The sequence below is a fragment of the Ailuropoda melanoleuca genome, chromosome 5, assembly GCF_002007445.2.
Source record: "Ailuropoda melanoleuca isolate Jingjing chromosome 5, ASM200744v2, whole genome shotgun sequence".
In the NCBI taxonomy this organism is placed as follows: Eukaryota; Metazoa; Chordata; class Mammalia; order Carnivora; family Ursidae; genus Ailuropoda; species Ailuropoda melanoleuca.
The window spans coordinates 28,426,201-28,563,774 of record NC_048222.1 but is presented as its reverse complement, the minus strand read 5'-3'; the positions used below and the strand labels follow the sequence as shown (position 1 = coordinate 28,563,774).

The following is a 137,574-nucleotide window of genomic DNA, read 5'->3' as shown; positions in this document are numbered from 1 at the left end:
GGTGGGACAGGGATTTTATTGATGAGACTGATAGGGGGACATCTGTTTTGGTGCATTTTTGGAGATTGACGGAACTGGAACTCAAGCCACTTGTTCTCTAATCCAGTGCTTTAACTTGAATTCAAATCTGCTTGTGGAGGGAGCAGACTGTGGGGAGACACAGTGTCTGGAAAACCGGGTGGTCATCCCCCAACCTTTGATAGCTTACAAAACCTACAAAAAGCAGGAGCTTGAAAAGAAGAGAGAGAGAAGAGGAGTGAGGGAGGAAACAAGAAGACCAACACTTAATGGACAGGTAAAGAGGGAGAACTGAGAAGAAACATTCAGCAAAAGACATTTCTCAAAGTTAAAACAAATGTTAGACTAGAGGAAATATGGACCCGTTAGTACATTAAAGGGGAAACAGTTTATTCATGTCAATTGATGCATAAAAACTACTCAAAATATTAAACATCTGTTGATATTAAAGACCACCCCATAACCTGATAAAGGACATTCTCAAAAATCCTTCAGCACACCTCACAATAATGGTGAAATGTTGAAAGTATTTCTCTTAAGATGAGAAACTAGCCAAGGCTGCTTGCTCTCAATAGCCCTAGTCAATGCAATAGTGGAAGTTTAGCCAGTCCAATAAACAACAGGAGCAAATATATAAGGATTGGAAAAAACCAAGAGTATCAGTATTTGTGGATGAAATTGTTTGTGTAGCAACTCCAAAAGAAAATGGAGATAGAATTGGTAAGTGAATTTAGCAAGGTTGCTGGGTATAAAATCAATATAGCAAAAATCAATACACAAAATTTATTGCATTGGGGCGCCTGGGTGGCTCAGTCAGTTAAGTATCCAACTTTTGATTTCAGCTCAGGTCATGATCTCAGGGTTGTGAGGTCGAGCCCCACATTGGTCCCGGCACTCAGTGGGGAGTCTACTTAAGATTTCCTCTCTCCCTCTGCCCCCCTCCCCGCGCGCATGCCTTCTCTCTCATAAATAAATAAATAAATAAATAAATAAATAAATAAATAAATAAATCTTTTAAAATATTTGCCATTTGGTTACATGAACATATACATATATAAAAGTCAAGGTGTACACTTGATTTGTGCACTTTATATTAGGTTGCGATAAATATTTTAATAGTATACCATCTGCAATAGCAACAGATAAATTTAACAATAGGTGTGCAGGCCTTTGTGGATAAAATGGTAAAGCTTTACTGGAAGATATTGAAGAAAATCTAAATTAATGGAAAGACATACTATGTGCTTACAGAGAAAGACTTGATATTGTAAAGATGCCAGTTCTCTCCACGACCTTGGTGTTGGGCCAAGGGGGACGATGAGAGTTCTCCGTGCCTAGTCCTGGTAGAGTCTCACCCATCTGCTCATCTCAGGAGCAGGCTGAGCGGGACCGCCCTTGGCAGTCCTTTACTCCTCCTCTTAGATTTCCTCCTGCAAGCTGGGGAGGACTTCTTACCTTGGAAATCACATTCCTAAAACCTTCATCCCTTCCTCCCCCTGCTTCTCTTTCTGGCTTGTCTGGCAGGTTCGTTTTTTCTTGCCCAGCCCTTTGCAAACCTCTCCACAGATGGCAAGGTATATAGTAAAGTTACCTGGATTGTCTGAAAGATGTCAACCCTTCATCCCCCCATCCTACCCCAGCAAATTCTTGTGTTCACTCTCCTGGAAAAGTGTATTACTTAGGCCCTGACCCTTGCAAGTATTCTGCCTCTGTTACCTTCGCCCACAAAATTGGTTGTCACTACCTTGATCCTCAGACCTTGGCCTCAGAGTAGAGTGATGATTGAACAATTCTGCGACTATGCTAAAACCCACTGATTTGTACACTTTAAAAGGTGAATTTCATTTCTTAAAACTATTATGAAAAGGTTTAATAGGTCCTTCAGTTTTCAATTACAATTCATTCAACATTGCTGAAGTGCCCACTCAGGTCATGCACTGCGCTGGGCTCTGATGAAGACACACATAATCTCTTTCCTCTCAGGGCTTCCAGTTTGGGAATGAAGGGGAGACAGACAATAAAATATTACCATATGGTAAAAGGAAGACAAGTGCTGTCAGATCACCTTTCTCAGAAGTGGGGAGTTGAAAGATTTCCAGAGGAAGGGCTCATCTCGTCTATGAGCAGCGAGATAAATAAGCGTGCTGAAAGAGCAGCTTCCATCTTGACAGGAGTAGAAATGTGGTTATAGGCCAGGAGCTGAGGTCCCGAAGGATGGGTCTAGTCTGTGGGTCTGAGAGGACCCAGCCAGAGGTGCTTGATTTCCCCGACATTGTTCTCCCTTTATCCCAGGGTGTTATTTGGTAACACAACCAAGGCATAGATAGTTACCAGTCCTGTGAGGGGGAGACCCACTCATTTCCACAGGAAGTCATGGGGAGGAGTCGGTTTTGTGGTTTATTCTGGAGAGGAAGGCCTCCAGTTTTTCCCAGAGCATTCCAGCACTACGGGGATCCTTGTCTACAGGCTCTAGGGGAAAGGGTACAGAAGAGCTCTCCAGGGGCCCTTACACACTCACCTCCTGAAAACACAGCAGAGGAGGAGCCCTATTCCAGGACACTTGCCCCAAATCCACAAGTGACAATTATGGGTGTTTTTTCAGGCACCAAGATTTGAGTAGCCCGTCGTAGAAGAACATGACTACAGTAGGTCTGAGGTGCACTATCAGCCTTTTGTCCTCCAGGGAAAGAAGTATTTGGAGTGGGAGAAAAACCCCCATATCGTCTGGGCTGAGCAGGAAGTGAAGACCAGGCAATTCAAAGTGTGACAGGGAAGGGGGGAGTACTTTTACATTTCGTACCATACGAATACCGTACACAATAAGATAAAAAGAATGAAAAGAAAATGAGAAAAATGAAATATGTGTTTTCCCATACATTATTGCTGGGAGTATAAATTGGTACTTCTTTCCTAGAAGTTTAGGAAACTCGAAAGTACTGACACCTCTTAAAGTAACACTCCAATTTAAGAATTTAGTTTAAGGAGATAACCAGAAATGTGCCCAGCAATTTACAAAAGTAAAGTGCTGCAAACAACCAAAATTTCCGCCAGTGGATGATTTTTTTTTAATTTTTAAAAATTTTTAAGTAGACTTTACATCCAATGTGAGGCTTGAACTCACATCCTTGAGATCAAGTCACATGCTCCACCAACTGAGCCAGCCAAGCGCCTCCCTGGTGGGGCCCCTGGCCCCTCCCAGCCAAGCCCCTCTGCCAGTTGATGATTACTGAGTAGAAGATGGCAAAATTATATTACATGATGTGAATTTAATTTGCATATATTTCTAATAACATATCTATATTACATATAGTATATATATGGGGGCAGTGCATCTTCTGTGTGTGCTGTTGCCAGTGATTCAACCCTGAGCCCAAACTGACCTAGCCCCGCCCTCTGGGAACTTAGAGCCAATTGAAGAGACGAATTTTAAAACACAAGGACCTATCATTTGAAGACTCTACAGTAACAGGTGTGGCATAAAAATAAATTATAAGTTTTAAAAGTAATTCAACCTTGGTTCAAATCAGTTACAAGTGACAGTGATGTCTAATGGGAAGTGTTGTAGGAAAAGAACTTCGTTGACATGAGGTCTTTCAGTGCAGCTTAGCTACAGGTAGAAGCACGATATAGGTACAGACAGTAGGTGTCAAGGTAGACGCCAGGTTGCAACAGACCAATATCTGGCCAAGGGGAAGAAGCTTTTTCAAAATTAGTTTTAGGCATGCTGTCTCTAGTCAAAGAATAACTATTATTCCATTTTTATTTGTTTTTTTTCCATTTCATTTTAAAAAGTGGGATAAATTCGGAATTTAAGAAAAAGAGGATCATAGGGGAGGGAAGCAGAAAATAAAATAAGATGAAGTCAGAGAGGGAGACAAACCATAAGAGACTCTTAACTATAGGAAACAAACTAAGGGTTGCTGGAGGGGAGGTGGGTGGGGGGATGGGGTAAGTGGGAGATGGGCATTAAGGAGGGCACTTGATGTGATGAGCACTGGGTGTTATAAGCAAATGATGAGTAACTCTGAAACTGATGATACACTGTATGTTAATTAATTGAATAAGTAAAATAAAATTAAAATAAATAAGTAAATAAATAAAAGAGTGATAAAATCAGGTAGCTTCTGTGATAGGCTACTTCTGACTCCAGAAATCATAACCTAAAATTTAAGGGTTTTTTTTATTCTAGGAAATTGCATTTGTCATACTATTTGTTATAGCAAATTGTGTTTGTTCAAATTAAAATTATATTTGTCATATGAAGTTACATTTGCACATCAACCTTATATTGATAGCCCCTGTTTGAGACCTTGCCGATTTTGGTATAGTTAATCATATCTGCATATTATCTTGCCAAGTTAGAGTCCAGATCTAGAGTTTCCCTCCTTGTGAGTTATTCGAGTAAAAAAAAAAAAAGGTACTATAGCACATTAGCTTTCAAAAACACATCACTGCTTCTGGATCCCCCCACAAAGGAAAGCATTTAGGATGTAAGGTTCATGAAGAAGTCCACCCCCTTGCATATACACTACGTCCAATATCGTGTTTGGGGGAAAAAGAGGATGCATAAGAAAAAGAATAGAGAAAAATAATAAAAATGCAAAACTTTTCACTATGTTTTCAAATGTCATGTAGCATGGTTATGACACCTAGGTATGAAAAAATTATTTTAAAAAGGTTTCCCTGAGATGGAGGATTAAATCTCCCCCCCCCGCCCCCCCACCCCCTGCCTCATGATATCTGTTGAGTTGTTTTTGAGGACACAAAGATTAGATGCGGAACATTGGAAAATTCCTGTTTGCATTTTTCTACCCGAAGAATAATAGAGATTTTTAGTCTATGTGGTAATTATTCCCCCGGTGACTTTCCAGTTCTCAGAGTGATAAGAGAGCTCCTTACATTAACTGCAAACAGATGGCTGGATTCTCATTTGCTATCTCGTTCTTCTCCCTGCTCTCCCAGACCATCCAAACACAGCTAACAGCACAGATTTGGAATAGCAGGGGAAGCACGATGGGGACTGAGGATGCTTATGTGACACTGGGCATGGGGCACTTTCAGAGGCCAGGCACCATCTAGGCTCCATCTCAAACTGCTATAGGAATGTTCTTTTTCACCATGTGCCCGGATCACAAAATTCCACTACTACAAACCATATTGAATGAACATCCTAGAGTTTCTCATAATGGTGAACTTTTCCTATCCAGACTGGGAAATAACTGGTCACATAAGTAGGGTAGAGATTGGGCTAGAACAAGGAAGTGTGACTTTCTATATTTAATGTCATTTCTTTGATGGGAAATGAAAGGTGTTAAATAAAAAGGGGGTAAATGCACATGATCCCTGCCCTGAGAGTGGAAGACCTCCCTCTCCAGTCTCCAGTCCCAGTTGCCAAGGAGGCATCACTCACCACCACCACACCCTCCATCTGCAGGGATAGGCCTCCTGGGAGACAGCCACTCCCCGACTAAGGTCCATTATGGCTCTGAAAAGCAATGTCAAAAATCCAGGGAAGATACACCCTTTAAAGTGGTCTAAGAAACCATCTTCCTTTCTTTGGTCAGTGCTCCTCAGAAGAATTAGTCATAAAAGAAAAAAAAATGTGTTACTACACTTAATGTCTTGCTTCATTTTTATGCAGGATGCAAATTCAGTGTAAGAGGCACTCTGATCAGTAACTGCTTCTTCAGAAAGGCAGCAGTTAGTGGTCTCCCTCCCCCTGGACTTTGAAATGCTTTACCAGGTCAACTTGGGCCTGGGTAATGCCAAGAACATCAACGTCCAAGGGTCCAGAAGTTGTAAGACCACAGGATCATAACCGGAGCTTAACTTGACAGAAGGGAAGAATAAAGTCCTGGAAGAGTTTAATGGAAGAAAATTGATTCTTGCTCATAGAGAAGAAGTGGCACAAGAAGTAGATAATATTTTGAAGGACGCTGATATCAATGATGTTGATGATCCCTTTGGCACGACAACATACAGTGCTCTTATTCTGAGAGCAACAAAACTGGGAATCTCTTATCAAGTTATTCAAAATGCTTCCATAATAAATGCTGTAGGCTGCTGTAGTTTACAGTTGTATAAATTTGGAGAGACAATTTCTATTGTTTTTTGGACAGACACTTGGAGACCAGAAAGCCTCTTCAACAAAGTGAAGAACAGACGGAACAGCACGCACACACTGTCCTTACTAGACATTGAAGTAAAGGAGCAGTCTCTGGAAAATCTCCTTAAAGGAAGGAAGATCTCCTTGGTATATGAATGACCAACCAAGCACTGTTGCAGCAACTTCTAGAGATTGTTCAGAAATCAAAGAATACGAGGAGAAGGATCAGTAGTCACCAGGGAGACACCGTGTTAGCTTAGCCAGGGTTGGAACTGAAGACCAGAAAACTGCAGCCGGCACTTGCAGCAAACATGTACTATGGACTTGGGAGGACCATCGCATTCCTTAATTATCACAGGAGACAGCATGCATCTGCTGGAGATGGAGATGCTAAGTCGGTTTTCCATTCTAGAAAATAGCTCAGAATCCCGAAGCGTTGATGGACTCTGAACATAGACATTTTATATTGTTAGATGGTTAATCTCAGTCATATATGCCTCTACACATGTTCATATAACAAACTGAACAGTTTTTTTGGTTTATCTAGTAAGTATAAACAAGAAGAAAGCTGCTGACTCAGCAATTAAAACCCCCAAAAAGAAGCCTTTATTGTGGGCCAGCTGTGGCATGGAGCCAGGGGCACAGCTGTGCACGTGCCACACTGCTGGCTACTGGACACACAGAAGAGACAGGACAGACACGGTGCCTGCTTTTTTGTTGTTTTTTAAAGATTTTATTTATTTGAGAGAGAGAGAGAGTGCGGGCGCGAGTATGAGCAGGGGGAAGGGCAGAGGGAGAGGAGAGCCCAACTCAGGGCTCGGTCCCAGGACCCCAGGATCATGACTAGAACTGAAGACAGTCACTTAACCGACTGAGCCACCTAGGCGCCCCTGTCCCTGCCTTTTTGGAAGTTCTCACCCAGGGAGGGATACAGATAGGTGAACAGATAGACAATGGGAAGAACTGAGAGATCGTGGGTGTGGCAGCCTTAGTACCGCGTGTGCAGTGGTATGCGTTCTCTTCCCTTTGGATGCCAGAATCTTGAGAGCAGTGAGTGCAATGTAAAAATGCATTCACTTTGAGATTTGTATTTAACTTTTTGAAGTTTTCCAAATCTAGTTAGTGAGCCCTTTGCTAAGTAAAAACAGGCTTCCATTCTTCAAAGAAAAATTCATATCTAACCTTATATTTTCTCTTCTTTTTTACAACTTTGTTTTTAAGTAATCTCTACACCCAACCTGGGGCTTGAACTCACAACCCCGACATCAAGTGCTGCTAGCTCTACAGACTGAGCCAGCCAGCTGCCTATTATACCCTCTTTATAAAGAAGGCCTTTAAAAAGGTGCCTGACTGGCTCAGTTTGTAGGGTAGGTGGCTCTTGATCTCAAGGTTGCAGAGATAACTTAAAAATAAAATCGAAGACGAAGAAGAAGAAGAAGGAGAAAGAAGGAGAAGGAGGAGAAGAAGAAAGAAGAAGGGGAAGACGGCCTTATGTATGTTTTTCTGTCATCATGGCTTAAATGGTCCAGTGTGCTGTTCACGTCCACATGGCCAGACTGCTCCAGGGCAAATCCAGCTACAAAGCTTTTTTACATTCCTCAAAACTGCGGGGCACCTGGGTGACTGAGTCCGTTAAGTTTCGGCCTTCGGCTCAGGTCATGATCCCAGAGTCCTGCGATGAGCCCCATGTCAGGCTCCCTGCTCAGCGGGGAGTCTGCTTCTCCCTTCCCCCCCTCCCCCGCACCCCGCTTGCGATCCCTCTCTCTCCTGCTCACTGTCTCTCTCAAATAAATAATAAAATCTTTTTTTTATTAAAGATTTTATGTATTTATTTGACAGAGAGAGAGAGACAGCCAGCGAGAGAGGGAGCACAGGCAGGGGGAGGGAGAGGAAGAAGCAGGCTTCCAGCAGAGGAGCCTGATGTGGGGCTCGATCCCAGAACTCCAGGATCATGCCCTGAGCCGAAGGCAGATGCTCAACGGCTGAGCCACCCAGGCGCCCCATCCCAGCGCCATTTCTAACAGCTCAAGGCCACATCCCTCGGATGACCCTTGCCCCACTTAGAGTACCTGCTTGAGAAAACTCAAGGCTGCCAAAAGAACTTACTGTTTGTTCTAGCCAATGCCTGAAGGTACGTTCCTGCCTCCCAACCACTGGGGGAGGGTAGGAGCCTAACTTGGACAAACCCCAGTTAATAAACCCAAATGAATGTCATGTGGACCAACCACCCCGCTTCCTGCTTTTTGTAATTATTCTCTTCCATTCGACAAAGTCCCCACTCGCCCCTACGCCCTGTTCCCTCATTCTCCCTTTTAAACGCCCAGTTACGTCTGTCCAAATCAGAGTTGAGTTTCACTCATGCTGGCCTCTTCCTTACTGCAACAGTATTCTACTGACTAGAATCTGTCCTTACCACTTTAAGTAGGGTCCAGTTTTGTGTATGAACCAGCAGTTTTACCTGAGAAATAAAAGCATGTGTCCATGCAGAAAATTGTACAATGTTTATAGCAGCACTGTTTATAATAGTCAAAAGGTAGAAACAGCCCAAATGTCCATCAACTGATGAACGGATAAACAAATTATGATATATAGGTAGAATGAAACAGTAAGTATTCAGCCATAAAAAGGAATGTAGTACTGATACATGCTACTTTGATGAACCCCGAAAACATTATGTTAAATATAAGAAGCCAGACACAAAGCATCGCATGTTGCGTGATTCCTTTTTTTTTTTTTTTTTTTTTTAAGATTTATCTATCTATCTTAGAAAGAGACTGAGAACATGAGCAGGGAGAGGAGCAGAGGGAGAGAGAGAAGGGAGGTAGACTCCCCAGTGAGCAGGGAGCCCAATGCTGGGCAATCTCAAGACCCTGAGATCATGACCTGAGCCAAAACCAAGAGTGGGAGGCTTAACCGACTGAGTCACCCAGGTGCTCCTGCGTGGTTCCTTTTTTCTTTTTTCTTTCTTTCTTTCTTTCTTTCTTTCTTTCTTTCTTTCTTTCTTTCTTTCTTTCTCTCTTTCTTTCTTTCAGATTTTATGTATTTATTTGGGGGCTAGAGAGAGAGTGCATGAGCAGGGGGAAAGGCAGAGGGAGAGGGACAAGCAGACACCCTGCTGAGATCATGACCCGAGCCAGAGTCAGAGGCTCAACCCATTGAGCCACCCAGGCGCCCACATGTGATTCCTTTTCATAAGATATATGCAGTCTATAGGCAAATAGGCAAGTCCAGAGATAGAAAGCAGATAAGAGGTTACCAGGGGATGAAGTTGGGGGAATATGGAGTGATTACTTAATGGATATGGAGTAGTTTTATGGGGTGATTAAAAAGCTTTGGAAACTAGAGAAAGGTAGTAGTCACATAACACTGTGAATGTGCTAAATACCTCAGAACTGTACACTTTAAACTGTACTGTACGCTATGTGAATTTTCCTTTTAAAAGAGGTAACCATGGGGCGCCTGGGTGGCTCAGTCACTTAAGTGTCTGCCTTCAGCTCAGGGCCCGATCCCAGGGTCCTGGGATCGAGCCCCTCGTAGGGCTCCCTGCTCAGCAGAGAGCCTGCTTCTCCCTCTCTCTGCCACTCCCCTGCTTGTGCTCTCTCGTGCTGTCAAAGAACTAAATAAAATCTTTTTAAATTTTTTTAAAAAATTTTAAAAAGGTAACCAATAAAAAGTCTCCCTCATAATCCTATTGTTTGGCTACTCTGTTATCCTTTCTCAGGGTAATAAATGCTTTGTTGTTAATTTATAACATATAATGACTTTTATTTATTTATTCCAAAAAAGATTTTATTTTCATTTTTTAAAAAGATTTTATTTATTTATTTGACAGAGAGAGGGAACACAAGCAGGGGGAGAGGGAGAGGGAGCAGCAGGCTTCCCACTGAGTAGGGAGCCCTAGGACCCTGGGATCATGGACCTGAGCTGAAGGCAGATGCTTAATGACTGAGCCACCCAGGTGCCCCTTAAATAATCTCTACACACAATGTGAATCTCAAACTCACGACCCCGAAATCAGGAGTCTCATATTCTTCCAACTGAGCCAGCCAGGTACCCCAGAAGTTTTCAATTTCAACAGAGACAAACATCAATCTTTTCCCTTTAGGCTTGTGCTTTTCAAGGATTTTATTTCAGAAATTCTATTTTATCCCAATAATTTACTGTCCTATATTTTCCTCTGAAAGTTTGAAAGTTTTGCTTTTCACATTTAGGACTTCAATCCAGTTGGGTCTCCTTTTTCTGTATGGAATGAGGTAGAAATCTATTTTTATTTTATTTTTCGTATGGATAACCAGTTGTTTCAGTGCAATTTGCTGAATGCTCAATCCTATCCACAGAACAAGGACAGCGAACCTATGTCAGTATCTATGCATGATTATTACCTTTTAGCTTGCTATTCTGCTCCACTGCTCTATGAGTTTATCCCTGTATCAATACCAGATTATCTTAATTCCTAAATAATTGCCATAATTCTGATATATGGTAAGGCAAATCTTCAAACTTGTTATCTTAGTTGTTCTTGGCCCTTTATTCATCCACATAAATTTTAGAATCAGCTCGTGAAATCCAGAAAAACTGTTACTAGGGATTTTTATTAGAATTGCGTTAGATTTATAGATTAATTCAGAGACAGTTGCCATCATTGTAATATTAAATCTTCTCATCCATAAACATAGTGTGTCTCTTTGTTTATTTAGGTCTTCTTTAGCACCTTTCAATAAAATGCTATACTTTACATCGGAAGCCGGGGATGTACTATATGGTGACTAACATAATATAATAAAAAATCATTAAAAAAATAAATAAATAAAATAAAATGCTATAATTTTTCCAGAAATTTCTTGAATATTTTTATTCAGTTTATTCCTAGTTATCTTAAAATCTTTATTGTAAATATAAAAGGGCTTTTATAAAACTATATTTTCTTACTATCAGCTTCTTGTTTAAAGAAAACCAATTGTTTTGCATATTAATCTCATATCCAGTACCATTTCTAAGCTTTCCTATCAATTCTAATAATGCGTTGGGTTTTCTATGTAGACAATAAAATCCCTATAAACAATACAATAATTATTTATGGGTTCCCCCCTTTTTTTTTTTAAAGATTTTTTATTTTTATTTATTCGACAGAGAGAGAGACAGCCAGCGAGAGAGGGAACACAGGCAGGGGGAGTGGGAGAGGAAGAAGCAGGCTCATAGCAGAAGAGCCCGATGTGGGGCTCGATCCCATAACGCCAGGATCACGCCCTGAGCTGAAGGCAGAGGCTCAACCGCTGTGCCACCCAGGCGCCCCTCCCCCGTTTTTATTGTCAGATTAGTAGTACACACACACACAGCTTGATTAGATTCATGAAAATATTTTCTTTTTTAAAAAGATTTTATTGGGGCGCCTGGGTAGCACAGCGGTTAAGCGTCTGCCTTTGGCTCAGGGTGTGATCCCGGCGTTATGGGATCGAGCCCCACATCAGGCTCCTCCGCTATGAGCCTGCTTCTTCCTCTCCCACTCCCCCTGCTTGTGTTCCCTCTCTCGCTGGCTGTCTCTATCTCTGTCAAATAAATAAATAAAATCTTTAAAAAAAAGAATATTAAAAAAAAAGATTTTATTTATTTGAGAGAGATAGCCAGAGAGAGCGAGCAAGGGGAAGGGCAGAAGGAGAGGGAGAAGGAGGCTCCCCGCTGAGCAAGGAGAGGGAGACGCATCAGGCTCAATCCCAGGACCCCAGGATCATGACCTGAGCCAAAGGCAGATGCTTAACTGATTGAGCCACCCAGGCGCCTCGATTTATGAAAATTTTGTTTAGGATTTTCCCAACTATGTATGTCACTGAGATTAGCCTATAGTTTTCCTGTCTTAGACTGTCTTTGTCTAACGTTGTTAACCTAGTTATATTAGTATAAAATAGTTTGAAAATATACTCTTATATACTCTTTCTCTTCTCTGGGAAAGTATATGTTGTTTTTGTTTTAATGTTGGTTATAACTCTGTATCCAAGTAACAGTTTCATGGAGCATTTTTTAAAAAGATTTTATTTATTTATTTGACAGAGAGATAGCATGAGCGGGGTGAGGGGCAGAGGGAGAGGGAGAAGCAGACTCCCCACTTAAGCAGGGAGCCCAAGGTGGGGCTCAATCCCAGGACCCTGGGATCATGACCTGAGCCAAAGGCAGACGCTTCACTGACTGAGCCACCCAGGCACCTCCGGAGCAGTTCTTCTACCATCAGAAACAACTTATACCAGTGAGCCCCTCAGCCGCCCACTCTTTATTTATTTATTTTTTTAGGTAAGCTCTACGCCCAAGGTGGGAATTATGCTCATGACCTGGAGATCAAGAGTCACATGCTCTACTGACTGAGCCAGCCAGGTGCCCCTAATTAAAAAAAAAATGTTTTTTAAGGCCCCCCCCCACTTTTTTACTAGGCTAATTTCTACTCATCCTTCAGTTCTCATCCTTAGAAAGCTCTTTACTGCATCGCCCTAGATTAGCTGTCCCTGTTCACACTTTTCATAGCACATTTTATTGCTTCTATCATAACTCACTTCATGTGTCATTGTAATATCTTACTAAATGTTAATATTTTCAGCTGGGCCACAAGTTGCATGAAGGCAGGGACCTAATCTTTTGTTAACCACTAGTTAGCGCACTGATGGCACAAGGTTGGCCATCAATATTTGTTGACTGGTTGTGTGACTGAATAAAGGAAATAGCCTCAAAATGGGGCATGAATCAAGTTATCCTTAGATATGGGCAAATTCGAGCTCCCTACAAAGACCTTCTGCTTCAGAGCAAGTAAAAGATAAGAACTAAGAAAGACCATACAGCCCCAGCTGTGGAAGCAGAGGCATGTGGATGGAGGCGGATGCCCCATCCTGGTCCCTCTGTGCAGAAGCCCAGTATAAAAAGATAGTGATGGCACAGATGTGTCAGCACCAGGGACCCCATCGTCACTGAGGGTCTGTTAAAACCCTGGGCATTCGGGGCACCTGGGTTGCTCAGTCGGTTAAGTGTCTGCCTTTGGCTTAGGCCATGATCTCGGGATCCCAGGATCGAGTCCCACATTGGCTCCTTGTTCAGCAGGGAGCCTGCTTCTCCTTCTCCTTCTGCCTGCTGCTCCCTCTACTTATGCACTCTCTCTCTCAGACAAATAAATAAAATTTAAAAAAACCAACAACAACCTTGGACTGTCATCATGCCACCTGAGAGCCAAGTGCTATATAGGGTCATGGGGAAGACCCTGAAGATACTCTCACAAATAAGAGATTGGGGCTTGGACAGGGGTAGATTTCTCTTAATAGGAGGAGGAGTCCTTCAAAACATCAGTTTAAGTTCATATAATTATTTTTATTTTATATAATATATATATATATATATATATATTGCACTGTGTGACAAAATTGCATCCAAACCTGAGAAATTAGATTACACTTTCAAATTTCCCACATCCTCTCAAGGCAGAGATGGCTCAATGTCTTCTGTGGGGAGCTAGGGAAACCTCACTCATCATGTCCCTCTGATCCATGCTCAGTGACTATGATATTTATTCTGCATCTTTATGTCAGTACTAGGAATTGCCTTGGACAGAGGTATGAGAAATCTACTCACTGGAAAGACATGATATCCTGGGTATCCAGGCTGATCTGTCTCACATAACTTTGACTCGCATCAGTTAGCCCTTTGAGCTTCAATTACTCTAAATATACTGGCCAACAGACCTCTAGAGTTGCAGTGAGGATTATTGGGACCTGATCCTAGATTGTAGTTTGTTCGTTCATTCAGTAAACCTGCTGAACACCTCCTGTGTGGGATATAATTGTTGGGTCATTCACTGGTATCTACCTAGACAGCTATTTCCATGTAATCCAGAAATCTGGATCTATAGAATAGATTCGAAGATTGATAAATTTGGCCTGCTAGTTGCCAAATTTCCTTTTCATCATTTCAAAGAAGAACAGGGGATGAAGGAAGCAGGCACTTGAGAGGGCTTGTTTTAAGTGTGTACGTTGATTCAATTGTTGAGTGGGGTCACCATCATATAACATCTCTCCCTGCATAAAACTCAGGCAAACCCCAGGACTAGCCCTCTATATGAGTAGAGCCCTATATCTGAGTAGCCCCTGATGCCTGGTCCTGACTCTTCTCTGAGCTGTGTGGCTACAGGGTCAGATAAAAGCCATGCTGAAATTTTTTACCATGCCCAGACTTTCTGCTTTGTCACCATGGAGGCATTTAACTGCATTATCCTTTGCATCAGCTGACATGCATGTTAGAGACTTCAGACTCACACAAGACTAGGAAGGCAAGGTATCATAGTAAAGTAAAAGCACGTGCTCTGTAGACAAAGCTTGGGTTCAAATCCAACCTCCAGTACTTACTTCTCTAGGCCTCATGGAAAAATAAGGCTAATAAGAGTCCAGTATCAGTTTGGATGCACTAGATACAATTGACAGAAATCTCAGCTAACAATATGGACATTAAATTGTTTCATATCACAAAAAGTTCTAGAGGTAGGTGTTTGCTAAAGACCTTCAACTATATCCTCCAAGACCTAGGCTTTCCTCATCTTGCTCCGTCATGCCTGGTATGCTGACTTTTGTGGGACCTTTGTGATGCTCCACTGATATTCTTTGCACGAGGGAAACTTTACTCCCATGCTTCCTAAATCAGTTTGGGAATATTGCTGTTTGGGCAGAGGGTGAGGAATGGGCAAGTGATGGTGGCTTTGTGGTGGTTTGGGTTGTTATTCCCCATTCTTTGTTTCCTCTTTATTTAAGTATACATTCATGCCCTTTGCTATGTGACTTTCTTGGGCCAATAGAATGTCATAAGACATGATACAAGCAGATACTTTAAATGTGCTTTTGTGTTGGGACACCTGGGTCGGTTAAGCATCTGCCTTTGGCCCACATCATGATCCCAGGGTCCTGGGATCAAGTCCCGCATTGGGCTACTTGCTCAGTGGGGCCCTGCTTCTCCCTCTGCCTGCCACTCCTGCTTGTGCTCTCTCTCTGACAAATAAATAAATAAAATCGTTTTAAAAAATGTGCTTTTGGGGTGCCTGTGTGGCTCAGTCATTACGCATCTGTCTTTGGCTCAGGTCATGATCCCGGGGTCATGGGATCGAGCCCCACATCAGGCTCCCTGCTCAGTGAGCCTGCTTCTTCCTCTTCTTCTGCCTGCTACCCCTGCTTGTGCTGTCAAATAAATTTTAAAAATTTAAAAAATCTTAAAAATGTGCTTTTGTGATTTGGCTCGGCCTCTTACACCCCTGTGATGTGTCAAGAGAAAAGCAAATTCCAGATATCCAGTGCCCCTTCAGCTTGGGCCTCAGATTAAATAACTGAACATAACCAGGAGACTGAAGTTCTACCACTCCCTGTTAAGCCCAACTTGGATAAGCGAAACCATAGCCAACTTCTACCACCAAAAGCCTAAAAATAGAAGGTTGTTGTTGTAAGCCATTGGGATCTTGGAGCTGTTTGTTACACACCAAAAACTGACTATTGCAGACCATTTTGAGGGCTCCACCAATGTCTAAGCTCTTTAATAGGATCAATTATCTTACACCACAACTTAGGGATATGGAGAAATAGTTTATCTCTAAGTAATGTGGTCTTTCTTACAACCTTCATCTACTGGGTAGCATTAAAAGCTGGAGTTCTTTCAGTGCAATACCATAGGATAAACAGGCTGTTCAGATACTTTTCAGTCTTTAAGTAAAAATGCTCAGAGTCTCCTATCTCTCAGAGGTCTTCCCTCCTCCCAGACTTCTTGCCAAGTAGCTGTTGGGGGTGCATGGAGAGAGAGATGAAGCTTAAGTGATCTCCTCAGGATGGGTATAAGGGGAGAACGGATCCTCATGCTCTCAGTGTGTCCTTTGGTTTCTCTGGTTTATGGGGCCAATATGCACTTGGTCATGTTTATCCTGCTGGCCTTTGGCTGAAGTCAGCACTTAGAGTATCTCACATGTCTCTTTTGGCTAGGTCTGATCTCACTGGTACTCTCTGGCTGACTCAACCTCCCATAGCTCTGCAAAGCCCAGTGGACCCCTTGAATGTCCAATATGTCTCCCATCCAGCCCCTGACCCAAGCTGTCCAAACTACATGCCTCCATTTCCCATTTGCCATCTTCCTGCCACACCATGGCCCCAAGGCAGGCCCATCGCTCTCAACTAAATACTCATCACTGGGGAAGGACTAGAATTACAAACTAGACCCAATCTCTCTGACAGTTCACCCTGCTTTGCCCACTTATCAAATTGGGCACCAGTTTGTGCCAACCTCAATGATTTCATCTATTTTCTGGATATTTCTGAAGCTATTTCCCCAATTCCAAATTAAACCTCTTTGATTCTTATCTCACTCTCACCTCCCAGCTATCTTTTTCTATGTCCAAGACAGGAAATGGCAGGCTTCTCTTTTTTCCTTTCATATCATATCCTTGGCTTCCTGACTCTAGTTGCCACTTCAGAAGACAGAGTTCCTTTTGGAAACAATCCTTTGATGTAGCTGTAGTCATCATCATCATGGGTAGATGAGGAAATCAAAGACAATAGACTAAATTAGCCCCTCCTTTGGTAGAAATTTGAAGCTAGGTTTGGATCTTGATCTTAAAGAGGAGCTAAGTGAATATAGAAAATTATTTCTCTCTCACAGAGTCTAGTTTTCAAGCCTATTGTCTTGCTGAAAAATCCTATTTTGAATTTCAATGCATATTGGCTCTTCTCTTTTCTTTCTTTCTTTCTTTCTTTCTTCCTTCCTTCCTTCCTTCCTTCCTTCCTTCCTTCCTTCTTTCTTTTCTTTCTTTCTTTCTTTCTTTCTTTCTTTCTTTCTTTCTTTCTTTCTTTCTTTCTTTCTTTCTTTCGAAGCAAGAAGGGGCAGGGTCGCCTGGGTGGCACAGCGGTTAAGCGTCTGCCTTCGGCTCAGGGCGTGATCCTGGCGTTATGGGATCAGGCCCCACATCAGGCTCCTCTGCTATGAGCCTGCTTCTTCCTCTCCCACTCCCCCTGCCTGTGTTCCCTCTCTCGCTGGCTGTCTCTATCTCTGTCAAATAAATAAATAAAATCTTAAAAAAAAAAAGAAGCAAGAAGGGGCAGAGGGTAAGAATCTGAAGCAGACTCCACACTGAGCACAGAGCCCAAGGCAGGGCTCTATCCCATGACCATGAGATCATGACCTGGGCAGAAACCAAGAGTCTGGACACTTAACCAACTGAGCCACCCAGGTGCTCCTCTTTTCTTTCTTTCTTTCTTTTTTTTTTAATATTTATTTATTTATCTTAGAGAGAGAGAGCAAGGGGAGAGGCAGAGTCCCTGATGAGCACAGAGCCCGAGATGCATGGGGCTCCATCCCAATCCCTGAGATCATGACCTGAGCTGAAATCAAGAGCGGGATACTCAACTGACTAAGCCACCCAGGTGCCCCTCCTTTCCTCTCTCAGTATTCCTTCTGAAACAGTCTGAACCTCCTCACAAGCATATTGATGCCATAATCAAATAAGGAGGAGTTCATTTCCTTGCTAAGGGCAAAGAGAAAAACACATTAATAGTTTCTAAGGATGTAAGCCAATGATGAAACTCATTCCAGCTCCCTGCTCTACTTGACTTCCCTACTCTGAAGTCCAGTGAAGTTTTGTCCAGCTCTTTGAGTGTGGACATGAACACATGTGTCAGTATGTGTGTATGCATGTGTGACAATGTTGAAAAAAATCAACTCTCCAATTATTCTTTCTTTTTTAAAAGATTTTATTTATTTGAGAGAGAGAGCGTGCTTGCGAGAGAGAGCACACAAGCAGGGAGGAGGGGCAGAAGAAGAGGGAGAAGCAGACTCCCTGCTGAGCAGAGAGTCCAAGGCAGGGCTTGATCCCAAGTCTCTGGGATCATTACCTGAGCCAAAGGCAGACGCTTAACAGAGTGAGCCACCCAGACGCCCCTCCAATTATTCTTTCAAAACTGTCTTCTGATGCCACAAATCTGGCTTTTAAAACCCCAAAGCAAAAAAAATTGACTCATGTATAATTGGTGTTAACTATTATTATTCCTGTCTTGAGATAAAACCAGAACCATTGTTTTCTGTGATGAGAATAGGGACGGGGGTTACAGGAAAGATAGGAAGATTGGTTACTATTTTGAAGATCTTTTATCTCTAAGATCTATGTCAATGGCAATAGAGAGAAGAGAAGGCAGTAATGGTGACCTAACCAAACTGCCACTAAGCTGTCTAACCCTCTGGCTCCTCTTTCAACTTCCTTGAGCCATAATCCTGGCTCCAATAACCTCTGAATGCAGCAAAATGAAGTCAAGATATTTTTGAGTCTTAACCATATGCCCAGCAATATGTTATGTACTTTCATACACATCACCTCATTTTATTCGCAAAGCAATCCTTCAAAGTAGGTATTAGCATTCTCACTTTTTAATGACGAGGGAACACAGACTGAAAGAGGTTGAATAACTTCTCCAAAGCCTCACAGCTAAAACATGAAAGAGGTGGGATTGAAATCCTATCCCCTGTGATTTCTAACCCCATCATCCTTTCCTTACATTAAGGTACCTCTTAAGAGAATGTGCCAGCACCACATGGGGAGGATTCTATAAAGATGAGCATTTTCTCTCTTACAGGAGTTTATTTTTAAAACAAGTATGAAAGGGGGTTTACTTAACCTGGTTTTAAACTAAAGCCATCAGATTTAAGCCACTGATAAAAAATATCACAAGTGGAGAGAAAGGCCCCAGCTCCTTTGCCATGTATTAGAGGGAGTTTGTCCTGGGATGGCTCAAAAGCCATCCAATCTGGCGGTAATGTTTGGGACATTTCCCATTAGAAAACAATGCCTAGATTCATATTTTTTTAGAGATTTAAAAAAATTCTAAAATGCATATTTTCTTCCAGACCAGTCCGTGCTTTTAGCTGTCCTGCATGTTTAACTCTTTTTGAACACAGTCTAAATGTCTTGGTGGGTAAGGGAAGTCCCTCAAACACCAAGAACTTCTGGCTCAGTTTGGTTATCTATTGATGCATAACAAACAGCACCAAAACTTGGTGTCTTAAAATAGTAACCATTTTATTGTTTTTCACAATGCAGTGGGTCAGGAATTCCTGCAGGTCGCAGCTTGCTTCTGATTCATGTGGTGTCTGCTGGGGCTGGAACGTCCACGATGGCTTCTTCATTCACATGTCTTGCATCTCAGTTTGGAGATCTCGAGTGGCCAGAGGATGACTGCAATTGTTCAACTGGGGTCATACATCTGAGGCCTCAATTCTCATTGTTGCTGGCTTCTTCAGTTCTTTATTGTGAAATCTCAGGGCCCCTCCCTCTCCATGTGGCCTTTCCACACAGTCACTCCAGCACAGTAGACAGACTTCTTACCTAGAGATTCAAAGTTCCCAAGAGAGGAAAAATGGAAACTACCAGGGTTTCTTTGGGCTTAGGCTCAGAATGGGGTCATAGTCACACCCACCGTACCCTATTGGTTATATCATGTGACAGGGCCAGCACAGATTCAAGAAGAGGGGACTACACAATGTTGTGAATTTTGGGAGGCATCCATTAGGGGTCACCAATGCAGCAGACCACCATAGGTCTCAACCTGCATCAGCCAGTCCGGCAGAAAATTCCCTCCCTTGGTGTTTTTAGATGAGACCACAAGAAGCCTTACGTGTGTTTGTAAACATCAGTTGTATCCACCATGAAGTGTCTGCCATATTCCTCCTCTCCTTCTGGTTCAATGCTCACAGTTTTTAAAGCTGCTAAGGAGGATTTGCTGTTACTACAACTGATATCCTACAGAAAATGCCATCAGCCAATCCTCAGAGCACCACATTAATGCTGCGGTTTGTGACAAACTGGGACAATAAGACCTACAGTAGTAGGATTTATGTCTAGAGTCCCTGATATCTCTCAGGAAACAGCTCCTTCCGCTGATGAGCTGGGGCCTATGAACCACTGGCACTCAAACTTGTCCTGAGGCTTGCGGTGATGGTGAGCAGACATCACATTATCTCTTTCTCTTTCTTGTAGATACAAGGCAAAAGGTCAATTAGTGCTCTCAAGCTTCTAAAGCAACAAAGTCAGAAAGCAGAAGGGGAACACATCTTCACCAGCCAGAGAAGATGCCCTGTTACTCACACAACTTTGTCATGACCATCTCTTCCTTAGAAGTTACTGGAGTAGAGTTCTCCCAGGCAATTGGAGGTAAAATCTCACAAATGTCTGTAATAAATTAGTAGGTTATAAAAGGACACAGAAGGAATTCTGCTAAGGAATTCTTTTTAATGATCAAAATCACACAGCAAAGAATAGAAAAGGAGACAATAGCAACAAAATGTTGGAAACTGGAAAGCTGAAAAGCAAGTAGTAATTAATTTAGTAGACTAGAAAGAGCTGTGGAAAGCAGAGCAGCAACTAAATTTACATCACAGAAGCTGCAAAAGGAATCAGTGACACAGTCACCTATGGAGGTGAGTATGGGGCGAAAAGCAGAATGTTTAGCTGGAAGTCCACTTAAGCAGCTGAACCCCAAATACCTCTCCTCTGAGACCAGGTGTGTGACTACTCCTCCCAAACTAATAGAAGTCTGAGAATTGATATCCTGGAAGTTACCAAGTAGAGAGTCTTTGGGCTGGAGGACACCAGAGAGCAAGGGTATCATCCTAAAATAGGAGGGTGTGAAAGTTTAGAGTTTCCCATTGAAAGTTGACATTCACAGCCTTTCCCCCCACTTAGCTCACAGAACTCTGGCAGCTATACTGGAACCCTCCAGACAAGAGGTTGTCTAAAAAATATGACAAGGACAAAAGAAAAGGCCTAAAAATGCAGCTGGGTGTATCCAAGTAATAGCCCAGCTAGGTCACTACCCCCACCCATATCCCCTGAGCAGTTCCACTTCAGTGTACTCTTGCTGACTTCCAAGTGCCAGCATCTGAGTCTCTTGGCCTGTGGTCTCTGTCCAAAGCCAGGGAAAGCTACTCTGCTTAGGCATATGGCAGGCTGGAAGTGCTAGGGATTTAATAACCTTCCACCGGGAATGACTCTCAACCAATGACTGTCAGGATTTGTTGCATAAATACCCCCATTTCCCTTATCCTTGGTTGCAATAATTCTGAGGTATGTGTTTTACACCATTTTTTCAGAATTTCTCCATAGGATTAAGCCTTTGTCATTCTCAGTTATAGCTAGCATTATGGCTGCCTTCTCTTTCCTGTCTTACTTCCTTGCTCCCCTACCTGTGCTTCCACTGAGTACTTCCCTTAGAATACATGTCCAGGGTCTCTTTTGAGGGAACCCAAACTAAGACAATCACATCAAAATTGAAAACACCCATGCAAATTGAATAGAACTTCTAATCGGCTTTGTAGTGTTCCCTTCTAAATATAAACAGTCAAGGATGGCCAGAAATTTAAGAAAAAATTCTCTCTTGAAATATGGAAATGAAACAAAACAAAAATAAAATAACTTGGAGGAAACAGAGACTAAAAAGGGGGAAGAAAACTTACCCAAAAATCTATTATTAATATCTTCAAGAGAATTAAGAAATTAGATTCATGAAATAAGAACAGAAGACTATAAAAAATAATATTCAGAAAACAGAAAATCTCTTGAAAATAAAAAAATGTGATAGCAGAAATGAAAAACATAATATAGAAGATAGACAAAAAAAGATAAAAAGAGAAAAAGAAGATATGAAAGATAAAGTCAGTGACATCCCCCAGAAAGTAGAATAAAAAGAAAACAATATGAAAAATTAGACAAAAAAAATAAAAAATTCAGGCAGTCCAAGAGGTCCAGTATATGATCTGGGGAATTGTATAAAGACAGTCTAGAGAGAACACTTGGAAGGATATCATCAAAGAAATAATTTAAGAAAATCTCCCAGAACTGATGGACATGAGTTTCTAGAGTGAAGGTGCCCAACATATTGAAGGAAAATATGCCAGTTACAGAACTATATCATTTTAAAATTTCACTAGTGAGGACAAAGGGGAGATCCTAAAAACTTCTACAGAAGATAAAACAGGTTTTATACAAAGGATCAAGTGCCAGAATGTTGCCCACTGGAAGCAAAAACACAGTGAAGCAATGCCTTCAAATTTCTTTTTTTTTTTTTTAAGATTCTATTTATTTATTTGAAAGAGAGAGCAAGAGAGAGAACACAAGCAGGGTGAGGGGCAGAGGGAGAAGGAGACTCCCTGCTGAGCAGGGAGCCCCATGTGGGGCTCCATCCCAGGACTCTGGGATCGTGACCTGAGCCAAAGGCAAACACTTAACCAACGGAGCCACCCAGGCACCCCAATGCTTTCAAATTGCTGAGGGAATTTTTTTTTCCAGTCTAGTGTTCTAAATGCATTTTTCAGACATGCAAGATCTCAAAGCATTTACTTCCCATGCACCTTTTTTTCAGGAAAATTTTAGAGGATATGCTCTACTACAACAAAGAGATAAAAAAAAAAAAGAAGAAGACCTGATATGTATGAAACAGGAGATCCACCACAAAAGAGGAGAGAAAGAATTCCTAGGAAGACAGTTTAGGGAAACCCCAAGGACTGGAGGGCAGCCAGTACCCATTGGAGGTGTCAGACATTTCAAGAGGGAGTTTCATTCAAAAGAGTGACAGACTACTTAATGTGTTTGAAGAAATTGAGAAGAAATATGCACTGGGGGATATTTGGGCATTGAATTCATGGTAAGAACATAGAAATAAATACACAAAAAGGCAATTATTAGGTCAAGGGAAAATGAGAGTTTACACAGTAACACTAGCACAGTCATAATAGATAAATAGTGACTATCCATCTAACCAAAATGAACAATGTTGGACTGATGGTGGGAATGAGAAGTGGGCAGATAAAAGCCAGGGATGGGGTGGGTATTGTTTTCCATAACAAGCCCTGTAAAAGTATTTAAGCTGTATGCATGAATAACTTTGATAAAAAAACAATAAAATTATGAAATTAATGCCCAAATAAACAGATAAATAAAATAAAGACTAGGAATCTAAACAGGAAGGGAGGTGAAAGTAAGGGTCAGTGGTCCGTTGTTTTTTGTTGAAAGGCTCGTAAAATTTATTTGGCTTTTTGTTTTTCAGTTTCTTCACTGAAAATTTTTTATTGAAGTATAACATGCATACCCAAAGTGTATATATCGTAAATGTACAACTTGATATTTTTCACGAAGTGAACACAGCCTTGCAACTACCCTCAAGAGAAACAGAATATTTCAGAATATTACCTGTGGGATGGACTCGTATACCCCTTTCAATCACTACCCAGAAGGGTAATCCTTTCCTGATTCTAACATATAGATTAATGTTGACCATTTTGTATTTTATATAAATGGAGTCACGCAGTACATCATCTTTTGTGTCTGACTTGTCTCGTTCAACATTATGTCCATGAGATTCATCCATGTTGTTTTGTCCCATTGTAGTTCATTCTCATTCCTATAATGTCCCATTGTGAGAATATACTATAATTTATCCATTCTACTATAAATGGCATCTGTATAGTTTCCAATATGGAGCTACCATGAGTGGTGATACTATGAACATTTTAGTAAATGTTTTTGGTAGACATTATATACATGTTTTTGTTGGCCATTTGTATCTAAGAGTGGAATTGTTTAGCCATAGGAGTTATATATATATATATATATATATATATATATAATATATATATATTCAATTTGGATGCTGCCAGATTATTTTCCAAAGTAGTTGTACAAATTTTACACTTACACCAGTAGTATATGAGAGCTCCAGTTGTTCCACATCCTTGTCAACTCTTGCTATTTAATCTTTTCCATTTTAGCCCTTTTGGGGATATGTAGTGGTATTGCACTTTATTTAATTAGAATTTCTCTGATGACTAATGAAGTTAAGTTCTTTTTTCTAAGTTTATTTGCCATCAAATATCAGTTTCATGAAATGTCCCTCCAAGTTTTTCGCTCACTTTTCTATTGTGTTTTCTATCTTTTTCCTATTGATTTGTAGAAATTCATCATCTTTTTTTCTTATTGGCCTTTTGTTGTCTATATGTATTGTGAATATTTTCTTTCACTCTAACGGCTACCTATTTTACTTTGGAACTATGTTGCACAAATGAAAGCAAGACCCAAATTATATGCTCTCTACTAGAAACACATAAAATATAAAGCCATATTTAAGCTAAAAATAAAAGGATACAAAAACGTATACTATGCAAGCACTAATCAAAAGAAAGTAGAAGGGCTATATTAATACCAGACAAATTAGACTTCACAATAAGGAATATTATCAAGGATGAAGAGGGGACCTAAAAATAAAGGAATCAATTCATGAAGACATAACATTCCTAAATGTTCATGCATTGAACACAACTTCAAAATATATTATAGACTTCTAGAAGTGATAGGCAAAATAGATAAATTCATAGCTATAGCTGGAGACTTCAATTCCTGTCTCAGTAATTGATAAGACAACTAGACAGAAAATCAGCAAAGATATAAAGGCCTGAACACACCATCAATAAATTTGATCTGATTGACATTTAGGGAACATTCCACTCAACAACAGAAAAACAACATTCTTTTCAAGAATACATAGAACATTTATCAAGATAGATCTCATTCTGGGCCATAAAATAAGCTCACCAAATTTAAATTAATTGAAATCATAAAAAGTATGTTCTCTCATCACAACCGAATTAAATTAGAAATTAATAACAGAATGGTATTTGGAAAATCTCCCAAATATTTGCAAATTAAACAGCACACTTTTTTAAAAAAGATTTTATTTATTTATTTGACAGAGAGAGAGGCAGCCAGCGAGAGAAGGAACACAAGCAGGGGGAGTGGGAGAGGAAGAAGCAGGCTCCCAGTGGAGGAGCCTGATGTGGGACTCGATCCCAGGACTCTGGGATCATGCCAGGACTCTGGGGTCATGCCCTGGGCAGAAGGCAGATGCTTAACGACTGAGCCACCCAGGCGCCCCTAAACAGCACACTTCTTTTTTTTTTTAAAGATTTTATTTTTATTTATTTGAAGAGATAGAGACAGCCAGCGAGAGAGGGAACACAAGCAGGGGGAGTGGGAGAGGAAGAAGCAGGCTCATAGCGGAAGAGCCTGATGTGGGGCTCGATCCCACAACGCCGGGATCACGCCCTGATCAAAGGCAGACGCTTAACGACTGTGCTACCCAGGCGCCCCTAACAGCACACTTCTAAATAACCCATGGGTCAAAGAGGAAATCACAAGGAAAATTAGAGAATAATTTGAATTGAATAAAAATGAAAAGCAACATTATCAAAATTCGTGGATACTGCCAAGGCAGTGCTTAAATGAAAATTTAAACAAACTAGAAAACAAGAAAATTTTCAAATCAGTAATCTAAACTTCCACTTTAAGAAACCAGAAATTTGAAAAAAAGAGCAAATTAAATCCAAAGCGAAGGAGGAAGGACATAAGAAAGAGCAGAAATCAATAAAATTGAGAACAGAAGAACTGTAGAGAAAAAACAATGAAACCTGAAGCAGGACTTTCAAAAAGATCATTAACATCAATAAATCCCTAGACAGATGCATCGAGAAAGACTATTTTAAAAAATCTGTAGTGGCAGAAATCAGATCAGAGCAATTAGTTAACTGATAAAGTCTGTTAAGAAGTTATCTGGGGGGCGCCTGGGTGGCACAGTGGTTAAGCGTCTGCCTTCGGCTCAGGGCGTGANGGCGTTGTGGGATCGAGCCCCACATCAGGCTCCTCTGTTATGAGCCTGCTTCTTCCTCTCCCACTCCCCCTGCTTGTGTTCCCTCTCTCACTGGCTGTCTCTATCTCTGTCAAATAAATAAATAAATAAAATCTTAAAAAAAAAAAAAAGACGTTATCTAGGCTGGGTTGGGAGACAACCAGCAAGAGTAGCAGCATAAGGCAGTGGTTCCAGTTTAAGGGGATTGGCTCAGCCCCTTACTTGCTTCTCCCCTCCTATCTTGTGGTGCATGGTGCACTTCTGTTCCTACCCTCCACCCCCTACCTTCTGTTTTCCCTACTACTGCGGCCCCCTCCAGGCCTGTTGCTATAGAACCTACCTGTGTGTCAATAAACAACAGCTGAAGAAAAAAAAAAAGTTATCTGTGCCTGTTGGATTCTAGTTCATAATTTGCGTGACAGTTCTTTCTTTATTTTTTTATAATAATANATTAATTTTATTTTATTATATTATGTTAATCACCATACAGTACATCCCCAGATTCCGATGTAAAGTTTGATGCTTCATTAGTTGCGTATAACACCCAGTGCACCATGCAATACGTGCCCTCCTTACTACCCATCACCAGTCTATCCCATTCCCCCACCGCCTTCCCCCCTGAAGCCCTCAGTTTGTTTCTCAGAGTCCATAGTTTCTCATGCTTCATTCCCTCTTCTGATTACCCCCCTTTCTTTATCCCTTTCTTCTCCTACCGATCTTCCTAGTTGTTATGTTCCATAGATGAGAGAAACCATATGGTAATTGTCTTTCTCTGCTTGACTTATTTCACTTAGCATTATCTCCTCTAGTGCCGTCCATGTGGCAGCAAATGTTGAGAAATCGTTCTTTTTGATAGCTAAGTAATATTCCACTGTATATATGGACCACATCTTCTTAATCTAATCATCTGTTGAAGGGCATCTCAGCTCCTTCCACAATTTAGCTGTTGTGGACAATGCTGCTATGAACATTGGGGTACATATGGCCCTTCTCTTCACTACGTCCGTATCTTTGGGGTAAATACACAGTAGTGCAATGGCTGAATCATAGGGTAGCTCAATTTTTAACTTTTTAAGGGACCTCCACACTGTTTTCCAGAGTGGCTGTACCAACAATGTAGGAGGGATCCCCTTTCTCCACATCCTCTCCAACAATTGTTGTTTCTTGCCTTGTCAATTTTTGCCACTCTAACTGGTGTAAAGTGGTATCTTAGTGTGGCTTTGATTTGAATTTCCCTCATGGCTAATGATTTTGAACATTTTTTCATGTGTCTGTTAGCCATTTGTATGTCCTCACTGGAAAAGTGTCTGTTCATATCTTCTGCCCATTTTTTGGTTTCATTATTTGTTTCTCGTGTACTGAGTTTGAGAAGTTCTTTGTAGATCTTGGATACCAGTCTTTTATCCGTAGTGTCATTTGCAAATATCTTCTCCCATTCTGTGGGCTGCCTCTTAGGTTTTTTGACTGTTTCCTTGGCTGTGCAGAAGCTCTTTATCTTGATGAAGTTCTGCGAGTTCATTTTATCTTTTCTCTTGCCTTTGGAGATGTTTCGTGAAAAACGTTGCTGTGGCCGATGTCGTAGAGGTTGCTGCCTATGCTCTCCTCTAGGATTTTGATGGATTCCTGTCTCACATTGAGGTCTTTCATACATTTGGAGTTTATCTTTGTGTATGGTGTGAGAGAGTGGTCAAGTTTCATTCTTTTGCATGTAGCTGTCCACTTTTCCCAGCACCATTTATTGAAGAGACTGTCTTTTTTCCATTGCATGTTTTTTCCTGCTTTGTCAAAGATTAGTTGCCCAAAGAGCCAAGGATCCATTTCTGGGTTCTTTATTCTGTTCCATTGGTCTATGTGTCTGTTTTTTGTGTCAGTACCATGCTGTCTTTGTGATCACAGCTTTGTAGTACAACTTGAAATCCGGCATTGTGATGCCCCCAGCTTTGTTTTTCCTTTTCGACACTTCCTTGGCGATTTGTGGCCCTCTGGTTCCACACAAATTTAAGGGCTGTTTGTTCCAGTTCTTTGATAAATGTCATCGGTATTTTGATCGGGATAGCATTGAAAGTGTAGATTGCTCTGTGTAGCACGGACATTTTAACTATGTTAATTCTTCTGATCCATGAGCATGGAATATTTTTCCATCTTTTTGTGTCTTCCTCAATGTCTTTCGAGAGTGATTTATAGTTTCTAGAATATAGATCCTTTACGTCTCTGGTTAATTCCAAGATAACGTATGATTTTTGGTGCTGCTGCTGTAAACGGGATGGATTCCCTAATTTCTCTTTCTTCAGTCTCATTGTTCGTGTATAGAGATGCAACTGATTTCTGAGCATTGATTTTGTATCCTGCCACATTACTGAATTGCTCTATAACTTCTAGTAGCTTGGGGGTAGATTCTTTTGGGTTTTCCATATAGAGTATCATGTCATCTGCGGAGAGACAGTTGACTTCTTCTTTGGAAGAAGTCTTCTTTGGATACATTTTATCTCTTTTTGTTGTCTGATTGCTGTTGCAAGGACTTCTAGTACTATGTTGAATAATAATGGCGAGAGTGGGCATCCTTATCATGTTCCTGATCTTAAGGGAAAGGCTTCCAGCTTTTCCCCATCGAGAATGATATTTGCTGTAGGCTTTTCATAGATGGTTTTTATGAGATTGAGGAATATACCCTCTATCCCTACACTCTGAAGGGTTTTAATCAGGAAAGGATGCTGTATTTTGTCAAATGCTTTTTCTGCATCTATGAGAGGATCATAAGATTTTTGGCGTTTTTCTTGTTGATATGATCTATCACACTGATAGATTTGCGGATGTTGAACCACGCTTGCATCCCAGGGATGAATCCCACTTGGTCATGATGGATAATTCTTTTTAATGTACTGTTGGATCCTGTTAGCTAGGATCTTGTTGAGAATTTTGGCATCGATATTCATCAGGGAATTCGGTCTGTAATTCTCCTTTTTGATGGGGTCTTTGCCTGGTTTGGGGATCAAGGTAATATTGGCCTCATAGAATGAGTTTGGTAGTTTTCCTTCTGTTCCTATTTTTTGAAATAGCTTCAGGAGAATAGGTATTATTTCTTCTTTGAATGTTTGGTAGAATTCCCCGGGGAATCCACCAGGCCCTGGCGTTTTGTTTTTTGGAAGGTTTTTATAATCACTGTTTCAATCTCTTCATAATTAATTGGTCTGTTTAAAAAATCAGTTTCTTCCTGTTTCAGTCTTGGTAGTTTATAGGTTTCCAGGAAGGCCTCCATCTCTTCCAGGTTGCTTAATTTATTGGCATAAAGCTGTTGATAAAGTTTCTAATAATCCTTACTATTTCATTGGTGTTGGTTGTGACCTCTCCCTTTTCATTCATAATTTTATTAATTTGGGTCCTTTCTCTATTCTTTGGATAAGTCTTGCCAGCAGTTTGTCTATTTTATTTATTCTTTCAAAGAACCAGCTTCTAGTTCTGTTGATCTGCTCTACTGTGCTCCTGGTTTCTAATTCATTGATCTCTGCTCTAATCTTGATCAACTGCTTTCTCGTGCATGGATTAGGCCTGTTCTTCTGTTGCTGTTCCAGCTTCTTGAGGTGAGAATATAAAAACTGCATTTTCGGGGCACCTGGGTGGCTCAGTCGTTAGGCGTCTGCCTTCGGCTCAGGGCGTGATCCCGGCGTTCTGGGATCGAGCCCCGCATCAGTCTCCTCTGCTGGGAGTCTGCTTCTTCCTCTTCCACTCCCCCTGCTTGTGTTCCCTCTCTCACTGGCTGTCTATCTCTCTGTTAAATAAATAAAATCTTTTAAAAAAACTGCATTTTAGATTTTTCTGTTCTTTTGAGTGAGGCTTGGATGGCTATGTATTTTCCCCTTAGGACTGCCTTTGTAGTGTCCCATATGTTTTGGACTGTTGTGTTTTCATTCTCGTTGGTCTCCATAAATTGTTTAAATTGTTTTTTGATTTCCTGGTTTATTGAATCATTCCTGAGTAGGATGGTTCTTAGTCTCCAAGTGTTTGAGTTTCTTCCAAATTTTTCCTTGTGATTGAGTTCCAATTTCAAAGCATTGTGGTCTGAGAATATGCAGGGAATAATTTCAGTCTTTTGGTATTGGTTGAGACCTGTTTTGTGACCCAGAGCATGGTCTATTCTTGAGAATGTTCCATGGGCATTAGAATAGAATGAGTATTCTTTTGTTCTGGGGTGTAGTGTTCTATATATATCTATGAGGTCCAACTCGTCTAGCATGGCATTCACAGCTCTTGTTTCTTTGTTGATTTTCTGCTTAGGTGATGTATCTATTACTGATAGTGGAGTGTTGAGGTCCTCTACTATTAACGTATTTTTATCTATATGTCTCTTTATTCTGGTTAAGAGTTGGCTTGTGTATCTTGCTGCTCCCCTGTTGGGGGCATATATATTTATAATTGTCATATCCACTTGTTGGATACATCCTTTAAGAATAATATAGTGCCCTTCTGTATCTCTAACTATAGTCTTTAGTTTAAAATCCAATCTGTCTGATATGAGAATTGCTACCCCAGCTTTCTTTTGTGGTCCATTGGCATGAAAGATGGTATTCCATCCCTTTACTTTCAGTCTGAATGTATCTTTAGGTTCAAAATGAGTCTCTTGTAGACAGCAAATGGATGGGTCATGTCTTTTTATCCAATCTGCAACCCTGTGGCGTTTTATGGGAGCATTTAGGCCATTTACATTGAGACTGATTATTGAGAGATATGATTTTAATGATGCCATGTTGCCAGTAAAGTCTTTGTTTCTATAGATTGTGACTTTCTGTTCTGTATCACTCTTGGGGCCTTTTTACGTTTATAGAACCCCCCCCCTTAATATCTCCTGTAGGGCTGGTTTCGTGGTTACAAAATTGGTCAGTGACTGGAGATTCTGGAAGGTCTTTATCTCTCCATCAATTTTGAATCACAGCCTTGCTGGATAAAGGATGCTTGGTTGCATGTTTTTCTCTGAAAGAGTTTTAAAAATGCTCCCCCCAACCCTTTCTCTCATTCCAGGTTTGTGTAGACAGATCTGATGTAATTCTGATACCTTTGCCTTGGTATGTGAGAAATTTCTTTGCCCTGGCCGCTTTTAATACTGTATCCTTGGATCTAATATTTGCCAATTGCACTATGACATGACGTGGTGTAGGTTTGTCGTGGTTGAGCTTGGGAGAAGTCCTCTCTGCCTCTTGGACGCGAATGCTTGTTTCCTTTGCTAGATTAGGGAAGTTATCAGCTACAATTTGTTCAAATATCTCTTTTAGTCCTCTGTTTTTCTCCACCCACCCCCCTCGGGGATGCCGATGATTCTGACATTGGAACGTTTCATTGAGTCAGTAATCTCCTGTAACCTACATTCTTGAGATTGGATTTTTTTAAGTCAAGTTTTTGTTTTAGCTTTCTCTTCTACCAACCCATCCTCCAATTTGCTGATTCGTTCTTCTGTCTCATTCACCCTGGCAGTCAGAGCATCTAGTTTTTTTTTTTTTAATTTTATTTATTTATTTGACAGAGATAGAGACAGCCAGCGAGAGAGGGAACACAAGCAGGGAGTGGGAGAGGAAGAAGCAGGCTCATAGCGGAAGAGCCTGATGTGGGGCTCGATCCCACAACGCCGGGATCAGGCCCTGAGCCGAAGGCAGACGCTTAACCGCTGTGCCACCCAGGCACCCCAGAGCATCTAGTTTTGACTGCATTTGATTCATAGTATTTTTAATTTCTGCCAGATTCGCTCTCATTTCCGCCCTTGGGGATTCTATATTCTCGTTAATATTTTTTTCAAGTCTTCACATCATCTTGACCATTGTTACTTTGAATTCCATTTCTGATAATTTGGTTATATCCATATCCAGTAGTTCTGTGGCAGAGGCCACAGACTCATTGTCCTTTCTTTGCTGGGGGGGGATTTCTCCTTCTCGTCATTCTGATGAGGAGAGGTTGCAGGGTTGTATAGAGCCCAAATTATTGACCAGGACCCATGCAGTGTGCACTTGTTTTATAGGGACCTTAGGGATGTGGGCTTCTTGATTTTTCAGCCTGCCTTCTGGGGGAGGGTCCTGCCGCGCCTATACTCAGGCAACCCTGTTTGGGTAGAGTCTCCCTGTCCCCTGCGAGGGGGGATGGGGATGGGCACACTGTGAGCCGGTATTTCCAGGCTTTTGTTCTTTATTTTTTAAAAGATTTTATTTTTAAGTAATCTCTACCCTCAACAGGGGGCTCGAACTCACAACCCCAAGATCAAGAGTCACATGTTCTACCAACTGGGACAGTCAGGTGTCCCATATGACTTTTCTTTAAATTTGTGTCCTTAGGATTTTTTTTTTAATTTTTTAAAGTTTTTACTTAAATTCCAATCAGTTAACATACAGTGCAATATTAATTTTAGGTGTACAATTTACTGACTCAAAATCTCCATACAATACCTGGTGCTTATCACAACAAGTGCACTCCTTAATCCCCATCACCTATTTAATCCATCCCCTCACCCATCTCTCCTTTGGTAACCATCAGTTTGTTCTCTACAGTTAAGGGTCTGTTTCTTGGTTTGTCTCTCTCTCTCTTTTTTTCCCCTTATGCCCATTTGTTTTGTTTCTTACATTCTACATAGGAGTGAAATCATATGGTATTTATCTTTATCTAACTGACTTATTTTACTTACTGGTCAGAATGGCTAAAATCAACAACACAAGAAACAACAGCTGTTGGCAAGGATGTGGGGAAAGGGGAGCCCTCCTGCACTGTTGGTGGGAATGGAAACTGGTGCAGCCACTCTGGAAAACAGTATGGAGTTTCCTCAAAAACAATGTCCTTAGGATTATTATTAAGAAGCCAAATAATAGGACAAATATTATTGTTCGTTTTGGTCTTCTAAGCTATCTTTTCTTGGCGTAGGCTCTTTGACTCCAACCTTGTGAGGAAGAGATTATTATTATCCTAGTTTCATAAATAGCTAATTGAGTCAAAGACATTTAAAAGATTTGTCCAAAGTCACCCAGTTAGCAAGAGACAGAGCTGGGATGTGAACCCAGGTATTTTGGCTCCAGACCTGATGCTATTGAACATTATCTACTCTGTTCCCTGCCACATGGACAGGGATTTCCTGGGATGTGTGTAAGCCAGTTTGAGGAACATGGGTTTAAAATAAGGTATCTATATATTGTTACTTCCAGCTTTTCTACTATTTCTAAACAATAGGCAGCATTCTCCAATATATAAAAAGCTCTTTCAAATCTATAAGAAAACTACTGACAATCAATCAAAACTGGGTAAAGGGCATAAACTATAGGAAAGGAAATCCAAATGGTTTTTGAACCATTTGATTGAAATAGAAACATGCTCAAATTTCACTCATAACTGATGAAATGTAAATTAAAATAACAATGACATACTATTTTTTGCCCATCAAATAGACAAAGATAAAAAAGTTTGATAGGAAAAAAAAAAGATAGCATATTCAGTTGGCAGGAATGGAAGAAGGGAATGGTACTGTCACACATTGTTGATGGGAGGGTTCACTGGTGCAAATCCAGACAGCAATTTTACAATATCTATCAGAGTTAAATATTTACACATTCTTTGAGCTAACAATTCTAAGCCATATAGTTCCACTGGACGTTTTTGAGAATCAAAGCACTATTATAAACAAGGACTCACCTGGATATCTGCATGGAGAGTCACTCTTACCATGAATTACGTGCAAGAATATTCACTGCAGCATTGTGAGTATTGGTAAAATATTGGAAATAACTTAATTATTTATCAATAAATTAATAGTTAAATAATATACTGTTTATCCCTCCAATAGAATGTAACACAATAATTAAAAAGGAAGAAGTTCTGTAAATATTGATATCAAGATATTAAGTAAAGGGGTGCCTGGGTGGCTCAATCAGTTAAGCGCCTGTCTTCGGCTCAGGTCATGATCTTGGGGTCCTGGGATCAAGCCCGGATTTGGAGTCAGGCTCCCTCCTCAACAAAGAGTCTGCTTCTCCCTCTCCCTCTGCTACTCCCCCTGTTTGTGCTCTCTCTCTCTCTCTCTCTCTCTGTGTCAAATAAATAAATAAATAAATAATCTTACATAAAGATACTAAGTATAAAAAAGCAAGGCAGAGAATGAGTATGATACACTACCATTTATGTATTCTTAAAGAATATGTATGAATACATGCTTGTATATGAAGCACAGTATCTCTGGTAGATCCAGGTTTGGAGAGCCCTGAAACTTGTACAGTTCTTGTGGCCCTTTTTAAGAAAATTTTTAAAAAATGAATTCAAAAAATGCAAATCAAAATTGGTTTCAGGGCCTTGGTGGGAACTAGTAGCCTTCCCTATAGGAGAACCCAGATTTTTAAATTTGAATAATCCCCAAATGTCAAAACCTGTAGGTATTTTTTCTTGAGGGGGGCAGTTTCCTTAGAGAATCAGACTAACATGGGGTAAAAGGAGATTGCCAATCTTCTGGGAAGCAGCTGGGAAAAGGGAGCTGAAGGGTTCATTGCTTGGGATATGGACTTCACTAAAGGCCCCTGTGCTTGGCATGGGACTTCACCTCAGCTCTCAGTTGGGCCTGGTGTCCCCAAGGCCAGAATCTGTGTGGCTTGGCTTTCCCCAGTCTTCCTCCAGCATGATGTGCTGGCCTAGGAGGTTGCCTGGTTACCAATTGTGGGGAAAACTAACTGCTTCTTTAAAACCTTTTAATCCATCTTCCCATTGTATCTTTGCTTTCAAACGGAACGGGGGCCTCTGTTCCTGTATCTTCCCCAAGTTCTGCCTCAGAAATCAGCTTGTGTCTTGTGACTCACAGCTACTGCTCTTACACCAGGGTTTTGTTTTCCCAGGTTGACAAAGTCAGTTAACACTCTTCTCTCAGCTCTATCAGCTTTCCAATTCCTAAAAGGTTGGCTTCTCCTGTCTGATTCGTCTCTTCCCCTGTCCTCTTTGTCCCGTAGGTTTGTGCCTTTTTTATTCCTTCACCTTAGGGAGGTTTGGGGCATGAGGAGAAATCAACTTGAATGTCCAATTCTCAAGATTTAACCAAAAGAGCTTAAAATTGCCTTTGTATTGAAAGAAATTAAGCTAGAATTTGTCCTTGGATCAAGATATATCTTTGTTTTGAGAAGGAATCCTTTCGTAAACCTTTAATTTAGCATTGGTTCATTCATTAATCCATTAAAAAATATTTCCAAGTATCCTGTATACTGCACAGCCTGGACAAGACAGGGTTGGTTCCCACCCTCGATTCCAGTTTTGAGAAAGGAGAAACACAGATAAAGAAGAGAAAACCAACAAAAAATATTATAAAGTATAATAAATATAGTGAAAACAAAAGACAACAATAAAGAAAACTCTATTGTCCTTCTCCTTTTCACATCCCAGTAAGGGTTGTTAGTATTGACTGCTTCCATATCCCACCTCCCACTCATTTCCCACAACCTACTCCGGTTGGGCTTCTGCCTCTTACTCTCTTTAAATTCTGCCAGTGACTTCCATATAACCAAATCCAATGGACCTTGCAAACCTCCTTGTATTTGGTTTCCAGCAACAGATGACAAATGGACTTCCACTTTCTTGGGACACTTTTCCTCTAGCCTATGTGACCCAACACCTTCCTGATGCCCCCCTCACCTCTCTGATTGCCTTTGATCACCATTGCCTTCTATATCTTGACATTAAATGCTGGAGCTGTCCAAAGCTTGGTCTTGGACCCTCTTCTCTTCTCACTTTACAATCCTAGGAGATCTCATCTTTTTTTTTTTTTTAAGATTTTATTTATTTGTTTGAAAGAGAGAGAGAGGAGTGGTGGAGAGGGGCAGAGGGAGAGAGAGAGAGAAAAGCAGATGCCCTGCTGAGCAGGAAGCCTGATGCAGGGCTCGATCCCAGCACCTAGCAATCATGGCCTGAGCGGAAGGCAGATGCTTAACTGAATGAGCCACTCAGGTGCCCCAGGAGATCTCATCCTTAGGAGCTAGAAATTTTAGGGGTGCCTGGGTGGCTCAGTCAGTAGAGCATGCAACTATTGATCTTGGGATCATGATTTTGAGCCCTATGTTGAAGGTAGAGTTTAGTTTAAAAAAAAACAAAACACCATCAAAATAGCTGGAAATTTTGGCACTTCCCTCCTGCCTGGCCTCTACCAATAATTCTGATGTTACTTTTGCGTATGGCCTGGACTCCTTTGCTACTTTATTCTTTCCCGGCATTCTTGGCAAAGCTCTAACTCTGCCAGCTCTGCCACCGTACTCATGTGGCTGGACATAGCCAGAGGGAATGAAAACCACATGACCATGCTGGCTGATCTCACTTTGAATTTATTGTAAGCCTCAAGTAGAACGCCGTGCTGTCTGACAATCATATTGCATTTCCCTACTCCAGTGCCCTTCACCCTAGAGTGTTTGAAACCCAAGGAGTACACAAAGGCCTTACAAGGGGTATGAGGGCATGGCCAGTTATGAAAGTACCCATTTTTGCGTTCTCTATTGCTATATGTCCTTTTCCTTAGAAATGGTTTGCCTGAGAACTGTTCTGCTGAGTCTCTTTTCCCTCCTCCTCTTTTCCATTGCTTATATGCCATCCTCTCAAGGTGAGGAAATGTGCAAACATCTGGGTTGTCAAATAAAAGTACAATTTGGGATATTTGGAATATTGTTTTTGAAAGAAAATGACTTTAATGATTGAGTAATGAATCCGTTAGCAAGTCAGGTGGCTTCCAATTCTTTGCTTTCAACAAAATTAAAAGAGAATATAATTGAGTTGTCAGCTTGAATATCATTAAAAATACTTTTAATGATGGTTCATTATGTGATTTTTGACATATAATTCAGAAGGGGTTCAAAGAAGTGAGTGTTATTGCTATAATAAAAGTATTTCCATTCCCTTTTACTTATTTATGTGAATAAGGACTCTCAGCACTTACTCTGATGAAAAGAAAAAATAGAAAAGGAATTGATAATTAATCCTGCCTCATTCCAGCAACATGATTCAATGATACATGAACTAGTTGAAAACTCATTAACAGATGCATTTTGGATAACATTTTATATTAATATCTAATAATCAAATTTTATAATATACTTATGTGATTTTCATCAGTTTGTGCTACTGCTAATGGCTGAATCCAGAAGAAAAATTGAAATTTTTAGAATGTTTTGGTTAAAAAAAATTAAAAGGAACAAATTAAAAATATATATTTTGTTGGGATGCCTGGGTGGCTCAGTCAGTTAAGCGTCTGCCTTCAGCTCAGGTCATGATCCCAGGGTCCTGGTATCAAGTTCCACATCAGGCTCCTTGCTCATTGTTGAGTCTGCTTCTCCCTCTGCCTGCAGATCCCCCTACTTGTACTCTCACGCTGTCTCTCTCTCACTCTCTCTGGCAAATAAATTAATAAAATCTTTTTAAAAAATTAAGAAAATATTTTGTTGCAGAGAAATATAGGGAGATCATTACAAGACTTTCATATATCACATCCATTAAATTAAGATAAAATTTGTGGTGGAAGGGAATGAAATAGGAATTCAAGGAGAAAAATAATGTAAAATCTCCAACTGTGGAAGAAGAGTTCATTCATATCTTTTTTTTTAAACGTGTTTTTTAAGTAAGTTCCGTGCCCAAAGTGGGACTTGAACTCATGACCCTGAAATCAAGAGCCTCATGTTCTACCCATTGAACCAGCCAGGCACCCCTATTCATACCTCTTTTAAAAGGTAGATGTTGGGGCATTGGGTGGTTCAGTCAGTTAAGCATCTGCCTTTGGCTCAGGTCATGATCCCAGGGTCTTGGGATTGAGCCCTCCATTGGGCTCCCTGCTCAGCGGGGAGTCTGCTTCTTCCTCTATCCTTACCCCCTGCTCGTGATCACTCTCAGACTCTCTCTCTGTCTCTCAAATAAATAATTTCTTTAAAAAAATAAATAAAAGGCAGATGTTGAATGTCAAATAATGATGGCATTTTAATTCTATTGGATACATTTAAAAGAATAATATAAACAGTTTTACTTTAAAACGTCAGTATTTGGAACAGCTGGGTGGCTCAGTTGGTTAAGCGTCTGCCTTCGGCTCTGGTCATGATCCCGGGGTCCTGGGATCAAGTCTCACACCAGGCTCCTTGCTCTGTGGAGAGCTTATTTCTCCCTCTGCCTGTGGCTCCCCCATTTATGCTCTCTCTCTCTGACAAATAAATAAATAAAATCTTAAAAATGTCAAGATTTATAAGACACAGAATTTTTATACTCTTCGTAGTTATTTAAATTCACGAGGAAAATGTGCAAGCAAAAAATTTGGACTAATCCTCGCACTGTTTTTATACCCACACAAGAAGGGACTCTGGCTTGAGCTCCACATTTAAGAGGCCCCCACATGTCATAACACAAAAGGAATAAGTTTGCAAAAGATATATGGGTTTCTCTGTTATTAAGGGCTGACACTTAGTTCTGGAACAGTGTATTAATTTTTAATTGCTGTAAAAGAAATTACCCCAAAACCTAGTGGCCCCAAACAGCACACATACTTATCTCATGGGTTCTGGGGAGCAAAAATCTGGGAGAAGCTTAGCTAGATCCACTGCTTCAGGGTATCTCACAAAACTGCAATCAAGGTGTTGCCAGTGATCTCATCTGAAGGCTCATCTAGGGAAGGACCTGCTTCTAAGCTCACTCCAGCAGTTGTTGGCAAGATTTAGTTCCTTAAAGGTTGTTGGACTCAGGCCATCAGTTTCTTGCTGGCTGTTGTCCAGAGGCCACCCTCAGTTTTTTGCCATATGGGCCTCTCCAACATGGCAGCTTGCTTCATCAAAGCCAGCAATAGAGTGCCAGCAAGATGAAAGTCGTGTCTTTTATAACTCGGTCTTAGAAGTGACATCCCAGGCTAAGTCCCAGGCTGCTCCAGCCACCCTCCTTTAGGGCTGGCAGCCTTCATGTCCTTCTCCCGGTGTGCCCTGTCATGGGCTTGGCTCCTGGTGTGGCACCCAGCTGGCCACTGGGCAGGTGACTTCTTTGTCCTTTGTGTGCACATTGAACCCCTTCCTGGGGCTCTGGGGCATGTGTGCAATTGCCTCTCCTCCTCCTCTACCTGAGAAGGCTCCAAAGCCCAGAATACGTCCCCGTTTGTGCAGCCAACTGTGAAACCTCAGAGTCCCAATGTGGATGGCAATGTCGGGGCCAAGAAAACCCACCATCTGGACAAGAATGAAGTAAAGAAGGTCTTAGGCAGGTTTTACAAGAGAAAAGAAATTCAGAAACTGGGTGTTGATTAAGGACTCAATGCTAGTCTCTTCCACCAAGCTTTCATAAGCTTTAGAAATTATATCATGCAGCCTCATCCGCTGGATGTGGATATTACATTATTTTGAATGATACTTGCTTCAGTGCAGCTCCTGTGGATGATTTATTTCCATTTTTCTTGAGACGTGAGAAACAGGTATTTCCAGTGTTGGAATGTAAAGATGACCTAGGTAAGATTAGTGACTTAAGAATACCACCTAACTGATACCATGAAGCCAGCGCCATACAATGGAAGATCTTATTCCATTCAGGCCCCACAAATGTTGGAAAGACTATCATGAAATCCAGAAATATTTGCCAGCAAAATCTGAAGTATATTGTGGCCCTTTAAAATTACTGGCTCATGGGGGTGCCTGGGTGGCTCAGTTGATTAAGCATCCGACTTTTTATTTTGGCTGAGGTCATGATCGCAGGGTCCTGGGATGAGCCCTGGGTCAGGCTCTGCCCTCCGCAGGGAGTCTGCTTGAGGATTCACTCCATCTCCTTCTGCCCCTCCACTCCCCACCCCACCTTGTGAGAGCTCTCTCTCTCTATCTCTCTGAAATTAATAAATAAATCTTAAAAAAAGTAAAATTACTGGTACACGAGATCTTTAAAAAGAGTAATACTGCTGTTGGTATATTACTGAATATTTGCTCCTTTTCTTGTTAATTTGGTGAGCTAGGCAGAGTGAAGGTGGGAGATGGGAAAGGGCATATATTGTAATTTACCATTAATAAAAGTCCATTGTTGGGGCGCCTGGGTGCCTCAGTTGTTAAGTGTCTGCCTTCGGCTCAGGGAGTGATCCTGGAGTTCTAGGATCGAGCCCCACATCAGGCTCCTCTACTGGGAGCCTGCTTCTTCCTCTCCTACTCCCCCTGCCTGTATTCCCTCTCTTGCTGGCTGTCTCTCTCTCTCTGTCAAAAAAAAAAAAAACTTAAAAAAAAGTCCGTTGTTAAAAAAAAGTGTCATCTCATTATTTTTGCCAAGATTTCATTCTTTTTGTTATCTGAGTAATATTCCATTGTGTATATAGATACCACATCTTCTTTATCCACTCAACAGTCAATGGACATTTGGTCTTCTCCACAGTTTGGCTATTGTTGATAATGCTGCTATAAATATCAGGGTGCATGTACCTCTTAGAATCCATATTTTTGTATCCTTTGGGTAAATATCTAGCAGTGCAATTGTTGGATCACAGGGTAGTTCTATTTTTAACTCTTTGAGGAACCTACATACTGTCCTCCAGAATGGCTGCACTAGTTTGCATTCTCAACGACAGTGAAAGATGGTTCCCCTTTCTCCACATCCTCACCAACATCTGTTGTTTCCTGTGTTGTTAATTTTAGCCATTCTGACAGGTGTGAGGTGTTATCTCATCATGATTTTGATTTCTATTTCCCTGCTGTGAGTGATGTTGAGCATCTTTTCATGTATCTGTTGGCCGTTTGTACGTCCTCTTTGGAGAGATGTCTTTTCATGTCTTCTGCCCATTTCTTGACTAGATTTTCTGTTTTTGGGGTGTTGAGTTTGATAAGTTCTTTATAGATTTTGGATATTAACCCTTTATCAGATGTGTCATTTACAAATAACTTCAATTATTCTGTAGGTTGATTTTAGCTTTGTTGATTATTTCCTTCACTGTGCAGAGCCTTTTATCTTGATGTAGTTCCAATAGTTCATTTTTGCTTTTGTTACCCTTGCCTCCAATGACATGTCTAGTAAGAAGCTGCTCAGGCCGAGGTCAAAGAGGTTATTCCCTGTGCTCTCCCCTAGGATTTTGATGGTTTCCTGTCTCACATTTAGGTCTTTCACCCATTTTGAATTTATTCTTGTGTATGATGTAAGAAAGTAGTTGTTTCATTCTTCTGCATGTTGCTGTCCAGTTGTCCCAACACCATTTGTTGAAGAGGTTGTCTTTTTTCCATTGGGTATTCTTTCCTGCTTTGTTGAAGATTAGTTGACTGTATAGTTGTGGGTCCATTTCTGGGTTTTCTGTTCTGTTCCATTGAACTAGTGTCTATTTTTGTGTCAGTACCAGCAGTTTATACTTTAGTTTGAATAGATGATTTAAACATTAGAAAAATAATATTTGAAAGCATGAGTATAATTTTAATCCTACATTAATTTCATTTTACATCTGTATGCAAATATATTCAAATAATGTAAAATTTGAATACAGTTGCATTTAACTTTTAAATTCTTTAACCCATTGCCATCAATAGAACACAGATTACATGAAAAACTTGATTATAACAGCATAGAGACTTTGCTAAAATAAAGATAAATAAATTCCTTTTATTTATTTATTTAAAGATTTTATTTATTTATTTATTTGAGAGAGAAAAGAATGAGAGCAAGCAAGAGAGCTCAAGCAGGGTGAGCTGCAGGGGCGGGGAGAAGGAGGGATATCATGACCTGAGGCAGAGACAGACGCTTTAATGACTAAGCCACCCAGGTGCCCCTAAAATTCATTTTATAACATATATATTTTAGGGGTGCCTGGGTGGCTCAGTCGGCTGTGTCCAACTCTTGGTTTCAGCTCGGGTCATGATCTCAGAGCTGTGAGATCAAGCCCCGTGTTGGGCTCTGGGCTCAGGGGGGATTCTGCTTGAGATTCTCTCTCGCTCTCCTTCTGCCCCTCCCCTGATCTCTCTCTCTAAAATAAATAATTTAAAAAATTACATATTTTATTAATTTGTAATAATGCATATCCTTTTACTCATCCAACCAAATGTGATCCACAAATAGGATACCTAGATATATGTAATAATAATTAAATGTAGTCATTTTGATGTTCTTTTAATTGTGTTGCTTCACACATACTTTTTAAATTTTGTTATGAGGGTACCTTTGTCAAGGTATGAGTAAAGAACATACTTAACAGTCCATAAGCCTGATTAATGGCTTTAAAAAATTTAGACCTGTGATATGTAAGCCTCCATTTTTACTCTTGCACTGGGACCCTGCAAATGTCTACACCTTCTTTTCTCTCCCTGGTGAATCAACCCCCTGGTGCCCAGCTGATTATGTTACTTCTTAGTTCACTGAAAAACAGAAGCAACAGAAGAGAGCTTTCTCCACCTCCCACTACATCTCCCTACCCACCTACATTTCTGCCCTTAGACTCTGTCTTCCCTCCAGGCACCAAATCTAAGTGTCTATCCAAGGTCACCTGCTCTACTTGTTCACTGAACCTCAGGCCCCCTCACTCAAGGATACCACTCCTACCACTACTACAATTACGACTTTACCCCCTTGTCTCCTCCCTCCCTACTTAGTCTTTCCTATGAGCATATAAAAATACCAGAATATACCAATTAAAAAAAAATCCTTCCTCTCGATGCCAGATCTCCTTCTACATTGTGCTGCATTTCTCTCTTTCCCTTTAGGGCAATATTCTTTGAAAGAACTGGCTGTGCTCTTGTTCTCCTCTTACTCACCCACCACTCTCTCTTAAACTCTCTTCACACATTCCAAGAGGTGGACTTATGAGATCTATATCCCCTCCCTATAAATTTGAATAGCTTTGTGACTCTCTTGTAACCAATAAAATGCAATGAAGTCATGCTGCATGATTTCTGAGGCTAGATCTAAAAAGTGATGTACCTTCTGTCCTTTTCACTGCAACACTTCCTTTCAGAGCCATGAGGGCCATGTAAGAATTCTAACTACCCCAAGGTAACCATGCTGAAGAAGCCCAGGCTACATGGAGAGGACTTGTGTAGGTGTTCTGGTCAACAGGTCCAGCAGAGATCCAGCTGACAACTAGCATCAACTGCCAGAAGATGTCTCCAGATGATTGCACCTCAGTGGTTAAGTCACCCCCAGACTGTAAGTCTTCCCAGCTGAGGATCCAGGCACCACCAAGAAAGACGAGCTATCCTTACTGTGTTCTTCTGAATTCCTGACAGCATTCCACAAGCATAATAAAATGGTTGTTTTATACCACAAAGTTTTGGGTATGTTAGGTGGCAATGGTATCTGGAACAGTGTGTGTGTGTGTGTGCGTGCGCGCGCGCACACACACATATGTATGTTCATCTATTTCCTTGCTTGGTTTGTGGATGGGGCCTAGAAACAATGGCATCCCTGTAGCAATGAGGACATCTAGTACCCAGATCTTGGTTTCCAAGTACCATCCTTTTAGAAGAAGCCAAAAAAAGACATGGTTGATTCCTGGGCTGAGGCAGGAAAAGCACAAATTGAAAGCATGGATAACCTCTTGTAGAGAAAGTAAGGAAGTGCTCCAATAATGTTGAGGACATTTCAAAAGGACATGGGATCCAGCTCGAAGGGCTCTTTCATTTGCCAAATTTGGGATAATTTGTGCATCAAAATAATAATGATAGTAACCGATTATAATTCATTAAGTAAAATAGAAATCCACAGGCCCAGACAATAAATATGATAGTAATGGATTACAGTTTATTGAGTAAGATAGGAATCCATGAGTCCATAGGATATCAAAAAATGAATAAATTTGGGAAAAGGGAATGCTCTCTTTTATAACAGGTTGTTGACTAAAAGCTGAAGAAGAAATTATGGAATTAAAAATCAGTATTTAATAAACATTATCATGGTGACTATTCCCATGGGGGTTATCAATAGATGATGCTAAAGCAGATAGATGGAGATCTGATGATGTTGCAGATACTTAGGAATTACAAAGAGACAAGTGGTAACTTTATGGAGGAGAAACCTGCCAAGCTGGGTTGGTAGTATAGGAGGGAGATGGGTTCACCTCCTGCACTTCCTGATGTGATGCACTGAAAAGGCCACAACATCGTTTTCTCTTGCCCTTATGTGGCAATTGGGTTGAGGGACATTGCAGAAATGAAAAGCCTGTGCACTTTGTATTTTTTTAAAAGATTTTATTTATTTACTTGGGAGAGAGAGCTCTCAGGATCGGTGGGGAGGAGCAGAGGGAGAGGGAGGGGAAAGAATCTCAAGCAGACTCCATGCTGAGCACTGAGCCCAAAATGAGGCTCGATCTCATGACCCTGAGATCATGACCTGGGCGGAAATCAAAAGTCAAATGCTTAACAGACTGAGCACCCAGGTGCCCCTGGATACAAGAATTCTTGATAACTTTCTTAAATGTTTTCTGTAAACCTGAAATTATTTCAAAAATGAAACAAAAAATCCCATGAATATACATTACACAGGACCTTGGTGCCGAACATACCATGTGGGAGGAAAGATACAGGTGTTTGTAGAGCCTTATTGTAACTTGCCTGAGACATAAGCAAGGGTATCAGAAATTAGTACATTATATTAACATAACACTTCACAATTTACAAAAAAATGAAAACAAACAAACAAAACCTATGTCATTTGCCCCTTATAACAATTCTGTGAGGCAAGAGATTTATCAATTTTATTTAAAAAAATACAACTACAGAAAGGTCAGGTGACTTCCCCAAGGTCACACTCACAGACAGACAACAGATAAACTGAGGCATATTAAAAATTTTAAGCATTTATTTGAGGAAAAATGGATTTGAATGGGGAAACACCAAACTAGAAGTGCTTAGGCATGCTCTGTAGACAGGAGCCAGGGGAAAGACTTACACAGATGAAGCACAGAAGCAAAGGAAGACAATTATTTGGCTGGCTGTTTAGCTTAAAGCCTAGTTGGCCATGATTGTTCTCAGCGTTTTGATTTCCTAACATTGAGGAATTTACAGGCTTAGATTTTGATTTGCTAACGTAGGCCACCACACCATTAGCACCACCTCAGTCTAATGGCCTCTTTGTTTAATTAATTTAACACACGTGCTGGCTTTGGCAGCACATAGTAAACAAAAATTTAACACACCTCATAAGTAATTAGTCTGACCCCATCCAGGTTTTTTGACTCTTAAGGCAACCCTCTTGTGGCAACAGCAAACAATAACAAAAGTTGACTCTGAACAAAATTGTGACATCGTAGGTACCTTTTTGGGGGTGAATAAGGTCTTCCTATTAAGGTAGGTAAGAGACCCCAAAGGCTCCAGGTATGAGGTCCACTAGCACACACTGCTTCCTCGGCTGGCTACTCTATCCCCCACTGCCCCTCTTATCCCAGGGGGTCCTCAGAGCTCCACATGGGCTTCGATTTCAATCATGGACCTTTCAACCAGTGCCTGGGGAACAGGGCCAAGAAATGGCCTTCAACCCTTGCCCAACGACAAGCTCCTGGACGACATTCCCAACCAACAACTCTTTCGAAATCAGGACCCCTCACTCTCCCTCATTATTCCCCCAAAACTTAAGTCCCAATTGCTCACGCTGGCTCCACTGACCAATCACGATCTTTCTTGCTATAGCCCTCCCCTTGGGCTCCTGCGGTCCAATTATACCTGTCCTCTGGAACGCAGGGCCCAGAAATTAGGAAGAGAGCGGTGTGGGTTTCAGCGCCGCCTGCTCGGCGACCCCCAGACTTGGGGGGAGAAGTAGTCCCGCGCAGCCTCCAGCCAGCCGCTGCCCTTCCCCACCCACCTGGGTTAGGGGAGCGTTCCCCTAGGCTAGGCCTTTTCTCACCACCCACTGTAAAGCTGGAATAGGCTGACAGCGGCTCACGGTAGCATACTAGCTCTGCTTGCTCACCCTCTATCTGCAGGGCCCCAGGACGTTGGGCCCTCAGGCTAGAGACCTAGACTGACTGGAGCAGTTCCAGCTTGCATGTCTCCGTGTTGGACCTTCAGCTGCCAGGTCCCAGTTATAGTAAAGGCGGACAGACTTTATGAATCATTTAGTCCAGACCATTCACATTGCTCTGGATGATTATCCGATTGTTTCAAAGGCTCAGAGGCTCTTCTCTCCTTTCTTTGTCTGTGGTGGGGGAATTAGGGTCAAGCCCGGCAGGTGCAGGACTTGCTGCTGCCATGCCCTTTAATCCTGGTGTTGCTGAGCAAGGGCTTCCACCCCAGCCTCCCTGATGCAGTCAGCTGTCAGACTATGAGTTAGTATGGCGGAGGGGGAAGGTAACGTGGATGAGGAGGATGTGTTCCTGGCATTTGCCCAGGGTCCCTGTCCTCCGAGGAGTCCCCTGCGCCGGGCCTTGGACAAGGTCTTCATTATCTTCCTGGCCCTCATCCTCACACTACTGACACTGGAGGCTGTTTGTAAGCTGCTGTGGCTGCTGCCATGGGCAAAGTTTGGGGACTGGCTCCTGAGAACACCTCAGAAGGAGGAGGAGCTGGAATTGTGACCTTTCCTATAAACATTCTCTTCCCCTGCTACAGAGGTGAGAGGGGAGGGAAATGGGACTGCTGGGGGCTGTGGAGGGGACACTGGGATAGCTTAGAGCAGCTGTCTTAAATTTTTTCTACCTATACTCTGGAAAATAATTTTGAAAAAGTTTGTACTTCTCACATATTTTTAAGTAACCATCTAAAATTTTTCATCATAAATTAAAATTGTTTCAAGGATGTAATTTCTGACATATTGAAAACAAAAATAAAACAGATCACCCTTTGAATGTCCAGGGGAATGGTAATATCAGAGTGACTGGATACTCACCACTACCCATTTAAAAATAGATAAACTCCTCTAACAATTGGGATTATCCTTTCCTTCTTTCATGACTCTCTTTTCTCCTTGAAGACCTATTACCAGTTCACTTCCCCACAATTTTAGGCTTTTATACTTGAAAGTCTTTTATTGACCAATCTATCATACTTCCCTGCATATATATATATTTTAATTGAGATGAAAAGTATTTTTCTTTCTTGTGACCATAGACAGCAACGTTTTTAAAAAAATTGTCTTCTGTGCTATCATTACAATTATTATGAGAACAGAACTGATTAAAAGGCATAAAGATTGCACACATTTTTAAAATGGTTAAAAATTAAAAGTACGCTTTTAGTGAGCTAGGAGGGGGTGTTTATGGTACCTTGATGAAAGAAATAGGCTTTGTGTTTCTTTTTTTTTTTAAAGATTTTATTTATTTATTTGAGAGAGAGAGTGAGAGGGAAAGTATGAGCTACGGGGAGGGGCAGAGGGTAAGGGAGTGGGAGAAGCAGACTTCCCACTGAGCAGGGAGCCCAGATATTGACCTGGGCCCAAGGCAGATGCTTAACTGACTGAGCCACCCAGGCACCCCAGTATGTTTCTTTGTTTAAGACAAGGTAAGATTTCATAATTGACAACCACAGGCATACCTCGGAGATTTGCAGTTTCAATTCCAGACACCACAATAAAGCAAATGTTGAAATAAAGCAAGTCAAAGGAACTTTTTTGGTTTCCCAGTGCCTATAAAAGTTATGCTTACACAACTATAGTCTATTAAGTATGCAATAGCATTATGTCTAAAAAAACCAATGTACATACCTTAATTTAAAAATACTTTATTGTGGGACAGTCGGTTAAGCATCTGACTCTTGATTTTTGCTTAGGTTATGAAATCAAGCCCCACGTTGGGCTCTGCTCTAGGTGTGGAGACTGCTTGGCATTCTCTCTCCCCCTCTCCCTTTGCCCCTCCCCACCCAGTCACACACACACACACACACACTCTCCCTCTCAAAAAAATAAAAAATAAAATAAAAATATTTTATTGCTAAAAGATGCCAAGCATCATATGAGCTTTCAAAAGTTTAAAACTTTTTGCTGGTGAAGGGTCTTTCCTAGATGCTGATGGCTGCTGACTGATCAGGGTGGTGGTTGCTGAAAGTTGGGATGGCTGTGTCAATTTCTTAAAATAAGATAACAAGGAGGCCTGTCGCATCAATTGACTATTCCTTTCACAAATGATTTTTCTGTAGCTTGCAATGCTGTTTGATAGCATTTTACCCACAGAACTTTCAAAATTAAGAGTCAATCCTCTCAAACCCTGCTGCTACCTTATCAACTAAGTTTATGTAATATTCTAAATCCTTTGTTGTCATTTCAATAATCTTAATAGCATCTTCACCAGCAGATTTCATCTCACAAAAACACTTTTTTCACTCACCCATAAGAAGTAGCTCCTCATCTGAAGTTTAATCTTGAGATTGCAGTCAATTCAGTCCCATCTTGAGGCTCCATTTCTGATTCTAGTTCTCTAGCCATTTCTACAACATCTGTGGTTTTTTCCTCCACTGATGTCTTGAACTCCTCAAAGTCATCCATGAAGTTTGGTATCAAGCTCTTCAAAACTCTTCTTAATGTTGATATTTTGACCTCGCCCTCTGAATCACAAATGTTCTTAATGGCAACTACACTGATAAATTCTTTCCAGAAAGTTTTCAATTTATTTCCCCCAGATCTATTAGAAGAATCACTATGTATGCCAGCGACAGCCTTATGAAATGTATTGTTAAATAGTAAGACTTAAAACGTCAAAATACTCCTTGATCCATAGTCTGCAGTATGAATGCTGTGTTTAGCAGGCATGAAAACAATATTAATCTCATTGTACATCTTCATCAGAGCTCTTGGATGACTAAATGCTTTTTCAGTGAGCGGTAACAGAAAGGAATCTTTCTTTCTTTTTTTTTTTTTTAAAGATTTTATTTATTTATTTGACAGGGATAGAGACAGCCAGCGAGAGAGGGAACACAAAGCAGGGGGAGTGGGAGAGGAAGAAGCAGGCTCATAGCGGAGGAGCCTGATGTGGGGCTCGATCCCATAATGCCAGGATCACGCCCTGAGCCGAAGGCAGACGCTTAACCGTTGTGCCACCCAGGCACCCCAGGAATCTTTCTTTCTAAGCAGTAGATCTTAACAGTAAACTATGTTGTCAAGAGATATGCTATCATCTAGGCTTTGTTGTTATTTATAGAGCACAGGCAGAGTAGATTTAGCATAATTCTTAAGGCCTCTAGGATTTTTGGAATGGCAAGTGAGCAATGGCTTTAACTTAATGTTCCCAGCTGCATGAGCCCTTAACAAGAAAGTAAGCCTGTCATTTGAAGCTTGAAGCCAGGCACTGACTTCTTCTCTCTAGCTATGAGAGTCCTAGATAGTATCTTCTTCCAATATAAGACTGTTTCATCTACACTGAAAGTCTGTTGCTTAGTGTGGCACTTTCTTTAATTATCTCAGCTAGAATCTTCTAGAGAACTTGCTATATCTTCTACATCAGCACCTGCTGCTTTACCTTGCACTTTTATAAGGATGGCTTCTTTCTTTATACCTCATGAATCAACCACTGTAAGCCTCAAACTTTTCTTCTGAAGCTTCCTCATCTCTCTCAGCCTTCATAGAATTGAAGACAGTTAGGGCCTCTGTGAGTTTGGCTGTGGCTTAAGGGAATGTTGTGGCTGGTTTGATCTTCTATCCAGACCACTCAAGCTTCCTCCATATCAGCAATAAGGCTGTTTTTCTTATCATTCCTGTATTCACTGGAGAGGCACTTTTAATTTCCTTCAAGAACTTTTCCTTTGCATTCACAGCCTGACTGCTTGGCACAAGAGGCCTAGTTTTCAGCCTGTGTCAGCTTTCAACTTGCCTTCCTCAATAAGCTTAATCATTTCTAGCTTTTGATTTAAAGTGAGAGACAGGTGACTCTTCCTTTCACTTGAACACTTAGAGGCCATTGTAGAGTTATTAATTGACCTAATTTCAATACTGTTGTGTCTCAGAGAATAGGGGAGGCTGAGGAGAGTGAGAGAGATGGGGGAACAGTTGGTAGGTGGACCAGTGAGAACACACAATATTTATTAAGTTCACTGTCTTATATGGGTGTCACTTGTGGTACCCCAAAACAATGACAATAGTAATATCAAAACCACTGATCACAGATCACCATAACCAATGTAAAAATAATGAAAAAGTTTGAAATATTGCAGTTCTTACCAAAATGTGACACAGAGACATAAACGAGCAAATGCTGTTAGAAGAATGGTGCCAATAGGGGCACCTGGCTGATTTAGTCCATAGAGCATGCAACTCTTGATATTGGGGATTGTAAGTTTGAGTCCCACGTTGGATGTAGAGATTAAAAATAAAATTAAAAAAAAGAAAGAAAAATGCTGCCGAAAGATTTGCTCAACACAAACCTTCAATTTATTAAAAAAAAAAACAACAACCACCACAATATCTGTGAAGCACAATAAAATGAGGTATGCCTGCATACTTTTTTTTTTTTTTAAGAGGGAGGAAGTCTATTATAAAAAGAAATAGGAAGAAGGAGAACCTCTACTGCAGGCATTTACTCAGTAAGACCAATTTTGCGAAAGTTGAGGATCTGGAAATTAAATTCCTCTATCTCCTAAATCTGAGTACCCTTTTGGAGGGTTTTCCTGTTCCCTAACTTGAAGACTATAGGTTTAGACATGGTGTGGGATTCTTTAATGGAAGGAAGGGTTTGAGGTTCCGGAGGGCTTAGGGATATGAGGACCTCTGAGGTCCTAGAAAGTGGCAAGATGCTCACCACTTGTGGAATGTGAAAGGTTGCAGGAAATGGGAATCTCCGTGTTAACCGGTCTGACTTCCCCATAAGCTCATATTTGGACCCAGCCTGGCCTCTGGCCTTCCTGAAGTTGGGTGAGATGGGGCTGCAGGCGAGGCGGGCGTCAAAATCAGTTTCTTGTCTCTCCGTTCTTTCCTCAGCTCTCCCAGAGGAAGAGGAGGAGACAAGTCGAGACCCAAGGTATTTTACAAGTCTCATTTCATCTGACAGCCCTTTCGGTGGCCATTTGCACAGATTCTCCTCAAAGCTCCCGTCCCACATCGTCGTCCTAAGGCCCTGGAGCTCCTGGACAAAGCGCGGCCTCCAGGTCGTCACTGCCTGCACCTCGGGGATCCCCCTCCAGAAAAGAACGGAGAACCACCTAGGTCCCTCCTGCTTGGTTGGTCATTAGTTCCGCGGAGGCGCGTAAAGAGAAATCAATAACAATAGCAATAATAATAACAACACATTTGGGTAGCGCATTGTGCTTATTTGTATGCATTGTTATAATTTCACGATTGGAAGCTGTAGGCACCTGGAAGTAGACGTAGCTGCTGGACAGCGGCAAGGGAGCGCGCAGCCTGCAGAAGGGAAGGGGCAGGCGCAGTCGACTAAGCCACGGAAAGGGTACCTGGCAGGTAGGAAAGCAGCGCCGGAAGGCTGGTCAATGGCCCAGCGGAAGGAATAGGGTTTTTTTCTCTCTTAGACTCGTTCTTCCCTGCATTCCTGCGCAGTCCTGAAAGGCCCAATTCCTTAGCTTCCCGTTCCGTTCCCCCTCCCCTACTTGGAAAGGTGGCTCAGTCCTTCCGGCACGCGACCCGCCGGCCGTTGGACCAGATGCAGGAAGTTTCTGATTGGCGGAGTCGCACAAGCACCGAGTGACAAGAGCTCCGTCGGCGGCGCGCCGGAGCTCCGGCGTAGCCAACACCGTACGGCAAGATGGCGTCCCCCGGTTACTTTGGGACGCCCTGCGGGGACAAGCCCGCCCTCTACTGGTCACAGGAAAGGGGGTCACAAACCGTGTGGGTGGCTCTGAAGGTGGAGGCGGGCCTACCTCCACTTCCGGCCGCGGCTGTGCCGGGCGCCGTACAATATGGCCGCATCTGGGTGGCTGTAGGCGGAAACTCGGCGACTTCCGGTCCAGAGAAGGGCCTGCGGTGGGAGGGGGAAGGAAGGCGGAGGGAACCATGCGAGGTTCTGAGATCAGCAGCGAGGGTCGCCTCGAGAGACCGTTTCTGAGGTGGGGGCTGGACCATGCGGGGAGCGAAGGCGGGAGCGGGAATGTCGAGGGAGAGGTACTGGGGAGTCCCGGACGCAGAGTCTGAGGGGCAAGCTGTGGTACCTTCCTTCCGATCTCTCAAGGGGAGCGGGGCGGCTGGTGGGCTGAACTGGGGGAGGGGGACTTGGCGGGAAGCTCATTCAGGGGAAGGGTCGGACGCGGGGTTGGGATCTGAGAGGAATCGGGGGAGTTCAGTGCTGGGCTTCCAGTCGGTTACAGGTCACAGAGAGAGAATGGGGGAAATCGGGTGGGGTGAGAGGGAGGGGACTTGAGGTGAGATCTCTCCAACCTAATGCCCGGGTTTGAGGAGACCCGTCAGAGGGTGGAGTGTGAAGATAAGTCAAGGAGGAGAAAGAGGAATTGATTGTTGGGAGGAAACCTCCTTCGCCTCAGAGAGTCTAGGAGTTGGGGGTGATTTTTCAGGATGGGGTGAGGGTGTGGATTTGACGTGTTTGAGAGCGAAAGGGGGGAGGCTCGCGAGGTGGTGCCGACGGGGGTGTGGTATCTGTGAGGGAATGTCGAGGAAATCCTGAGTGGAATGAGGGAGGTGGTCCAGGGGTTGGAAGAATCAACTTGGCAAGTATGAGAGATAGTGAGGAAACGAAACAGACTGGATATCGACAGGAGGGGTGGAGCTGGGGGTGGGGAACTTAAGGTTTTCAGGTGGTTTGGGGCTCCCGTAGTAAAAGGCCAGAAAAGAGTCCTAATGGTTGCTGAAGACAGGCAATGAGGCCACTGTTGGGCAGGGCTGGGTGTTACTGAAGCCCAAGAAGATTGGAAAATGTGTGAGATGAAGGGATGGGCTATGCTGGAGGGGCTCTTTCTTAGGCCCCATCCCCTTCCAGCAGGAATTCTGAAATCCCCAACACTTCCTCCCTCCGGGGGATTTGATCCCCCATGGCCACCGCTAACAGCATCATCGTGCTGGATGATGATGACGAAGATGAAGCAGCTGCTCAGCCAGGGCCCTCCCACCCACCCCCCAATCCGGCCTCACCCCGGGCAGAAGCCCCTGGCTCCTCCCAGCCCCATGGGGCTGGAGGAAGCAGTAGTTCTGGCGGCAAGAAATGCTACAAGTTGGAGAATGAGAAGCTGTTTGAAGAGGTGAGCTTTAGGGGAGAAGATTCTTGTGCCTCAGGGAGGGGGATGGCAATCTGGCTCTCCCGTCCTTTCTTCCCCACTAATCCCGCCTCGCCTTCTTTCTCTCAACCCCTCCCCTTGTCTCTTTCCCCCTCTCTTCTGCCTCTGAACCCTCTAGTTCCTTGAACTGTGTAAGACGCAGACAGCAGACCACCCTGAGGTGGTCCCATTTCTCTATAACCGGCAGCAGCGTGCCCACTCTCTGTTTTTGGCCTCAGCGGAGTTCTGCAACATCCTCTCTCGGGTCCTGTCTCGGGCCCAGAGTCGGCCAGCTAAGCTCTATGTCTACATTAATGAGCTCTGCACTGTTCTCAAGGCCCATTCAGCCAAGAAGAAGCTGAACCTGGCCCCTGCTGCCACCACCTCTAGTGAACCCTCCGGGAATAACCCTCCCACAGACCCCTCCTCGGACCCCACAAATGCTGAGACCACTGCCTCTGAGGCCCCAAGGACCCGTGGTTCCCGGCGGCAGATCCAGCGCTTGGAGCAGCTGCTAGCACTCTATGTGGCAGAGATCCGGCGGCTGCAGGAAAAGGAGTTGGATCTCTCAGAATTGGACGACCCAGACTCCACATACTTGCAGGAAGCAAGGTTGAAGCGTAAGCTGATCCGCCTCTTTGGGCGGCTGTGTGAGCTCAAAGACTGTTCTTCCCTGACGGGTCGTGTCATAGAGCAACGCATCCCCTACCGTGGCACCCGCTACCCAGAGGTTAACAGGCGCATTGAGCGGCTCATCAACAAACCGGGGCCAGATACCTTCCCTGACTATGGAGATGTGCTGCGGGCTGTGGAGAAGGCAGCTGCTCGGCACAGCCTTGGCCTCCCCCGACAGCAGCTCCAGCTCATGGCTCAGGATGCCTTCCGAGATGTGGGCATCAGGTTACAGGAGCGCCGCCACCTTGATCTCATCTACAACTTTGGCTGTCACCTCACAGATGACTATAGGCCAGGTAGGGATTAGTGAGATGCCTGTGGGTAACTCTTATATGTCAGATGTTTGGTGGAGGGGGTATCTCTCTAGTCCCATCTTCTAGGGTTTGGGCTGAGTGCTCTGACTTTATATATCTTCCCATGTAGGCATTGACCCTGCACTGTCAGATCCTGCCTTAGCCCGGCGCCTGCGAGAAAACCGGAGCTTGGCTATGAGCCGGCTGGATGAGGTCATCTCCAAATATGCAATGATGCAAGACAAGAGTGAGGAGGGCGAGAGACAGAAGAGAAGAGCTCGGCTTCCCCAAGCTACCTCTTCCCACACTGCAGACCCCCCCAAAGCCTCTTTGGATTCTGGTGAGGTATGGAGGGATAAACCCCTCAGACAGACCTTGTCCTTCCCCTGCACTGGCCAGCAGGGATTTCAGGGTCACTGAGGGGGAAGAGTGCAGAAGGAACACCAGAACCAGACCCCCTGGGGCAGGGGATTCCTCAGAGAAACTCCTTTGTCCCCCAGGGCCCTAGTGGGATGGCATCCCAGGAGTGCCCTACCACCTCCAAGCCCGAGACAGATGATGAAGAAGATGAGGAAAGTGATGAGGAAGAAGAAGAAGAGGAAGAAGAAGAGGAGGAGGAAGAAGAGGAGGAGGCCACAGATTCTGAAGAAGAGGAGGATCTTGAACAGATGCAGGAAGGTCAGGGGGACGATGAAGAGGAGGAGGAGGAGGAGGAAGCAGGTATGTCAAGAACAATCCCCTCGTGTCAGTTCCCTCTACTCTGTTGGATGTGAACCACCTGTTTGAGATCCTTCCCTTTCTTCTCTTACTCTCAGCAGTATTCTTTCCCCGAGTTCTCATGCTACTTCTCCCCTCTTTTCTTCTTTTCCAGGTCAGGATGGAGAGAAGAGCCCTCTGTCCCCACCACGGATCTCCACTGAAAAGAATCTGGAACCTAGCAAGGGGATTGGCAGGTCTGTTGGGGAGCCGCAAAACAAAGGACTCATAGTGTCACCGTCTTCACTGTCAGAAGAGCCCTTGGCCCCCTCCAGCATAGATGCTGAAAGCAACGGAGAACACCCTGAGGAGCTACCCCTGGAGGAAGAGAGCCCTATGTCTCAGCTATTTGAGCTAGAGATCGAAGCCTTGCCCCTGGATACCACTCCTTCCCCTGAGGAGAGGGACATTTCCTCTTCCAGAAAGCAATCAGAGGATCCCCTCACCACTGTCTTGGAGAATGGAGCAGCCATGGTCACCTCCACTTCCTTCAATGGAGGTGTCTCTCCTCACACCTGGGGAGATTCCTGTCCCCCCTGCAAGAAGTCTCGGAAGGAGAAGCAAACTGGAGCAGGACCGCTAGGAAATAGGTAACAAGAACAAGGAGGAGGAGGTGGGAGGCCAAGGAGGGATTACAGGGGGCTTTCTGTGAGGAATATTGAGGAACTGGGTCTTCTGGGAGAGACTGGATGCTACCCCACCAGCCTCAGACTCTCCATACCCCCCTATTTGTGTTTCTGTCCTTAGCTATTTGGAAAGGCAAAGGGCAGTGCATGAGAAGAATGGGAAGAAGATACCTACCCTGTCCAGCCCACCTTCCCCCCTGACTTGCATGGCCCCAGTTGCTGATTCCTCGACAAGAGTGGACTCCCCTAGCCATGGCCTGGTGACCAGCTCCCTTTGTAGCCCATCTCCAGCCCGGTTGTCCCAAACCCCCCATTCACAACCCTCTCGGCCTGGTACTTACAAGGTAAGAGGGGGAGGCAGTTTTTCCCTAACTTAATTCTCTTTGTTTAATTTCAGGCATTCCATCTGAATATTACACGTACCACCTCCTCTCTTATTTTTCCTCACCCCCATTTTTAATCTCGGTTAAGTCCTTCCCTCTGCTTTTCCTCCCCCTATATTCCAGACGTCTCTTTCTGACTCTTGTCTCTCACTCCCCTGCAGATGAGTGTGGCCACACAGTGCGATCCAGAGGAGATCATCGTGCTCTCAGACTCTGATTAGCTGCCTCTCCTCCCACTCCCAGCCTCCAAAATATTTTGGGATAGTATTTGGACGATGGTGGGAAGCTGATGACCGAGGAAGGGATTGACTGAGCTAATCCCCTTTTGGTGGTGTTTCTTTTAAAAAAAAACACACAAAAAAACCAACAAAAACTTAAGTTTTACACAGAAACATTAATAAACAATAAAGTTCTTTTCTTATTGTATCCTTGTCTTTTTCTTGGCCTTCTATGCTCACTGCTCGGCACCAGCTGTTCTCTGGTTCAGGGTTACCCTGACCCCTGGCCACCCCTTGGAGCTGTCTTTTGCAGCCTGTCCTTAGATTGCGTCTCGGAGTTCCCTCGCCCTCAGACCTTCCCTTTGCCCTCTGCCAGGCACTAAAAAAAAAAAAAACGTGCTTCTGTGTCCGGAACGCGCTTTACTTTCTCACTTTGAGCGGTACGAGTAAAAAGGCCAATCAGGGGCCGACTCAAGGTTATTTGGCCAATCCGTGCCCGGAGGAAGGGGGCGGGGTTTCAGGGGGACTGTCAGAAGCTAGGAGAGCAGGGCGATTAGATCCCGCAAACCTGCTACTAGCCACAATTCAGGGGCGGAGCCTAAGCTGCGTCGGCCAAGACCTTTGGCCAATGGGAAGGGCAGGTTTACAGAATTAAAGGGGAATGAGTGCTTCGACAGAACTACCAAGTCCTGAGTTCCTCAGTGGCGGAAGAGGCCTGGTACCTTTAAGGTGGAATGAGACAGCTGTTCTTTAAAGGAGAAGTAGCCGAGTCGGCCGAGTATTGCTCAGCGGCACGGGCGGGGGGTGCCCGCCTGTGCCTTTAAAGCCGGAGGGGCGGGAGGCGGAGCGGAGGCGGAGGGCGGAGGGAGTCGGCGCAAGATGGCGGCGGGAGGGGCCCAGGCTGCGGCTCTGTGTAGACAAGGGGCGGGGCCGAGAGGGCCACGGGGGTGGGTCTTGAAGAGGCGGGGCCGAAAGGGCGTGTCTTTAAGGGGCGGGGCTAGAGGTAAGCCGGGGGGCCAACGGGGGCCTTGGCTCGGGAAAGAGCTGGGGAGGCATAGCCTAAAAAACACATGGATGGGGGGATGGCTCTCAGTACAGGAACAGACTTGACCCCCTCCCAGTTAAAGGGTGCAAAATACCAATAAGGTAAATGTTGGAAAGTCAGGCTCTCAGGCAAATGGGAAATTACGAGGAGACGCACCCCACTCCCCGAGAGCACCTTATTTCTCTGATCTCCGAGGAAAGAGCACTGGATTTAGAGTCAGGACTTCTCCGTTTGCTGGCACTGTCACTTACTGGCTGTGTGATCTTGGATAATCTCATAATCTTTCTGAGCCTCAGTTTGCTGTTTTTCAAAGAGGATTGAGAGGGATACCTACCTTACAGTGTTGTTGTGGGGAATTACTCAGATAAAGGGTGTGAACATGTTTTTAAAGTGTAAAGGGAAGGGCTGTGTCATTATGAGATGTTATCATTCTTCTCTCTTTTTCTTCCCAGAGACCCCCCCGGCCGCCCTCCTCCTTCCCTTGTTCCTGTGGCTGGGGGGGTACCCCCTCCCTCCACGCCATGGAGCCATCTCCTCTCTCTCCCGGTGGGGCAGCACTCCCCCTGCCTCTATCACTGGCCCCACCCGCACTGCCCCTGCCTGCAGCTGCAGTGGTACACGTGTCCTTCCCTGAGGTGACCAGTGCCCTCCTGGAGTCCCTCAATCAGCAGCGGCTACAGGGCCAGCTCTGCGATGTGTCCATCCGAGTGCAGGGCCGGGAGTTCAGGGCTCATCGTGCTGTCCTGGCTGCCTCCTCCCCTTACTTCCACGACCAGGTTTTACTCAAGGGCATGACCTCCATCTCGCTGCCCAGCGTCATGGACCCAGGCGCCTTCGAGACTGTCCTGGCTTCGGCTTACACTGGCCGCCTCAGCATGGCTGCTGCTGACATTGTCAACTTCCTCACAGTGGGGTCGGTGCTCCAAATGTGGCACATTGTGGATAAGTGCACGGAACTCCTCCGCGAAGGCCGGGCTTCCGCCACCACCACCATCACCACTGCTGCAGCCACCTCTGCCACTGTCCCTGGTGCTGGGGTCCCATCAGGGAGCGGGGCCACCGTGGCCCCTGCCACCATGGGCTCTGTGCGTTCCCATGCCTCCAGCCGGGCCAGTGAGAATCAGTCCCCCAGCAGCAGCAACTACTTCAGCCCCCGAGAGTCCACTGATTTCTCATCTTCCTCCCAAGAGGCATTTGCAGCTTCGGCAGTGGGCAGTGGCGAGCGTCGAGGAGGTGGCCCTGTATTCCCAGCCCCTGTGGTTGGCAGTGGGGGGGCTACTTCTGGGAAGCTGCTGCTAGAGGCAGATGAGCTATGCGACGATGGCGGGGATGGGAGGGGTGCTGTGGTTCCTGGGGCTGGGCTCCGGCGGCCCACCTACGCACCGCCCAGCATCATGCCACAGAAGCACTGGGTATACGTGAAGCGGGGTGGAAACAGCCCAGCACCAGCACCCCTCGTTCCTCAAGACCCAGATCTGGAAGAGGATGATGAGGAGGAAGACCTGGTGTTGACCTGTGAGGATGATGAAGATGAAGAGCTGGGGGGTGGCTCCAGGGTTCCCGAGGCTGGGGGACCTGAGGCTACTCTTAGCATAAGTGATGTCCGGACCCTAACTGAGCCTCCGGACAAGGGAGAGGAGCAGGTCAATTTCTGTGAGTCTTCCAATGACTTTGGCTCCTATGAGGGTGGGGGTGCTGGGGCAGGGCTTGACGATTCAGGGGGGCCAACCCCTTCCTCCTATGCCCCCTCCCACCCTCCGAGGCCCCTGCTTCCCCTGGACATGCAGGGCAACCAGATCCTAGTCTTCCCATCGTCTTCATCTTCCTCCTCCTCCTCACAGGCTCCAGGCCAGCCACCAGGGAACCAAGCTGAACACGGGGCAGTGACCCTGGGGGGCACCTCGGCAGGTGCCCTGGGCATGCCCGGTGGTGCCGGGGGGACCCCTGGAGGGACAGGCGGTGGGGATGGGAATAAGATCTTTTTGTGCCACTGTGGGAAGGCCTTCTCCCACAAGAGCATGCGCGATCGGCACGTGAATATGCACCTCAACCTGCGGCCCTTTGACTGCCCCGTGTGCAACAAAAAGTTTAAGATGAAGCACCACCTGACCGAGCACATGAAGACACACACAGGTCTCAAACCCTATGAGTGTGGCGTCTGCGCCAAGAAGTTCATGTGGCGAGACAGCTTCATGCGCCACCGGGGACACTGTGAGCGCCGGCACCGCCTGGGCGGGGGCGGGCCGGGACCCGGGGGGCCTGCGGGGCCAGCCTTGCCACCCAAGAGAGAGTCCCCTGGAGTGGGCGGGGGCAGCGGCGATGAGGCGAGTGGGGCCACGCCCCAGTCCAGCCGAAGGGTCTGGTCCCCACCCAGCGTCCACAAGGTGGAGATGGGCTTTGGTGGAGGTGGAGGAACAAACTGAAGGGGCAGGCTCCTGGAGGTAGCTTTCCGGATAGAGGAAATAGGGAGCACGAGCCAAGGGGCTCTGTGGCCCTCTGATGATCTCCCACCACACTTAATGTCTTCCTTATCTCTATGGACTTGTATATATTTTGGAGGGGGAACCATGTTGCACCATCGGCCCCATTCCATTCCTCAGCGCCTCTCCCACGAAGTATCCCCGGAACTAAGTCCTTCCTTCCTCTCAGATGGGTACACTGAAGCCCCAGCTCCAGACTAGGGCACATATGGTGGGGGGAGGGAGGGGGGGCATGGAGCATCCTGGAGTCACAGGGTCAAGGGTCAGGTGGTTGTAGTCTGTACCTGAAGTCTGTGTTTGTGTTGTTGTGGGGACCAGGCCTTTGAGCCCCACCCTTGTCCTAGAACCCACCCCACCTCCCTAAGGACGTGCCCTATATTTCCACCCTCATCCCTCCTATCCTTCCTTGGGGCCCCCCCAGCTGGATTCTCATTGAGGAGGGAGTGAAGACAAAGAGGGAGTAAGTCGTAAGAATACAAGGTTTTTATTTTAAATCTTATTTTTTTTAAATGGTGATTAAAATATTTATTGGTCATTTCACTCGGCTTACCAAAAGCCCCTCTGTGTTTGCTGGGGCCCGGGCGCAGGTGCGGGAAGGCGGAGTAACCCAACTCTGCGAAGTAGTCTGGGGGTTGGGGACGGAGGGAGGAGGAGCTAGGGTTGGGGAGGGCCCCGGGACTGGGCGCTGCTGTGTGGTCCAAGAGGGCGGGGCGGGGCCCAGGTCCCCGGACCAGAACTGGACATACTGTTTCGGGATCCCTGCCTGGCCAGTGCGGAAAGCACCTGCCGCCCACGTGCCGCCACCCAATCACAGAGGGGACTTCCTCCGCCTCTCCTGCCGGCCTTTGAAGGAAAGTGAAAGTGAAAGGGAGAAGTGGAGGCTTCGGGGCTGAGCAGATAGCTGCACCATGGAGCCCCTCTCTCTGCTCCTCGCGGTGGCTTTGGGTGAGCGAACCCCGAGACTCTTTGCCCAAGAACAAGGGGGAGGCGGAGAGAGGTGAGCCCATTACGCGCCGGATGCTGGGGGGCGGGTCGCCCCCTCACTCGCGCCCCTCTCCCCCAGCCTTGGTGACCGCCGTCTCGGCGGGACCCGGGGTGATAGAATGCTGGATGGTGGAGGATGCGGGCGGGGGCCGCCTGACCAAGAAACCCGCCGCACTGCTGCTGCGCCAGGGCCCGGGGACGCCACCTCCCCGACCGGACCTCGAACCCGAGCTCTACCTCAAAGTGCATGGTGAGTCGTCCCGGACTCACCCTCAACTCTGCCACTTCCACCGAAACCCCCTCCTCTCTAGGTCGGGCCTCAGTTTCCCCCTGTAAAATGAGTCTGGATTACCTCTTAATCTCTCACTACTGGGTAGTTTGTGCGTTCGGGATTCCCTGGACGCTGTCCTCCCCGCCCCTTTCCTGGCGGCGACTGCAGCAGCAGCTCCCTTCTCCCGGCTCGCAGACCCCGCGGCAGCGCTCCAGGCTGCCTTCCGCCGGTACCCCTCCGACGCCCCCGCGCCACGCTGCGAGCTGAGCCGCTACGTCCCGCTCCCCGCCGCGGCGAAGTGGGCCAGGGGACTGACCCCCGAGCAGAGCTGCCCGCGGTCCCTGGACGGGACTTGGCTCATGGTCAGCATATCTAGCCCGATCGTCAGCCTCTCCAGCCTCCTCAGACCGCAGTCGGAGCCTCAGCCCGAGCCTGCTCTCATCACCTTGGCAACAGGTACGGGGGCGGGGAAGTGGAGAGGAATGGGTAGATAAGGGCCTACATCAGCCTGTGACTCTCGCTGTTAACTGGTTTGCCCAATCGGGGCTTAGTTTCCTTATTTGTAAAGCGAGGCGGTTTGGCTAGGATCGTTTAATCGATCTCAACAGCTTCTTCTAGCTCCTGCCCAGTTTCAAACAAATAAACAATCACAATCCTCGGTTTAGAGGCGGGGCTTTGGAGAAAGTCTGACTTTCCTGACACCGGACCTTGAGAAACCTGTAAGGGGATGGGGTTGGGAGGGGCTCAGAAGCAGGAACTTTTTTTCCTCCTCTCCTCCCAGATCTGTGTCTTGCTAGGTAGACACTGCCATCTTTAAGGTGTTCCCTGTTTCAGAAACGTCCCAGCGCCACCCGTGCCCACATCCGGAGCTGTGGCACTTAGCAAGGCAAAGGTTCTTGCACTCTAGCGCGTTGACCGTTCTTGCCAAACCCCTTCCCTATGGCTTGTGAGGATGCGCTGATTCTGTGGTCACCACATGGTGGGCTGGACTGGGCCAACGAGACAGGGCAGGAGGCCTGGTGGTTCCCACTGCTTGCGTGGTGCAACGCAGTTTGACGGGCAGGGATCTGGCACTTTGCTGAGCTGAGGCTTGAGGAGGGAGTGGGCGGGTAAAGCAAGAATGGGGTACCTAGGAGCTCACCCTTCTCTCAGCAGAGGTTGGGTAGCATAGGAGTAGAGTCATTGGCTTCCCTCAGTTTTGTGAGGTTTTTTTTTTAAGTTGATTTCAAGTTTACGTATGTATGTATGTATGTAAGTATCTCTATACCCAACGTGCCGCTGGAGCTCAAGACCCCGAGATCAAGAGCGACATGCTTTTCCAACTGAGCCAGCCAGGTGCCTCTTGTGTGATTTTTTTAAAAAGATTTTATTTATTTAGTTGACAGAGACAGCGAGAGAGGGAACACAAGCAAGGGGAGTGTGAGAGGGGAGAAGCAGGCTTCCCGCTGAGCAGGGAGCCCGATGTGGGACTGATCCCAGCACTCTGGGATCATGACGTGAGCCGAAGGCAGACGCTTAAGGGCCGAGCCACCCAGGTGCCCCTCTTGTGTGATTTTTTGGTAAACAACACAGCACAACTGGCAGGCCAACCCCTCCCTTCTCCCTTGCCTAGGACCACCTTCCTTCCACCCCCGTCCCTGAGAGTGAATCACCCACAGCACCAGGGAAAGGGACTCAGTCAGTACCCACCGGTCACCTCTGTCTACACTGCCATTCTTATTTCCCTGGCCCCATGGCAGGCAGGGGCAGAGGCAAACTGCTCCCTGTGGGGCTAGTAGCTCTCTCCAGTGGGGAGGAGTGTTTCCCAGGGCTGTTGGCTTCACTGAGGTAGGGGGTGAGAGATGCTTTTCTCTCTGAGTCTGTTTTTCCAACTATAAGATGTGGACGCTATTTTCCGTCTGCCTTTCTGTTGTTGCGACTCTCAGGGGAGACACTTTGTTAATTTATTCACTGGGTCAATATTTATTAGCACCAAGGAGGAATTAGGACCCAGTTGGTTCTCAGTCCAGGCTGCAAATAAGAGTCCTCTTGGAAGTTTCTAAAATATACTGAATAGGGGCGCCTGGGTGGCACAGCGGTTAAGCGTCTGCCTTCGGCTCAGGGCGTGATCCCGTCGTTATGGGATCGAGCCCCACATCAGGCTCTTCTGCTATGAGCCTGCTTCTTCCTCTCCCACTCCCCCTGCTTGTGTTCCCTCTCTCGCTGGCTGTCTCTATCTCTGTCAAATAAATAAATAAAATCTTTAAAAAAAAATATACTGAATCATCCCACTCCAGGCAAATTAAATCAGAATCTCTGAGGTGAACCTGGGCACTTTGAAGGGTCAGGAAGGTGGTCAGATGTAGCTTGTGCTCTCAAGAAGGTTTTCGGCAGATTTGTCATGACTAATTGTAAAGTAGAGTGGAAGACAATTTGGGCCATGAAAGAAGTGTAGATAGGAGCCATGGAGTGTCCAGGTGGGAAAATTTTCTGCTTCTCATAGACCGCCGGGGGTAAAAACTAGTTGCTGTGCTCAGTCTAACTTTTCAAGCATTTCTGCTTGATTGGGGATTGAAGAAAATGAAAGTTGTTGTTTTAATGTAAAATTTAAAATGAGTCCTTCTGGGGGCACAGATCATTGGTAATTTTGCTAATATACATTTATACAGTATTTCTTAGCAAATACTTAAAATGTTTGTTGACAAATACACTGTCCTAACATACTTCGTGTGTATGGTTTTTTAATCCTCATCATTCTTTTAAAACATTGTTTTGGAAATTTTCAAAGACACATAAATAGAGAGACTGGTAGAATGAACCCCATAGACCCATCTCCCACTTGTGTAAGTAAGGTTTTACTACATTGTTTTGTCGACCCTCCTCCTACCTGTTTTCTTTTTTTGAAGTGTTTTAAAGTATATGCCAGGCATCATATGATTTTACTCTTAAGTATTTCAGTAAGGATCTCTATCAAATAAGGACTTAAAAAAAAACCATTGTCATAACAAACCAAACAATAATTCTTTAATATCATCTAATTCCTAGCCTGTATTAAAATTTTGGCAATTTCTCAGTGATGTTATTTTACAGTAGATTTGCTTGAATCAGGATCAAAAACAGGTCTCTGTATATTACATTTGGTTCTTGCATCTGCTTGGGTTACCATAACAAAATATCATAGACTGGGTGTCCTAAATTTATTTTCTCACAGCTCTGGAGGCTAGAAGTCCCAGATCAAGTCTAAGAACAAGGTGCTAGCAGGGTTGGTGTCTGATGAGAGAGCCCCTCCCTTGTGGTTGCACATGGCCACTTCTGGCTGTGTCCTCATTTGGAGGAGAGAGGGAGCTCTCGTGTTTCTTCCTCTTCTTAAAAGGACAGGAGCATATCAGGTTAGAGCCCTATGTTAATGATCTCGTTTGGCCATGATCACCTCTTCACAGCCCCTATCTCCAAATACAGTTTACCCTTGAACAACTGTATGTGGGGATGGAGTTTGGGGGGGAGGCAGTTACAGGCACTGACCCTGTGCCCAGCAGTAGAAAATCTGCATACATTTACTCCCCTAAAACTTAACCACTTGTAGCCTACTGTTGACTGGAAACCTTATTGATAATGTAAACAGTTGATTAACATATTTTATATGTTGTATGTATTACATACTGTATTCTTATAATAAAGTAAGCTAGGAAAAAGAAAGTATTATTAAGAAAATTAATCATAAGGAGGAGAAAATACATTTGTAGTACTGTACTGTAAAAAAAAAACCCGGGGTACCTGGATGGCTTAGTTGTTAGGCATCTGCCTTCTGCTCAGGTCATGATCCCAGGGTCCTGGGATTGAGTCCCGCCTTGGGCTCCCTGCTCAGTGAGCCTGCTTCTCCCTCTCCCTCTACTGTTCCCCCTGCTTGTGCTCTCTCACTCTCTTCTGTTAAATAAATAAAATCTTAAAAACAAAATTAAAAATTAAATTAAAAATTAAAAAAAATCCTGCATATAAGTGGATCCTTACCGTTCAAAACCTGTGTTGTTCAAGGATCAACAGTATTGTCATATTGTGGGTTAAGGCTTTAACAAATGAATTTGGGGTGGTACCACAGACCTTGAATCCATAACAGTTTTGTCTCTTAAGTCTCCATTATTCTATAATTGCCCCACACCCCAAAATGTTATTAGTTTGTCACTTGTTCTGTAGAACTTCCCACATTCTGTATTTGGCCAAGTGTTTCCTCATTGTGTCATTTTCCTCCTTGTTCCTTTTTCCTCCATACCTCCTATGAATTTGATAGATCTAGAAACTTGATTAGATTTGGGTTTAAATTTTTTCAGGAATGCTTTATAACAGTTGTTACAATTCACTTCATTTTTTAAAAAATATTTTATTTATTTATTAGAGAGCGCACAAGCAGGGGGAGCTGGCACAGGGAGAGGGAGAAGCAGGCTCCCCACTGAGCAGGGAACCCAACATGGGGCTCAATCCCAGGACTCCAGGATCATGACCCGAGCTGAAGGCAGACGCTTAACTGACTGAGCCACCCAGGCGCCCCTACCATTCACTTTATTAACAGAAAAGCAAAAACCTATGCAATGCAAGCTGTAAAAACAGGTACAAATTTCCTTAGTGCTCTGGCCCTGTAGTATTTATAATTGTATTTCTCAGAGTCCAGTTTGTGGGAGGTCTAAAATTGCTCCATTAACCGATATGCAAGAGCACTGTTACGTTAAGGGTTAAACTGTAAAACCTGCAGATCTTATTAATCCTGTGGATTGTTTTAACAATTTAAAAGTATGTTTCTGAATTTTGATAAACAAAGTGAATTGTCTACCTTTTTACTTTACTGAACAAAAAGTGTCCCATGAGGTTGAGAGAAGTTTAACCTTGTGGGGCTCAGAAAATAGGATTAAAAATTACATAACCACAGGAGAAGAAAGATTACTTTATGTGGAGGACTGACATTTCTGGGAAGAAGGAGCAGTAGAACTGACCTTGAGGGACATGGAGTATTTAGATGGGGAGGGACCTGAAGAAACCTTATGACCATAGTCAAGAAAGGCCCAATGAGTAGAGTTTCTCCTAGCCACGAGAAAGGGATTCTTTGGAGCTGGTTCTTAGCGTGCAAGAGAAGTCTGGAAGGGTGGGTTGGGGGCTAGATTATCAAGTACCCTGAGATCTGTGCTTTATAGGTGGCAGTGAATCAGCAGAAGTGCGTGTGTGTGTGTGTGTGTGTGTGTATGAGTGCGCACACGCATGCCATTTTCCCAGAAGCCTGCTATTTTACTTGATTCTTACAAAGGTAGGCAAGGATCAGATCACTGGACAAATGAGAAAAATAAAGATTGAATGATTTTCCTGAGATACCCAGCAAGTCCATGAGGAGGATGATGGCAGTAATGAAAATAGCAACACCTAACATTTATTGAGAATTTTCTGTAGCCAGGTCCTGGCATTTTATTGGCATAATCTCACGTATTCCTCTCAACAACCATAGGAATGAGGTACTGATATCATCTCCGTGTCACAGATGAAGAAATCTGAGACAGAACACTTGAGGAACTTGTCCAAGAGCCACCAGCTTGTAAGAAAGCCAGGCTACGAATTGAGCCTGGCTCATTTAGTTTCCGCCTGTGCCTTAGTCACTGGCTTCATGGGTAGCTGGTTTTTTAAACAGGCACGTGACCCGATCGGACTTGTAGCCACCCCGCGTGGCTCCAGTGTGGACGATGAATTGAAGGAGGAAATTGAGGATAGGAAGAGCCGAGAGGAGGCTGTAATTGTCCTAATGGATGGTGGTGAGAACTTGAGCTGGAGACAGAGGTGGGATATCTTCGGAAGACTGAATTAGGGCCTGGTGGGAACAGCACATGGTATGTTATATTTGCCAATTTGCTCATCTGTCTCCCTTCCTAGACTGTAAGAACCTTGAGGGCGGGGACTGCCTATCTTATTCACTGCTCTGTCCTCTACCTTGAACATCATAGGTGCTCAGTAAATATTAGTTGAGTGAGAGAATTAGAGGAAGGAGTCTTGGTGACTCTGTTTGGCTTTAGTGTCCAGGGGCTGGTGGTGATCATTCATCAAGGCAGGGGGAATGGGCATTGGAACGGGGTGAGGGAATGCTGCAGAGATGCTGTTGAGCTGGGGCATGTTAAGTTGGTCTGGCGACGGTTAGCTGTAACCACCGCCAACGCTTTGGTGGACTTACTGTATTCTGGGCACTGTTCGAAGCACCTTTCATATATAGGTGTCTTTGTTATCCAGAATCTGGAACTGAATAAATCTGGGTTGCAGGAAGCACTAAATGACCTAACCCTCATTACAACCCCATCAGATAGGTACTATTATCATCATTACTATCTCATTATTTAGGAGATTAGGCTGAGCAACGGCGAAGTGAAACAACCAGTCCACGGGGCCATATAAATAGCGGCAGATTGGGGATTAACCAGGGCAGCCAGGCTCTGGGTACTTACCTAGTGTACCCTGCCTCAGTAGAGCACAGAGGTCTGTGTTCAGGTCTAGGCTAGAGCCAGAACCTTCCGAAGTCAGTAAGTGCTCTGTACAGCACCAGAGGAATTGCAGCCCTGAGGCATCAGTCTCCTGGTGAGAACCAAGAAAGGCCTGGGCCTTTAAGGGTGGTGCCTGGAAACCAGACTGGTTCAGCCTGTGTCAGAAGTACACTCACAGCCCACTGTCCCCAGAACTTGAGTGGGCTGTGTGCCCAGACCAGCCTTCACTGCCTGTGCCCACTCACTGCCCCTATTCTAGACCTGTCTGTTCACTTTCAGCCACTCTGTGGCCCAGAACAAAGGGGATTTGCAGGGAGGACTAGAAGATGGTGAGTATCAGAAAAGGAGGTGTCCTCTGAGGGGTGGGTGAATTCCAGTTGGGTCCTCCCTATAACTCTATTTCTCTTTTTTCTCTTTCTGTCCCTCATGCCCCATTCTACTCTCTGCTCTCTTCATCTTCCCCAGCTGTGCTGACTGTCCTCACCCACACCCCCACCCCTCGGATCCAACTGGGACAAGATGCTCTGCTGGACTTGAACTTTGCCTACATGCCCCCCACCTCTGAAGCCACTACATCTCTGGCCCGAGGTCCCCCTCCCTTCGGGCTGGAGTGGCGACGCCAGCACCTGGGAAAGGGGCACCTACTCCTGGCTGCAACTCCAGGGCTGGGTGAGCAGATGCCAGCAGCCCAGGAGGGGACAGTGGCGTTTGCCGCTTGGGATGATGATGAGCCTTGGGGTCCATGGACTGGAAATGGGACCCTCTGGCTGCCTGCAGTACAGCCCTTCCAGGAGGGCGCCTATCTGGCCACCGTACATCTGCCGTACCTGCAAGGGCAGGTCACCCTGGAGCTTGCTGTACAGAGTGAGTTGGGCCACAGGGGTCCCCACAGGTCAACGGTGGGCACTGGGATTATGGTGACACCATGATGGCAGAGGGTTGGGGAAAAAGATGGTGCTGGGTGAGTGGCGGGAGGTAGACTGGGGTCTCTGGGAGTCAGAGGGGCAATGGGTGAGGTCCCTAGGAATCTGAGTGACTGAGATGAAGGTTCCCGAATCTGAGGAATAGGGGATCCCTGAGAATAAGGGTTTTAGCATGGGGTTTTCTGTGAAGCACCCTGGGGAGACAGCAGGTTCCCCGTCCTGGAAAAAAAAACCCAAATCCACCTCAGTTTGGGGGAAGCCATAGGCAAACTGAGGGTCTCTGAGGGAGGACAAATGTGGACAGATTTCCCACATGCTCCTTTCCTATTTTCTCCCCAGAGCCCCCCAAAGTATCCCTGATGCCGGCACCTCTTGTATGGGCTGCCCCCGGGGAGGCACCCCCTGAGTTGCTCTGCCACGTATCCCACTTCTATCCCTCCGAGGGCCTGGAGGTGGAGTGGGAGCTGCGGGGTGGCCCAGAAGGCAGCTTTCAGAAGGCCGAGGGGCAGAGGTGGCTCTCTGCCCTGCGCCACCACTCAGACGGCTCTGTCAGCCTCTCTGCGCACCTGCAGCCCATCCCGGTCACAGCCAAACACCATGGAGCGCGCTACGCTTGTCGTGTCCACCACCCCACTCTGCCCGCCTTGGGGCGCAGCGCCGAGGTCACCCTGGAGGTGGCAGGTAGGAGTTAGGAGGAGGATGGAGCAGCCAGGGGTGGGGTGGGGGTCAGGGTTGGCGCCTGGGAGGATACTACAGAGTTCACTCTCCCCCTTCCACCTGCTAGGTCTCTCTGGGCCCTCCCTAGAGGACGGCGTGGGCCTCTTCCTGTCCGCCTTTCTCCTCCTCGGGCTCATCAAAGCGCTGGGCTGGGCAGGTGAGTGTGCCCCTCACTGCTACAGTGACAGTCCCTGCCTACTCCCAGAAGCCTGACACCTATTCCTCCGCCCTACCACTCTGTCATACCACCCCTTCTCATTCTCTCTCCACAGCTGCCTACAAGTCCACTTGGAAGGAGTCAAAGGAGAAGGTAACAGCCCTCCTTCTTTTCTTTCCATTCTCATTTGAGCCCCTTCCTGTAACTCCTCACCCAAAGTCCACCCTGGATTTGAAATTCATACAGACCTGGGTTAACTCCCGCCACCTTGAATATTCTACTTAACACTTCAGTTTCCTTGAGTGTAAAGATGAAAAAAATTACTTAGACAAAAGCGTCCACCCAGTGTCTACCAGGCAGAAAACGGACAGAAACTGTTAGCCCCATTCCTCTGCCACTCTCTGTGCCCACGAGGGTTCATTTATCTCTGGACTGATCATGAGCATTTCACCTCGCTTTCTAGAACCCGGAATTCCTCACCTCCTTTTTATTTCTCTTCCAGAAGGCACAGTGAGGGCACTCGTCACCATCCTGGGGAAGCCGCCATCATCTCAGGCCTGAGCTACTGCAGTAGCGCCCCCAAACAGTACACCATCATCTGCTCATGCTCCCTCCCGTCTCTCTCCACAGAGCAGCTGGAATGCTTTTTCAAAGGACGCAAACCTATAGCATTACTTTTCTTAAAGCTCTAAGGCAGTGGTTCTCAAAATTTTTAAATCTCAGGATCGCTTAAAAATTGTCAAGAACTCTAAAGAGCATTTGGTTATGTGGGTGATATTTATGCTACTAGAACTTAGTTATGCTACTTAGTAAGTTCTAGTAGCATGAATTGCTTAGTAAGCAAGCCCACATTCCATTAGCTGTGAGGACAATTATGTCAATAGACACCTTCTGGAAAGCTCCAGTGTACATTTTCTTAGAGTGAAAAAGGCAAATAACATCTTAGTATTGTTATGAATAGCCTTAACTTCGCACACCCACTGAGCTAGTCTCCAGGACCTCTAGGACAAGGGCCACACTTGGAGTACCAGTGTTCTAGAAGCCAAATCCATTTCTTGTCCTGGCCTATGCATCTCCCGCGCTGGAGCCACTGCCTGCCTCTTCAGCCCCACCTGGTGCCCTCCACCCTTTCTCTGTTCGTCACACCGAAGGCTATTTCTTTTTTCCCAACGGCTCCCACCTTCCCCGGTCTGTTCCCTTTGTCTGGTCCACCCTCGCCGTTCTTGGGCTCCAGACCAGGTCAGCCTCGTTATTCCCTCAGACCTCCGCGTGTCCCTCTTGTGCGGTTCACCACAGTTGTCTTTAAGTGATTGTGCGAGTCGTTGTTAGATGCCTGTCTCCCCGCCCACACTGCTGGTTCCTGAAAGGCAAGAACGTGCCTGTCTGTTCACTGCTGTGTCTCCGCTCCTGCACAGGGCCGGGCGCCCACTGGAGGGCTCTCAGCGCAAGAAATTAGTCCTTTTTTCCTCCGAAGTATTCAAAAGCGGGTGTTCGACCAAAGAACTACTGGACGAAGGAAGCGGCAGCTGGCCTGGGGACCTCCGGGGGGGGGCGGGGACGGCCGGCTAGACCGACGCGGGAAGCGAATCTAATCGTGTGGGAATAAAGTGTTCTAGTGCTCCCAAAACGGTGTCTCATTCTACCCCACGGGTCCCCTTTGCAAGCAAGCACAAAGACTTACAGCCACCTCTGGTCCCTTCCAATTACCCTCGACCCCTCAAACGCCTTGGCGACACCCAACCCTCCGGACAGTCGGGGTCGAGCGCCACTAATGGCGGGCAGGACGCTCTCTAGCAGCGGGCTTTGGTGGGGGGAGTGGTGAGCAGAAGGTACCACACAGACCAGCGCCGAGCGCCGGAAACCCGGGAGCGCCGAATCTAAAACCGGAAGTGGCGGCTTCCTGCTCCGCCCCCTTACGAGAGGGCGGGAACCCCGCGCTCCTCGGAAAACGCGGAGTGGATTCCGGTCCGCTACACGCGTGGGTGTGGGTGGGGAGCGTAACCCCGCGGGGTGGAGTAACCGATGCGTCTCGGCCTAGAACGCTTCCCACGGGAGTTTTAGCCTCGGTGTTGTGGGGTGGAGGGGAATGTCAAATTCGGCTCCTGTCCTCCCTCGGGAGCTGGAGACTGGAATTTTTATTCCAATTAAGTGCGGGGCGACGTGGGCTCCAGGATCCCCGTGTAGGGGGCCCCGAGGACAGCGGAGCTGGGAACCCTGGCTGCTAGGTCCCGGCCGCTGGGCGTCCAGCGCTGCCCTAGTCCGAGGCCCTGGCTCCTGTCCTCACTTCCTTCCCTTTTTGGCTCCTGCTGTCGGAGCGGGCGGACGTGGGGGGGGAGCGGAAAGGGCGGGAGGGCCCGGGAGCCTGGCGGGCGGGGGGGTTACGGGGGGGTGAGGAAAAGCCGAGGAGGGGACTCGGGCCAGGGACTCGGTCGGGGACCCGAGACCGACGGGAACAGCGGCCCGGGACCCGCGCTGCTCCCACCATTCCCGAGCAGGTCAGAGCCAGAGCACCCTGTGACCCTGCCCGTTCCGGTACTCGTGACCCCCCCATCCCCAAAATGCACCAGAGACCCCTATATTCCACTCCTGTGTTGCTTCCGCCCCCAGGACTCCCATACGGTCACCTAGGCACCCACCCGCGTCCCTCCCCTCCCTGATCCCCCGCGCCCACCTGACTCTCCACCTGCCTCCCCTCCGTTTCTCCCCAGGCGCCCCCATGGCCCGACCCCGCTGATTCCTTCACTCGGCCATGCTCCCGCGGCCCCTGCGGCTGCTTTGGGACACGAGTCCCCCCGGGGGAGTCGTGCTGAGCAGCTTCCGGAGCCGAGACCCCGAAGAGGGTGGGGGCCCAGGTGGCCAGGGCGTGGGCGGGGGGCAGGAGGAAGAGGAGGAGGAGGAAGAAGACGAGGTGAGACCCGAGTGGTGGGAAGTCGGGGAGGTATACATTTCGGACACTCTCCACCTTTCTCTCGTGTCTCTGTGTCCCTTCATCTCTTCCTCCCAGCCTCAGTTGTTTCCGCGCCTCTTGCTGGGTGTCTGCCTGTCTCCCCGCTGCGGGGAGTCCCGGAGTTTCTGTGGTTCCCCATGGCAGTGTGACTCAGGACCTGCCCGCAGGAACCTTCCCTGTTCCTGCCAGAGCGTCTGGCTCTCTGTCCTGCGAGTCTCTGGCTCTCCCTGCTTCGGCCTGATTGTGCCTGCCTCTCTGGGCACCGTGTTTGGGTCCCTGTCGCCCTCCTTGTTTTTGTTTGGCGGGGAGGGGTTTGTTTCCACAGTAACCGGCTTCACTGACTCTGGGATTGGGGAAGGAACCCTTCGATTTCGTGACCCCTCCCCCTCTCCCGCTGGGCAACGAGTGGAGGCGGGAAGCCCGGGTTCTTGGACTTTGGAGGGAAGATCCAGGCCGAGTGGGGGGATCACATGCTTTCCTCCGGGACTAATGGTGGTGGCCAGGAGCAGGATTTGGGGGCCCAGGAGGGGCCAGAAATTGGATTCGGGGCCCTGAGGCCGTGGACTCCTGGGTCCAGAGGCTGGGTGAGGGCAGGGTGACTGGCAGGGCTGGTTTTTCGGGATCGGTTGGGGGAGGGGCTGGGGCCACGTGACTCTCTGAGTCTGCTGGTGCCCCCCCCCCCCAATCATCCCAACTTCCCCTTCTCCTTCCTGTACTGGGATGGGAGCCGCCACCTTGAGGGGGGTCTCCCAGCACTGAGGGACCAGGGAAAGGGGGCTAAGGGGAAGGACTAACTCTTGGGGCTTGGTCAGTTCCTGCGGGGGAGGGCGGAGCTTGCGGCTGTTCCCGTGACTGAGTTTCCAGCTTCTCAAGGTCTCTGCCTCTGGCTTTCTGCCTCTCTCGCTTCCCCCTTCTTATCCTTTGCACCCTGCTTCTCTGCTGTGTTGGGGTTCAGCTCTGGGGGGAAAGGGCTACAGCGGTCTCCAGGCCCAGGGTTCCTGCGTTCCACCTGCCCCCCCACTGCCACCCCCTCGACTCCACCGGGCCCTGAGGCGGCTTGGGGGGGGCTGTCTGGGCCCCAGTGGGGGAGACCTGGGGTCACCAGCCCCCCCCACCCCTCGCACTCGCTGGTACTGTCCCCCGCCACCACAGGTGAGGGGTACAGAGGGAGAAGTAGGGCCTGGGGGTGAGGGCTGGGGGCAGTGGGGGGTGGTGTGGGACTGTCTGACCTCCCCTTCCTTGCTCCTCCAGGCCCCTGTGTCTGTCTGGGATGAGGAGGAGGATGGTGCCACCTTCACTGTCACAAGCCGCCAGTATCGGCCTCTTGATCCCTTGGTGAGATCCTAACTTTGGCTTCTCATCTCTGACCCATCATCTCCCAGTACCTCGTCCCCTGGCCAACTTTTTGGCCAGAATGCTAAGTCAGTGGTCTGGAGACCAGAACTCTGCTGTGTGACTTAGGTCAAGTGGCTCTCTGAATCTTAATATAACAAGCCTGGACCTTCTCCTAGATCTGGGATTTTCCCCTGAGATCTAGGGGCTGAGTTGAAAAAAGGGTCAGTGACTTTCCTTCTGTCTCCCCCAGGCCCCAACACCTCCCCCGCGTTCCTCCAGAAGGCTCCGAGCTGGCACTCTGGAGGCCCTGGTCAGACACCTGCTGGATGCCCGGACATCAGGGGCTGACGTGACCTTCACATCAGCTTTCCTGGCCACCCACCGGGCCTTCACCTCCACGCCTGCCCTGCTAGGGCTTGTGGCTGACAGGTCAGGCTCATAAGGGACCAAGGTTATGGAGGTGTCTGGACTTTCTAAAGCCAGAAAATCCCACCAAAAAAGTCAAAGCCACTGGGGGTTTGGAAAAAATGGGCAGATAGAATCTCTTCTCCTTCCCAGGCTGGAAGCCCTTCAATCTCATCCTGCTGATGAACTAGAGAGGACAATAGGGTGAGTGACCCCTGGCTGTTAACCTCTCAGTTCCCTCTGGCTGAGCTGCAGCTTGATATCTGACCCCTGGCTGATTCCCCTTCTCCCAGGGTAGCCATCTCTGTACTGTCCACCTGGCTGGCCTCTCACCCTGAGGATTTTGGCTCTGAGGTCAAGGGTCAGCTTGACCGGCTTGAGAGCTTCTTGCTTCGGACCGGGTATGCAGCAGGGGAGGGTGTTGGGGGGGGCAGCGCTGACCTCATCCGCAACCTCCGGTCCCGGGTGGACCCCCAGGCCCCCGACCTTCCTAAGCCCCTGGCCCTCCCCGGCGATCCCCCTGCTGACCCCACGGATGTCCTGGTGTTCCTCGCTGACCACTTGGCCGAACAGCTGACCCTGCTAGATGCGGTGAGACCCTGACCTCTGACCCCATGCCCCCTGCCCCCTTACCAACCTCTCCCTGACTCCAGATCCTTTCCTTGCTTCCAACCCTTCCTGATCCAGCTCCCAGCCTCCTCTGTCTACTCAGTTTTGACCTTTCCCCTATTCCCGTTGATTGTTACCCTTCAAATCCCATGCCCCTTTGGTTCCTTGGCCACCTGAGATCCTCACACCCCTGATATTGGAAGGCTGACCTCACTTGACTATGAACCTTAACCTCTGCCCTCTGCCCTGCAGGAGCTGTTTCTCAATCTGGTCCCCTCTCAGTGCCTGGGGAGCCTGTGGGGTCACAGAGACCGGCCAGGACATTCCCACCTCTGCCCATCTGTCCGAGCTACTGTCACACAGTTCAACAAGGTGGCAGGGGCCGTGGTCAGCTCTGTCCTGGGGGCTACCTCAACTGGAGAGGGGCCCGGGGAGGTGACTGTTCGGCCACTCCGTCCTCCCCAGAGGGCCCGGCTCCTGGAGAAGTGGATCCGCGTGGCAGAGGTAGGAGAGAGGCTTGGCCCTGTTGGGGACCCTGGTGTGGAGAGAGGTCCCAAAGCTCAGACCTATCTCTGTGACCCCCACAGGAGTGTCGTCTGCTCCGAAACTTCTCTTCAGTTTATGCTGTTGTGTCGGCCCTGCAATCCAGCCCCATCCACAGGCTTCGAGCAGCCTGGGGGGAAGCAGCCAGGTGGGGAGGATGGGGCACTGGATGGGAGCTGAGGGCTGGGAAGAGGCGTGGGGGCGAGCCTGGCCCATCCTCAAGGCTGCTGCCCTCCACCCCCCAGGGACAGCCTCAGAATCTTCTCCAGCCTCTGCCACATTTTCTCCGAGGAGGATAATTATTCCCAGAGCCGGGAGCTCCTTTTGCAGGTGAGGCCCTGTTCGCTGGTCTTCCCAGTCATCTCCGCTCCCCATCCCACACTCAGATCTCCTTGTTCTGTCACTACCAGGAGGTGAAGCTGCAGCCCTCTCTGGAGCCAAATTCCAAGAAGGCCCCGAGGTCTGGCTCCCGGGGTGGGGTGAGTGACTAGCTGGGGGTGGTTGTGAAGGAGTAAGGAGTGTGTTGAGGGGGAAGGTGGTCTGAGAGACGGAAAGGGGAGGCATAGTGGGGAGTGGAGGATGGAATTAAATTTGTCTACCAAGGCAATGGGATAGGAAAGTGCGGAGGGTTGGAGAGCGCTCAGATCGGGCGGGCTTCTGATCCTGACCTCTGACCTCAGGGTGTGGTCCCATACCTTGGCACCTTCTTGAAGGACCTGGTCATGCTGGATGCAGCCTCCAAGGATGAGCTGGAGGTCAGTATGTGTGCGTGATCGTGTGCGCATTGTGATGAGGGAACAAGTGGGCCTCAGGGTCAGACAGACCTTCCAGAAGGATGCTGCAGGGTGTTGGCACTGAACTCCAGGGCTCGAGCCAGATTGCCAGCTTTCTGGTTCTGTTACTTGGGAAGTTGCTTAACTTCTTTGTGCCTCAGTGATCTGTAAACGAGAAAGCAGCAACAGTGTCTGTGGCAGCCCGTTCTCACGAGGCTTAGACGAATCTGTTTAGCAGGCGCTTAGAGCATGCCTGAATGTAAGCACGTGGAGCATTTGTTAAAGGAACAGATACTGGGATCTTGGCAAGTTCCGCATTCTCTCTGAGCCCTAATTTTCTCAGCTGTGACATGGACACCTCTTCCTCCTGTGGTATTCCATGTCAAGGGTGAGCTAGAGTGTTTAGGGCAGGACAGGGACGGGGCGGGGGCAAGGGGAGGGACAGAGGACTCAGAGGCCTAGTGGGTAAAGTGTGTGTCAGTTGGATGCGGATGGGCGTGTTCTCTCTGTGGCAGGGTTGGGCTTCACCCCATCCCCATTATTCTTGCAGAACGGATACATCAATTTTGACAAGCGGAGGAAGGTGAGGGGAGTGCCTGGGCCGGATGCCAGACATCCCTAGCCATGTCCCAGGATGGGGAGACAGAGCGGAAAGTCGGGGGTCCCTGAGTTTTGGCTCCTGCAGTCTGTGGGCTCCTTTCTAGGAGTTTGCTGTCCTTTCTGAGCTGCGGCGGCTCCAGAACGAATGTCGTGGCTATGACCTCCGACCTGATCCTGATATCCAGCGGTGGCTACAGGGGCTCCGGCCACTGACAGAGGCCCAGAGGTGACTGGCTGGGTGACGTGGGGACTCTGGGGCTGGGGCTAAGTGTGGGGATTGGTGTGTCACGTCTTGACTTCTGCCCTTTGGCCCTCTTCACAGCCACCGAGTGTCCTGTGAGGTGGAACCACCTGGTACCAGTGACCCTCCTGCCCCACGGGTGCTTCGGCCAACGCTGGTCATCTCACAGTGGACAGAGTGAGGGAGTCAGCGGTTGGGGGGGAGTGTCTTGGGGAGGCTACTTGGGAGAGGAGCCCTTCTTCCTCTGACCCTGCCAATCTCTTGCCACTCCAGGGTTCTGGGCTCTGTTGGGGGACCCACCCCCCTGGTCTCCTGGGACCGGCCCAGCGTGGGGGGAGATGAGGTGCCTGGAACCCCAGCTCCTTTGCTGACCCGGCTGGCCCAGGTGAGCTCTGTTCCTGACCTCTGACCTCAACACTGAGCCTGCCTTTGCGAACGTTTCTTCCTTGATCTCTCTGCCTTCATGCCAGTCCCCTGTGTTGTTTGTCCCTAGCACATGAAGTGGCCGTCTGTCTCATCTCTGGACTCTGCCCTGGAAAGCACTCCATCCCTGCACAGTCCGGCTGACCCCAGCCACCTCTCCCCCCCAGCCTCCTCTCCTAGGCCTTCTCGAGGTCACCGCCGCTCTGCCTCCTGTGGTTCCCCACTCAGTGGGGGTGCAGAGGGGGCCTCCAAGGGGACTGGATACGGAGGTGGGGGGTCTGGGCCAGGGGCCTCTGATTGCCGAATCATCCGAGTCCAGATGGAACTGGGGGAAGATGGCAGTGTCTACAAGAGCATCTTGGTGAGGAAGCTGTGGGCTGGGGTGGGGGTGAAGGATGATGCCTTGTGGGACTACAGATGTCTTAGGTTTGAATAGCCAACTGGGAGGATGGTTCTAGTTTCAATTCTAACCTTTGGTTATGGTAGCTGTTTTATTTAAAAAAAATTTTTTTTATTTCATTTGTGAGAGAGGGCGCAAGTGCGTGTGCGCGAGTGGGGGATGGGAAGGGGCCAAGGGAGAGGGAGGGAATCTTAAGCAGGCTCCACACCCAGAACCACAGAGCCCAACGCAGAACTGATCTCATGACCGAGACCATGACCTGAGCCAAAACCAAGAGCTGGATGCTCAATGGAGCCACCCAGGCGCTCCTCAGCTGTTTTATTTTAAAGGCTACTTGACATCAGCTGCTGCACCTTGAACTTTGGTGGCCATGTTCGGTTGTCAGAACCAACAGCAGTTTCTTCATAGGGAAGCAGCTCTATTTCACTGGACACCGGGGAGTCCAGGGAGCCACCACATAGGGTTTCCTTGTTCATTCTAAAGTGTTTGACATGAGTAACCAACTGTTTGGTTGGGATCAGTGGTTAGAGCTGAAAGGATGGAAAGCAGAGGTGTTGGCCAACTTATTGCTTTTTTGGTCTCCTGTCCTACCAGGTGACAAGCCAGGACAAGGCTCCAAGTGTCATCAGTCGTGTGCTTAAGAAAAACAATCGCAATTCTGCGGTGGCTTCAGAGTATGAGCTCGTGCAGCTGCTACCAGGGGAGCGAGGTCAGAGGCCATGAGGGAAGGCAGACTCGAGAGGAGAGTGCTGCCCACCCACGGGAATGCTTCCATGTCCGGGTGGTTGAGGGGGGGATGGCCGTGTCTGTTCTTGACGTTCCCTCTCTGAACACGCAGAGCTGACCATCCCACCCTCGGCTAACGTCTTCTATGCTATGGATGGAGCTTCACACGATTTCCTCCTACGGCAGCGGCGAAGGCCCTCTGCTGCTACACTGGGTCTCACCAGCAGCCCTTCTGCCTCAGGAACTCCCCCAAGTGAGGGAGGAGGGGGTTCCTTTCCCAGGATCAAGGCCACAGGGAGGAAGATTGCCCGGGCACTGTTCTGAGGAGGAAGCCCTGCCAGCTCAACAGAACTCCTGGTGGCCATACCAGATGTGGGTAGCCATCCTGAACGGTGGCAGTCTTTTTGCACTGAGAAGAAATCCAGAAAGGTGGCCCAACACCCTGGGGCAGTGAAGGACCACTGGTTTACCAGACAGCCGAGACAGCCAGCTTTGTGGGAACTCGTAATCTTGATAACCAAGTCGGTTACCTGTGTATAGCTCCCTACTTTCCATGAATGCAGCACACAGCTAGTGCTGGAAAAAGGGATCAGTTCCTGATTCCTGGCCACATCATAGCATGCCAAGGGCCAAGGAAAGGCCTACAAGGAGGAGGAGAGGAAAAGCCTAGAGGCTCTGAGCCCTGGGGGGAGGGGATGGCAAGAAGTAGGTTCTAGTAGGAGTTCCTTTTCCTACTTCAGGGGTTCCTGTCACTGTGACAACACTAAGATAATAAACCAAAACACTACCTAAATTTTACTCCCCTGTTCGGTCCTTGCAGTGTGTATGGTCTAGCTGCTGGGAGTGCGGGTGGGGAGATGGCTGAAGATAGACGTTAAGGAACAAGAAGGGGCCCATTGTTTTCTATCACCGTTACTGAAAGCAAGGTGTTGGTTAAAAGTTTTCCTCACAGTAGTCCTCACAATAGGACCCTCTCCACCCAGGTCCCTTTATTTGCTCCTATGTTTTTCTCCTCAGTTGTCACAGACCCACATCAAGTACTAGTCACCCAGTTAAAGTGATCAGTCTGAAGAACAACCCCTGGTTGGAAATTTGTAAGAAACAATTTTAGAACAAAGAAATGGAAGACCAACTTTGTGGATAACGTATAAACTTGGGAGGACTTACAATGTCACAAAACATTCCATGTTGGAATTTTAAATCAGTCTAAGCTACATTCAAACAAATTCTAGAATGAGACTGACTAAGAGAGATGCCAGGGCTTTTTGGAGGATGGCAAGAAATCGTAGCAAGGAGGGTCACAACATTTCATCTTGGGGTCTCAGTTTAGATTACTGTGAGTTCTGCCATTAAACTGACCTTCCCAACAGTTGTGTTATAAATGCTCTTCTCCTGTTTCCTGAAGGGGTGTGCCAACCAAGATAAGGAAGAATTAGGGTTGCATATACAGACAAGTAGGTTTGAGACATTTCAGATTTTAGTCTCAGGAAAGAAGGAAGGATTACTCTGCTGCAGAGAGATTCCAGTTACAAGAATTTGGACCTGACGGAGTAATGTACGTGGTGTACATATAAAGTGGAAGAGGCCCAGGGAACAAATGGAGACAATTATGACAGAAAGTGGCTGGTCAGAAAACAGCCAGGTGTTTTCACATTTTATTAGCTACAGTATAGACCCTAGATCTGCCTCATTCCTTCCCGTCCCTTCCACCCCCCCCCCCAACCCACGGGGTCAGGCCTTTCCAGAAGCCCCTGCCTTGGCTGCCTGCGCCCGCTGGAACTCCTGCTGGAGCTGAGCCAGGGTCTCCCTCTGTTGCTCTGACTGCTGTTCGAGGTCCCGGAGCTGGGATTCGTATCGCTTACTGAGGAGAGGGAAGAGAGACAAAGAAGCAAATAAGGAGAAATTCACAGGACTTACTACTGAGAGTGCTGAAGGCAAGGAGGAGATTGATAGAAAACATGAGATCTGGAGAGGGTTTAGAGGAACTGGACAAGAGGCGGCTACGCGGGAGCTACTCTACAATGGCTCCTCAACACCTCTACTCTAGTGGTGTCAGATGCATTGCAGGGTGGCCGAACAAAGACTCACATTTCAGCTGTGATATAGTCCAGCCTCTTCCCCACAGTGGCCCGAGCCTCTCCCAGCTCCTGTTTGACCAGCACAGGACCCAGAAGTTTAAAGACCACGTTGGACCCATCTAGCAGGGCCAGCTCCTGATGAAGGGATGGGACATACATGATCAGAACCAAAGCCAGTACAGGTCCGTCCTCGCCCCCACAAGTCCTTTCTCACCTCCTTCACGATATTATTTTCTGTTAGTTGCGCTTCAAGCTTCTGCCGCCCTGACATGGATTTACTCAAGTCTGGGGGTTGGGAAAAAAGGCTTGATTAGAAACCTGAAATGTGCCCCCTGACCCCAATCCTGGTGAGAAGAAAATGGAGCTGAGGAAGTAGACAAGGAAGTGGCGGCAGGTCAGTGGGTGGGGAAGAGCACTTGAGATGGGGAAGGAGCTGCATGCGGGGCCTCGGGTGGGGCAGAAATCATTATCTTGGTTTGGCTTTGGGCTGAGTGAAGGGACTGGGGCGAGGCCGCACCGACCCTGCTCCCTTACCCTTCTGTAGCTGCTGATATTTCTCCACTTCTCCCTGTAGCTTCTTCTGGATTAGCTCGGCCATGGCGGGGACGAAGGCCTGCGGGGAGCGGGAGAGGGGCGCTGGGTCTCACACTGTGGAAGGTACCCGAACTCCCCTTTCTGGCCTGGCCTGCGGAAATAACAGCACTCTTGAGAGGCAACCTCCCGGGGCACCGCAGCCTCACCCCAGCCGGGAGAGCCCTCTACCCTGGCCCCGGCGGATGGCGGGCGCAGCAAGACCCCAAAGCCCGCAACCGTAACCCAACCCTACTCACGTTCTCCCTTCAGTATTACTAAACCTGGAAGTAAACAAAGAATGCTGGGAAAAGACGGCGCCGGAAGCTGTCTTCTGATGCATGCCGGGAACTGTAGTTTTGGCATGTTTAATGAACGGTGTTCCGTCCGAAGACTGGACTCAGGAGGTTTTAGGCAAGATGGGGAAACGAAGCCGGAAGGAGAATGCGCACCGTTACTTAGGCCCCAGCCCCGGACTACCTTTCTTTCATTACTCGGGCATAAGCAGCTGCTCCGGATTGCGGGATCAAAGCCTGCCCCGCCCCTCGAGAAAGTGAGCCCTCATTCAAGATGGCGCCTAGAAGGCTTCAGACCTGGTAGGCGCTGATTGGATGAGGGCAGGCGGACTTCCGGGATTTTACAAGCCGTCTGTGGGACAGCTGAGAGGAGTTTGCACGTGGATCGTCGTTCGGGTGGGCGAGATGGAAACAGCCCCCAAACCGGGCAGGGATGTCCCGCCCAAGAAGGACAGACTTCAGGCCAAGAAGAAGGTAGAGACATCTCCTCCCTAGGAAGGGCAGTTTTTAGCTGCGGGGTCCCGGGGGGCGGGGCGGGGCGCGGGCCTATGGACTATTAGAGCTTCTGATGTGCCCGTAGAAACCGCGGAGGTACTGGGAGGAAGAAACCACTCTGACCGCTGTGGGAGCCTCTCCAGGGCCCCCTCGTAACAAGAAGAGGAATCGTGAGCTCCGCCCCCAGAGGCCAAAGAACACTAACATCGCAAAGAAGTCTCGGATCTCCAGGAAACCACAGCTCCCGAAGAAACCCCGAGAACGGGGGAATACTGAGCCTCAGCGGAGCGTGTCCGGGGTGAGCCTGGGATCTGAATAGGTGGCGGGCAAGTCCCCTTGTGCTTTACGGGTGCGAGGATCGGGGTCATCAACCTTAGCCTCTTTGCTAATTGTTTTCTTCTTCCCCAGGCCCAGGATCCATTTCCAGGCCCTGCCCCGGTCCCTGTGGAGGTAGCTCGGAAGTTCCGTCGCATTGACAAATCCAAAAAGGTGAGGACCAGCCGGAGAGTGGGGAGAAGTTGCAGCCCAGGAGTATACGAGTGAGTTGGATGGAGGGGGGCCCTGTGGTTCTACTGGGACCCCACATAATGTCTGGTTCTTCTTCCACTTTTCTCCCACCAACGTTGTTATAGCTGCCACATTCGAAGTCCAAAACCCGAAACCGACTTGAGGTGGCCGAAGCTGAGGAAGAGGAAATAAGTATTAAAGCTGCTCGTTCTGAACTACTGCTTGCTGAGGAACCCGGGTAAGTGGACCCTAATGTGGGCCTCCGCAGGCCCTGCTTTATGGGGCTTTTCTCTCTCATTTTCATGTTGGTCCACCCGCTGCACGTTTGGGAGTTTTACTGCAACTCCAGCACTCACTCCTAGGTTTCTGGAAGGGGAGGATGGGGAAGACACAGCAAAGATACGCCAGGCCGACATTGTGGAGGCTGTGGATATTGCAAGTGCAGCCAAGGTGAGGCTGAGTTGAAAAGGGGCCACTGGCTGGATTGGTGGTGCAGAGCAAGGTGGAAATGGGGACTAGAAGAGGGAACAACTGAAAGGAGCCACTTCTTTCTTGATTTTTCCCACCACTCTTTCCTTTCTCAGCACTTTGATTTGAACTTGAGGCAGTTTGGACCCTACAGACTGAATTACTCCCCAACCGGGAGGTAAGGCTGGATAGCAGTGTGTTGAACTAGGATGTGGTTCATCTGCTTAACCACTTCAGCCACGCCCTCCTCGGCCGTACCAGTGTATGTTTAGGCTGATGATGTGGGGAGGGTCCTGTGATTTGCTTGCATGTGAGGGTGAGCATATAGAGGAGGGGCTGTGGTGGGACAGACCTCAAACGGTCTGAGTCAGGGTGTTTTCCTGCACTGACACTCTACCTGTCCCCTGCCTCCAACAGACACCTGGCTTTTGGAGGGCGCCGGGGTCACGTGGCCACCCTGGACTGGGTAACAAAGAGGCTCATGTGTGAGATCAACGTCATGGAGGCCGTGCGGGACATCCGGTCAGTGTGGGTGAGGCATCCCCTTCCGGAGAATGACCGTGCCTTGACCCCCTTTCCACTGAACAACTTCTCCTCTCCTTCCAGGTTTCTGCATTCGGAGGCATTGCTCGCTGTCGCTCAGAATCGCTGGCTTCACATCTATGACAACCAGGGCATCGAGCTCCACTGTATCCGCCGCTGTGACCGAGTCACAAGGCTGGAGTTCCTGCCTTTCCACTTCCTCCTTGCCACGGCTGTGAGTGACTACGGAGCACAGGGACTGGGTGGCAGCCCCTGAGAAGACTGCTTCTTCTCTGGGATCCCAGTAGAAGGACAGAGGGCAATCAGGACTCATTCTCTCTCTCTTTCTCAGGCAGAGACAGGGTTTCTGACCTACTTGGATGTGTCAGTGGGAAAGATTGTGGCAGCTCTGAATGCTCGGGCTGGACGGCTGGATGTCATGACTAAGAACCCTTACAATGCCGTCATCCATCTCGGACACAGCAATGGTTGGTCTCTGGCTGAGCTTTGACTCTCTGATCACCCTGACCAGCTTTGCCTCTATGTTTGTACTTTGCAAGTGCCTCCAGGTTGCCTCTGTTCCTCCCTCTCGTTACCCTTTGGCCTTGAGACCCCGTCTTTCCCAGATGTGATCACCTCAGCGCCTATTAGTAACTTTGGCTCCTCTCTCCTGACACCCAGGTACCGTGTCCTTATGGAGTCCGGCCATGAAGGAGCCACTGGCAAAGATTCTCTGTCATCGGGGTGGGGTCCGGGCTGTGGCTGTAGATTCTACAGGCACGTAAGTCACTTGTTTGGTCATGAGGTGCTGGGGAGGTCATAGCTGGGTAGAAAGGTATAGAAGGCAGTGTGCCTTTAGGAGCACAGACTCACAGTCAAGCTGTCTAGGTTTAAATCCTCGTTGGGGCACCTGGGTGGCTCAGTCGGTTAAGTGTCTGACTCTTGGTCTCAGCTCAGGTTTTGATCTTAGGGTCGTGAGTTAAAGGCCTGCATTGAGCTCCATGATGGGCATGGAGCCTACTCAAAAAAAAACAAGAAGGTAAATAAATCCTCGTGTTAACCACTGACCAGCCATGTAAGTGTGGGCACATTTCATAACCTCTTTGTGCCACATACTTTCCTCGCCCCAAGAGTAGGGATGAGTATCTAGCTCAAGGGTCAGAAAGCTTTTTCTGTAAAGAGCCAGATAGTAAAAATTTTAGGTTTTGCTGGCCAAGAGGCAATCTGAGTGTATCATATAGGTATTTTAGTAAGAGAGAACAAAGCATCACAAATATTTAAGCAATAAAATTCAAAATATAATAGTTACAGAATATAGTATTTTTGTAATATAGGTCTACTAATGGGAAAAATTGGATTCTTCTTTTTGAGGATAACATTTTGCTCAATTGAGGTTCAAAGTTATGTTCTAAATCAGCAAACCCAGTTACAAATGTTTATCTGTTAACATTGATCTCTGGAGAGATTTTACCTATTTCATCTTCAAAGACCTCTTTCACACAGATGATGAGATAGGTGGTATTTGAAACGCTGTCAAGTTATAACTGTGTCACTGTGAGTTGTCATGAGCCCGCAAGTGGTGCAAAGAGGTGACATGCAACATGTGGTGTCGGTCCTGACTGCTCTCCCAGGCTATTGTAGTACAAAGGCAACCACAGAAGAAGCCAGTGAATGAGTGCAGTCGTGCTCCGATACAACTTCCTCTGTGGACGCTGAAATTTGAATCTTCTATGTAATTTTCACCTGTTTCAAAATATTTTTGAACTTTTCTGGGCGCTTAAAAATGGCCAAACCATTCGGAGCTTGAGGGCTGTCCAGAAGTAGGTGGTGGGCCAGAGCTGTTTGGCTCATGGGCTGTAGGTCACCAAGCCCTGGGCTTAGTTCGTAAAGCCGTCCTCGACGTTAACGTGAGTTAAGGCATATAGAGTTTAGCATGGTGCCCAGGGAGTATGAAGCCCCGGCTTTCACCATTGGCATCATTGAAGGTGATCGTTCTCTTTAGGCCCGGTTGGTGACGTGAGGGATAGGAATGGTGGGCCTGCTCTGAATTTCTACTCTTGGGGAGTTTGCAGCTGCCCCGCTGTGCCGTCAGGGGTGTGTGTGTGTGTGTGTGTGTGTGTGTGTGTGTACATACCTGGCGTGCTGTGTTCCATACAGTTCCCTCTAATGGGATTAGTGGGTGTTCCTCTTAATTGCTTTATTAGGCACTCGCAGGCACCTGCTGCGGGCTGGGCTCTGGGCTGAGGTTCTAGAGGCCATCGAGCCTGCCCTGTACAGTATTCCACTTTATGTACAGAGATGGGGGGCTGTAGTTTATGGAAATGATTATTCAGGAGATGCATTGAATTTCTACTGCGTTGTCTTCTGTCACCCCAGACTTAATGTGTCCGTCGCGGGACAGGTCATCCCACTCCCTGACTCCTCCTTGCTTGCTCCCTTTCTGCCACATTTTCCTGTCACCCAGAATTTGACTTGACACCTCTAGCTACACAGCCCCATGGTCTTCAGCTATCAGGAAGGGCAGGAACCAAATTGCTGCTTCCTGGGTGCTTCCTGGGTGCCCAGGTTCAGCTACTTTGGTGACATCACTTCAATACTGCCCATGACCCCCTGCGAAGTCCCGGCTGCTGTCCCCTGGAGGGCCCTCCGAGGTCTGTTTCTCTCCATCCTTGCGCTCTCCTTTGAAGGTGCATGACGCTCGCAGCCACTTTCCAGCCTCTGGTTCTTCCTCCTTCTGGCGTGTCCTGGTGCTGTTGGCAGACTGATCTTTGCCACAGCTGTTTTCTTCCTCTCACACTACTGTGCAGGAATCTTCTACATGAGGTATAAACCATGTAACTTTATTTTTAAATGGTTTTAAAGAAAGTCAGGAAAAGTAACAGCCTGGTAGCCACCAACTTATAAAAACCTTCCAGATGCTCAGACCCCCTTTGTCCTCCCATAGTTGTTGTATCTTTGGGGCCAAGTGATTTGTCTCAACTGTTTTTACTCTGTATTTGTGCCAGCCTGACTTTAGGAGAGTGCTTTCTGTGGACCCCTGAATCTAAGCTGTGATTTGCCTTCTCTGGGCTGTTTCGGTCAGGTAATGCTGTGCCCAAGGCCTAATCACTTAGTTCCCTGAGATTTGGTCAACACCTTGAGAACAGCTGTGGTCCTTGATCTTAGGCCCACCTCTGCTTATCTCTGGTCCTCCTCGGAAGCACCTCAGACAAGCCCCAGGGGCTCCAGAGATGAGGCTTAGTGTCTGCCTTAAGAGGCATTCTGGAAGCTTGCATTAGGATTGGATTGAATTCTCAGAGCTAAACTGTTTTCTGCAAGTTTAGAAGCATGGTAGTGTAGCCTGGATGTCATCCAGCCAGTGGGCTGGGATTTGTGCAATGGATCCCAAAGAGAAGTGGGGAGAGAAGCCAGCATGTGCCCTTGAGTTGTGGGTTGACTGAAAGGTTTGACCCTGTGTCCGAGGAGCCCTCAGTAATTCCTGGCTAGCGCTGGTGGTCGTCCTACCTGCTGTAACTGGGGCCTTGATCGTCTTGTGTCTGCAGTACAGTCCAGCTGGGCGTGTGTTCAGCCCCATCACAGGGCTCGTCCCTCTCGTAGGAGCCCCTCAGTTCCCTCTTCTGAGGTTGACAGCCAAGAAGAAGAGAGTCTGTGGCCTCTTGGTAAACTGACATCCCCTGGCCTTGCTGGTCTCCCTTCAGCCTCCCTCTCAAACTCCCAACCTCTGAAAACAAACAGCCACAGTGCAGGATTCCGAGAGTGTTGCCCTCCCTTCTTCCAGGCAAACAGGGTGGGGCACGGTCCTCCAGCGCATTGTCATGTTTCCTCTGCTTTTCTCAGCTCCATGCAGGCTTCAGCTTGTCTGCTTGTCTCTCATTGCCAGAGAGCAGTGTTGGGGAATCTGGGTCCTCAGTCTGAGTTTAAAGAGCCCCTCCGATTTGTCCCCTCGTCATCCTGCTGACCTCCTGTCCCACCAGTCCCGAAAACAGACCTGTTTCCATCTCACCTCCACGCTGTGGTGTTCTTTCATTTTACCTGCTGTGTTTCTTGTGCTTCCTTGAGAATGACCTCGAACAGCTCCAATCCCAGTTTTATTATGAAGTCCTCCCTGACTACTGCTGTCAGTCCTTTTCTTTGCTGAGCCACTGTGCTGTGTGCGCGGCAGAACATGTCATTTCGGTACAGGTGGACGTGTGCGCTCTCCCTTCTCTGAGCTTCAGTTTCCTCATCTGTAAGACTTTACGCCTGCACTTGGTCACAGCCCTGTTCAGTAAGCCCACACAACAGATTCATTGACTGCCCCCTCTCCACCAGGTACATGGCCACCTCTGGCCTGGACCACCAGCTGAAGATCTTTGACCTACGAGGGATGTTCCAGCCTCTGAGTGCTCGGACCCTGCCCCAGGGAGCGGGGCACCTGGCCTTTTCCCAGCGGGGACTGCTGGCTGCAGGCATCAGTGATGTGGTGAATATATGGGCAGGGCAGGGCAAGGCCAGCCCACCCTCCCTGGAGCAGCCTTACCTCACCCACCGGCTCTCAGGCCACGTGCATGGCCTTCATTTCTGCCCCTTTGAAGATGTGCTGGGGGTGGGGCACAATGGCGGCATCACCAGCATGCTGGTCCCTGGTGAGTGGGCCAGGGGATGGGATCCGTGTCAATGAATTCTGGGTGAAGTTTGGGTTGGCTCAAGACAGCCAGGAGCAAAGGGCTTGGTTGGGTTGGAGCTGCTGGGCTGGGTTCTGTTTATGGCTCCATGCTTCTCTGTCCCTCTAGGGGCTGCTGAACCCAACTTTGATGGCCTGGAGAGTAACCCTTATAGGAGCCAGAAGCAGCGCCAGGAGTGGGAGGTGAAGGCCCTGCTGGAGAAGGTGAGCATGAGCCTGTGTGTGGTTTGGGCTGGGGTTGGCGAGAGCTCTCCATACCCCAAGAGTCTTGGCAAGAGTGGGATTTAGCAGCCTCTGGCCTCCGTCCCTTTTTGGGTTAGCCTCCTGTGACCCTTTCCTATGCCTCTGACACCTCCAGGTCCCTGCAGAGCTCATCTGTCTGGATCCACGAGCCCTGGCAGAGGTTGATGTCATCTCTTTGGAGCAAGAGAAGAAGGAGCGGATAGAGAGGCTGGTATGGAGCAGGCCCCAGTGCTCAGGCCCTACTACCCTCCCCATGCTCCCTGTGCCATGTCCCCCGAAGTACGGCACAGCAGATGGGGGCTGCCACATTTCCCGGACTCTGAGGATTTCACCCTTGTCTAACCCCCATCTTAGGGCTACGACCCTGAGGCCAAAGCTCCCTTCCAGCCGAAGCCAAAGCGGAAGGGCCGCAGCTCGACAGCAAGCCTGGTGAAGAGGAAGAGGAAGGTCATGGATGAGGAGCACCGGGTAAATGATCATTGGGGGATGGGCCAGGCATCCCATGGGCTGCACCCTCCTGCCAGTGCCTCTGCTCTTGGCAGCCTGCCACTTCTCACCTTGCCCCCGTCTCCCCACCCAGGATAAAGTCCGGCAGAGCCTTGAGCAACAGCCACAGAAGCAAGAGAAGAAGGCCAAGCCCCTGAGGACCCGGCCATCTGCCCTGGACAGATTTGTGCGCTGAGCCATGCTCCACGGTGGCCTGAGAACAACAGTCTGTCCCCAGGATTGCCTGTGGGGAATTGGCCCTGTTCCTTGGAATAAGGAGGGGGCGGTGTGCGCCTTCTCCAGTTGGGGAGGGACAGCTGGCTCCAGGGCTGGGTTGGTATTAAAGATTTTTTTTTTTGGATAATATGTCTAGATCATCGTGGAAAACTGTTCTCCTCCCTTTGCCTAGTATGGGACTACTCTAGGATCTGAGGGGATCATGGTATCCTCCTTCTTCCCCCACCCTGTATTTATCACTGTGACCTTAGCCTTGTTCTTTAGGGGCCTTCCTCCTCTCTTTCCCATGTCCCTGGCGATGTCCTTCCCATCCAGCATGGTCTGGCAGCCTCCACGCTCCCCAGGTTTGCGTTCTTGGACTCCTGGTGAGGACCACGCTGAACTCGAAGAGGTAGACAGACAAGTTTATTGAGGAGCTTGTGCCCCTCCTGTGCCATAGCTGGAGAGAACCACCCCAGCATTGTTTTGCTCTTCCTGGTGACCATCACTGGGGCTGGCAGGCCGGGCCCCGGAATTTCTCCTGTATCCCTCCATCTTCAGTAATAGAGCCTCTGATAGAGGACGCTGGTAGCTGCAGCCAGTCAGGGCCCCCTGCCTTGGGCCTGGGCGAGAGAAGGTTGTGGGGGTGCCAGCTAGACCCTCACTCACTCCTGTGGCCTGAGGCACACTCAGCTGTGAAGCCAAGCTATTACCCGACACCGAAGGATGCCCAAAACTTCCTGGAGCCAGGAGCAGAAGGGTGCCGTCCTTTCTCCTTCAGAGCCGCCCACCAGCTTCCAGGCTTCCTGCATTTTCCAAGGGTCCAACTTATGGGATGTCAGCAGGAATTTCCCATAACAGCACCGGTCCAAGGGGTAGTGGGTGGCCCCAGCCAGCTTAACACAGTGGGTTGGGGTGAGGCCTCCCCGTCGGGCGCTTACCCCCACAAAGACATCCTCCAGTGGCAGAGAGGGTGCCCGGCTGGCCACTTTCAGGATGAGCTGCACAGCAGAAGCTGACAGCACGTATCCTGTGCCAGAGGCATAGGGTGGAAAGGGGCCCCAGGTGGGAGGCCACTGCTCCTCTGATATCTGGTGCTTGCTCCCTGGTGTCCGAGAGGGGTGAACCCGCCAGTGCACACGGCCCAGGTACAAAAGAGGCGTTGGCTGGCTCCTCAAGACAGACCCTACTTCCCAGTCTTCATCTCCAACCTCAACCTCTCTTGGAGGCGGCTCCTTGCCCTTCTCCCATTGTTCCCAACGGCCCCCTCGACGAATCAGCTCTGATACCAGTTCGGGGACATTGACAAACACGTCATCGTCTGTCTTGAGTATGTAGCGGGCCATGGAGCAGTGTTTGTTTGCCCAGTTCAGCCCGCTGAGGGTCTTGAGAGTAAGGTTACGGTAGGAGTCCCGGAAGGCCGCCTGCAAGATGTCCCCCTGGACCGCTGCCTCCTGCACTAGATCGATGCCGTGGGGCTCCCTCGTAGGATGCCACAAGCTTGGCTCTCCGAGCAGAAAGAGAGTCTGCACCCTGAGCCCCCGGGCCTCGCGCAGCCCGCCCCACGAAGCCCGAATGGCATTTCTTTGGTTCAGGTTGTCTGGGGCCGTGCACACAAGGATGAGCAGGAAGGGTGGGGCGCCGGGACCCCTGCACGCCTCTTCATTGGGGATCAGGAGGCGGGGCAGGGCCAGGGGCGGCCCTGGGGAGGCCGGAGCCGGGCGCAGGGAGGCCAGCGAGAGGCTCAGCAGCTCCTCCCCGATGCCCGAAGGCCCGAAGAGGGTCCAGATAATCACCAGCAGCAGGGCGGCAAGGAGAAGGCGCCGGAAGAGGCTGAGGGGCATGGTGTGGGGTATCACAAGTGACCTGGAGAGAAAGAGGAGGGCGGTTAGTGGGCGGACGCCCCAGGTGTACGTGGCCTGAATCCCTAACCGGCCACGCCTGGGATGGAGCGGACGGCTGGTGCGCGCGGCCAGTACCGGCGCCGAAGAGCGCCGAGACCCGGGAGGCGGGGGGAGGGGGGACACAGCGTAACTGCGGGGAGGTTACCTTGTCGGGGCCCCGCCGCCCCAAAGCCCGGCTCCATGGCGAGGTTTCGTTGCGGCGCTAGCCGCCCCTCCCCCGCCCGCGGTGGCGGCTGGGTCCCGCCCCCCTCCCTGGGAGGATGTAGGGCCGCACGCACACCCGCCTCCCCGGAAGCTGCTTAGAAGCTTCGCGGCCGCAGCTGACGGAATACGGCAGGCAGAGCACCGGCGGCAGCCGAATCTGGAGCGTACCGCAGTCGCGGAGGCGAACGCAGGACAGCCTACCAGCCGCGGCCAACTTCCTCAACCACACGCTCGCCCCCTCGCTCTGCTGCGGAGCCCAGCTCTTCCGGGTCAACGATTTAAGAGGATTTCATCCCCACCGGTAGCCCATAACTTCCAGGCCTCGGCGCCTCCCCCCACCCCGCAACTTTTAAAAAGAAAACTGGCGGTCAACTGGTTAGGCCCAAGGTACCCACACCAGCTAAGCCCTTTTGCACACCAACCACCGGGGGCCTCGGTTGTCTTGAAACTGCCTTGGGACACCCCATCATGGGGGGGGTGTCTTATATAGCTCTTCCGTTCAAGGACGGGCACCACAGGGTTGCTTCAGGTAGGGCGGGGAGTGGCAACACCACTGCGCCATCGCTTTGGCCCAGATAGGGGGCGGCTGGTTTGGGTAGCTGACTGCAGCAATCAACCAAGAAAGGAAAACCACCCACAGGGCCCAGCTCGATAGTTTTCCCTATCAGGTCCCCAAAAGAATGGAGAGAATCACACAGAAGAAGCCTTAGGTGTATAAACGATTTTATTAACAGACAAGGCCTACAGATTTATTTCTTCTTGGACACACCCACGGTGCGGCCACGGCGCCCTGTGGTCTTGGTATGCTGGCCTCGCACACGAAGTCTGCAGGTGAGAAGAGAAGGGTCACAAGTTACACACAATGCAAAGGAAATGTCTGGAAAGAGAAGGCAGAGCATGACAAATCTCTGGGAGTCTAGGGGCAGGGAGGGAGAGGAGACTCCCACCCGTACTTACCCCCAGAAGTGGCGCAGCCCTCTGTGGGCCCTAATCTTCTTCAGTCTCTCCAGATCTTCACGAAGTTTGTTGTCTAGACCATTGGCCAGGACCTGGATTTGGAAGAGACGGTGAGGAATGTTCTACCCACTGACCTCCTACTACTAATTCTAACTAGACACCCTGCCTCTTCCTTAATCTCTCCCAATCTCAATACACACCTGGCTGTACTTTCCATCCTTCACGTCCTTTTGTCTGTTCAAAAACCAGTCTGGGATCTTATACTGGCGAGGATTCTGCATAATGGTGATCACACGTTCCACCTAACAGGCAGGAGAACGGTCAGATACAGAGGGCTTCCCTTCAAAGGCAGGCCCAAGCCACAGCCCCCCTTCTTTGTCCTCACCTCATCCTCAGTGAGCTCTCCGGCCCTCTTGGTGAGATCGATGTCTGCTTTCCTCAACACCACATGAGCATATCTTCGCCCCACACCCTGAGAAGAGGGTTTGGAATTTGGGGTTGAGTCTGATTTTTTTGGTTCCCTTTATAGCCCCACTATTCAAAAGCACACAAAGGTTAGTCCTGCAACCACCCGGTGCGTTATTACTTTTCTAGATACAAAACCAAACCATAAAATAGGAGAAAAACTTTTTTCTTACAGGGACAGGTCTGAAAAGCAAAATCTTTTCACACTGCTCAGCATATACAGCCGTCAAATATTGGCTGTTAAAAGACACTGCAGCAACACCCAAGAGCATACCTTCTAGTCTCTGCATTGTAAAGGCTTGGTGCTCTCAAAGCTTATATTGCACCAATGCGGCAAGACTAAGGGCTTCTACATTAACATGGTTGATCAAGGGGGTAGGATTGTGGTGCTCTGGGTCTCTAAGGGTCATAATTCTTTGGGCAGGTCACCCCATTGCTATGATCACAGTTTTCCAAGATCACAAACTTGGATTTTGTCAGTGCCCAGAGATGACCAGGCCACAGGGAGCTAAGTGCCCAAACCAAACTAAAAAGAACTAATGCTTACACCGGTGGCACTGTATTAGCACCAACACCAGTACTCCTTGCCACCCGATTCATGAAGCAAACATCTGAATAGAGAAGGATGATATGCTGGGTTAAATAGTGCCCCTCCCCGCCACATATGTCCATCTAGAATCCCAGAACATTACCTTATTTGGAAATAGGGCCATTGCGAATATAATTAGTTAAAATGAGGTTACACTGGATTAGGGAAGGCCCTGAATCCAATGGCTGGTATCCTTATAAAAGGAGAGGACAGAGTGGAAGGCCATGTGATAGGAGGAGCAACACAGCTAAGGAAAACCAAGGACTGCTGGCAAGGGGGATTCCTAGAGCCTTCAGAGGGAGCATGGCTCGCTGACACCTTGATTTTGGATGTTTGGCCTCCACAACTATGGGAATAAGTTTTTGTTGTTTTAAGCCAACAAGTCTGGGGTAACTTGTCTCAAGCCCCAAGAAATGGAGAGAGATATTACCCCTGTGTAAGAAGTGACCTAGAGGGGTGTCTGGGTCGGTTACGTGTATGTCTTCAACTCAGGTCATTATCTCCTGGTCCTGGGATCAGGCTGCACACAGGGTTCCCTGCTTAGCTGGGAGTCTGCTTCTCTCTGTCCCTCTGCCCCCCCCCAACTGTGCACGCTTTTGCTCAAGTATCTTAAAGAAAAAAAAAGTGACCTAGAAAATCAAATTATCAGGTTGATTCAGAAGAGATTAAGGTCTTGGGACACCTGGGTAGCTCATTCAGTTAAGTATCCAGCTCTTGGTTTTGGCTCAGGTCATATCTCAGGACTGTGAGATCAAGCCCCGTGTTGGGCTCCTCTCTCAGCGTTTAGGATTCTCTCTCTCCCTCACATTCTCTCAAATAATCTTAAAAAATGAAACAAACCCCCCACCCCAAACCCAACAAGAGATTAAGGTCTAAGTCTTTCTCAAATATAAATATAGTTAAAATAGTTATGTCTGAGATTTACTTTTAAATGACAGGGAAGAATATAGATGAACAAGATTTCGAATTTTTGTTAGATATTCATAGGGGCTAATTTTCTTCCTTCTACTTTTGAATGTTTAAATTTTTCCAATAATCTAGTTTTTAAAGAGTTGCTGTAAGCTTTTTTAAAAAGTAGGCTCCATGCCCAGCATGGATCCCAATGGGGGAGAGGTGAGTCTGAATTCATGACCCTGAGATTAAGACCTGAGTTGAGATGAAGAGAAGAGACAGATGCTTAATTGACAGATACACCCAAGTGCCCCTGGCTAAGATTTCTGATAGCCCTGTTCGTGGGCTGATATTGACTTGCCAACTTTCTAAGTTAGATCCCTTTTCTCTTCCAAGGAGACCACCCTGTTTTCTCGATCCAAAAGAGTAAGTCAGGGGACCATCACTCATATTTGTTGTCCAAGAGCCTTGACCATGTAAGAAGTGACACTAACTTAATTCTATTCTTGTAAAGTATTTAGTAGTGTTACTCACTGGACAGGACACAAATTCCTCAGAAACAAGGCCAGTGGTACCTCTCAGTGATTATGCCCAACTCCAACCAGGTTTCCAAATAACCCATAGAGGGCAGTATCACCCTGATTTAGAGGAAATGCAGAGGAACAGGCAACCTTAAATAATACCCATAGCAAAAGTCTACAAGTTGAAACCAAACATTTAGGAAGGAATCATGACATAGAATAATCTTATAGGGTCTGTATTACCTCTCAATATCTTCTTCTTACTGTCAACCTCCACTTCATTCCTCATCCTTCCCCAGCCAATTAATCTCACTTACCACTTCTTTAGCCACATCTTCTGAAGAATCCTTTCCCCATACCGTACTTCCCTCCAGTTTCCAAGTATTACCCCTCCATTCTGGATCCTTAACAAAAGATCCCCTCCTCGTCAAGCTTTAGTTCTCTCACCAGAGTAGGAGCTAGCTGCATTTGCTGGCTCTCCGCACAATTAGCAAAAATCTCTATCATCTATCTCTAGGAATAACCTTTCCCACTGATAAACAAAGCATCAGGATTCCTAAGAGACTTACTACAAAGTTCACAAACTACCTTAAAGTCCTTTGGTTAAGTTGTTTTAAGTGGACTACAAAGGCTATGACACATTATTGGAAGTAAATACAAAACCAGTTAATTTCAAAGAGGGAAAGAGAAAGGGTTTAATACAAGCATACCATTAATCATGACCATCTTTTATACAGGCACATCTTGTTTAACTGCACTGTGCAGATACCCTGGTTTGTTTTGTTTACACGTTGAAAGCTGTGGCAAATCCTGTGTCAAACAAGTCTATCAATGCTATTTTTCCAACAGCATTTTCTCACTTTGCACTTCTGTCACATTTTGGTAATTCTCACAGTACTTCAAACCTTTTCATTATTTTATGTTATAGTGATCTGTGATCACGACTCCTTGAAAGCTCTCAACGATCTGCATTTTTTGTGATAAAGTATTTTTAAATTAAGGTACATACTTTATTTTTAGACATAATACTATTACACACTTAATATTAACTACAGTGTAAATGTAACTTGCATATGCCCTGGGAAACCAAAACAATGCATTTGACGCACTTTATTGTCTGGAACTGAACCTGCTGTATAGACCTCTGAGATATGTGTTTGTATTCACTATTCCATTTAAGCCTCATAGCAACCCTTAAAAAGGTACTAGTATATTTTACACTGCCTTTCTAGATTCACATAATGACAAAAGAAAGCAACCTTTTTATTTACCATTTAAGAACAAATAAAAGCTGTGCTTCCTGCAGTGTAACATGAAAAACCAAAGGAATCTGATCAATTTTGTGAACCGTAACATGAAAAACCAAAGGAATCTGATCAATTTTGTGAACCGAAGCTAGCACATACAGTTTTGATTGAACAAGTTATCTGTACAATATTTATGTTTCCTTTAAATTCTTTGAAACCATGCTACAGTATCCCTGGATCCATTTCCTAACACTGCATGAGCACTTACGACGAACCAGAAGCTGGGGACTGTGAACAAGACAGGACTGTCCCTGCCCCCACAGTATCCACATACTAGCAAAAAATACATTCAGCTGTACTCACAATTATACATACTAACCAAAAAATAAATAAATAAATACGGCAGAATGTCCCCAACTGGAAGGCCAGTTTGTTAGGTTGGTTAAAGAAAACATCCAAGCTTATATTCACTGACGTAATGCATACAATGAGCCAAATACTGGTTCCCACCAACTAAAAATGCATTTCATTCACCTCCGGCATTTGGAATAAATGCTCTGCTCAAGATGTACCAATACCCCTCCCACTGCCCGACTATGGGTTTCTTCATACTTAGAAGTCTGTTGTCATTTCTACCCCTCCCAATGTACAATTGCACAATTTCTAGGGCATACAGATTTCACAGGAAGGGTTGCTGTTATGATGCACTGCTGTAGGGGGCAGAAACCAAACTTAGAAGAACCTCACATGATGGTCCAATAAAATTTTAGCGAATTCTAGTAGACAAGGCAACACTCCCCATCTGCTAAGAGAGAAGTTATCTTGGCTTGACCTGACTGGCTTTCATTACTTACCTTTTCGGGCAAATGTGGTTAAGGGACTAAGGGAACTAGTCACTCTTTTAACCATTCTTTATTTTACCCAGCAGCTAAGGTGATCTGGTTGGGACAGGTTTCCTCAACCTTGCCTCACTTCGAGCTGTCTTAACAACTACAGTTTCATTTATATGCTCCATTCCTTACCCTACTTTACCTTAATTGCAGTGATGGCAAAAGCTATTTTCCGCCGCCCATCGATATTGGTGTTGAGTACTCGCAAAATGTGCTGAAACTTCTCAGGGATCACTAGAGACTGACAGAGATGGGAGAAATCAGGCACTTTGAACTACCATCAAACAGTAACCTCTAACAGAAACGTCAAGCTTGTTATACAGGGAGCAACGACCCCTCCCCCTTCGGTTTTCTCACAACAAACTCCTCAGTCCTGCACGCAACAGAACATGAAGTGTTCAGGCTCGGGAAAACGCAACCTCTGGGAGGGGGCAAATCTTCTGACCGTTCCCAAAAGTACGCTCTGAGTGGCGGAGACCTGAGGTCCCCATTCACGCCCAAGCCTTTTCGCCGCTTTCGAGCGCCCTGGGGGCGACAGTTCCTCTGGCCCACTCCCCAGAACTGGATGTCTTCAGTCCTTCCTTCCCAGGGGTTCGACTCAAAGATTCACACAGAAAGTTGCAAACCCCCAGAATAGGGCATTTCCTGCCCCCTAACAGCAGACTTTCCGTGTCCCGGTTCCGATGTCGCCGGATCCCCGCACTGGTTCCAGACTTACCATGGCGGCAGCCCAGCGGCGGCGTGTAGGCCTCCTGTGGAAGAGAGAACGGAAGTGACGTAGTAGCCTTATATAGCTACCAGGCGGAAGAGGCGGAGCGATCATGGAGAAGCCCTTCCGGAAACCGCAAGTGTCAGAGCCAATTCGACTTCTGAGAATCTCTATTCGTTGCTACAACTTCCGGTGCGGTCTCTCTATACAGTTCGTAAAGTTCTTGGGAGTGAGAGCAGCAAAGGTTCCGGGGTGAGATTGTGCTTAAGGCGTCCAATTCCCGTTTGCAGTTGGGTGAAGTTAGGCTGAAAGGGGAAGGCTGGAGTCAAACAACTTAATTCAAATATCTGGGAACGGTTTCGCGCTCTGCAAGACCCTCTAGGATTTGTTGGTCCCCCCCAGGGACGGACTCACAGCGACTGACAGCTGCCGGAAGTGAGGCTGCGCGGAATGGCCGCTGCTGCGACCATGGCGGCAGCTGCCCGAGAGCTAATGTTGCGAGCCGGGACCTCAGATATGGAGGAGGAGGAGGGCCCGCTGGTGAGAACGCGGGACTATTTCTCTTGCGGAGTCTTGTCCGGTGGTCCTAGCGTCAGAAAGGCCTGGGCTGGGTTCAGGCGCAGGGTTGGGGGCGCGGCTGCTACCGGTGATGCTACCTGTGTGGCTTTCCATATCCCTCCTTGGGATCAGGCCTGAGTCTGAGCGGGAATCAGAACGGCCGAGAGTCAGGTTCCAGGGGCAGAATTTCAATTAACTTCCAGATTGTGTGGCAGAATAGAGAAGCAATGTAGTGTAAAAGTTAGGAACATGGTTTATAATCAGATTGCTTGGGTTCCGATTCCACCTTCGTCTCTTGCACGCTGTGTGTCTTTGGGCAAGTTGGCCAACTCTCTGTGTCATACTTTCCACACTATAAAGTGAAGGAAATAGTAAGACTTAACCATATAGGTTGTTGGTTAGGATTAGATGAATGAGTGTATGAAAGATGGCGCCTGGCACGCAGGTAAACACTGTTAGCAGACATTTCTAGAAGGGCTGGTGATCCCCACAGGGATTGTGATAGAACACCTAAGATAGCAGGAGCCTGGGTATCCTACATTCAACTGTAAGTTCTGCTCTATTCTCTGCAACCCCTGATTTTCCTTATTGGGACACCTGTGCTCTCTTGGTGGCTTGCAAGTCCCTTTGTCATATTCCCTACCCAGAAGCCCCAAGTACTAGATTGGGTACAGTGTGAGACTCTTGGAATTTTTTGATTCAGTACCTGTGGCTCCCAGTAAAAGTCCAGTCTGTCCCCACCTTCCCCCACCCCTGAAGGTTTGTGGATTATCCCATTATATTTGTTCTCGCTGTCTCTTTCTTGTCCTTTCCCATTAACTTTTCCCTCTCCAGGGGGGTGGTCCTGGGCTTCAGGAGCCATTACAACTTGGAGAATTGGACATCTCCTCTGATGAATTCATCCTGGATGAAGTGGATGGTAAGTGATGGCATGAGGTGGATGCAGACTGCTTATGATTAGAGAGGCATGGGGGCTGGAAGTAATAAGGCAGGGATTGGTGTACAGATGTTCATTTGCGGGAGAGGGCGCTGTGGAGCGGGACCCTTATGATAAACTTCTATTTCCAGTTCACATTCAGGCAAATCTGGAGGATGAGTTAGTAAAGGAAGCTCTTAAAACGGTGAGGCTTTCTGCTCTACTGATCTGCCCCTCCACTTACCCTCCCCTCAAAGAAGAAAAAAAAGAAACAGTCTCTCACTCTTACAGTATTACCCTGGTATCTCACCCATAGTCCTTTGTTATTCTGTCCCGGTGTCTCTAAACTGTGACTTTCTCCTAACCTGTCATGTTTATGTTCTCCCAGGGTGTGGATCTCCGTCACTATTCAAAGCAGGTTGAGCTGGAGCTACAGCAGATTGAGCAGAAATCCATCCGGGATTGTATCCTCCAGTAGAGAAAAAGGGTGATGTCATTAAAATAGGGATTTTGTGGAGCATGGTGCAGGCAGCCCAGCGGGGGCTGACGTCTTTTCTCTGAGGTTTCTGTCATCACAGGGAAAAATTGGAGTGGTCCTGGAGGTCTGAGAATCTCCAACTTTATGGTGAGGCCCCTTGACTTTTGTGGGTCAGATATCCAAGAGAGTGAGAACATAGCGTCTCTACACAACCAAATCACAGCCTGTGATGCTGTTCTTGAGGTTAGTAACCATGAGCTGTGACCCCTAATAACCCTGGACCAGACCATGGTCTCTGGTGTCATTCTTTAGGTCATCAGCCTCAGGTGGGGATAGGTAGATTCACTTTCAGGATGACCTCAACAGCTTTTTTTTGTTGTTACTGCATACTAATGTTATTTGCCAGTGACCTTTGGGGTACCTCTTACCTCATCACCTGCTACCCTCATGGACTAATACTGAAGACTTTACCAGTAGACGTAGATGGGCCATTTGTCCCCTGCCAGCCCTATGGTGTTCCAGCAACATCTTCTGTCCTACCCACAGCGCATGGAGCAGATGTTGGGAGCTTTTCAGAGTGACCTCAGCTCTATCAGCTCTGAGATCCGGACACTGCAGGAACAGTCAGGAGCCATGAACATTCGGCTTCGAAACCGCCAGGCAGTTCGGGGAAAACTTGGGGAACTTGTCGATGGTCTGATAGTGCCCTCTGCTCTGATCACGTGAGTTGCTAGTTAGAAGAGTCATAATGTCTATAGCAGGTAGATGGGCTAGGGTGACTTCTCCCTACTTACCACATGGGTTTCCAGCTTCAGGTCATCAAGTGCCTTCCAGAAACTGATGGGTGGGTTGACAATTCAACCTTTTTTTTTTTTTTTAAAGATTTTATTTATTTATTTGACAGAGATAGAGACAGCCAGTGAGAGAGGGAACACAAGCAGGGGGAGTGGGAGAGGAAGAAGCAGGCTCATAGCGGAGGAGCCTGACGTGGGGCTTGATCCCATAATGCCGGGATCACGCCCTGAGCCGAAGGCAGACGCTTAACCGCTGTGCCATCCAGGCGCCCCGACAATTCAATCTTGATGCATGCTTTAGGCATCCAATATTAGGAATTATCCAGGGTCAGGCATTTAGTTGGGGGGTTCAGGGCTTATGGGCGTGGGGCAGAGGGGAGGTTTCAGGAACAGAAAACTTTGTACATATATCCTGACTACATGATTCAGCATAAGAAGGGAGAGGCAACAGGCTGGATGTAAGGGATATGGTTTGGGGTCTAGTGATGTCCAGGTTTCCCTCCTAACCCCTTCTACCTGCCCCTGCTACCCAGGGCAATTCTGGAGGCACCAGTGACAGAGCCCAGGTTCCTGGAGCAGCTGCAAGAGCTGGATGCCAAGGCAGCTGCAGTCCGAGAGCAGGAGGCTAGAGGGACGGCAGCCTGTGCCGACGTCAGAGGCATCCTCGACCGGCTCCGGGTCAAGGTGAGGGGTGGGGACAATACCCCAGAGATTACTAGAATCAGCATCCCTGACACCTTCAACCTGGGTTTCCCTGGCAGTGTTCACTGTAGCCTGTCCCCAAGAACTTCACCCTGCCTTTACCTGGCAGAGCTCATCTTCAAGTCTCTGGGTTCCCCTGAAAATTTTCAGAAATACTGAAGAGATACTCTCCACCTTCCTATATTTAACATGTGGCACTTCCCCCACTGTTTCTCAGTCATAAGGTTGCAGCTTCATGCCTTGTATCTGGTCCCCCTGTCTAGGCGGTGACAAAGATCCGAGAGTTCATCCTTCAGAAGATTTATTCCTTCAGAAAACCAATGACCAACTATCAGATCCCCCAGACGGCCCTGCTGAAGTACAGGTCACTGCCTGAAGGAGGGGCTCGGGATGACCTCTGAGCTGTCGAGCTGCCCAGTGTAGTAGTGTCTGCTTTCTTGGCGAGGCGGGGAGACTGACTCGTCCCTGGCCCCCCCAGGTTCTTCTATCAGTTTCTGCTAGGCAATGAACGAGCAACAGCAAAGGAGATCAGGGATGAGTATGTGGAAACACTGAGCAAGATCTACCTGTCTTACTATCGCTCTTACCTGGGGCGGCTCATGAAGGTGCAGGTGAGGCCAAAGAGAGAGCATTCCTAGGCACGTGGGCTGGGAAGAGGGACCACCCCTGGGCGAGGCCAGACAGTGTAAAAAAACTTTTTATCACACCATGGGAAGAGATGGTTACCAGTTCTCTTTTCTCTTTTTCCCTAGTACGAGGAAGTCGCTGAGAAGGATGATCTAATGGGTGTAGAAGATACAGCAAAGAAAGATATCCTAGAGCTGAGGAACCCACCTGCTAGTCCTTGACAGTGAGGGTGCCTCAAAGACACTGCTTTTTGCCTTTTTCTCTGGGACCAAAACCTTTGAGAATGTGATACAGGCTACAGCCCCTGCCCAGAAAAAAGCACATGTCTTTTTGACAGTTTTGCATATGATGTCAGGGAGGGTAGAAGCTCTCCTAAGCCCATTCCCAGGTGTCAGGGGGAGTGGGGCCCTGGGACTCGGAAGGAGGGACATCTAGGGCTGTGTCTGGCTGCCTGCAGTCCCTGAAGGTACTGAGCCTCTGAGTCTGTCACAGTTGTGATCTTATTGTTTTCCCTGACTCTGGACCCTTCACGATTCTTTTCGAAGCCATCCCTCCGCAGCAGGAACACCATCTTCACCCTGGGGACCCGTGGTTCTGTCATCTCCCCCACTGAACTGGAGGCCCCCATCCTGGTGCCCCACACTGCCCAGCGGGGAGAACAGAGGGTAGGAGAAGGAACAAGAGTCAGTCATGAGGGAATGCCGAGCGTGGGTGGGGGAGGCCAGATCTCTGGGCAAAGCTTCCCACCCTCCAGTCCCCTGTAGCAATCCCCTTAGAACTGGGAGTGGGCTTTCTTGGGTCACCCAAGTGTTCTGTGATGTGAAAAGGGTTGAGACCATTGACTTCAGGGCATATAGAGGGACAAACTGGCTGAGGGGAATGTCATAAGGCAGGTTGTGGAGGTGGGTGACATAGTAACAGCAGGTGGGGGTGGGTTCTTCTCTTGTGCCCCTTGTCCCCCTCCCCCTTTCAGTACCCATTCAGGATGGTCCTTCACAACCTGCACTTGGGTTAGATGGGAAGGGCCTCCTGTGCTCTCATTATCCAGGCTCATTGATTTTTCCAGCGATATCTATGGGATCCATCCCTTCTATCCCTCTTCTTCATCTCTCCCATCCTAGTATCCATTCGAGGCCCTCTTCCGCAGCCAGCACTACGCTCTCCTAGACAATTCCTGCCGTGAATATCTTTTCATCTGTGAATTCTTTGTTGTGTCTGGCTCGGCTGCACACGACCTCTTCCATGCTGTCATGGGTCGCACACTCGGCATGACCCTGGTAAGATCCCCAGCTCCTGTGCTTTTGGATCCCTTTGTCCTCAGTCCTCTGCAGCACCATAGTGGGGTCATAGCTCTGGTGATACTGAAACCAGGACCCCCTCATTCTAAAATGTCTAAGCTTTGTACTCACAGAGCATATGAAACCCTCAAAGCTTGGGGTCCCTGAGGCTACCCCTACTATTGACCTACACCCAGCTAGTAGCATCTGAAAACTAAGGGCCCCCTAAATGGTGCTCAGCCCTGACTTCTGCTATGTTGGGCTTGTGAGCATAGATACTGATGGGCAAGGCAGCAGGACCACCTTAGTGACCAGTGGACAAGGAAGGAGGGTGCATTTCCTGAGAGCTCACTCCCTTCCCTCCCAGTGCTGCATCCCCAGGGGAGCACATGCATTTGTCCATAGCCACTGGGAACGACAGAGTAGTATACATCCTTTTCCAATGCTCTGTTTGTCCCTGAATTATAGAAACACCTGGAATCCTATCTCACGGACTGCTATGATGCCATCGCTGTTTTCCTCTGTATCCACATTGTCCTTCGGTTCCGCAACATTGCAGCGAAGAGGGATGTTCCTGCCCTGGACAGGTCGCTGAGCTCTGGTCCTTGATGCTCCACTGCCCTTGAACCCTTGGTCTTACATGACCCTGCCCTGACCTTTGGGCTGCTACTGACCCGACACCCTGACTCTTAATTCCTGTTCATCTGCCTGGGGATAGTACTGCTTTCTGACTCACCTTTCTTACCAGTCCTGCCACCACCAGCCTGTTAATTCTGTTCCCCCACAGAAACCCAACTCCCATCCCCCCACATTTCTTTTTGGCCTTTTAAGTTTTTATTTTAATTCCAGTTAACATACAGTGTTCTGTTAGTTTCAGGTGTATGATACAGTGATTCAGCAGTTCTATGTGTCACCCAGTGCTCATCATGACCCCCCCCCCCATTTCTCACCAGCTGATCTCTGATTCTGCTTAAGCCTGCAGGTACTGGGAGCAGGTTCTTGCCTTGCTGTGGCCACGATTTGAGCTGATCCTGGAGATGAATGTCCAGAGTGTCCGAAGCACTGACCCTCAGCGCCTTGGGGGGCTGGATACTCGGCCCCACTATGTGAGAGAGGGCAAGGGTAACCAAGGGGTTCCTGAAAGGCAGGGCTCTTAGCTTCACTGTGGGGTTTGGCCATGTTCCCAGTTGTGTGTGGGCCTGGCTGGATAGGGGGGCACACTGTGTGTGGAGGGCAGTCTGGGACTATGTGTGAACTCAGGGTGAATCAGGCACCGTTGGTTAGAGGGCTTGAGGGTGGGAATCACAGAAGTTGATTGGCTAGCTCCTAGGGTCTTGGGAGGTTGTGTTGGTTGGGCCAGGGGGCCGGTGTGATTTTCTTCCCCTTTCCCCCAGATCACACGCCGATATGCAGAGTTCTCATCTGCGCTTGTCAGCATCAATCAGACAATTCCCAATGAACGGACAATGCAGCTGCTGGGACAGCTACAGGTGAGGGTGGGCAGGAGAGACTTCCCGGCGACTGGGCTGCCACGGTGGCCTGGAGTGTGAGGAGGGCCCTGTGTTCCTGCCTTCTCATGTCACCTCTTCCTTCTGGCTTTTCCAGGTGGAAGTGGAGAATTTTGTCCTCCGAGTGGCAGCCGAGTTCTCCTCAAGGAAGGAGCAGCTTGTGTTTCTGATCAACAACTATGACATGATGTTGGGCGTGCTGATGGTACAGACACCGCATCTCCCTTCCTCCCTACCCAGAGTTTGGCTTCCCCCACTGCTCTGGGTGCTCTGGGAGGACAGAGATGATGTTGTCTTGTTCCGTGTATTATTCTTGGTGTCTGGCCCATTGCCTGGCCAAGCACAGTAAATGTGGAAGGAAGGGGATATCCTGAAGTGAAGGACTGCTTCTCCCCACATTTGAGGTTTCCCTTTGTCTTCCCTTAGGAGCGGGCTGCAGATGACAGCAAGGAGGTTGAGAGTTTCCAGCAGCTGCTCAATGCTCGGACACAGGTAGGGGGGTGAGGAAGAGGAGAGGGACAGTCTTGTGTGCTACTTTCAGTTGTGTGTGTGTGTTTGTGTGTGTGTGTGTGTGTGTGTGTAGGGAGTGGCAGTTAAAGGGCTTCAGGTACACAGAATTGGAACTCTTGGTCTATTTTATTTTCTTTTGTGTTTTTTTAACGATACACATGTCCCTGAACCCCCCACATACCTTGGCGATAACCAGCATCAATGAATTCTTCCTCACCCCATTTCCTTGCTACTCACAATTTTAAGTCTCTCCTTGACCTAAATATTGTGTTTATCATGCTTTTGCTTTTAAAAATATAGCTTTAAGTATGACAAAACAATGATTACTTAGTTTTATTTATTCACTTCTAAAATTTTTATTATTTATTTATTTACTTTTTTAAAGTAGTCTTCATGTCCAACATGCAGCTGGAACTCACGACCCCGAGACCAAGAGTCGCAGGCTCTATCCACTGAGCCAGCCAGGCGCACCCCTTAGTTTTATTTTTTTAATGACATAAAAACAGTCACAGGATTGTTTTCATGCATAATTTTTCCAGCATTGTCGTATTATGACATATGGCTGCAGCTTATTCTTTTTCTCTTTATATAATTTCTTTCTTCTTTTTTAATACTTCATTTTTTTTAAGATTTTATTTATTTATTTGACACAGAGAGAGGCAGAGAGAGAGGGAACACAAGCAGGGGTGTAGGAGAGGCAGAAGCAGGCTTCCCGCTGAGCAGGGAGTCCAATGCGGGGCTCGATCCCAGAACGCTGGGATCATGACCTGAGCCGAAGGGAGACACTTAACGACTGAGCCACCCAGGCACCCCTGACTTTATATAATTTCATGTTGTGTGAATATAATGTATTCTGCAGGTGGACGTTTGGATTATTTCTAGTTTTTTGCTACTGTGAGAATTGTTTTGTGAACAATTAGTCTTTTAGTGCATGTAGATGGAGAACAGTTTTTTATTTCTTTTTGATTTTTAAGAGTTTTTTCATATATTCTGTTTATGAAACCAGTCTTTTGATTATGTAAGTTGCAGATATCTTTCAGTGCTTTATCTTTTTATTTATTTTTTATTTTTATTTTTTTTATGTTGTTTTATGGTGGACAAATTCTTAATTTTAATATGATTGACTTTACTGATCTTTTCTTGATTTTTCTGTCTCATTTAAGAAATCTCATCCCAAGGTCAGGAAAATATACTACATTTTTTTTTTAGTGTTATAAAATTTTGCTTTTTTATGTCTAAGCTCTAAATTTACCTGGAATTGTTTTTATGTATGATATGAGGTAGGAATCTAATATTTTATATGTAGATAATAATGGGCACAGAACCATTTATCGAAAATCACTTTCTTTCTCCATTTGATCTGCATTGTGCCTCTGTCACATAGAAAACTATAAAGATGTATGTCTTGTCTCTATTCTATTCCATTGATCAATTTGTCTAACCTGCAGTGGAGTTTTAATTATTATGCTTTATAATTATGTAAATTCTACCTTTTTCAGGAGTATCTTATTATTGGCCTCTTAATTTTTTACATAAATTTTATTGTCAGCTTGTAAGTTTTCACATTGAAAAAACTTTAAGGATTTTGATTGAAATCGCATTGATCAATTTGGATCGATTTGGAAGAATTGATGGTTTTTGATATTGAAACTTATTGTCCATGACCATGTGCTTCCCATTTTTTAAGATATTTTATAATGCCTTTTGATAACCTTTTATAATTTTCAGCACAAAGACATTGCAAATCTTTGTCAGAGTTATTACTAGGTAGGTGTAATATGCAGATTTCATTCTCCTAGGAGTGAATAAATCCTCTCTAATCCTTTGCCTCTAATTTCTTACATCTTTGATCTCCTACTGTTCTGGCTAGGATCTCTTTGCCAATGTTGAGCAATTGAATAGAAGGGTAATAGTGAGAACCCCTATCCTGTTCCTGATTTTAAAGGGAATGCTTTCATCATTTCCCCATTAGAAGTAATGCTGTTGTGAGTGTTTTTGTAGATGCCTTTTATCTGGTTAAGAAAATTCTTCTCAATCCCTAGTGTGCTAGGAGTTGTTACCGTAGTTATTCCTATTAGGAATAAATCCGTATTTATTTAGGAATAATTACTAGGAGTACTAGGAATTACTAGGAATAATTACTGCTTTTTTTCTTTCTAATTGTTCAGACTTTCTGATCTATTCGGAATTTGTCCTTTAAATAAACTACTGATACTTAAATATTATCATTTTAGAAAGAAATTTTCTTCTTGTTTGAACTGCCGATAGAAATGCTATTGGTTTTTATATATAAACCATAACACCTCCTTAACTTACTATTTCTAATAACATTTCTGGAGATTATGTGTGTGATTCTATGTAGGCATGAGAATTTTAGTTCTAACTTTCTAGTCCTTAAGTCTTTAATTTCTTTTGTCTTTATTTTCTTACTGTACTGGCTGATACCTCCAGCACAAAGTTGAATAGTTGAGTGGAAGTGATGATAGTGAGAACCCTTATCTTTTCCTAATTTTAAAAGGAATTCCTTCATCATTTCCCCGTAAGAGTAATATTGCTGTTTTATAGATACTCTTTCTCAGTTTAAGAAAATTTTTTATAGTCTTGCTTTATAGGCTTTTTATAGATACCCTTTCTCAAGTTAAGAAAATTCTTTTCAGTCCCTAGTATAACAAGTTATTATTATTACTATTTTTCATTACATATCAGTAATTCATTTTTTTAAATTCAAGTATAATTTAACATACAGTGTTATATTAGTTTCAGGTGTACAATATGACGATTCAACAATTGTATACATTTCTCAGTGCTCAAGATAAGTGTACTCTTAATCCCCTTTATCTATTTCACCCATCCCCCACCTACCCGCTTGGGCAGCCACCAGTTTGTTCTCTGTATTTAAGAGTCTGATTTTTGGTTTGTCTCTTGTTTTACTTTGTTTTGTTTCTTAAATACCACATATGAGTGAAATCATATGGTATTTGTCTTTCTCTGGCTTACTTTTTTCACTTATTATATCTTCTAGATTCATCATGTCATTGCAATGTCAAGATTTCACTTATTTTTATGGCTAATATTCCATTGTATATACATACCACATTTTTGTTCATCTATCGATGGACACTTTGGTTGTTTCCATATCTTGGCTATTGTAAATAAGGCTGCAATAAACATAGGGGTGCATGTGTCTTTTCAAATTAGCGTTTTTGTCTTCTTTGGGTAAATACCCAGTAGTAGAATTACTGAATCATATGGTGATTCTATTTTTAATTTTTTGAGGAACCACCATATTATTTTCCACAGCGGCTGCACCAGCTTGCATTCCCACCAACAGTGCATGAGGGTTCCTTTTTCTCGACATCCTCACCAACAGTTGTATTCAGTTCCTAGTATGCCAAGAGTTATTTTTTATTAAATTCATTGAATTTTTAATTAAGAATGTGTGCTTTTTCAGCAGTGGTTGAGGTAATTATTTGATTTTTGTTCTTTATCAATTTTATGGTCTATAACATTTGTAGATTTTAGAATAAACCATTCTGGATTTGGTCTAATTCATTTAGAATTTTTGCTTCTTTGTGCATAGGTGTTATCGGCCATTGATTTTCTTTTCTTGTAGTATCCTTGAATGATTTTGGTACCAAAGTCATGCTGGATTTGTAGAAGGAGGTGGAAAGGAAGTATATCTTCTTTGTTTTTTATTCTGAAAGACTTAAGATTAAAATGATCTCTTCCTTGAAAGGTTTCATAGAACCTGCCAGCAAAAGCATCCTTGGAGATTTAAAACAATGGAATTCCCTCAGATTACTGCTTTTATTGAATTCTGCAGGTTTGAATATGTAGCATTTTAAAAATAATTCAGTTCTAATATAATAATAAAAATAAAATAATTCAGTTCAAAGAATTTGTATATTTCACTTATTTTTTCTTTGATCCATGAGATTTTTTTGGAGTGTTCTAAAATTTCCAAAAGTAGTTTTCTTATTTATCTTTTTGTTATTAATGTCTAATTTAATTGTATTGTGGATGGAGAATGTAGTTTTTGGTGCTGATTTTTGGAAATTTGTTTAGATTCACTTGTGGCCTAGTTACATGATCAACTTTTGTAAATGTTCCATGTGTGTTTGAGAAGAATGTGTATTCTTTAATTGCTAAGTGTGGAATTCCGAGCCTTTTAATTGTATTGATCATATTATCTATATCTCTACTGATTATTTTTGTGTGTGCTTAACTTATCAATAGTTGAGAGATATGTTTTGAAATTTATAGATTTGTCACTTTTTCACTGCAGTTCTGTCAACATTTCCTTTATATAGTTTCAGCTTATTTTATCTAAATTCCTAAAAGGTTAGAATCATTAGATCTTACTGGTGACTTGAAGTATTTGTAAAGATATAATGACCCACTTTAGCCCTAATAATTTTGTCTTAAAGCCTGTTATGTCTGATACTAACAGAGCTCTGTCAGCTTTAGTTTGGTTAATATTTGCCTGTTAATTTATCTCCATTCTTCTACTTTCAGACTTTTTATGTTTTCACATTTTAAGTCTTTTATAAATAGTGTATAGCTGGAATTTTTTAAAAATTGTGTTATGTGCCTTTTAATTTGTGATTTAATCTGTTTGTTTTTATGATGATTAATGTTACATTTGGACTTTTTTCTACCATCTTTAGTTTTTTTTTTTAAGATTTTCATATTTATTTTGAGAGAGAGAGAGAGAGTGCACAAGCAGGAGGGGCAGAGGGAGAAGGAGAGAGAATCTCAAGCTGACTCCACGCTGAGCGTGGAGCTGGCTGCAGGGCTTGATCTTAACCACCCAGAGATCACGACCTGAGCCAGAACCAAGAGTCGGATGCTTAACCAACCATGCCACCCAGGCGCCCCTACTGTCTTTAGTTTTCTGCTTGTCCTGTGTGTGTTGTAGTTTTTGCCTTTGTTTTTCTTACTACGTGTTTTTTTCTGACTGTTTGGATTTTGTATTCCTTTCTTTTAGAATTTGTCCTTTAACTTCTTCTTTGCATGTTTATCTTAACATTTAAACTTAATATTTAACTGCTCTCCCAAACAATATGTAGACTTTAAAACATTGAAAATACTTTAATGCTCCAGTCGTTCCTCCGCCTTCTGCCTTCCATGCTAATTATTGACCAGTATTTTATTTCTGTTCTCCTTTTTTTTCCTTACGATTTTATTTATTTATTTGAAAAAGAGAGGAAACATGAGCAGGGCAGGGGAGGAGGATGTAGGGAGCGGGAGAATCAGACTCGCAGCTGAGCAAGGAGCCTGACATGGGGCTTGATCCCAGGAACCTGGGATCATGACCTAAGCCAAAGGCAGACCCTTAACCAACTGAGTCACCCAGGCACCCTTCTGTTCTACTTTTAATTATTGCCATTTTATAGTGACAACATTTATCTGGATTTCCATGCGTGTTTCCCAGTTCACTGTTCCTTTTTAAAATTCAAATTATCTTTTTGGGGTCATTTTTCTTCTTCATGAAGTAAATCTTACAGAAATATTTCTGTGAAAGTTTGTTGGTAGTAAACTTCATTTTTGTTTTTATATAAATGCCTTTATTGTATCTTTGTTAGAAAAAGATAGTTTTGTTGGGTTACTATCAAATTCTAAGTTAAGTTATTTTCTCTCAACATTTAGAAGATGATTTTCCACTGTTACCTTATTGCTGCGGAGATGCCTGCTGTTGTTCTAAACGGCAGTCTGTTCCTTCTGACTGCTCTTAAAGATCCCTTTTTTCTTTGGTATAGTGAAGTTTGTTTTTGTTTTTGTTTTTTTTAAATATTTTTTTTATTTTTTTTTAAAGATTTTATTTATTTATTTGACAGAGATAGAGACAGCCAGAGAGAGAGGGAACACAAGCAAGGGGAGTGGGAGAGGAAGAAGCAGGCTCATAGCGGAGGAGCCTGATGTGGGACTCGATCCTGCAATGCCGGGATCACGCCCTGAGCCGAAGGCAGACACTTAACCGCTGTGCCACCCAGGCGCCCCTAGTATAGTGAAGTTTTACCACAATATGTTTGCATGTGGGTTTCTCTTTATCTTGTTTGGTATCTTGCATTTCTTGGGTCTTTGAATTTATTTTTTTCATTAATTTGGGAAAATTCACAGCTGTATCTTTTTTTTTAAGATTTTATTTATTAATTTGAGAGGTAGAGCAAGACAGCACAAGCAGGGGGAGGGGCAGAGGGAGAGAGAGAAGCAGGCTCCCCACTGAGCAGGGAGCCTGATGTGGGGCTCCATGTGGCTCTTGATCCCAGGACCCTGAGATCATGACCTGAGGGAATGGCAGTTCTGCCTTCAGAACTGCAATTCTCTTAAACCGGTGGACTCTGCTGAGAGCAGCCGAGGTGCTATGAGATTTACCCAGGTGGGGAGCCAGCTGGCATCAGTGCTCTCAGACCTTTTTGGTGGGCTGCTTCTTGATACAGTGTGGGAAAAATTGCTAGCCAAAGCCCAGTGCACTCTTTCCCTCTGGCCGGCTCCTCAGCTATCAGAACATTCTTTTTTTATTTTTATTTTTCCTGAACATTCTCTTTTACTTGTTAGCGTAAAGAAAGCTTCCAAGTCTAGACCACTGCTGTCCAATAGAAATACAATATGTGCCACAAATAGGAGCCACTTAAGTAATTTTAAATTTTCTAGTAGTTGCCTTTCAGACAGTAAAAAGAAATAGATGGGATGAACTTAATATATTTTATTTAACCTGCTATATTCAAAATATCATTGCTTCAACATATAGCCAATAAAAAGTTGGTAATTATTTATTTAAATTTTTTCCCATATGAAGTCTTTGAAGTTTGGCGTGTATTTTATGCTTACAGCACGTTTCAGTTATGACTAACCCATTTCGAGTGATTGATAGCTACATGTGAGTCATGGCTACCGTGTTATACAGGACAGCTCATCTCCCTTAGCTGAACTTCCCTTTGCGGTATACTCCTTGTGTCCCCCATGTTATATCGTTAAGAGTGGGTTATTGCCTTCAGGCAACTGGAATAGGTTGAATTTGGCTAATCTCTGTTCAAAATGACATTACAAATGAAGATCCCTCAATTATAGAAAGATCCATTCTTGGGAATGTCTCCCCAGTCTCATATTAATTACCTGACATTCTTCAGTGGATATAAGTGGGTGTTTTATGGGAAGAATAGAAAAGATTTTTTTTTTTAATTTTAAGAGAGAGAGAAAGTGGGGGTGGGGGGAGGAGCAGAGGGAGAGGGAGAGAGAATTCCAAGCAGGCTCCACGCTGAGCCCCACACAGGGCTCTATCCCATGACCCCAAGATCATGACCTGAGCCGAAATCAAGAGCTGGACGCCTAACCAACTGAGCCACTCAGGCACCCCAAAGATTTTATTTTTAAATGGAAGTAGTTTGTTTTAAAGGTTTCACTTTGACCCTACCAGATCTTCCTGTCTAGCTTGGGTTTCTTGTTTCTGTGGGTTCCCCCTCCCACTTTAATTCAGCCCTTCTATTTTTTTAATTTTAATTTTTAGAAGGTTTTATTTATTTTTTAAGGATTTTATTTATTTATTTGACAGAGAGAGAGGGAGAGAGCAAGCACAAGCAGGGGGAGCAGCAGACGGGGAGAAGCAGATGTAGGGCTCGATCCCAAGACCCTGGGATCATGAACTGAGCCGAAGGCAGCTGCTTAACTGACTGAGCCACCCAGGTGCCCCTAAAGATTTTATTTTCAAGCAATCTCTACACCCAGTGTGGGGCTTGAACTCAACCCCAAGATCAAGAGTTGCACGCTCTACCAACTCAGCCAGCCAGGCACTCCAATTTTAACTTTTTATTGTGGGAAATTTCAAATGCACATGCTAATATAGAGGATAGCAAAGTGGACCCCCCAGGTGCCATCCCCCAGGGGTGACACCCCCAGGTACTATCCCAGATCTTCAATCAATAATACTCATAGTTTTATTTCACCTCTGTCAGCACCCATTGCTCATCCTTCCATGCCTGCCCCCCAGTTCTTTTCTTTTTTTTTAAGATTTTATTTATTCATTTGACAGAGAAAGAGAGCACAAGCAGGGGAAGGGGCAGAGGGAGAGAGAGAAGAAGGCTCCCTGCTGAGCAGGGAGTTGGACGTGGGGCTCAATCCCAGGACCCTGGGATCATGACCTGAGCTGAAGGCAGACACTCAGCCAACTGAGCCACCCAGGCGCCCCATCCCTAGTTATTTTGAATTAAATCTTATACACCATCACTTCATCTGTATCAGGATGTGTTTTAAAAACCACAACATATTATTACACTTTAAAAAAATGATCTTACTTAAAAGAGCTAGTGTTCAGATTTTCCTAGTTATAAATGGTTTTTATGGTTCAAATCAGCCTCCATGGATGGTCCATACATATGTCTCTTATAGAGTGCCCTTCCACCTTTGCTCCCCTCCTCTGCAATTTATCTGTGGAAGAAACTGAGTCATTTGTCATGTAGAATAACGTACAGTCTGGATTTTGCAGATCACATTCCATGGTGTGGCTCAACTGTTTCTTTTTTCCCATAAATGTGTAGTTAGATGAAGAGGCTTGACCAGATTGCAGTTAGGGTTTTTTTTTCCCCCCCTGGATAATTGAGAGCTAGTGGTGTGTACTTCCATCAGGGGCACGGAATGTCTTCTTGGTCCTTTTATGTCAGTAGCCGTCAGTGATCACTGCCTACTGAATTAGATTTCTGTACCTCTCAGTGTCTCAAAATTCTTCATCTCCTTATCTATCTGTGCTGCATACTAAGTTATTTAATTATAAATTTCAATTTGTTATTCTTCAGGTATTTCTGATCTGCTGTTTAGCCTGTTTTAAAATTAAAAACATATAAAATTTTTAAGTCGTTTCTTAAAAACTTCGTTTTGTTTCAAGTCTGTCCATTCCTAATCTTGTTGAGTCGTCATCTTTGTGTCCATATTTTTAATTCTTTGAATGTTTCGTATAGAACGCACAACTGCTGTGTGTCTGACGGTTCTGATGTTGCCAGTCTTTGGAGGTCTAAGTCCATTGCTTATTGTCTCCTGCCTCTCATAGTAGTTTCCTTTCTATCTTTGAGATCATTGCTTGATCTTAACCAGGGGGAGTCGTATGTGCCTAAAATTGGATTGAGGATATTTTTCTGTCAAGAGGATTTGCCTCTGATTTTGCAGTAGCTGAAAGATGCAATCCACCTCTGTCTACATCAGCATCCCTTTGAGGCTCTCACGAGAGCCCCCAGGCTCTGCTTCTCCACTTGAGTCTGGCATCAGGATCAGTTTCCATGGCTATTTGCCTTCTGGAAGCCCTGCCTCAACCAGGTGCCCACCCCTCTGGTTCCAGCCTTGATCCCAGTTTCTCATTGCTCTGCTCCCAGCTCAAGTTTAGTTTTCTGGTTTTTGTTTTTAGAAGGGGGAGTCCTTAGAGATTTCCCCCATCTCTTATGAGACCAGTGGTGTCTTTAAGTATGTAATTTGCTCTGGGAGTATTCTGAGGACCTGATGAGTCATGATGCCAGAAGTGGGGAAATCTGTTGACACCAGGACACTTGACTCTGTGTATGTGTGTTGTTTATTTCTACAGGAATTCATTGAAGAGTTATTGTCTCCCCCTTTTGGGGGTCTGGTGGCATTTGTGAAGGAAGCTGAGGCTTTGATTGAGCGTGGACAGGCTGAGCGACTTCGAGGGGAAGAAGGTATGAAGATGATGTAGTGGTTGGGTCAGTGGTAAGGGGAGTGGAAAAGAAAAATGAGGGGATGCAGATTCCATGGGGTGGGGTAGAATAGGAAAATGGGCTTGAATGCCGAGGAGGGCCGTGCCTTGTGGAGGACTTAGGGGTCAAAGATTACCTCACCAAGTCCTCCTCTGACACCCTCTCTTTCCTCCTGCCATTAGCCCGGGTTACTCAGCTGATCCGTGGCTTTGGCAGTTCCTGGAAATCATCAGTGGAGTCTCTGAGTCAGGATGTAATGCGGAGTTTCACCAACTTCAGAAATGGAACCAGTATCATCCAGGTGACTTGTGGCTCCCGGGCTTCACTCCCCCCACAAACCCCCATCACTAGTGGTTTTCCCTGGGCTCAGCATCTCCCAGATGACCCTTGAGCTTCAATTACCAGCATGCCCAAAGTTCTGGATGAGCCCTAGCCTGATTCCTAATGTCGTCTTCAGCACCAGCCCACAGCCTGATCCTTCCATGACTTTCTCTGACCAGGGAGCTTTGACCCAGCTGATCCAGCTCTATCATCGCTTCCACCGGGTGCTCTCTCAGCCCCAGCTCCGAGCTCTCCCTGCCCGGGCTGAGCTCATCAACATTCATCACCTTATGGTGGAGCTCAAGAAGCACAAGCCCAACTTCTGATGTGCCGGACCCCGGGATCCACCGGCCTTCTCTTGGACTTTTGTACCTCGTCCCAGACTCTTCTTCACCGGTGGTTTCCTTACCAGTTTTCCACCTGCCTCCCAGGTCCTTGACATGCCTCACCCTGCCTTCATTCTCCGGACCCTGCCTCATCAGGATAAGCTGGCTCCCCTTGTTTTCAGGTTCCCAGGACCACTTCCCCCTGGGCTTCCAAAACAGCCTTTATCATTTTCCCAGTTTCAACACCCCTCACCCCCGCACCCAAGTTCTCTTCCCCCAGTAAAGCTTTCACTGTCTCAGTCTCTGGTTTACTCTACTCTTGTCACCATGTCCTGAGGCACAAAGCCTAAACTTTTGGAATTGGTGGCAAGGCAAGTCATTGATTTTTTTTCTTCCACTCAGTGATTTCTTTTCTGTAGCTTTTTGACCTAAGATTTCAGAAAGTTGAACACTAACTAATCCCCTCCTAGCTTGAGAGTTACTCCAAAGCCAGTCTGCAGAAAACAATAAATATTTAATATAACACTCTTCTCCCATCTCCTTCCTCCCTCCTGGGGCCTTCAACTGGCCCCCATTTCTGCTCCAGGATCACCTTTCGGCTGTCGCTAGCTCCTGGGCTTACCTTTTCTGGTGGATGTCCAGAAAGAAGGGGTATGGATAGTGACCTCTGACCTCTGGCTCCTTCAGGCCAAAGAAGTGGCTGCATTGGTTTTAGGGAGGGGACTAGTTCATGAGTAACCAACCTGATGGAGGAAGGTGGCCCCTGGTTTAAATGGCAAATGCCTCAAAAAATAAATAAGTAAAACGGTAAATGCTTCAAGGGCTGGAAACATGGCTGTGCAGCCTCAGGCACTGTCCCACAGGCTACCTTGGTTCCCCAACACCGGCTTTCCTTGCATCCCTCCTCTCAAGCTGACCCTGGGACTGCTTCCTCTCCTACAACATCAGCTCTTAGCTCTTCTGGTTGTGGCTGGCACAGCTCTTCATGGAGGATCGTAGCCCCCACGCCATTGGGGCAGCGGTAGGACAGGTTTGCAGAATGCCTATTTCATCCTTTTCTGTGTTTGACTTGGAGACTTTCTGTTGTACCTATACAGACTCTAGACCGGAGAGACACGGAGGCCCATTTTAGTCTTAAGGGGGAAGGCGCAGGCAGTCCGGAGAAAATGGTAATTTGGGGGTGTTTCCTTCTTCCCTTTGGCCTGAGCATTCCTTCCCAGGTCTTAACGAGTTACGGAAGGAAAATGAATTCTACTCCCTGCTTCGGCCCTCTGGTTGCGGGCCCAGCCGCCGAGGCAGGGAGGCGCGCGGTGTTTGCGAAGCGCTCCGCCCCGAGCGAGGGCGGAGGAGAGGAGGTGGGCGCTCCGGGAGGCCGAGTTGGAACGGTTCTGGCCGGTATCCTCTCCCGATTGGCTGCCACGGGGTGGGGGCGTGGCGGCAGGGGAGTACTCCCGCTAGGGCCTTCTTTGGGTTCCGCCCATCTCCGAGAGCCGCGCTCTGATTGGAAGCCCGATCTCAGGGCTGCGGCCTCTGCTTTAAGAGCCTCCGCGCCAGAGGTTGAAGAGCGTGGGGGGCGGGCGGGAGGGAATGGGTGATTTGGGGGGAACTGTGGGCGGCTCCCGATTGGCCCAGACGCTTCAGGGGCAGAATCAGGGCAGTGTCCTTAACTGACCTCACCAGGCGCCACCGCCACTCACTCCCTGCTCTCGGCGTCCTTCCCGTGTCACCCAGCCTGACTCTGCCCCAGACATTCCCTGAGGCCTGCCGCGTGCTGGGTGGTAGTGTGCTGGGCTCCGAGGGCCGCAAGCTCGCCCCGGGAATCCTCTGCCCCTCTGCCTTCCTTTCCCGCTTCTCATTCCTCGCCCACCTGCACCCTCCCCCAGTTCTAGTTTTCAGCCCTGGGGAATCCAGTTCTCACATTTGACTGACTCCAGCCTCTGCGTGAGGTGCACAGGGGAAGGTTCGCTCAGGGTTTGCGACTTGGAACAGGGGAGGTGCAGGCTGTTTTTTTTTTTTTTTTTTAAAGATTTTATTTATTTATTTATTCGACAGAGATAGAGACAGCCAGCGAGAGGGAACACAAGCAGGGGGAGTGGGAGAGTAAGAAGCAGGCTCATAGCAGAAGAGCCCGATGCGGGGCTCGATCCCAGAACGCCGGGATCACGCCCTGAGCCGAAGGCAGACGCTTAACCGCTGTGCCACCCAGGCGCCCCATGGCTGTTTTGACAAAGAGCAGTTTCCCACAGAAGGGGTCCCCTGATGCTCCGCGAGGGAGACTTCCTCCAAGACACGCGACTTAATCGAAAGTCAACTAAGGCTACTATGGAAGGAGGGCTGTGCAGGCAGGCACTTTGATTTTGCTACAGGCCACTTCTGTCCATCCCGGGACGCAAATATTCAGACGACCGATAAGCGCGTTCGTTATTTTGCAGGGCTCACTGAGGGGCAGTGTTGGAGTATGAAAGGGCTCTTGTTTAGGGAACCGGAAGGCATTCACCTTTTTTTGTAGCTCACAGTTTTCGGTGACATCGATCTCCCCGGGGATCCGTAAGAACTCTTACCCAACAGTCTCTCAGGACCCGGTGAGACAGAATAGCGCGAAGGGGAGCCGCGATACCCAAACTGACCTCCAGGGGGCAGCATCGACCAGGAGATGGAGTTGTTCCCGACTGCTTAGTCTTTCCGGAGGCCGCTGCGAAGTTTCTCCCATGCTTCCACTTCCGTCACGCTGAAACAGCTGAAGGACTTTCCCTTCAGCCTCCCCCCCCTTTTAAAAAGATGTTTTTAGAAGGATTTTTTGGAGAGATTCTATTTATTTATTTTTTATTTGAGAGAGAGAGTGTGCAGGAGGAGCAGGGGAGGAGCAGAGGCCTAGGAAGAAAGAATCTTAAGTAGACCACACCCATCCTGCAGCCCAACGCGGGGCGGGGTGTCTCCAGATCTGAGCCCAAGTTGGGTTGATGCTTGACTGAACCACTGAGGCGCTCCAAGATTTTATTAATTTTTAAGCAATCTCTTCACCTAAGGTGGGGCCAAACCTACCATTCCGAGACCAAGAGTTGCAGGCTCTACTGACTGAGCCAGCCAGGTGCCCAGCCTGAAAACCCTTTGGCTTAGATGGAACCTTGTGATCTCCAGGCTGAAACTCAACTTCTGGCGAACATCACTACCCCTCAAATTTTTCCAACGCTGCTTAGGGATCTCTGTCCTTTAAAGAAATAGCATTTCCCTCTATTTGTCTACCTCCGTACCCTAGGCCTGCCCTGTGTCATTTCTTACCTGGGCCTTCTGGGAAACACTCACTTACCGTGTAACAGCTCTGTATCTGCGCAAAATGGGGGTGCCCATCCCACCATCAATTTCAGGACTACTGAATGAGGACAAAAGAATAAGAGACATCCTCCTTCCTCCTCATCCTATTATTGACCCACCCTCCCTCCACTTGAGAAGGGTGGATTTTTGGTTTCAGGAAATCAGTCATAAGGGGGAGCAGGCAACTTAGCTGGATTCCAACATAGGTTTGGGGTAAAGATTCAAGGAAAGAAGGAAAAAGCAAGACCAAGAGAAAACTTTGAGGGGGGAGAATAGATATCTTCTCTCTTCATCCTGGGAATAATGGATACAGCTATTTATGTAACATTTTGGAGTTCCCCGAGTGTTTTCAGATACAGTATTCATTAAACCAAAGTATATTTATTGATCCCCTTCTGTGTTCTATGATAGGCACTGATAGGATTCAGCAGAGACTAAATCAAAGTCCTTGATCTCATAGAGTAGATCTTTCATCTCACCGAATTCACACACCGACCCTGTGAGGAGGTGTTCTTTCTGTTTCATATGCTTGAATAAGTAAATGAGTGCCAACACCACACAGCCACTCAGTGGCTTGAACCTTCTCTGCCCACACTCACTCTTGTTCCATGACTCTAGGCAGGGAGTTGTGGGCCTGTGGTGGTAGCTATCCGTAGAGAAATAACAAATTAATTGTAAGAAGTAAGAGTAAATTATTGGAAGAATATTTACAGATGTGAAGGAAAAGCTGAACAGGCAGGCTTTGGAAAAGACAGAAGCCAGGACAGTTCCAGGATCTAGGTAGCAGGGACCAAGGGTCACAAGGCTCACCGGCAGGGAGCAACAAGGTCTCCTGGCTTGGCTCCCTTTCCGCTCAGACATCGCTTCGCTTGCAGGGCCCTTAAGCAAGATCCTAAAGGCTCTGTGAATGAGGATCGGGAAAAATTACAGTTTATTTTCATTAACCTCAAACTGAAATTTAGCATTTCCTCCAATGAAAAGTGTAGGCAACAAACCACAGAAGAATTGGCAGTACCTGTGACTGTCATCAATAGAAATCATAGATGTTTTTATATCACATCTGCTTCCAGTTGCAGAAATTTCAAACTTTACTTTAAAAAAAAGATTTTATTTATTTATTTGACAGAGAGGGAGAGAGAGAGAGCATAAGCAGGGGGAGCGGCAGGCAGAGGGAGAGATAGAGGGAGAAGCAGGCTCCCCACTGAGCAGGGAGCCTGACACTGGCCAATCCCAGGACCTGGGATCGCAACCCGAGCAGAAGGCGGACGCTTAATCAACTGAGCCACCCAGGCGCCCTCATCATTACTTTATAGTTATGATAGTGGTTATGCCTACACTGAATCTTATTATCTATCACACATTTTTTATTTTGATAACTGTATTTTAATACAATTGTTTTCTTTTGTAATCCTATGTATTTTATTTTATGCAGTTCATACTCCGTAGATTCACCACACAGCCAAAGGCGTTCCGAACATAAAAATGTTAATAACTCCTTGAGCTCTGATGAGATGGTGTAGTTTCCTGCTTTGCATTTTTTAAAAAAGATTTTATGTACTTATTTGACAGAGATAGAGACAGCCAATGAGAGAGGGAACACAAGCAGGGGGAGTGGGAGAGGAAGAAGCAGGCTCCCAGCGGTAAGGGAGCACGATGCAGGGCTCTATCCCAGCACCCTGGGATCACGCCCTGAACTGAAGGCAGACACTTAACGACTGAGCCACCCAGGCACCTCCTGCTTTGCATTATTTTGGTAATTGGGAAGATTTTCTTCACGTTTAAACAAAATGCCCATATTTTCTTGTCTCCATTATTACTTGGTTCAATTATTCATTCATTCATCAAATATACAGGAAACACCTCTCCTGTACAAAACTATGTCACTCAAAACTATGCTAGTGTGTGCAAAATAATCCTCACCTGCCATGGCTTCCTGTAAGGGCTCCCGGTTAGGGAGAGGAGCTGAACTGTTGACTCACACGCATCACCCGCATCACTTGGCTGCAGCTTACTGACGCAGGGCGGAGGGAGGGAGGGTTGCCCCAGGGCAGGCAGCAAGAGGGTACGTTGTCTGTAGAACATTTTAAGGTAATAGTGAAACTCACTTTTTATTGTTCCCATGCACCAACCGTTCTACAACAGCGTTAGTGAAAAACACTCCTCCCTCTGGAGCTGCCCTCTTCCACTTTGTCCTGGTTTGTTGGCCACAGCACACATGGGGGTTTAATGATGTCCAGTTTCACACACACACACACACACACACACACACACACACACTCAGAGACTTTTGAGACTTCCCTTTCCCTTCCTCAAACTCCTGATCCCCAATCTCATGTCACAAACACTCAGGGTGGGATCTGCAAGCTTTTGGACCAGTCTACTCCAGGGCAAGCATCCAAGCCGCCTGTGAGCCCGGAGTCCACCCTTCCTGAGTGAAGTAATGTAACTGCCACACATCGAGGGCTTACTCTGTACAAGGCACTGCTTTCCCCCCACTTTGTTCAAATTTCTTCATTGGGTGTTGCTTTTTCTATTTTATTGATGCCATCTCTTTACTGTTTCTTCACTTTGCTGTGTTTGAGTTTGATGTGCTAACATTTTTTTAGTTGTTTTTTTTTTTAAGATTTTATTTATTTATTTGACAGAGATAGAGACAGCCAGTGAGAGAGGGAACACAAGCAGGGGGAGTGGGAGAGGAAGAAGCAGGCTCACAGCAGAGGAGCCATGTGGGACTCGATCCCATAACGCCAGGATCACGCCCTGAGCCGAAGGCAGACGCTTAACCGCTGTGCCACCCAGGAGCCCCAACATTTTTTTAGTTGTTAAGATGAATTTCGAATCATTGGTTGTCAGCCCTGTCTCCTTTTCTAACATATGGACTCAATGCCATAACTTCCTCTCTCTCTCTTTTTTTTTAAAGATTTTATTTATTTATTTGACAGAGAGAGAGAGACAGCCCGCGAGAGAGGGAATACAAGCAGGGGGAGCAGGGGGAGTGGGAGAGGAAGAGGCAGGCTCCCTACAGAGGAGCCTGATGTGGGGCTCAATCCCAGAACACTGGGATCACGCCCTGAGCCGAAGGCAGACGTTTAATGACTGAGCCACCCAGGTGCCCCGTAACTTCCTCTCTAAACACTGTTTAGTTGTGTCTCACAAGTTCTGATATCTTTGATCTCTTTCTATTGCTATTCAGTTCAAATGATTTCCTAATTCCTATTGCAGTAGCTTCCACAACCCAAGGATTATTTAGGAGCATATGGCTTGATAGCTGAGCAGTTCAGTAATTTCTTATTTTATTCTTGATTTCTACCTTCCAGAAAACATATACTGAATGGTTTCAATCCTTTGATGTTTTTTTGAAGCTTGTTCTGTGACATAGCATGGGGTAATTTTTATTTATTAATTAATTTTATTTTTTGGATGAGGTAATTTTTAGTAAATAAAATTTGATATACAAAAGAATGTGGATTCTTTTGGGGTTAGGGGAAGTGTTCTATATTTGTCACATAGGTCAAGTTGTTAATTGTGTTCTTCAGATGTTACATCCTTACTTATTTTTCCTTGTGTTTTTTTCTATCAGTTATTGAGAATGGTGTGCCCAAGTCACTCACTATGAATGTGGATTTTTCTGGGTTTTTTTTCATTTAATTTTGTCAAATTCTGCTTTGTGTATTTTCACACACTGGGTTTGGGGAAGGGAAGGCATCATGGGTTTATGGAACCGGAATATCCTATTGTCTCTAAAATGGAATTAGGATCAGAGTTCAACTTGAAGTTCGGGATGTGGGTCAGAGTCAGAGGACGCTGACACTGCCCCTGGGAGACAGCCACACAGATGATCACGGAGTGTTCAGGCTCCAGGGCTCTCATCCGGGTACCTGCAGAGCCTCGTGATCTGTAGGAGGGGGAGAGACAGCAGCTCCTTGAAGGGAATCTGGATAGGTCAGGCCTGGGGCTAGTAGTCAGGATGTGGGAGATCCCCACATCCACACAGAAGACTTGAGAAGATGTTGTCCTCCCATTTATATCCTAGGATCCTGTGGAGTACCTCCCTATAAGGACAGGGCAGGGGATCAGTAGTCCTTGGCCTCTGGTTGGCCTCATTAATAGTCTAGAATAAGTCCTGCAAACTTAGCATCTGTAGGCATTGTCACCAGTTCTTCCCTATAGTCCTGCGCTTGAGCCCCTTGGCAATTGCTTTTGACGCTACCTGATTTCTTCCTCATCTCCATTTGTATCTTATTCTTCAGGAAATCTCTGGGTTTCCTGGTTACTCCAAGGTTTGATTAACTGCCTTGAAGCCTTCCCTGGTTCCAAGCTTCTTTTTCCTCCTTTACTTTCTGAAGACTTCTAATCATTTTACCCAGAAGCTGTCACTGTCTGCATTTTTATTTCTGGTTTTCTCTGATTCTTTGCAGCCCCAGGGCCTCATCCAGGACCTGCAGAGAGCAGACACCTAGGCTGAGCTGCTATAATTGTGGTGTGGAAGTTGCCTTCTTGTGGTCTTTGCACTCCTTTCTTGAGGCATCATATTCTTCCTTTAGCTCGAAACTTTGCAACCTTGACATGAACTTTGCAGCCCATAAATGCATTTTTATCCGAAAACTTTTGGGGATCCCCTCTTCAAGTAACAGCAAAGCCCATCTCCTTTAAGGTCTCCTTGGTTATCTTTGCAAAGGTTGGTATCATTCAGCTCCTTCCAAGGATCTCTCATAATAATGCAGGATTTGGAAAAGTTGTATCAATTCATCCACTGTAATGTCTGGAGGCAAATCAGACATAAAATACATTGTGTTTCTATCTTCTTCAACATGAACCATCTTGATTCTTCCTTTCTTTTATCTCTCCCCTTTAGGGATCAGTGGGTTTGGGGTTTTTCTTTGCAGAAGTTCCTTTGCATCCTAGCGTTGATACCTTTGTACATCTGCAGTAGGGCTGGACTCGCCATCATTGGAGAAGCCGTCATTGGCCTGACGTGTAGCAATATAACCTCCTGTGATCTCAGGGAATGAAGCCTTCACATCCAGGTCCCACTTATAGGAAGTATCAGCCAGCTGCTACCTGAAAGAATCCATTTCTTCACTGGGATCTTCTTGGTATTTCCATACAATTCTTGCATCCCTACCTGCTCATGAAACTCATCCTTCCCATCCAAGTGGTTGCCACTTGTGTTTTCCACCTAACACAAGAGCAGGGTCCAAGCAGGTGAGGGTGCTGCTGCACCAGGCCTGGGAGCCACCACCAAGTGTGTGTGAGGCAACTACCCAGACATCTAACACACGAAGTCATTTAATCCCCACAGCAGCCGTGTGAGGTCGGTACTCTTGTCATCTCCATTTTACAGAAGAGAAACAGAGGCCCAGAGAAACCTTGTCCAAGGTTCTAGAGATCTGAAACATAGAACAAGGCTGGGATTTGAATGTGGTCAGCTCTGCTCTAGAGTCCACATCCCCTTTTTTTTTTTTTTATTGGAACACCTGGGTGGCTCGGTTGGTTGAGCGTCTGCCTTCGGCTCAGGTCATGATCCCATGGTCCTGGAATCGAGCCCTGCGTCAGGCTCCCTGCTCAGCAGAGGAGTCTGCTTCTCTCTCTCCCTCTGGCTCTCCCCCTGCTTGTGCTCTCTCCCTCTCTCAAATAAATAAATAAAATCTTTTTTTAAAAAAAAGTTTGTGTATTTAATTTTGAGTAATCTCTACACCCAACATGGAGCTCAAACTCATGACCCTGAGATCGAGAGTCACGCGCTCTTCTAACTGAGCCAGCCAGGCTCCCTAGAAGCCACACCCTTAATCACCACTTTTTACCCCTTCCAAGAGACTAAATGAAATCCAGTCTGCCTCCTATCCCTGTTTTGATCGTTTAAGTGAAAATGTAATGCCCTAGCCCACCTACTCTATAGCATTGTTGTCTCCGTGACACTCTGTACTCTGTCCTGACCCAGCCCTCCACTTGCCCTCATGCCCTCTAATAAACTGCGGACCTCCTCATACCCTTAACTTCTCCTTAGCATGCTCCTTCAGTTCCTGGCTTTAGCTGAAATGTAAGTCTCCCCTGGGGGCACTACCTCCTCTGCTGTCTTCTGAAATAAGAGCTGTTTATTTTCTTATAGGTGAGGGTGCTTTCTTTGCTACAGACTGCTGCCTCCAAACTACACTTCCTCCAGTCCCCAGTTTTGGGTTTAAAATAGCCCCCTGCCTCTGTGGCTCGGCCATTCAGCTAAATTACCCTCTTCCTTTTTGCTACCATCCACCACCTGCTAGACCTCCTTACCTCGCTCAGGGCGACAGTGGCACCCAGTAGACTGTGTCTCCCCATATCATGTCCACACGGAGGACCCATTCCCCACCTGGCCTCTCAACAACTTGGTGACATCATCCCAGGACCTTCTGCACTTCCAGCCAGCCACCATTCCCTTTGTCACACCCTGGACTTTGTCATCTGAAGCAGCCTCTCTTCAAAAACCCCTCATTCAAGCAGCCTGCCTGGCTCAGCCCCCACCTTTTTTTTTTTTTTTAAGATTTTATTTATTTATATGACAGAGAGAGAAATAGCCAGCGAGAGAGGGAACACAAGCAGGGGGAGTGGGAGGGGAAGAAGCAGGCTCCCAGCGGAGGAGCTTGATGTGGGGCTTGATCCCAGGACTCCGGGATCACACCCTGAGCCGAAGGCAGACACTCAGTGACTGAGCCACCCAGGCGCCCCTCAGCCCCCAACTTCTAACCTTCCAGCCATGACCCTGTCTAGCCCCTCGCCACCATGTCTCAGTCTCCTGGTACCTCCAGGTCATTGATACTTCCCTTCCTCCAACACGTCAGCCCCTCCTATCCACTTTTAGCTGCATGGCCCTTCATTTCAACAGCTGTCTTGACAACGTCCCGAACCCCCTCGCCCCTCTATATTTTCACCCTTTGCCCCTATCTGGCAAAGCCACACTCCTAGATGAGCCCAGTGATGTGTTTTCTTCAGGATTTTATTCTGATGGCCAAGAAGTGTTGGAGGAAGCTGCACAACCAGGAAATAGTTACCACTCCTTATTTGTGGCCACCAATCCCAGCATTGTTTAGCGACCCAACCACATTGCGCTGGGCAATGGCTACTTTAAATTCCCTGATCCTGGGACCTATGAGGCTCCTCTGTCTCACCTCTCTCAGTTGATGATCTCACTTATGTCACATAGGAAACTGAAGCCCTCAGAGGTGAACTCCCTCAAACATCTGTTACCAAATTTACACTACCCCCTTTTCCCTCATGTTAGAGCAATAGTTCTCCAATTTTGTGTGCATCAGACTTGCCTGGAGGACATGTTAAACCATGTGTTTCTGATTTATTAGTTTGGGTGTGGGGCTAGAATTTTCATTTGTAACTAGTTCCCAGGTGATGCTTATTGCTGCTGGCCTGGGGCCCCCACTTTGAGAACCACTGGAGTAGAGGAGCTGCCTTTCTCCCACCCAAGGCCAGTCTCCACTGTGTTCTGCATTCCTTTTCCCCTCCTAAATCTTCAACCTCTCCCTTTGAGAAAAGCAAATCCCTCCTCCTCCCTCCCTCCTCCCACTGCTCCCTGCACCTCTTAAACCCCTCTTCCGGCCTGACTCTCACACACGGTATATGCCTTGATTGTATCCTGGTTTGGAAAAAATATATATAAAAGACATTTGGGGGTGAATTGGGATGAAATTTGAGTACATTTTGCATATCAGATGGTATTGGGGACCAATGGTTATTCTCTTACTGTACCCATGGCATTGTGGTTACATAGAAGAAAGTCCCCACTTTTAGGATGTGTATGTTGAAGGATGTGTATGAAGGATCACGATTTCCTAAATTTTCACATGGCTCAAGAGTAAATATAAATACTGGAGCAGCTAAGTGGCTCAGTTGGTTAAATGTCTGACTCTTGGTTTCTGCTTGGGTCATGATCTTGGAGTCACAGGATTGAGCCCTGCACCAGGCTATGCACTCAGCACGGAGTCTGCTTGAAAGACTCTCTCTCCCTCTTCCTCTGCTCCTCCCCCCACTTGTGCTTACTCTCAAATAAATAATCTTTTTTTTTAAAGATTTTATTTACTTGACAGAGAGATAGCCAGGGAGAGAGGGAACACAAGCAGAGGGAGAGGGAGAGGAAGAAGCAGGCTCCCAGAGGAGGAGCCTGATGTGGGGCTCGATCCCATAATGTCAGGATCACGCCCTGAGCCGAAGGCAGATGCTTAACGACTGCGCCAACCAGGTGCCCCTCAAATAAATAATCTTTTTTTTTTTTAAAGATTTTATTGATTTATTTGACAGAGATAGAGACAGTCAGTGAGAGAGGGAACACAAGCAGGGGGGAGTGGGAGAGGAAGAAGCAGGCTCCCAGCAGAGGAGCCCGACGTGGGGCTCGATCCCGGAACGCCGGGATCACGCCCTGAGCCGAAGGCAGACGCTTAACCGCTGTGCCACCCAGGCGCCCCTCAAATAAATAATCTTTTAAAAAGTATACAAATACATAAATATTTGTATGTATGTATAAATAAGACTTGTTAAATCTAATTAAAGTGGTAGATGTACAAATGATAGTTATACTGTTCTTTCAACTTTTCCATATGTTTGAAACTTTTCATGATAAAAAGTTGGGAAAAAATTCTCTATTCCCTCACTTCCACTCATTCCTCAGCCCTTTCAGGTGGGTGTCCACCTCTCCTGTGCCACTCAACTGCTTTTGCAATGACTTCTGTCATTAAATCCATTTTTTCATTTTCCCCTGTTTGAGTTCCCACCAGTAGTCAACTGTGTTGACCAATTCTTTCTTGAAACATTATTTTCCTTTGGTTTCCAGGACTGAGCACTCTTCTGATTTTCTTCCTCTCCCTCTGGCTGCTTGCTTCTTTGTGGTCTCATCCTGTACTATCTGGCCAAAGTGGAATTCATCAAGGGCAGTAAGTGCCGAACCCCTCTTCTCATGTTATATTCTCCCTCCAGGGGATCCATCACACCTGACCCATGGCTTCAACTGCTATCAGCTGATCACTTTCAAATTTGTCTTCTTCCTCTGATCTCCAGTCTTGTGTATCTGACTGCCTACATGGCAAACCCTACTTGGATGTCTCAAAGGTACCACAAACTTAGCATATTTGGAACTTAATCATGATCTTCCCCCACAAACAGTATCATCATCATATCCAGACCACAAGGGCTTTGCCCTGCCCCACATACTTTGGGGGCCCTCACTTATCACACACAAATGTTATTAAATGACACCCAGGCACTTGGGAGCTGGCTTTCAGTGCTGGCACAGCACAACCTGAAACCCTGAACATCTGGTCTCATAATTAACATGTTTTGGGCCCCAGGGAAATGCTCCTGCAATCTCTTGCCATGTATCCTGGAAACAAGAGAGGACTACAACCGAATCCTGTGGAAGTTTAGGCTGCCGCTGCCGGATTCAGAGTGCAGGCTGGTATGGTGTGTAGGCAGGACTTAAGTGGCGGAAGCACTTAGGTAAGAGAAAGTGCAACTTAATTAATTTGGCAAATATTACCCCTCAAATGGCATGATAGACTATCATTTCCCAATAGTGTTGAGTGTCCATTTTTCTTGCTTTTCTTTATGCTCCAGAAGTATCGATTTATGTTGTGCTACATTCACAACAGTTGCAAATGACAAGTGAGGAACATTTTGCAATATTAAATGATTTTTATTACTGTTAAACTTGTATACATGTAGGTTTAGAGATAATTTTCGTGAGGTATGACATTGATTTTCTGTTTGGTAAGTGGATGAACATTGAATACTAGATTACTAATAGATTTCTTTTTTTTTTTTAAAGATTTTATTTATTTGACAGAGAGAGACACAGCGAGAGAGGGAACACAAGCAGGGGCAGAGGGAAAGGGAGAAGCAGGCTTCCTGCCAAGCAGGGAACCTGATGTGGGGCTCGATCCCAGGACCCTGGGGATCATGACCTGAGCTGAAGGCAGACGCTCCACGACTGAGCCACCCAGGCACCCCACGAATAGTTTGATTTCTATAAAGCTATCTAATAAGAATTTTAAAGTAAGCAAAAATAATTAGCTTTATTTAAATTAGTTTGGTTTAGAATATTAATATTTATTAATTATAATTTTTATTTTGCCTTTTTAAATACATAATTTTTGAATATTTTAGAAGAAAATAACTTTTATAACATCTACTAAAATGATTTTTAAGTTTTTTACATTTATATATTTTGGTAAAAATACATTTAAATTTTGTATACTTTGGCTATAATCATAAATATATTTTCTTTTTTAAAAAAATTTTATTTATTTATTTGACAGAGAGAGACAGCCAGCGAGAGAGGGAACACAAGCAGCGGGAGTGGGACAGGAAGAAGCAGGCTCCCAGCAGAGAAGCCTGACGTGGGGCTCAATCCCAGGACTCCGGGATCACGCCCTGAGCCGAAGGCAGACGCTTAACGAATGCGCCACCCAGGCGCCCCAAAAAATATATTTTAAAATCATAGATCATTGAGAATGAGTTTGAAATTATGATAGAAGTAGAAACTATGGGGAACCTGGGTGACTCTGTTCGTTAGGCAACTGCCTTTGCTTCAGGTCCTGATCTCATGGTCCTGGGATAGAGCCCCAGGTCATGAAGAGCTCCCTGCTCAGCGGGGAGCCTGCTTCTCCCTCTCCTGTTCCCCTTGCTTGTGCTCTCTCTCTCATTGTTAAATAAATAAATAAATAAATAAATAAATAAATAAATAAATAAAATATTTTACAAAAGATTTTACTTATTTATTTATTTGACAGAGAGAGAGAGGCAGCGAGAGAGGGAACACAAGCAGGGGGAGTGGAAGAGGGAGAAGCAGGCTTCCCGCTGAGCAGGGAGCCCGATGCAGGGCTCGATCCCAGGACCCCGGGATCACGCCCTGAGCCAAGGCAGACGCTTAACCGCTGTGCCACCCAGGCGCCCCTAAAAATATTTTTATTTAGGTGCCCCATCTACTTCTTTTTTAAAACATATTTTTATTTAGGGGCGCCTGGGTGGCTCAGCAGTTTGGGTACTTTGTTACACACCATGGGTGACTAATACAACCTCCTCAATTCACTGCCATCAGCTCTACTTCCTTCCCTCCCACTGAACCTGCTCTCACTAAGGGTGAACACGTAGATCTTCCCTTTGCCAAATCTAATGGACGTTTTTTGTTTTCATTTGTTTTTTTCTTCCCTGGAGCATTTGACCTTGTTGACTACCCTTTGAAGTTTTTTTCTCTCCTTGATTTTGTGAAACCACTCTCTTGCTCTCTCTCCCTCTTGTTTGCCCTCCTACCTCTCTTCCTGGCCTTTCTCAGGCTATTTTCCATGATTTGGTCCAGGCTCCCTTCTTTCCTTATCTGCACACTTCTTTTAGGCACTCTTAGACCCATCACTATGCTGGTGACTCTGAAATGTGTATTTTTAGCCCAGATTTCTCCCTTGACCTTTACTCCTAGATATCTGTCTTGTGAATATTTCCATCTGAATGTCCCCTGTTGCTTAAAAATTAATGTTCAATTTAAGCTTATTGAGCAAGCATTGAATATTCCCTAATTTGAAATGTGTCTCCTTCCCCAAACCTGCTCCTTCTTCATTATTCCTGGTTTCAGAAGACAGACTCACCAACCACCCGGTTGCCCAAGACAGAAACCTGAAAGGATCCTCAGATCTCACTCTTTCTTGCCCTCTCCCACCCCCATCCTAATACCAAGTCCTAGCGATTTTCCTATTTAGCTCACTGGCGTATGATTACATTACTAACCCTGCTGCCACTGCCTGCCTACTTACCCCTGGTTTTTCCCCAGACCCCGGCACCATATGCCCACCCACTTCACAGATGAATTTCAAGTGCTCCTCGGGCTTTGGAGCCTCTGCTTAGGACCTCTCCTGGTCATTCTTGACCTCCTCCCCCAATCTTGCTTCTTTCCAGCTCCTCACTCTAGCCCTAGGGCTCCAGCCTTAATCTCATCTCTGGACTTCTGGATTCCAGGGCTTGACCCAGTTTCCCCTGCTGGATTGTGACATACGCTTCAGAGATGGTCTTTATTCCACTTTCTGCCCCTGAACCTAACTCCCAATCTTAGCCACTTTGTCAGACACAGGTGGCCTGTGCTAGTCCCGATGAGGAAGGAATGTAGCACTGCTTGGGTGTCCCCACCCAGACCTTTGAAGACGTCTCTTTACCGGTCTTCTGCTTCCAGTTTGCCATCCCCTCTAGTCCATGCTCCTCCCAGCTGCTGGAGGGACGCTTCTCAAGTGAAAACTAGAACCTCTCGCTCTCCTACTCACAATTCCTTAATGGCTGCCTCTCCCCTTCACGTAAAATCTCCACTTGTTCACCTGGCACACAAGGCCCTACAGAATCTGACTTAAGATATGAAGTAGGTGGAGAGAGCACAGGTTGTACAGAGCGGCTTTAAACCTTGGCTCTGCCTTTTTTTTTTTTTTGGCACTGTGATCTCTGGCAAGTTACTCTGGACCACAACTTCCTCATGTACAAATGAGATAGGGATGTTGTGAGGACTCATGATTTTGTGAAGCATGTGTCACTGAGCCTGGCACATAGAAAGGGCTCAAGAAATGTTAGAGATTGTTCTCTCCCATCTTGGTGCTTAATGTTCCAATCAGGAAAACTGACTTACTTGGGGATCCTTGATTATGTCACACTTTTCATTGTCCATGCTGTGTGCATGCTTTTTCCTCCTTCTGGAAAGTTTACTACTTACCGTCTACCACCCTCCACAAAAAAATCCAACGTATGCCTTTTGCAAGAATTAGCTCAAATCTCAAATGCTTTGGACCCATCTCTGACTCATCTAGGTAGAGTGAGACATTTTTCTAATGCTGCCTGTTTTGGGTATCTATCCTTGTTCCACAAGCCACCCTAACATTTACATGTTTTAACAGAAATGTATTGTTTCTCACAGCTGCAAGTTGATTGGGTAGCTTGGCTTCAGTTAGCGTTGGCCGGGGCACTGGGGTGGTTGGAGTTCCAGCCTCATCACTTGGCAAGCAGTTGACATTGGCTTCCAGCTGGAGCTCAGCCACTGCTGGCATCTGGGCCTCTGGTCTCTCAGTGGCTACTCGGGCTTCCTCACAGCATGGTGACTGGGTCCCCAGGAGGCAGGTGCCAGGCGCCAAAAGTGGAGGCTGCAGATCTCATACGACCCAACCTCAGAAGTTACACATTGACTTCTGCCACATTCTGTTGGTCACAACAGGTCACAGGGCCAACCCGGACTCAAGGGAAGGGGAAATAGACTGGACATCCTAATGGGAGGAGTGACAAAGAATCTGCGGCCATCTTTAATCCCCTATGTTCCATTGCATTCTGTCACTCACCTTTATTACACTGTATTTTTAAGTCTTGCTCCTGCTTCTGTCTCTATTCCAGCCTCTGTCTCGGAGCTCAGAAACTGGCAACACACTCAAGTATTTCATTTGGTTCACAATGTGTTTTTATGATTCTTTTGACTTAATTACAACACCTAAAAATGGAGAAATTTTATAGAAAAATTGGGAGTTGTTGTTCTTCTAGAAAAAAAAAAAGCTTTAAATAAGGCAATGCTAGCTCTGAATTCCTACATGGCAACACCCAACCAGGAGCTGCTGCCTCTCCAGACAACCTTGCACTTGGCAGGGTATCTGGGTCGCTCAGTTGGTTAAGCATCTGCCTTTGGTTCAGGTCATGATCTCAGGGTCCTGGGCAAGTCGGGCTCCTTGCTTATCAGGGAGTCTGCTTCTCCTTCTGCCTTCCCCCACCCCATTCATGCTCACTCTCTCTTTCTCAATAAATAAATATCTTTTAAAAAATAAAAACAAAACCTTGCATTTGGCACATCACTTGCCTGGCCGTGGCAGAAATGTGAGTTTGCCACCTTTAATTTTAGGTCCTTGAAGGCAGAGTTTGGGGCATCTCAGATACTGGGCACTCTCATTTCCAGGTAAGGTTCTTTTTCAAAAATTTTTAATTTATTTTTAAAGATTTTATTTATTTATTTGTCGGGGGAGAGAGAGAGAGAGAGAGAGTGAACATAAGCAGGGGGAGATGCAGGCAGAGGGAGAGGGAGAAGCAGGCTCCTCGCTGAGCAGGGAGCCTGACGTGGGACTCAATTCCAGGACCCTGGGATCATGACCTGAGCTGAAGGCAGAGCTGAGCCACCCAGGCACCCCTACATGCAGATTTTTTACTTTACATTACTATAAATGTGTTTTCTCTTCCTTATGTTTTTCTTAATAACATTTCCTTTTGTCTGGCTTACCTTATTGTATGAATACAGTATATAATACATATAACATACAAAATATGCATTAATCAACTGTGTTTATGTGGATTTTCCACTGTGCGGTGTGTCGGCAACCCTAACCCCTGCGTTGGTCAAGGGTCAACTGTATTGCCAAATTTCTCCTCAAATTTCTCATAGCTGTTTACATTTCAATCTAAAATGTGGGAGTTCCTATTCCACAATTTTGCCAATCCTTGGCGTTATCAGGGCTATTTTATTTTATTTTCAAAGGTTTTATTTTTATTTTTTAAAAAGATTTTATTTATTCATTTGACAGAGATAGAGATAGCCAGCGAGAGAGGGAACACGAGCAGGGGGAGTGGGAGAGGAAGAAGCAGGCTTCCAGCTGAGCCGTGAACCCGATGTGGGGATCTATCCCAGGACCCTGGGATCATGCCCTGAGCCGAAGGCAGATGCTTAACGACTGAGCCACCCAGGCGCCCCTCAAAGGTTTTATTTTTAAGTAATCTCTACGCCCAATGTGGGGCTCAAACTCATAACCCTGTGATCAAGAGTCACAAGCTCCACTGACTGAGCCAGCCAGGAGCCCTTATCAGAGTTATTTTAATTTTGCTGAGTTAGTATGTATAAAATAGTATCTCATGGTTTTGATTTGCATTTGTTCATTACGAATGAAGTTGAGCATCTTTTCATATATTTATTGGCTATTTGGATTTCCTTTTCAGTGACTTGCCTATTCATAGCTTTTGCTAGTGATCTGCAAGAGTTCTGTATAAATCGTGGATACCAAACCTTCGTTAATTGTAGAGGTTGTAGGGGCGCCTAGGTGGCACAGCGGTTGGGCATCTGCCTTCGGCTCAGGGCGTGATCCCGGCGTTGTGGGATCGAGCCCCACATCAGGCTCCTCCGCTATGAGCCTGCTTCTCTGCTTCTTCCTCTCCCACTTCCCCTGCTCGTGTTCCCTCTCTCCCCGGCTGTCTCTATCTCTGTCAAATAAATAAATAAAATCTTTAAAAAGAAATCCTTCCTTACTATGATATCATCAGTATATTTTACAGTTTCTTCAAACAGTTTAAAATTTTGTTTTTCACACATTTAAGCCACCTAAAATTGGCTTTAGGGAATGTTGTAGTGTAAGGATCTATTTTTTTTCACTTGGATAGCCAATGAACGCAAGACAATTTAACAGATAGTCCATCCTTTTCCACAGATTTATGTCACTTTTGTCATATACCAAGTTCTCATATCTTTGAAGGCGTGAGTCTAAGAACTGCTCTGTAACAGTGGTCTATTTACTGCGCATGTGCCAGGACCACACTGCTTTGATCACTCTGGCTTTACGGTACAGTTGTGTTATATGATAAAGCTGGCCTTTCATATTTTTCCACTTCGAACTCGTGTTGGCTTTTCTGGGCCATTTACTTCTTTATAAGAATTTTAAGAACAGTTTCTCTCTCTCTCTCTTTAAAGATTTTATTTATGTATTTGACAGGGAGAGAGAAAGAGAGTACAAGCAGGGGGAGCAGCAGAGGCGGAGGGAGAAGCAGACTCCCCACAGAGCAGAGAGCCCAACATGGGGCTCCGTCCCAGGACCCTGGGATCACGATCTGAGCTGAAGGCAAACACTTAACCAACTGAGCCACCCAGGCATCTCCTAAGAACAGTTTTTTAAGTTCCATAAAATATATTGTTGGGGTTTTGATTAGAATTGTACTGACATGTATAGATTTGAGAAAAATTTCCAGCTTTATATTGAATTTTTCTCCTCTTGAGCATGGAATATTTCTCCATTCTTTTTTGTCTTCTCTTCAAAATGTTCTCTAGTAAGGTTTTATAATTTTATCCATAAAGATCATGCACATATTTTGTTATATGTATGTCTAAGTATGCTATAGTCTTTGTTGCTCTTACAAATGGTATTTTCTTAAAACAAAATCTTCTATTTATTTATTGCTGTGGTATAAGCAAATTGATATTTGCATATCCATCTCATTCCCAAAAAAGAATGTATTGTTTATGGGTTCTTGTAAATTTTCTTTGTCACTAATTAATTATCTATGTATAGTGATGGCTTTATTTCTTCTTTTTCTTATTGTGCCGGTTCAGACCAGCTAGCACAAGTTCAATAGAAACAGTAAAAACTAGGGGACATCTGGCTGGCTCAGTCGGAAGAGTGTGTAACCCTTGATTTCAGTCATTAGTTTGAGCCCCATGTTGGGTGTAGAGATTGCTTAAACAAATAAAACTTTAAAAAAAGAATTAAATGTTTTTTTTTTAAAGATTATTTATTTATTTATTTATTCGACAGAGACAGAGACAGGCAGCGAGAGAGGGAACACAAGCAGGGGGAGTGGGAGAGGAAGAAGCAGGCTCATAGGAGGAGCCTGATGTGGGGCTCGATCCCAGAACGCCAGGATCACGCCCTGAGCCGAAGGCAGACGTTTAACCACTGTGCCACCCAGGCGCCCCAAGAATTAAATGTTTTTATATACAACTGATGAATCATTGAACACTTACCTCTGAAACTAATAATATGCTATATGTTAATTAATTGAATTTAAATTTAAAAAATTAAAAATGAAAAAAAAAAGAAACAGTAAAATCTAGTATTCCTGTCTTGACTTTGGAAGTTATTTTCTAATCTTAGTTAGCTAGATTTTTAAAAGATTTTATTCATTTGAGAGACAAAGAGAGACAGAGAGAGCACAAGCGGGGGAGAGGTAAAGGGAGAGGGAGAAGGAGACTTCCCGCTGAGCTGGCGATCCCAGGGCCTGGAGCCCATGACCCGAGGTGAACGTAGATGCCCAACGATCTGAGCCACCCAGGCACCCAGTTAGCTAGATTTAAAAAAATAATAAAATGAGTTTCTGTTAAACTGTATCCAATGTGTTCTCTGTACCATTGGGACAATCTTTTTTTTCCTTTTACTATGACAAATTGTAAATATCATTAATAGATTTTTAAAGTACACCATCCTTGTGTTCCTGCAATAAAGTCTGCTTGGTCATGCATACACACGCATACACACACAGACTTGCACAAACTCCACCAGATTCAGTTTGCTGATATCTTATGTAGGATTTTAGTTTTTTTTTTTTTAAAGATTTTATTTATTTGTTTGAAAGAGAGAATGGAGCTGTGTGGAGGGGCAGAGGGAGAGAGTCTCTGCTGAGTAGAAAGCCCCAATGCAGGCTGATCCCAGGACCCAGAGATCATGACCTGAGCCGAAGGCAGAGGCTTAACTGACTGAGCCACCCAGGCGCCCCAGGATTTTAGTTTTATAAGTGTGATTGTCCTTCTTTTTCTGTTGTCTGCTACAGTTTGTATAACCAAATAAACAGATGGTTTTTAAGAGTTGGCAAAATGGGGACACCTGGCTGGCTCAGTCTGTAGAACATGAGACTCTTGGTCTTGGGGTCGTAAGTTCAAGCTTCACGTTAGGTGTAGAGCTTACTTTTAAAAAAAAAATAGTTGGCAGAATAACACATCTCTAAAACCATCTAGATAGGTGTGTGTGCGTGTGTGTGCGTGTGTGTGTGTGTTAACTTGTCATTCCATTTATTAGAATTTATAGATCCATTCAGGTTTTAGTTAATAGAACCAGTTCTCTCCTAGGCCCCTTCTAGCAACCGTTGCCATGGTCAGCTTATTCTCTGGCTTTCAGTTTTCTCTTTGTTTCTAGCACTTGGGATTTTATTTTTCTTTTGAGAACTCAGTCATGTTTACTTCCCCCACCCATATTTTGTCCAGTATTTCCAGGTGATGGTGCATTTAGATTTTCTAAGTCCTCCATCTTGCTTGATTCTGAAGTTGTTCCCATTTTATGGATAAGAAAGCTAGTGTTCAGAGTGAATTTAACAGCCTGCTGAAGATCGCACCACTAATACTTTTAACCTACTAATTGAACCTACATATTATGGTTCTGGATCGTGTGCTGTTGCCACATTATTCCATGCTGCCTTCTGAAGCCAATGAGGCAAGACCAGAAAGGGGCATTGCAAAGTTAAAGGGAAGGATGGTCTCACAGGCAAGATGGAGGAGGCCTGAGATGAAGGTGGAACTGTGGAGATGGACAAAGCTAGGAAATACGGAGGAAGTAATGGTGTTAAGAAAATGGCATACGAGACTCCTGGGCCGCAGCTGTTGGAGAATCATGGCCCACACCATCCTCTCTGAGATCCTGCAATATGTAGCCCTCTATGCCAGATCCTGGCACGCATGCATCCATTAAACCAATATTTGGATCCAGTTCCCAGTTCCCTGCGTATGACAAGAGTAAGCATCTGCAGTCAGGATCCCTGCCTTCAGGGAACTTACATCCACCAGGGAGTCAGACTTCCATCAGATAATGAACAAATGTTGAACTGCAACTGTGCCAAGTGCCTCGGGAAAGGCACACCTTGGTGTGGGAACTCAGAAGAGGGGAATCTGACTCAGGAAGGAAGGGCAGGGTACTTTCTTGAGGATGTGGCAGAGACGCTGAGATCTGAAGAATGAAGAGGAGCTAGCTAAAAGAGAAATGGGACAAAGAGCCTTTCAGGCCGAGGGCTTGGCTCTCTGCAGGAGGAAGCGCGAAGCGGACTGCAAATGGAGCCCTCCCACTGGGAGAGTGGTGGGAGAAGAATCTGGAGAGATCGGCAGAGCCACATCTGGCAGGGTTTAGAGGCCAGGTTAAGGACTTGGGTCTTTAACCTAAGATCAATGGAAAACCATTAAATGGATTTAAGCAGGGTGCCTGAAACAATCAAATTTGCATTTCAAAAAGTCCTCTAACTCAGGTGTGCAGCGGGCACGTAGTTGAGAAGCCCTCCAACCGTCAAGCTCTCCAACTACCGCAGTGATTCAGAGGAGAGCCAGATGGTCCAGATGGTGGCCGGACCAGGGAAATGGAGGGATGGAGAAGAGGGACAGACTTGAGAGATACTGTAGTGGATACAACTGATCGGAGTAGAGGTGGATTCAGTACTGAGATGCTCGCCACACACACCTCTGTGTCACATCCTTCGAAGGCAGGGGCCACATCATACGCCTGTTTGTAATACCCAGGTCCCAGAACAGCCCCCGTTAGGTGGTGGACTCAATAGTACTTCCTGAAAAGGTGAAACTGACGAGCGGTCTCCCAAGTGATCCTTTACGTCTAAGGTTCTTTCATTCCTTCTTGCATGTGTCTAAGGTTCTTTCATTCCTTCTTGCACGTGTCAGTGATCAGCGTCTCCCTCCGATACATCCGTAGGGAGAACTCTGCCAAATTCTAAAGAGTATACCTTGGGGGTATGCAAGAACTAAGGCCTACTTTATCCTTTAACAAGTATGGTAACAATAATCTTACTGCTAGCGTTGCCCAAGGGAGGAACTCCCCCAACAGAACTTTCTAAAAGGGTGAATGGTAACACCACCCTCCTCAGGGCCAGGCTGGGGCCAGAGGCGCCATCTGGAGGGGATGCTTTGGAGGAACTCCCTGCTGACCATTCAAAACCAGCTGCCCAGCACGAGAAGAGGACATTAAGCAAACAATTTTGTGGACATGAAAT

The 137,574-nt window shown here is 46.3% G+C and overlaps 10 protein-coding genes and 1 pseudogene across 18 annotated transcripts; 8 read left to right on the top strand and 3 right to left on the bottom strand.

The window, feature by feature from the left end:
* Positions 1 to 5,749: 5,749 nt before the first annotated feature.
* On the top strand, positions 5,750 to 6,574 carry LOC100484075 (annotated as a pseudogene).
* Positions 6,575 to 46,042: 39,468 nt separating this feature from the next.
* On the top strand, positions 46,043 to 46,367 carry SMIM40 (small integral membrane protein 40). Its single transcript, XM_034661269.1, has one exon. The coding sequence runs from the start codon at positions 46,043 to 46,045 to the stop codon at positions 46,283 to 46,285; it is 243 nt and encodes an 80-aa protein (XP_034517160.1). The 3' UTR covers positions 46,286 to 46,367.
* A 5,166-nt stretch (positions 46,368 to 51,533) lies between these two features.
* DAXX (death domain associated protein) lies at positions 51,534 to 56,006 on the top strand. 4 transcript variants are annotated; one of them, XM_034660541.1, is made up of 8 exons: positions 51,534 to 51,689; positions 52,577 to 52,832; positions 52,987 to 53,818; positions 53,946 to 54,160; positions 54,316 to 54,535; positions 54,687 to 55,161; positions 55,319 to 55,541; positions 55,742 to 56,006. In XM_034660541.1, the coding sequence occupies exons 2-8, from the start codon at positions 52,626 to 52,628 to the stop codon at positions 55,799 to 55,801; spliced, it is 2,232 nt and encodes a 743-aa protein (XP_034516432.1). In that variant the 5' UTR covers positions 51,534 to 51,689; positions 52,577 to 52,625; the 3' UTR covers positions 55,802 to 56,006. The 4 variants fall into 4 exon arrangements, with proteins under 4 accessions (XP_034516432.1, XP_034516434.1, XP_034516431.1 ...); XM_034660543.1 differs by having other exon boundaries at positions 51,537 to 51,689; positions 52,574 to 52,832; positions 53,185 to 53,818; XM_034660540.1 differs by having other exon boundaries at positions 51,537 to 51,689; positions 52,574 to 52,832.
* Positions 56,007 to 56,748: 742 nt separating this feature from the next.
* Positions 56,749 to 59,863, top strand: ZBTB22 (zinc finger and BTB domain containing 22). The gene has a single exon (XM_002914366.4). It carries the CDS (start codon positions 57,365 to 57,367, stop codon positions 59,264 to 59,266), a length of 1,902 nt encoding a protein of 633 aa, XP_002914412.3. The 5' UTR covers positions 56,749 to 57,364; the 3' UTR covers positions 59,267 to 59,863.
* A 154-nt stretch (positions 59,864 to 60,017) lies between these two features.
* Positions 60,018 to 70,484, top strand: TAPBP (TAP binding protein). Its single transcript, XM_011218563.3, has 8 exons — positions 60,018 to 60,268; positions 60,387 to 60,557; positions 60,774 to 61,034; positions 67,526 to 67,924; positions 68,323 to 68,664; positions 68,768 to 68,857; positions 68,973 to 69,010; positions 69,360 to 70,484. Exons 1-8 carry the CDS (start codon positions 60,232 to 60,234, stop codon positions 69,369 to 69,371), a joined length of 1,350 nt encoding a protein of 449 aa, XP_011216865.1. The 5' UTR covers positions 60,018 to 60,231; the 3' UTR covers positions 69,372 to 70,484.
* A 727-nt stretch (positions 70,485 to 71,211) lies between these two features.
* On the top strand, positions 71,212 to 78,657 carry RGL2 (ral guanine nucleotide dissociation stimulator like 2). Of its 2 annotated transcripts, XM_011218564.3 has the most exons (18): positions 71,212 to 71,352; positions 71,566 to 71,765; positions 73,056 to 73,139; positions 73,390 to 73,568; positions 73,698 to 73,748; positions 73,838 to 74,135; positions 74,406 to 74,657; positions 74,741 to 74,844; positions 74,942 to 75,026; positions 75,107 to 75,175; positions 75,377 to 75,451; positions 76,020 to 76,052; positions 76,174 to 76,295; positions 76,392 to 76,487; positions 76,584 to 76,695; positions 76,804 to 77,094; positions 77,728 to 77,842; positions 77,972 to 78,657. In XM_011218564.3, exons 2-18 carry the CDS (start codon positions 71,607 to 71,609, stop codon positions 78,181 to 78,183), a joined length of 2,337 nt encoding a protein of 778 aa, XP_011216866.2. In that variant the 5' UTR covers positions 71,212 to 71,352; positions 71,566 to 71,606; the 3' UTR covers positions 78,184 to 78,657. The 2 variants fall into 2 exon arrangements, with proteins under 2 accessions (XP_011216866.2, XP_034516428.1); XM_034660537.1 differs by lacking the exons at positions 71,212 to 71,352; positions 71,566 to 71,765 and adding an exon at positions 71,772 to 72,388.
* Positions 78,658 to 79,469: 812 nt separating this feature from the next.
* Positions 79,470 to 80,898, bottom strand: PFDN6 (prefoldin subunit 6). 2 transcript variants are annotated; one of them, XM_011218566.3, is made up of 5 exons: positions 80,768 to 80,898; positions 80,472 to 80,622; positions 80,152 to 80,222; positions 79,948 to 80,072; positions 79,470 to 79,720 (listed from the first exon to the last, which is right to left on the bottom strand). In XM_011218566.3, exons 2-5 carry the CDS (start codon positions 80,533 to 80,535, stop codon positions 79,591 to 79,593), a joined length of 390 nt encoding a protein of 129 aa, XP_011216868.2. In that variant the 5' UTR covers positions 80,536 to 80,622; positions 80,768 to 80,898; the 3' UTR covers positions 79,470 to 79,590. The 2 variants fall into 2 exon arrangements, with proteins under 2 accessions (XP_011216868.2, XP_034516430.1); XM_034660539.1 differs by lacking the exon at positions 80,768 to 80,898 and having other exon boundaries at positions 80,472 to 80,757.
* A 218-nt stretch (positions 80,899 to 81,116) lies between these two features.
* WDR46 (WD repeat domain 46) lies at positions 81,117 to 88,423 on the top strand. Its single transcript, XM_002914329.4, has 15 exons — positions 81,117 to 81,277; positions 81,384 to 81,596; positions 81,707 to 81,787; positions 81,931 to 82,043; positions 82,168 to 82,255; positions 82,390 to 82,451; positions 82,691 to 82,795; positions 82,880 to 83,030; positions 83,148 to 83,283; positions 83,477 to 83,576; positions 87,107 to 87,420; positions 87,568 to 87,662; positions 87,817 to 87,912; positions 88,056 to 88,169; positions 88,282 to 88,423. Exons 1-15 carry the CDS (start codon positions 81,119 to 81,121, stop codon positions 88,381 to 88,383), a joined length of 1,929 nt encoding a protein of 642 aa, XP_002914375.2. The 5' UTR covers positions 81,117 to 81,118; the 3' UTR covers positions 88,384 to 88,423.
* A 227-nt stretch (positions 88,424 to 88,650) lies between these two features.
* On the bottom strand, positions 88,651 to 90,751 carry B3GALT4 (beta-1,3-galactosyltransferase 4). Of its 2 annotated transcripts, none has more exons than XM_019794219.2 (2): positions 90,586 to 90,751; positions 88,651 to 90,269 (listed from the first exon to the last, which is right to left on the bottom strand). In XM_019794219.2, the coding sequence occupies exon 2, from the start codon at positions 90,245 to 90,247 to the stop codon at positions 89,093 to 89,095; it is 1,155 nt and encodes a 384-aa protein (XP_019649778.1). In that variant the 5' UTR covers positions 90,248 to 90,269; positions 90,586 to 90,751; the 3' UTR covers positions 88,651 to 89,092. The 2 variants fall into 2 exon arrangements, with proteins under 2 accessions (XP_019649778.1, XP_002914377.1); XM_002914331.4 differs by lacking the exon at positions 90,586 to 90,751 and adding an exon at positions 90,453 to 90,538.
* Positions 90,752 to 91,217: 466 nt separating this feature from the next.
* RPS18 (ribosomal protein S18) lies at positions 91,218 to 97,257 on the bottom strand. 2 transcript variants are annotated; one of them, XM_011218569.3, is made up of 6 exons: positions 97,248 to 97,257; positions 96,214 to 96,312; positions 91,854 to 91,940; positions 91,669 to 91,770; positions 91,469 to 91,560; positions 91,218 to 91,336 (listed from the first exon to the last, which is right to left on the bottom strand). In XM_011218569.3, the coding sequence occupies exons 1-6, from the start codon at positions 97,248 to 97,250 to the stop codon at positions 91,261 to 91,263; spliced, it is 459 nt and encodes a 152-aa protein (XP_011216871.1). In that variant the 5' UTR covers positions 97,251 to 97,257; the 3' UTR covers positions 91,218 to 91,260.
* VPS52 (VPS52 subunit of GARP complex) lies at positions 97,024 to 115,012 on the top strand. 2 transcript variants are annotated; one of them, XM_002914332.4, is made up of 20 exons: positions 97,231 to 97,320; positions 98,173 to 98,257; positions 98,407 to 98,459; positions 98,643 to 98,718; positions 98,908 to 98,975; positions 99,279 to 99,454; positions 100,060 to 100,210; positions 100,492 to 100,592; positions 100,707 to 100,839; positions 100,981 to 101,038; positions 101,387 to 101,520; positions 101,977 to 102,132; positions 102,601 to 102,719; positions 103,115 to 103,238; positions 103,527 to 103,622; positions 103,738 to 103,845; positions 104,067 to 104,132; positions 113,716 to 113,827; positions 114,028 to 114,146; positions 114,346 to 115,012. In XM_002914332.4, exons 1-20 carry the CDS (start codon positions 97,231 to 97,233, stop codon positions 114,490 to 114,492), a joined length of 2,172 nt encoding a protein of 723 aa, XP_002914378.1. In that variant the 3' UTR covers positions 114,493 to 115,012. The 2 variants fall into 2 exon arrangements, with proteins under 2 accessions (XP_019649779.1, XP_002914378.1); XM_019794220.2 differs by lacking the exon at positions 98,407 to 98,459 and having other exon boundaries at positions 97,024 to 97,320.
* The last annotated feature ends 22,562 nt before the right edge of the window (positions 115,013 to 137,574 follow it).

Bases quoted from the DNA above. Each gene is read 5' to 3' on its own strand.
- ZBTB22 (XM_002914366.4), top strand. From the start codon at position 57,365: ATGGAGCCATCTCCTCTCTCTCCCGGTGGGGCAGCACTCCCCCTGCCT.
- SMIM40 (XM_034661269.1), top strand. From the start codon at position 46,043: ATGGCGGAGGGGGAAGGTAACGTGGATGAGGAGGATGTGTTCCTGGCA.
- B3GALT4 (XM_019794219.2), bottom strand. From the start codon at position 90,247: ATGCCCCTCAGCCTCTTCCGGCGCCTTCTCCTTGCCGCCCTGCTGCTG.
- PFDN6 (XM_011218566.3), bottom strand. From the start codon at position 80,535: ATGGCCGAGCTAATCCAGAAGAAGCTACAGGGAGAAGTGGAGAAATAT. The intron at 80,223-80,471 runs GTAAGGGAGCAG...CCCAACCCCCAG, and splicing joins ATATCAGCAGCTACAGAAGG to ACTTGAGTAAATCCATGTCA. The intron at 79,721-79,947 runs GTGAGTCTTTGT...CCCTCTCCTCAG, and splicing joins GACTATATCACAGCTGAAAT to TAAGCGATACGAATCCCAGC.
- VPS52 (XM_002914332.4), top strand. From the start codon at position 97,231: ATGGCCGCTGCTGCGACCATGGCGGCAGCTGCCCGAGAGCTAATGTTG. The intron at 98,719-98,907 runs GTATCCTCCAGT...TTTGTGGGTCAG, and splicing joins GCAGAAATCCATCCGGGATT to ATATCCAAGAGAGTGAGAAC. The intron at 100,593-100,706 runs GTCACTGCCTGA...TGGCCCCCCCAG, and splicing joins ACGGCCCTGCTGAAGTACAG to GTTCTTCTATCAGTTTCTGC.
- RGL2 (XM_011218564.3), top strand. From the start codon at position 71,607: ATGCTCCCGCGGCCCCTGCGGCTGCTTTGGGACACGAGTCCCCCCGGG. The intron at 74,845-74,941 runs GTGGGGAGGATG...TCCACCCCCCAG, and splicing joins GCCTGGGGGGAAGCAGCCAG to GGACAGCCTCAGAATCTTCT. The intron at 77,095-77,727 runs GTGAGGAAGCTG...CTGTCCTACCAG, and splicing joins GTGTCTACAAGAGCATCTTG to GTGACAAGCCAGGACAAGGC.
- DAXX (XM_034660541.1), top strand. From the start codon at position 52,626: ATGGCCACCGCTAACAGCATCATCGTGCTGGATGATGATGACGAAGAT. The intron at 54,536-54,686 runs GTATGTCAAGAA...CTTCTTTTCCAG, and splicing joins GGAGGAGGAGGAGGAAGCAG to GTCAGGATGGAGAGAAGAGC. The intron at 55,542-55,741 runs GTAAGAGGGGGA...ACTCCCCTGCAG, and splicing joins CTCGGCCTGGTACTTACAAG to ATGAGTGTGGCCACACAGTG.
- RPS18 (XM_011218569.3), bottom strand. The intron at 91,941-96,213 runs GTAAAGTAGGGT...CCCTCTTCTCAG, and splicing joins TTGCCATCACTGCAATTAAG to GGTGTGGGGCGAAGATATGC. The intron at 91,561-91,668 runs GTGTGTATTGAG...TTCCAAATCCAG, and splicing joins AGGATGGAAAGTACAGCCAG to GTCCTGGCCAATGGTCTAGA.
- WDR46 (XM_002914329.4), top strand. From the start codon at position 81,119: ATGAGGGCAGGCGGACTTCCGGGATTTTACAAGCCGTCTGTGGGACAG. The intron at 83,577-87,106 runs GTAAGTCACTTG...CCTCTCCACCAG, and splicing joins GCTGTAGATTCTACAGGCAC to GTACATGGCCACCTCTGGCC. The intron at 88,170-88,281 runs GTAAATGATCAT...CTCCCCACCCAG, and splicing joins TCATGGATGAGGAGCACCGG to GATAAAGTCCGGCAGAGCCT.
- TAPBP (XM_011218563.3), top strand. From the start codon at position 60,232: ATGGAGCCCCTCTCTCTGCTCCTCGCGGTGGCTTTGG. The intron at 67,925-68,322 runs GTGAGTTGGGCC...TTTTCTCCCCAG, and splicing joins CCTGGAGCTTGCTGTACAGA to AGCCCCCCAAAGTATCCCTG. The intron at 68,665-68,767 runs GTAGGAGTTAGG...TCCACCTGCTAG, and splicing joins GGTCACCCTGGAGGTGGCAG to GTCTCTCTGGGCCCTCCCTA.